The 144,179-nt window shown below is 45.1% G+C and overlaps 1 protein-coding gene across 1 annotated transcript; it reads left to right on the top strand.

Annotated features, from left to right (window-relative positions):
- The first annotated feature begins 31,483 nt into the window (after positions 1-31,483).
- On the top strand, positions 31,484-141,858 carry LOC138528213 (extracellular calcium-sensing receptor-like). Its single transcript, XM_069639668.1, has 7 exons — positions 31,484-31,685; positions 63,682-63,736; positions 75,525-75,816; positions 98,993-99,835; positions 110,461-110,688; positions 124,482-124,605; positions 140,936-141,858. Exons 1-7 carry the CDS (start codon positions 31,484-31,486, stop codon positions 141,856-141,858), a joined length of 2,667 nt encoding a protein of 888 aa, XP_069495769.1.
- The last annotated feature ends 2,321 nt before the right edge of the window (positions 141,859-144,179 follow it).

The raw sequence follows: 144,179 nt of genomic DNA, 5'->3' as shown, positions 1-144,179 counted from the left end.
GGCTCCTGCGGTGGCGGTAGTTCCTGGCAGTTCCTGCAGTTCGGGAGATCCAGCAGAGGAAGAGAGACTGTCGTCGTGGAGGAAGGTTCGAGTTACTGCACTGCCCAAGGATGAAAGAAGCTGCGGTGCTGCCAAAAAGAATAAAAGTTACGCTACTTTAAATCGCGGTCGTGGTGGACGGGTGCCTGGCTATCCGGTCTCCGAGTGCAGGGCACTGGCGATTCAACAAAGGCAGGTCCTGGAAGGCGATTGGTGAACTGGTTGGCCCCACCAGCTCAAGGGAAGAAGACTCTTGCAGAGGAAGATCTTCTCGAGTCGTTGGAGAAAAGTGGTGAGGATCTGCAGCAGGGCTTCACCGGTGGTTCAGTCATTGCAGATGTCTTCAGTTTCTCTCCTCTTCGGTTTCTTAGTTCCAGTGGCGACGTCTTGTCCTCCAATCCTCAGGACCCTGCTTTTATGCAGCAAGACCCCCATTCATACAGCCTAGCTGTCACTCACAGAGTGGGGTGGCTCTCCTGGCGGGAGAACCCCCCAGCCTATCAGGGCAGAGTGTGACTTGGGTTGCATAGGCAACCCTGTCCAGGGTGCCTATTCCCCCTCCCACCGATCCTGTCTACCCCAGACTCAGTGGCGCCGAGAGGAGGGCTTCTGTGCAGAAGTCTGCCAAAAGGACGAACAAAGGATCCCAAACCCGGGTTAGGATTTCAAAGAAAGACACGAGAAAGAAATAATATTAAAGTTCTGGCTAAAAAAACCCTACTGGATTAAAGTTAATAGTAAAATAAACTGGCGGTATGTTAGAGGCTGTCAGTAAAAGTGGTAGCCTCGAACAATGGGAAAATCCCATAGGAAAATAGTTGCGGTCAAATATTTACGGTAGTAACCACTGCCACCAGCCACAAACTTTTGAGAGAGGGACTGTACGGTACCCCCTCAAAAATGAACACCAGGGAAAAACCATTACCCCTCTCCAGTACCTCCTTAGTAAGATGGGTTGTACTGGTTTAGTTCATAATTATTGACTAGTAAAGTCAATGGGGACTTTACATGCCCTGGGAGACAGTAGTCAGTCCCAGGGTATGGAGTGTATGTTTGGGGGTCGCTACGACACCCCTGTGGTTCGGCACGGAGGGTGCTGTGTACCACCCATGTTGAAAAGATGATTCCTATGAGGGTGAGAAAAACCCCATAGACCATAACCACACGAGACAGCCTAAAACACACACTAGCAATCTGTCTAAGAGTTGGAAAAAAGGGTCTCACTCTTAGCAGGAGAAAAAAATAAACCCCTCAAATCCAGCAAAGCTGCTGGGGGACTCTATAGGTAAGGGAAATTAGCCTTAGAAGAGACTTATCCCTAACAATGACTGAGTAAATAAATGTATATTCTTTTACTCAGAAACCTTGAGTCAGTCTTTGCTTGAACCATAGTCATTGCTGCCCTGTGTGTAACTTCTGATACTGCTCACTTTACTCTTGAGATAAGTCTGGCTGCTCAGCCATCGCTACCACTTTACTGTGTAGTACGGGCTTGTACCAAAGGTGAAATTGTGCTTACACTTGTAGTGCTAATTGCCTGGAGTGTTCTCAAAGGGTACTGCAGGTGGTTCTGCCTAAAACCCTGCAGCCAAAACGTGCCTATCTTTTATGAGATGCAAAGTGTATTTTCAGAGGCCTCTACGGGGCCATTACTGTAATCAAAATGAGAAGGCATTAGCCTGTAATTCTCCTCAGCCACTCCCTTCCTAGAGCCTGCCTTCATAACTCGACCTCGTCTGCGACCAGATGAGCAAGAACAGCTTAGGGACAGCCTGTTTGCCAATGCTTGGAAAGGTAAGGCCACTCCTTGCATAGCCTGCCTGTCCTGCTTCTCACCTTCAGAGACCTATTTAAGTGAGTGACTCTTGCTGTCTCCCTTAGGCCAGCGAGCATAGGACTGGGGAGATGCCGCTTGATGGACAGACGTGGAGTCATTCTCGGAGGAATCGAAATTCAGGCCGATGTGTGTAGCTGTCCTGAAGCTTGCAAACGCAGGGCTTCGCTGTGAGCCGACGATGTGCTTGCCTCTGGAATGGGGAGAGGCAGGGCAAATACGGAGTGGCCCGACTAAACCCTTCGTGCGCCTGAGGTCAATACTTGCAGATCTATGAGTGGTTGGTAACAGCACTGATTATTAAAGCGCTTAGAAGCAGATCTGTGTGCATCACGCTCTGTGTAACTCACCAAAGAGCTATTATTTGTAGGGACTTAGAGGACCACGATAGCGCATGGCCTGCGTGGCTTCTGCAAAGAGCGCGGCTTGGTTGGCAGGTGGAATTGTGGGAGCATTGTGGGGCACCTCACATCTGTGGCCCTCATGTTCTGTCACAACTTCTGTCACGTGCCACTGTTCCTCTGTCCCGTGATGCATTGCAATATGATTGGATGGGTCACTCGCTTGTGTTGCGAGGCAGTATTTTTGTGAAATGCTGCAAAATGTGCACACTTGATCAGCCCGCGCTGGAGGTTGTCCTCAGCCTCTGCACAACCTCATGATTTCAATGCCGCCTCTGTCTCCTCTGCCATGCTGCCTTGAGCAGAAGGAGCTGGGAGCTAATATGCGCAGAGAACACGGGGTGTCAGGCAGCAGGAGCCCATCGCTCCAGAGAAGGGGGAGGGGGGCAGGAGAGGGGACAGTGTTCCTATCCTCCCTTTGCCACGGGAAGTATACACTCCACAGCATTCCATGCTGTGAGCGGCCTCTTGAAATGCACTTCTTTGCCAAGGTGCACACAGCACAGAATTCTTCTAATACGCTCAGTAGATTGTTCATTTCAGTACCATCTGCATTGCAACATATGCCAGTTAGTGGCTAAACCACCAATCCCCTCAAATGGAACAGGCATTTGCAAAGCCATTAGTTTTGGCGTGTGTGTAGCCGTGGGATGGGCAGCAGGTGGCAAAGGGTGTGATTATCTGGGATGCGATAGCAGTGCTTGGCCAATGCTTAAAGACTGTGGCTTTGCCAGTGCTTGTGTCTGAGTGCCAGTGCCAGGAGCAGACCTACATCAAGTAGCTGAAAGCACAGCTGGTTAAGGCATTGTTTCTTAAAGCAGTGAAAGCACAGCTGGTTAAGGCATTTCTTATTACAGCAGTGAAAGCACAGCTGGTTAAGGCATTTCTTATTACAGCAGTGAAAGCACAGCTGGTTAAGGCATTTCTTATTACAGCAGTGAAAGCACAACTGGTTAAGGCATTTCTTATTACAGCAGTGAAAGCACAGCTGGTTAAGGCATTTCTTATTACAGCAGTGAAAGCACAGCTGGTTAAGGCATTGTTTCTTACAGCAGTGAAAGCACAGCTGGTTAAGGCATTTCTTATTACAGCAGTGAAAGCACAGCTGGTTAAGGCATTGTTTCTTACAGCAGTGAAAGCACAGCTGGTTAAGGCATTTCTTATTACAGCAGTGAAAGCACAGCTGGTTAAGGCATTTCTTATGACAGCAGTGAAAGCACAGCTGGTTAAGGCATTGTTTCTTACAGCAGTGAAAGCACAGCTGGTTAAGGCATTTCTTATTACAGCAGTGAAAGCACAGCTGGTTAAGGCATTGTTTCTTACAGCAGTGAAAGCACAGCTGGTTAAGGCATTTTTTATTACAGCAGTGAACGCACAGCTGGTTAAGGCAATGTTTCTTACAGCAGTGAAAGCACAGCTGGTTAAGGCATTGCTTATTACAGCAGTAGCATATTTACACCTGCAATTAAGGCATTAACTGTCTGCAGACTGTTTGGAAATCACTCTGCCGGGCCACAGGTTCACTGTACTGCTGGATAGAGCTACTTTAAAGAGATCCAAGGAGGTTGTGTTGTGGGTGGGGAGGGTAGGGGAGGGGCATAAATTGGGTAGGAAAGACCATAGGATTTATCATGGCCATGGGACATCAATGAGTGGCTTAATAGCAACCAACACACACGCTGTGTGTTCCTCCTCACATGCCATCTCCATCCTATCTGTACTCCAGGGCAATAGTTTTGGCTTAAAAGCAAACACTAAAAAGGTGCTTTCAACGACCACTTTCATTACATTACATTTCCAACGCGAGATTCTCGACCAGTCAGATAGTAGTATCCGGGAAGTAGAGTCTGATTGGAGGACGGTTCATGCAACAATGGCGATATTAAAGGTTTGTTTGTTTGTTTGTTTATTATTTATAGCGCGCGCCAGACCCGAGGGTAACCGGGCGCGTTGTTCAAGGATACTTTAAACTTTACAGGTTACGCATGTTTACAAGTAGTGGTTATACGTCGTAGAAGTTACATAATGCAGGACAGTAAGGAGAATATACATTGTGCATAATATATACATATAACATAATATATACAGGAAATATGCAGTAGGAAGATAGAGAGTATATAACTATGTACATAGTACGTTTGTAGAACAGTGGATATATTGGTGTAGGGCAGGACTATCGGTCATTTTCTTTGATCCAATTGATACAGTTAGATCTGAAGAGAGCGTAGGATTGGGTAGATCTCAGGCCAGGCGGGAGGGAGTTCCAAAGCTGGGCAGCTTTGACCGGGAAGCTGTTTCCTCCGGCCGTACTTAGTTTAAATGGGGGTATCACTAACTGGTTAGAGTATGCTTCTCTGGTGGGTCTAGTGGAGATTTTTCTGTTGAATCTAGCAACTAGGTATTTGGGTGCTAGATGGTTGATACTTTTGAAAGTTAGAGAAGCTGTCTTGAGTTTGATTTTGTCCGCTGTGGAGAGCCAGTTGGATTGTCTTCTAGCCTCTGAAATATGCTCCCTTCTTGGAATTCCTAAGGCAGCTCTAAGAGCATTGTTCTGTAGTGTTTGAATCTTATGCAGCGTATGTTTATTGGCCCCTATATATAGTGCGTTGCAATAGTCCAATTTCGACAGCACTAATGCTCGAGCAAGGGTTAGGCAGTTGGCAGTGGATAGGTATGGTTTTGCGGCTCTAATCAACTTACAGGTATATGCGGTGCTGGATGCCATTGCGCTCACCTGTTTGGTTAGGGAGAGGTGGGAATCAAGGTAAAACCCTAATGTTTTTACCTCTTTTGCCACCTTGATAGTGTTACCGTCTATGACGAAGGAGGAGTATTCTTCTTTTAATCTATTGAAGTTTTGTGTGTTCCCCAGTATGATGAGTTCCGTTTTGTCATCATTCAGGCATAGTCCGTGTGTGGCCATCCATGCCTGAATGATGAGATAAATCTTGTTCACCAAGGCCAAATCTTGTTCATAATCCCCTGAAAGTGGTAAGAGAATCTGAGTGTCATCCGCATAGTTAGTGTAGGTGACACCCAGATTATCCAGATCATCGAACAAGGGCTTCGTGAAGATGTTGTACATAGTGGGGGAGACACAAGAACCTTGTGGGACTCCACATGTGATGGATACAGGGTCAGCAGCAGCAGAAGTAGAGAAGACTCTCATAGTTCTACCGGTTAGGAATGATTTGATCCATGCGATGGCATGTGTGGAGAAATGGGCAGCTGTTTCTAGGTGGGTGCAGAGCACATCATGATCCACCAGGTCGAAGGCTGCAGAGAGGTCCAGTAAGAGGAGTAGGGCCATCTTTCCGGAGTCTCTCAGCTCATCGACCTGAATTTTAAGATCGATGAGCGCGGTTTCAGTTCCGTGCTGAGGTCTGAAGCCTGATTGTCTTGTGCCTAAAAGGTGGTGCAGCTCTAGGTGTTTTTGGATCTGCAGGTAGGCTACCCTGTCTAGGATTTTTAACAAGAAGGGTACCGTTGTGATGGGCCTGTAGTTAGTCGGGATGGATGGGTCCAATGTTTGTTTTTTTAGGAGGGGGAGGACCCAAGATTGCTTGAGGTTATCTGGTACAGTGCCTGATGCAAAGGAGGCATTAATAAGTTTAGAAATGAATGGGGAGAGGTCTCTGGCCGCGTCTTTTATTAGTTGGGCTGGGCATAGGTCGCCTCGGCAATTGGATGGCTTGAGTGAAAGTATTATCTTTTCGGTTTCAAGTGTAGTTACTTTCGAGAAGTTAAATTTATGGTCTAGTTTAGTGCTGATTGGTGGTTTGCCTCTTAGGTTAGTTGAGGGTGGAATATTCTGTTTCTTTATCACAATTTTTGTTTGGAGTGTGGCAATTTTGTCGTTTAGTGCTTTTTGGATGTTCGAGCACCATATTTTGTTTTTGTCACAGTTATCATGGACAGGAATAGGGTTTTCCAGTTCCTTTAGTATAAGGAATAGTTCTTTCGTTCCAGATTTGGCCTGCAGTATTCTGTTGTTGAAATTCTCTCTTTTTGCTTTCTTTATTTCATTTTTGTAAATCTTGGAGGCATTGATGAGTGTAATTTTATTTGTCTCTGTTGGGGTTAGACGCCAAGCAGATTCGCATTTACGTTTTTCAAGTCTTAGAGATTTGAGGTGAGGAGTGAACCAGGTATTTAGGTGGGCTCTGGGCTTACTCTTTCTCAGTTTCAGTGGGGCAATAGTATCTAAAGCTGTAGCCATGGAAGAGTTGAATTCGTTTACTAGTGAAGAGGTGTCCAATAAGTCAGGTAGAGAGTTTAGTCTGGGGAGGATGAGTGGTAGCAGTTTTTCTGTAGTTATAAGTTTTTTGTTTCTGGTTGGCAAGGGGGGAGCCAGAGCAGTTTCAATGGGTAGGGCCAAGTTAACATTTAGGAGGAAAGTTATCAGTGCATGATCAGTCCAGATTTGTGGAGTGATATCGACAATCGTTGTATTGCAGTTATAGTCAGCAACCCAGTCAAGTATACGGCCTTTTTCGTGTGTTGGTTGTAGGATTTTTTGGGAGAAGCCTAGTTCTGAGATGACATTAGTGACATTAGTTGCTTGCAGGTCTTTAGGGTCATTGTAGCCTAGGTTTAGGTCTCCCAGAAGGATGGCTTGGGATGAAGTTTTTAGGTTGTTTGAGAGGATCGTGGAAATGTCCTCCTCGAACGTGCCAATAGGGCCTGGTGGTCTATAGATAAGGTGAATAGTAATAGTTTGAGAGGGAGATGCGAGGAGTTTAGCCGTTAATGATTCGCAGGAATTAGTCGTTGAACTTGATTCAGTTTTTAGGGTGAGATTATTTTTAGCAATGATAGCTAGGCCACCTCCTCGAGAGTTGACTCTGTCTTCTATAAGTATGGTGTAATTATGGGGTAGGGCAAGCATTAGGGCAGGTCCTGCAGCTTGGTGCAGCCAAGTTTCTGTTATGGCGAAGATGTCATAGTTTCCTATTTGAATGAGATCCGCAATTTCGGTAGCGTGTGCTATTAATGACCTGGCATTAATAAGGGCGCACTTCAGTTGGATGTTCGGCTTTGCTGTGGCCTGGGTGGCATTACTTTTCTTTTTAGGTGTGCTATTATTAGCATTGGGCTGCTTATTTGGGCGGTTATTGCGATGGAGGTCAATTTTTATAGGAGGAGTGTTTCGGATGTTAGTGTTGCTTCTATTGCAAGAGGTATTGTGTCTAGCTAATGGTTCGTAAATTTTAGGTAGTCTTGAACGTAGTTTTGCGTTTCTACTTGCAATATCACAGGGGGGGTATGTTATCGATTGGTGGGTAATAAGTGAGTGTGAGGATTGATGGCTGGGCTCTAAGGGGGGAGTTAAGAGTCCTTCATCCACGGGCGGTATGCCCTGTAGTGTAGGCCTCGGATGGTGGTTTACTTTAGGCATTGTGGTCCAAAAGGCTGACAGGTAAATAAAAGTTAGTATCATTATGACCTGGTTTTAGGCGCGGGCAGTTAGTTTGCAAGAGTCAGGTACCTCTAGGCTAGACGGAGCAATCATATGTAGGCTAAATGCAATCAGGCTAAGTCCTAGGCGACCATAGGGCACAACACAGTTCAAGTGTGGTCTGGGGGCGACCATAGGGCACAACACAGTTCAGATGTGGTCTGGGGCGACCATAGGGCACAACACAGTTCAAATGTGGTCTGGGGGCGACCATAGGGCACAACACAGTTCAAGTGTGGTCTGGGGGCGACCATAGGGCACAACACAGTTCAAATGTGGTCTGGGGGCAACCATAGGGCACAACACAGTTCAAATGTGGTCTGGGGGCGGCCATAGGGCACAACACAGTTCAAGTGTGGTCTGGGGGCGACCATAGGGCACAACACAGTTCAAATGTGGTCTGGGGGCGACCATAGGGCACAACACAGCTCATATGCAATGGGGTTGTATGTTGGCTGGAGTACATAAAAGTATTTGAGTGCGATGCTGGATGTGGATGGCAAGAGGGTGGCAAGGTGGGTATGGAGTAAGGCAATGAGCATGAGAATGAGACAGAGGCTGACGGGCCTTGATTGTCACAGGAGAGTACAAGGCGCATGCATGTGCACGTTGCCTAGGGCCTTTATGGGGCAGCTCGGAGCATATGTGTGCCTTTATACCACAATGCAGCAAATTCGCGGCTGGATGACCAACACAAAAACAGAGATAAGAATAGCGCAATGTGGCCGCGCTTACCAAGTATTTGATCCCGGAAGGTTTCCTAGCCAGGTCATGCACTTCTGCAGTGTCATGAGCTCCTGCTCAGCCGCTGCGTTCCCCGGTGTAAGCCCATGTATTGTCCTGGGGCATCAGGGGGTCGTGAGTGTATAGTATGGGAACTCGCCACGCGCCGTAAGCGGCGAACAGGGGCAAACAGGGCCTTAGAATGGCCTTTGAATGTGGCCGGCTCTTCCGCCTGCCGGCGGATGTTGAATGCTAAGAAGCATGGTTGCTTAGCAACCAGGATGCCGAGCCTCGCTCTGGCGCCGCATCGCGCCCGGCATTTTGTATTTTTTTTCTTCTTTTTCTTTTCGAAATCGGCGCGTTGCTGGAGCGCAACCCGGGCCGCTTCTGGGTCAGGGGTGGCCGATGGGGAGGTGAAGAGTTCCTCTGGGAGGGGTGGGCAGCACAAAGGTGCTAGTGGGGGCTCGTGGGGGCCTGGCTGGACTGCGAACCTCTTCGTGCCTCGTGGCACGGTGTGGCAGCTCTGATGAGCTGATCCTGGGCTGTGGAGGGTGGGGGCTCCTGCCCACGCCACCTGGCTGATGAGGACAAACATCTAGGCCGTAATTAAGCTAACGTGGGGTGGAGCCACGTATATGAACACAGTTCTTGAAGCTGTTTGGAATATTTGTGATTTGCGTGCACGCTCTGTCTTCCCATTGGATAGTAATTACGCCTTATACAGAACAGTTCTGTATTTATCAGGACCTTCCTTCATTCCACTGAGCAGGAGCTTCATTGGAAGTTCATCTTCTCAGCCACCAGATGGCAGCATTGCTGCAAGCAGTCGTGATTTGCGTCTGCCGCTCATTACTATCATGCAGACATGCGACCGATCTCCGAACACTGCCTGGACGGCATCGAAACCATTCACGAGACGAGAGGGAGGCACTCTTTAATATTAGCGCTTCCATCCTGTAAAGCAAGCGCTGTGAACAAACCAGTGAGTCTGTCTACATTGTTTAGAGGTATGAGCGCTTGTTTAGCGATGGATCGATGGTTCCATGTATGAGTTTTATTGTGTAGATGAGGATGGGAGGTTCGATGGATGAGGTTGATTGTGTGGGCGAGGATGGGAGGTTGGATGGATGAGTTTGATTGTGTGGATGAGGATGGGAGGTTGGATGGATGAGTTTGATTGTGTGGATGAGGATGGGAGGTTGGATGGATGAGTTTGATTGTGTGGGTGAGGATGGGAGGTTCGATGGATACGTTTGATTGTTTGGATGAGGATGGGAAGTTGGATGGATGAGTTTGTGTTGATGAGGATGGGAGGTTTGATGGATGAGTTTGAATGTGTGTTGAGGATTGGAGGTTCGATTGATGAGTTTGATTGTGTGGGTGAGGATGGGAGGTTTCATGGATGAGTTTGATTTTGTGGACGAGGATGGAAGGTGGATGGATACGTTTGATTGTTTGGATGAGGATGGGAGGTTGGATGGATGAGTTTGTGTTGATGAGGATAGGAGGTTTGATGGATGAGTTTGAATGTGTGTTGAGGATGGGAGGTTCGATTGATGAGTTTGATTGTGTAGACGAGGATGGGAGGTGGAAGGATGAGGTTGATTGTGTGAATGAGGATGGGAGGTTCGATGGATGAGGTTGATTGTGTGGGTGAGGATGGGAGGTTGGATGGATGAGTTTGATTGTGTGGATGAGGATGGGAGGTTGCATGGATGGGTTTGATTGTGTGGACGAGGATGGGAGGTTGGATGGATGAGTTTGTGTTGATGAGGATGGGAGGTTTGATGGATACGTTTGATTGTTTGGATGAGGATGGGAGGTTGGATGGATGAGTTTGTGTTGATGAGGATAGGAGGTTTGATGGATGAGTTTGAATGTGTGTTGAGGATGGGAGGTTCGATTGATGAGTTTGATTGTGTGGATGAGGATGGGAGGTTTCATGGATGAGTTTGATTTTGTGGACGAGGATGGAAGGTGGATGGATGAGGTTGATTGTGTGGGTGAGGATGGGAGGTTGCATGGATACGTTTGATTGTGTGGACGAGGATGGAAGTTGGATGGATGAGGTTGATTGTTTGGATGAGGATGGGAGGTTCGATGGATACGTTTGTGTTGATGAGGATGGGAGGTTTGATGGATGAGTTTGAATGTGTTTCGAGGAGGGGAGGTTGGATTGATGAGTTTGATTGTGTGGATGAGGATGGGAGGTTGCATGGATGAGTTTGATTGTATGGGTGAGGATGGGAGATTGGATGGATGAGTTTGATTGTATGGATGAGGATGGGAGGTTGGATGGATGAGTTTGATTTTGTGGATGAGGATGGGAGGTTGGATGGATGAGTTTGATTGTATGGATGAGGATGGGAGGTTGCATGGATGAGGTTGATTGTGTGGATGAGGATGGGAGGTTGCATGGATGAGTTTGATTGTGTGGATGAGGATGGGAGATTGGATGGATGAGGTTGATTGTGTGGATGAGGATGGGAGGTTGGATGGATGAGTTCGATTGTATGGATGAGGATGGGAGGTTGCATGGATGAGTTTGATTGTGTGGATGAGGATGGGAGATTGGATGGATGAGTTTGATTGTATGGATCAGGATGGGAGGTTGGATGGATGAGTTTGATTGTATGGATGAGGATGGGAGGTTGCATGGATGAGTTTGATTGTGTGGATGAGGATGGGAGATTGGATGGATGAGTTTGATTGTATGGATCAGGATGGGAGGTTGGATGGATGAGTTTGATTTTGTGGATGAGGATGGGAGGTTGCATCGATGAGTTTGATTGTATGGATGAGGATGGGAGGTTGTATGGATGAGGTTGATTGTGTGGATGAGGATGGGAGATTGGATGGATGAGTTTGATTGTATGGATGAGGATGGGAGATTGGATGGATGAGTTTGATTGTATGGATGAGGATGGGAGGTTGGATGGATGAGTTTGATTGTATGGATGAGGATGGGAGGTTGCATCGATGAGTTTGATTGTGTGGATGAGGATGGGAGGTTGCATGGATGAGGTTGATTGTGTGGATGAGGATGGGAGGTTGCATGGATGAGTTTGATTGTGTGGATGAGGATGGGAGATTGGATGGATGAGGTTGATTGTGTGGATGAGGATGGGAGATTGGATGGATGAGTTTGATTGTATGGATGAGGATGGGAGGTTGGATGGATGAGTTTGATTGTATGGATGAGGATGGGAGGTTGCATGGATGAGGTTGATTGTGTGGATGAGGATGGGAGGTTGCATGGATGAGGTTGATTGTGTGGATGTGGATGGGAGGTTGGATGGATGAGTTTGATTGTATGGATGAGGATGGGAGGTTGCATGGATGAGTTTGATTGTATGGATGAGGATGGGAGGTTGGATGGATGAGTTTGATTGTATGGATGAGGATGGGAGGTTGGATGGATGAGTTTGATTGTATGGATGAGGATGGGAGATTGGATGGATGAGTTTGATTGTGTGGATGAGGATGGGAGATTGGATGGATGAGTTTGATTGTATGGATCAGGATGGGAGGTTGGATGGATGAGTTTGATTTTGTGGATGAGGATGGGAGGTTGCATCGATGAGTTTGATTGTATGGATGAGGATGGGAGGTTGTATGGATGAGGTTGATTGTGTGGATGAGGATGGGAGATTGGATGGATGAGTTTGATTGTATGGATGAGGATGGGAGATTGGATGGATGAGTTTGATTGTATGGATGAGGATGGGAGGTTGGATGGATGAGTTTGATTTTGTGGATGAGGATGGGAGGTTGCATCGATGAGTTTGATTGTGTGGATGAGGATGGGAGGTTGCATGGATGAGGTTGATTGTGTGGATGAGGATGGGAGGTTGCATGGATGAGGTTGATTGTGTGGATGAGGATGGGAGATTGGATGGATGAGGTTGATTGTGTGGATGAGGATGGGAGGTTGCATGGATGAGGTTGATTGTGTGGATGAGGATGGGAGGTTGCATGGATGAGGTTGATTGTTTGGAGGAGGATGGGAGGTTGGATGGATGAGCTTGTGTTGATGAGGATGGGAGTAATGATGGGTGAGCTTCAATGTGTGTTGAGGATGGGAGGTTGGATGGATGAGGTTGATTGTGTGGGTGAGGATGGGAGGTTCGATGGATACGTTTGATTGTTTGGATGAGGATGGGAAGTTGGATGGATGAGTTTGTGTTGATGAGGATGGGAGGTTTGATGGATGAGCTTGAATGTGTGTTGAGGATTGGAGGTTCGATTGATGAGTTTGATTGTGTGGGTGAGGATGGGAGGTTTCATGGATGAGTTTGATTTTGTGGACGAGGATGGAAGGTGGATGGATACGTTTGATTGTTTGGATGAGGATGGGAGGTTGGATGGATGAGTTTGTGTTGATGAGGATAGGAGGTTTGATGGATGAGTTTGAATGTGTGTTGAGGATGGGAGGTTCGATTGATGAGTTTGATTGTGTGGATGAGGATGGGAGGTTTCATGGATGAGTTTGATTTTGTGGACGAGGATGGAAGGTGGATGGATGAGGTTGATTGTGTGGGTGAGGATGGGAGGTTGCATGGATACGTTTGATTGTGTGGACGAGGATGGAAGTTGGATGGATGAGGTTGATTGTTTGGATGAGGATGGGAGGTTCGATGGATACGTTTGTGTTGATGAGGATGGGAGGTTTGATGGATGAGTTTGAATGTGTTTCGAGGAGGGGAGGTTGGATTGATGAGTTTGATTGTGTGGATGAGGATGGGAGGTTGCATGGATGAGTTTGATTGTATGGGTGAGGATGGGAGATTGGATGGATGAGTTTGATTGTATGGATGAGGATGGGAGGTTGGATGGATGAGTTTGATTTTGTGGATGAGGATGGGAGGTTGGATGGATGAGTTTGATTGTATGGATGAGGATGGGAGGTTGCATGGATGAGGTTGATTGTGTGGATGAGGATGGGAGATTGCATGGATGAGTTTGATTGTGTGGATGAGGATGGGAGATTGGATGGATGAGGTTGATTGTGTGGATGAGGATGGGAGGTTGGATGGATGAGTTTGATTGTATGGATGAGGATGGGAGGTTGCATGGATGAGTTTGATTGTGTGGATGAGGATGGGAGATTGGATGGATGAGTTTGATTGTATGGATCAGGATGGGAGGTTGGATGGATGAGTTTGATTATATGGATGAGGATGGGAGGTTGCATGGATGAGTTTGATTGTGTGGATGAGGATGGGAGATTGGATGGATGAGTTTGATTGTATGGATCAGGATGGGAGGTTGGATGGATGAGTTTGATTTTGTGGATGAGGATGGGAGGTTGCATCGATGAGTTTGATTGTATGGATGAGGATGGGAGGTTGTATGGATGAGGTTGATTGTGTGGATGAGGATGGGAGATTTGATGGATGAGTTTGATTGTATGGATGAGGATGGGAGATTGGATGGATGAGTTTGATTGTATGGATGAGGATGGGAGGTTGGATGGATGAGTTTGATTGTGTGGATGAGGATGGGAGGTTGCATCGATGAGTTTGATTGTGTGGATGAGGATGGGAGGTTGCATGGATGAGGTTGATTGTGTGGATGAGGATGGGAGGTTGCATGGATGAGTTTGATTGTGTGGATGAGGATGGGAGATTGGATGGATGAGGTTGATTGTGTGGATGAGGATGGGAGATTGGATGGATGAGTTTGATTGTATGGATGAGGATGGGAGGTTGGATGGATGAGTTTGATTGTTTGGATGAGGATGGGAGGTTGCATGGATGAGGTTGATTGTGTGGATGAGGATGGGAGGTTGCATGGATGAGGTTGATTGTGTGGATGAGGATGGGAGGTTGCATGGATGAGGTTGATTGTGTGGATGAGGATGGGAGGTTGGATGGATGAGTTTGAATGTGTGTTGAGGATGGGAGGTTGGATTGATGAGTTTGATTGTGTGAATGAGGATGGGAGGTTCGATGGATACGTTTGATTTTGTGGATGAGGATGGGAGATTGGATGGATGAGTTTGAATGTGTGTTGAGGATGGGAGGTTGGATTGATGAGTTTGATTGTGTGGATGAGGATGGGAGGTTGGATGGATGAGTTTGACTCTGTGGATGAGGATGGCTGGATCGGTCTGATGAGTTTGAATGAAGTCCCTATGCAGTGCCGTCCAGGCTCACATTAACGGCACGGCACTGTCCTTCACCAGTATAAGGTGCTGATGGCAAGAGGGCACCACCAATCTAAGTCTTTCTGTTACACTCACCTGACTCCCACAGAGGCGCCGGTCTGATCTGGGCTGCTGCGGCCTCCTCCAGCGTAATGCGTAGGGCCGAGATGTGTCGTTTGTCTGGCCGGTAGGTGTACACTTCTGTGAATGGAGAAAGGGGAATTATCCACCCGTGGGGTTGAGCGTAAATGACCCGCACCCCCCGTTGTTCTCCCCACTGACCAGCTCCGATGTCCCCTCTAAAGTCTCACCTTATGGTTTGAAAGGGTGAGCTCTCCATCCTGCTTCGAGCGCAGGGGCGCGTGATGGACCAGTTTCTCCACTGGTCGAAGGAATTGGTGAGTTCCAGGGCTATTTTGACTCTCCCGGCAAGACACCGTAAGTATGCAGTTCGTAAGAGTTCAAATGCCTGACCATCACTCCTATCCAATCCCGTAATCTGTGGTCTTCTCCTTTATTCAGGTGCTGAGAGAAAACCAGAGTCGAGGAGTTATACCTCCGGCAGTAAAATCAGGTAAGTCTTTGGCGGGAGGTGGCTCCTCTTGATTGTCCTTTTGATTCACCCTGTTGTGCTTTTGTTTCCCCCTTAGGGGCCGGTGTACGGCGATGGTGTAGTGGGAGCTGCGCCGACCTGAGGAGATGAATGGTTCCCCCGGTGTTAAATCAGGTAGGTCTTAGGGTGGTAACCAGTGTTCCTCTATATGTTCCCTTGGCTCACCTTATTGTCTTTATCTCCCCCTAGGTGCCGGAATGCAGCGGGAACATGCAGGAGGCTGCAGTGAAACGTGAAGATGCTGCGAGGAACGGTGAGTGCAGCGCGGCTCTGCTGCTGGCGATGCGACGTGTGTAAAAATAAAGTCTTTCCTTTGGTTCGACGATGCGATGGCTCTGGAATCAGGTAAGAAGCTGGTAAATGTTCTGGTTTTAACCTTTCTCCTTCTTTCCCTTGTTTCTAGGTGCTCCGGGGTCGAGGCTGGCGTGGCTGAAGTCTGGATGCTGCTGCAGGCACGGTGAGCGTTACGCTGCTGGATGCAGAATAACGCGAAGCGTGTGCTGCTCTTCGGGCATGGTTTAAATAGCCTCCAAAGTAGTTCCAGGTAAGTATTCCTCCACCGCCACACCCGAGTGGCAAAAGAGTCCCTAGGTAAAGTAGTCCCTTCTAGGCCTCTTGAGGGCTTGGATCCCTTGCAGCATGGTCTGCATCAGGTAAGTCCAGGTAAGTTTTCCCCTTATGAGCCTGGCGCCTATGGCGCCAGGACTGAAGTCTCATATGAGCCTGGCACCAAAGGCACAAGGACTGTGTCCAGATGGCCCCTAACAGGGGTTGCTGGGCCTTTCCCTGGGAACGTGATGCCTGCTCCCGGGGCCGCTGGACCTGGTCTGGTTCCCCAGGGGTAGGCATCATGACACTTTCCAGGGCTTTGCATCGGGGATAGGGCTATTCTCTGCCACCAAAGCTGCCACAAGCCCAGCTGAGAGTTCAGACCACATCTGAGGTGAAGGTTAGTCTCCGGAAAGTGTGTGTTGCAAAGTGGCTCTTTCAACAGATGCCATGGGCCACCAGTACCCATAGGAAAGCTGCTTTATGGTTGCAGCACAGGATAGGCCAGCCTCAAAGGGTGCAGGACACTAGGCACAGATACGTTCGTGGAACATACACCGGCACACCCTCTCTCACAGCCAGCCCCTCCAACTGTCGTCCATAGGACATTCAGCAGTCAGCACTCACACCACTTTCCACTCGCGTGACATCACATGCATGCAGTGCAGAGACTGCAGGAAGAAAGCACATTACAACAGGGATGTATGATGAAACGCCTGACACCCTCTTCATCATCAAAGCCACCTAAAGGGCTTATGATTATTATGGATCTTGAAGGTAGACTCTCAGGTAGGGCCTAAATCACCCCAAGGCCAAACCAATGGTGCAACACCTTTCTCTACACACCAGCCCATCTCTGCTCTCAATACTTAAACTGGGCTCATTAATACAACTGGATTGTCATTGTTATTCTCATTGCAGATGTCATATAAGATTGCACCTATGCCAATATCAAATGTGCCCGACTGGGCAATAAATGATCGTCTGTAGTCGAGTACCTGCTCTGGATCTGTGCAGAGGGCGCATTTCAACTAGTGGAGCATCTCATGGTACTGCACATTGTAGACAGGTGTTTGATGCTCTGTGAGTCCATGTACGCCTCTCATCTTGAGCTGGTAGTGCTTGCTTCCCAGCTAAGTGCTGCTTGTGCTTTGTTTATTTATTTTATTTTATTGTGCATTTGTATGGTGCGTATAAAATATCCCTAGGGGATTTTTTTCTTTACAATTGAGTTAAAATGGTGCATTTTACAAGATATATTCTGTCAAACATTGTCTGAAAAGCCAGACATGTTGTAGTTGGTTTTGTAGGGTAACTCCAACTCAAAAATGAAATTGATGCAAGTCATGAACAGTGTGCCAGAGCAGTTCTCACCACATTTCCACACTATATGCCAGTATAAAAGCATTTTCGCACTGGCTTTGCCCATACATCTCCATGTAGTTTACTCCGATATATCACATAACTCCTATATAACAACATGCTCATGTTTGCTTTGTACATAATGTCAGTAATCATAGTAATAGAAACACTGCTGGCTTTGCCAATATATGGCAGCATCCCCACATATGGACATACTCCTGTCGGCTTTACCTTTAAAAATGGCATGTCTAAACTGGATAATGTAGTCCAGTCTAGACACATAATAATATACATCATGTTTGCTTCACCTTTGAGACCCAGATAATAACCCTTAGCAGGCTTGCTTTATTATAGATGCCCAGAATAAAATAGCATGCCACAGACATATCTAGACTGGCTGCCCCAAAATGCCAGTCTAGCCAGATAATAACCCTTAGCAGGCTTGCTTTATTATAGATGCCCAGAATAAAAAAAACATGCCACAGTTAGACATATCTAGACTGGCTGACCCAAAATGCCAGTCTAGCCAGATAATACCACTTATCATGTTGCTTTATCATGGATATCCTGTAACTAAATGTAATGCGTGTGAAAAACTCATTTTCACACCATTACAATCTATGGTATCACCAGAAATCCTGGCCTTTGAGAACAAAATTTTACGAGATATGAAACATCTATGTGAAAATAAAAATTGATATAAAGATAATCTTTCCAAATCCAAGTGCACTGCTCTTAAAAATCTTGAAAATAATATTCTGTTTGTGATTAAACCGGCCAATAAAGGGGGTGGAATTGTCGTTTGGGACTCCCACTTATATAAATTGGAAGTGGAAAAACAGCTCTTTGACACATCAGTGTACAAACAAATTCCTGCAGACCCCACCAATGAAATTCTGGAAGAAATAGTAAGCCTGATGACACATGCCTCAGAGTAGGGATGGATAAACAACGAGCAAAGGATGTTTCTCATTAATAGACAACCTGTTACCCCGGCTTTTTACTGCCTCCCAAAAGTTCATAAAGATCTCAGCACACCTCCAGGCCGCCCGATTGTAGCGGCCATTGGCTCGTTGCTAGAACCACTGTCGGTATATGCAGACTTTTTCCCCAGGCCTTTTGTGAGTAACATGAAGTTACTTTATACGGCCGACATGAAGGCCGTATAAAGGCCCTGTTTGCGCCTGTTTGGCGACTGGAAGGCGAGGAGGTGCCCTTCCCTTCACCCCTGTTCACTAAAGTTAGCTCGGAGGGAGCCTCGTCCTCCTCTACGGTGGGCCCTATCACGGTAGGCCTTGGGGCCTTAATTTGCACCACCAGCAAGGAAACGAAAAACTTTGACATCGTGATCCAATATCTACGCTCCACCTAATGACATAGAGCCATTCTGTATCATTCCTTGCGCTGCTGCGAGCTGTGCTCATATAACTCTGCCCACTATCATGCAGCTCAATAGGTAGCTATAATATCCTATCCATCACTGCCAGCGATATGGTCACCTGCTTTTACCTTGTTGCCTGCACTGTGCCTTTGCCATTTGAAATGCAATCATTATAGCCCTGCGTACCTTGCTACTTGCACCTCAGTCACTGCAGCCTACTGCGCCTAGGCTGATCACTGCCCCACTCTGCCCACTGTACCCATGAGTAGTGTAGTCATTGCAGCCTATGGAGACTATACTGAACCATGCCCTCTTTGATTTTGTGTAACTTAATCTCTGCTACCCACTGGGCCTTTGCTACTTGAATCTTAGCCACTGTGCATATACTATTCTCTGTCCAGTGCCCAATTGAAATAGCCTATCCAGCTCTCCGTGCTTATTTGAAATTTAGCGTCCACATTGGGCAGACCTTCATAGTACTGTTACAGATTCAGTAGCTCTGTACAGTGTGTTTTTCGCCACCTACTGCATAAACATGGTCCTCTATTAATACACCTTTTGACCCACTCGAGACCCTCCTGGTCGCTTGCCAATTGTATGGTCGCTCAGAGACCACTGTGATTTGTGCTGTGCCTTATGGTCGCTCAGAGACCACTGTGATTTTGTGTTGTGCCTTATGGTCGCTCAGAGACCACTGTGATATTGTGCTGTGCCTTATGGTCGCTCAGAGACCACTGTGATATTGTGCTGTGCCTTATGGTCGCTTAGAGATCACTGATATTGTGTTGTGCCCTATGGTCGCTTAGAGATCACTGTGATATTGTGTTGTGCCTTATGGTCGCTCCTGACCGCCCACAGGCCCTCTTAGGATTTTTTGCTATTAGCCTAACAGTATTTCACTGCTGACTACTGTATCTAGCCCAATTGGTGCTAGAAAGCGAGCCGAGCCTCACTTTACACCACCCCCTATATCCCTAGCTATGGTAAGTTGGATATTGCGCAATATGTTCCCCTTCTGCCTTGTCCGAGCAGACACCCCGTGCACTGGCACTCACTTCCTCGCCCTCAGTAATGGCCTCACCAAACTAGCTTGCCCAAGACACCATCCCATCCCCTGTCCTTCCCCCTTCCTCCCTACCACACCTCCCTACCCATCCTCCTCCATTCTCTTTTCCAGGCTCAAGGACTCCCACGCAACCAGTAAGGAACACCATCCCACCTCGACCATCACTGATGATCCACATGCACACCTCAACCCCTCAAGCAATGGTAAAACACACCCTATCCTAGGATACGAGAGAATACCCCGTTTAAGAGCTCGCACAAGGCCACCACACCACAACCCTACTACCAAGACCCAGCCTCCCAGATCACCCAAACCCACGGCCCACACAACAAACGACAAACACACCCAGCCTAGAGCAACTAAAACTACCCCACTAAGTGGCCCACCAACCATAAATAGTCCCACTAAGGTGCCCAACCCTCCCATTAGTCTCAAAAATGCTCTCATCAATGCCTGCTCCCTTGGAGCCCACGCCATTGATATTCATGACCTCATCATCGAACTTGACCTTGACATGTTAGTAATCACAGAAACTTGGCTACACCAAGCATCAGGCCCTCTGCTAGCATTAGCTATTCCACCAGACTACACCATTCTCAGATCTGATAGAACCACCACTCCAGGAGGTGGTGTGGCCATCATTGCAAAAAACACTATCAAACTTAGATCAAGTTCCATTGAAATAATCTCAGGGTACAAACTACTATTCGCCAAACTCTCATTGAATGAAAACACCACAATTAACATAGTGGTCATCTATAGAGCCCCTAGCACAAACAGCCACCCAGAAACAGACATCCCACTAATACTGGCGCCCCTCCTCAAACCCAAAACGAAATGTATCATCATTGGTGACTTGAATCTAGGTTTTAATGACAAACAAGACACCAAAGCAACCGCCCTCATCCTGGCACTAAATGACATGAACTTCCGCCAACATGTCAATGTCCCCACCCATACCAAGGGCAGAACCCTCGATTGGATCCTCACCCTCAACACCAACATCACCTTAGGCCCGATTACCGCACTGAATTGGACAGACCACTTCTGTATAGAATTTACTATCACTAGTGACGACCCTTGCACACCCAAGAACATACCTATGGATATCATCGAAAGTAGAAACTCCAAAAAGCTCACAGCTGAGAACTTCGACCCCACCTTGAGCAAATTGCTAGATACCCACTCAATCCTCAGCAATGACCCAACTACTCTCGCTGAGTACTACCATAATTGCCTCTCCACAGCGATTAACACCATAGCACCTGTAACCTCCAAACTAAGGCGCCTCAACAAAAAATCCAACTTCTGGTTCAACGAGGAACTAATCGCCCTTAGAAGGAAAAAACGCTCTCTTGAGCATGCCCATAATAAACACCCCTCCCCGGACTCAGCCAAAGCATTCAAAGACGCTAATACCCTCTACAAATCTGCTATCATCTCTCATAAAGCTAACGCCTACAATGCTCGCATTAGTAATGCAGCATCCGACTCCAAAGAGCTCTTCTCTATCCTTAGAGAATTTGAAAATCCACTTCCTACCGTCACATCCACAAACACAAGCAAAGAATGGTGTACCACCATTCAAGATGCTCTTGCCTCCAAAATCACTACGTTACAAAACAAAATCAATTCCAAAAAATTACTCCTAGCTACAAAAAACCCCCCCTTCCCCAACCCCTGTGCCCTTTCCAGTGACAACTCCAACCCCCCCTTCCAATTCACACCAGTCACCCACAATCTCGTACTCGATTCTATCTCCAAACTAAAAGCATCCAACTGCAAAGGAGATACTGTCCCAGCCAAACTAGTCAAAGCCTGTGCACCGACCCTGACCCCCCTCATCACCAAATTTGTCAATGCCTCATTCAACTCCAATACAGTTCTGACTTGCATTAAAGAAGCTTGGGTTACACCACTTCTAAAAAAATCAAATCTAGACCCCACCATTCCAACTAACTATCGCCCCATAACCACGGTCCCATTCTTACTCAAAATCATCGACAAACTAGCCTACAACCAAATTCAAACCCATTTAGAATCTAACCAGCTCCTCGGCACCAGACAATCAGGCTTCAGGCCCAACCACAGCACTGAAACAGCTCTCTTGGACCTCAAAATCCAGATGGATGCCATTAGAGACTCAGGGAAACTTTGCATTCTCCTGTTGTTGGACCTCTCAGCAGCGTTCGACCTGGTGGACCACGACAAACTCTGCAACTCACTTGCCCGTGAATTCAACTTCTCTGGGGCAGCCACTGCTTGGGTGAAATCTTTCTTAACTGACCGCACCTCCAGAGTGTCCATAGGCAAAGAAGCAGCCAACCCCATCCCAGTCCCCATAGGAGTGCCCCAAGGCTCTTGCCTTTCTTCCATGCTGTATAACGCTTATACCAAGCTCCTGTTCTCAGCACTTGACGATATGGGTGTCATTTACACTAATTTTGCGGATGACACCCAGATCCTTATACCTCTTACAGGCAACTATGACCAGGACACTTTAGCTATCAATAAAATTTACGTCATCATACAAAACTGGATGGCATTGAACAGCCTATGTCTTAACGATGAGAAGACGGAAGTCCTCATCGTAGGAGCTCCAGTCAAATTAGCAACCCTTCAGCCAGAATATTCAACCATCAACATCGACGGCACCAATATCCCAGTGTCAAAACAAGTAAAAACACTGGGCGTGTACTTCGATGCTAGCCTGACCATGACCAAACAGATCAATGTACTTTCCTCCTCCACGGCCTACACTTCCAAATTAATCGCACTCAGCCGACAATTTCTGACCCCAGCAAACTGCCTCACCCTGGCCAGAGCACTGGTCCTATCGAAATTGGACTACTGTAATGTATTACTACTGGGCACCTCCAACACAAACCTAGCCAAAATGCAACTTTTGCAAAACAAAGTCCTGAGGGCAGCACTAGGCATAAAAAAATCAGACCATATATCCAAGACCAGGAAAGATGCCCACTGGCTCCCCATCAAAGCCCGCATCATTTTCAAAACACTATGCATCACCCACAAATGCATTACAAAAAAAGGACCTACCTACCTCAATAACACTCTGCATCCTAAAACTAACATAAGATTACTGAGATCCAACGACAAACTCCTCCTGGACCCCCCTCGATTCAAAACCACTAGAGCAGGGGGCAGCAGCTTCACCACTTTAGCCCCCAAACACTGGAGCACCCTACCCATCATCATCAAAAAAGCATCCTCCTTCAAGCTCTTTAAGAAACAGCTAAAAACCTGGTTATTCAACCAATATTAGCACCCTAAGATAGGACCCCCCCACCGGACACTGTTGTGAATACTTAGGCCACTGTATATTGTTGTGAATATGTTGTAACCTATCGGTGCTCTCTGCACCTACTTTCAGTGCTATACGGATGATACCCAACTCATTTTCAGGCTACCCTCGGCCTCCTCTTCTCCCTCCCTCATCTCTGACTGTCTTTCTGCTATCCAGGAATGGTGTGCCGCCAACGACCTCTGCCTTAATGCCAGTAAGACTGAGATTTCACTCATCGGCACACCCACTCCCTCCTTCCCTGCTGCTCTCTGGCCGGCCTCTCTGGGCCCTCTTCCTACTCCTACCTGCAAGGCAAAAAACCTTGGGGTCATCTTCGACTCCACACTCTCCTTCTCTCCTCACATATCCGACGTATCTAAGAAGTCACACTACCAGCTACACCTCCTCAGAGGTATTCTTCCTTTCCTCTCCTTCCCCCAGAAGCTCACTGTCTCTAGAGCCCTGGTTCTCTCTAAGCTGGACTACTGTAACAGCCTCTATCTTAATCTGCCTGCCTCTACTCTCCGCCCTTTGCAACTCATCCAGAACAGGACTGCAAGACTTGTCCTTGGCCTCAAGCCCAGGGACCGTATCTCTCCAGGACTGAAATCACTACACTGGCTCCCAGTGACTGCGAGGATCAAGTTCAAAACCCTCTGCATTGTCCACAAGGCCGTCTGGGGCCTTGGGCCAAAATACCTTCAACTCTCTCTTCCTAAATATCTTCCTTCTCGAGCTCTTCGCTCATCCGCCTCCAACTCCCTCAGGGTCAGCCGCTTCTCCAAACAACGAGTTGGGGGCAGATCTCTTTCCACTGCAGGGGCCTCCCTCTGGAACAGCCTTCCTACCTCCCTGAAACTTGAGGAGAACCACCTCCGGTTCCGGAAGCACCTCAAAACCTTCCTCTTTGCCTCCGCTTTCTCTCCCCCTCTCCCCTGCTAATACTACTGAAACTGCACTGAATCTGCAACTGGGCCATTCACCGTTCTCGGCCCAGCCACTCTCCCCTGCACTGCCTCCACGGCAACCCCTGCACTACGGGACTGTGTCTGTATCCATACAGCCCCCCTTCACAGCACTTGTCTGCACTTACCTCGCACTTGCCACCAGCTGGCCCTTGTTATTTATCCTGTATGCTTTATGCTTATAACCCTGTACTGCACTTTCCCCTCTCCCTTTCCCCCATGCACTTTTCCCTTCCCCTCTACCCTTGCACTTGCGCGATCTGAATGACACCTGGCCTAGTAAGATCGTTGTCTGTCTCCCCTTGTTCCCCCCCCTGCCTCGTCGCGCCTTGAAACACTTGTGTATAGGCGCGTTACAAATGCCTTATCATATCATATAATATCATATCATATCATATCATATCATCATATCATATCATATCTTGTAATGCAACCTTTGTAATGTTTGATTGTGACTAATTTCTAAGCTATCTTATAACCTCGCCGTGACACCCGAGGGTCTGGGCGTGTAACAAATATACAAAATAAAATAAATGAAATAAATAAATTCGTACAGGATTCAACCTCCATGATAAACATCTTGAATACACTCACTGTGGAATCCCAAGATATGTTTGTCTCACGTGATGTGACATCCCTCTACACCAATATACCGCAAACCAAAGGTACAGAGGTCATGCTCAAATACTTGGAAACACGTGAGGACAAACGCCCTCCATCTGCGTTTATCGCAGAATGCATTCATCTAGCACTGACAAGAAATGTCTTCATATACAACAGCGTTTTCTTTCAACAGCTTCATGGCACAAGTATGGGGGCTACTTTGGCCCCCGACCTGGCCAATTTGTACATGGACCATTTTGAAACTACCAATGTCTATGCACTCAGTAACCCGTACCTGGCAAACATCCGAGCCTGGTACCGTTACATTGATGACATTTATTTGGTCTGGCGAGGCACACAAGATGAGCTAGTGGCGAGGCACACAAGATGAGCTAGGTTCATTCAACATCTGGCTTAACGCAAGAGAAGTCTCGATTAACTTTACATGTGAATCAAATAAAGATAAAATTGTTTTTTTGGACCTACTGATCTACCATATGCCTGATAACAAAGTTGGGACCAGCCTGTACAAAAAGCCTACCCAAAAAAACAAGTTATTACCATTTCAAAGTTACCATCCACAATCACTAATGGAGAACTTACCTTTCGGTAAGTTCCTCCGTTTTAGACGGAATTGTACTGATAAAGTAGACTTAAAACACCAGAGCCAGGCATTAAAACAAAATTTAAAGGCAAGAGGATATCTGTCTCATATTCTCAGAAGATCGTACAAAAGGGCAGCCAATATCTCAAGAGCCGAGTGCCTCTCTAAACAAACAAAAACCACATTAGATAAAATCACTTGCGTCTCTTCCTTCACTCCAATAAGTAATGATTTAAGAAAAACGATACTTACTAATTGGAAAATGGTTAACACCGAAGACTTCAACATTCCACCTCCATGCTTCGCCTTTAAGCGGCTGACCAATCTCGGAGACAAATTGGTTCATACCTATCCTCTCACAAAAATAGGTGAACAGACCCAGTTCACACTTTGGCATCTACCACCAGTGGTAGGACATTTCAAGTGTGGCAAATGCACTATGTGCCAGTTTACACAAAACCTCAAATCTATTGATTTGAAAGGTAGAATCTGGACGACGACTGCATTCAGCAATTGTGCTACCAAGTGGGTTATCTATTGTAGCAGATGCCCTTGTGGGCTTTTTTACATTGGCAAGACAAAATGACCAGTGCGTAAAAGAAATGGCGAACATCGCTGCTGTATATAAAACGGCACTGCAGACAAACCACTTGTTGAACACTACAAGAAAGCTAAACATTCACATGATGACATTTTTTGGTGCGTGCTACAAAAGATTGACAATCACCCACGTGTGGGTGACCGAGATCTGAAACTCTGCAGACTGGAACAAAAAATGAACATATGACCTTAACTCAGTCAAACATGGCCTAAATTTATACATTGAGTGGGGTTTATTTATACGGAAATGACCACATAGTATGATATCAATAATGGTGGCACCTGGTGTGGTATAAGTAATCGTGCCCAGACATGTATTGGGCGATAGATACCATGTTTTTCAGACTGAACCCTAATGGAGTGAATGCACCTGTTTTGATACATTATTGTTCTATTTCTGCACATATACACGCCCCTTTCTGCACTTTTTAATCAATGGCAGTCCTACTTGTTTTGCTTACATCCAGTGTGTCTGCACCCAATTCCGAGGTCTGCAAGATGGCCGACGCAACAGGACGAACTTTGTCCTGTAACGAGCTAGCTTTTTGGGAGCGGTAACACGTGACTGCGCTACAAATCCTGCAGCGATGTCACGTGATGCACAGCCATCAGAAGAACACGCCAGTTCTTCGGTACTGTGCGCGGCTCGTCTCCCAGTCTGAGGACATCCCGTACCGCCGCAAAAGAATAAGTAAGTTACTGAATCCATACACATATGGATCCATACATGCGGAACAATACTAATTTCGTACGCGTTTCTTTTCTTGCCTTCCACTAGGTGCCGGCGCACTACAGCCGCCCACCACCGCACACGCGGTGCACTTAATCTTGAAACAGCCATCTGTACAAGAGCACCTGAGGCTGTAATAGGTAGGCGATGTCACATTCAGAGTGATCCTCTCCTTGTAAACTAATGGTTCTGTAGGATAAATCCCACTAGATTAAAAAACATGCATGTTGCTTTTTCATTACAGCCACACATTGAATTTGTGAAATTGGCGGATTTCTAAAAAGCACTGCGGTATTCGGTTACTTAATTAATTAATAATTAATTAATTAATAATTAGTTAATTAATGTATGACTCACAAGAAGCCATAAAGGTATGTTTTGTTCCCCAAATATCTCATGCTCATAGTAAATAAGACATGTAGGCATTTAGTCTAAACCATTGGCCTACGCCTTCCTGTATATTCCTGTGTGTGCCTACCCCTCCCTCCCTTTCGTTTCCTTTTCCCCGGTTGCTCTCCATGTTGGTTTGTTTCCCATGTGTCCGGCACTTGACACTAATCTGTATAGTATGTGCATTAGAAGCACAAATTAAATGATGCTCACTCATGGAGTTAAAAAATTATGAGAGACCGCTAAATGTACAGGATAGAGTTGAATCAATTTTGAAGAACAAATTGTCATTACTGTAAAAGCCGGACAATACAGTCACACAAAGTAAAGTGTATGACGTGCACCTAGATAGACTGAGAGGTTGCCAGTACGGCCTCATTCACTGCCTGACAAAACACGGGTTTGGGTGTTGTGTATTGATATGTATGTCTCTGTATTTGTAGATATTTGGAGATAACTTTGCAATAGTACTTGTGAATTTCTACACCTCCCAAGATGAGGGGCTGATATGTCCTGAGGAAAGCCTTTTACAAACGACTAATCAGTATAAGAACAAGCGACTATCCATTTGTTAACCAAAGAATAAGGCTGGAAACAGATCTACTCCTGTCGACACAATTCAGATGGGGACTTTCTATAAAATCAAACATGAATGGTCTATTTTAAAGTCACCAATGTGTTACTAACATCACTTAAAATATAATGTATTCTATGAGTGAACGCAAGGACAAAAATTGTTGAGTAATTGTCTCTGTAATAACTTTGTTTTATGTTGTTTTGATTTGCAAATGTGACCTAATGGTCTTTTTTATATGATCGATTACAGAATAATAAATATATGATATATTTTTTGTAAACCTGAGCCCTCCATCTTTTTAGTTTTGCTAACAAAGATGGCTCTATATGTGTATGTGGGTTGAGTCCTAGCCCTGTCACCTCTGGTGTAGACATCGAAAGGTAGCTTGTTGGGGCCCCCTTGTGTCTCCACTAAATGTAATGCCACAGTAAGAAATAGCTAGACTGGCAACCACAAAATGCAATTCTAGCTACGTAATAACACTTCATGCTTTCTTTTATGAACCGTGGGTTGCTAAAAGTAAGGAAGATAATTTTTTACTGGGCATCTATTAGAGGATGTACAGTAAAATATGCATTTTTGCCATGCTGCAACTCCTCCACCCTCACCTGTTCCCTGGCAATGTACAAACACAGAAGCACAAACACATTCACACAATACATACACACATCATTCACTCACTCATTTTCTCACTCATTCAGACGCACACCCATACATCATAGACTCACTCATCCAGTCACATCTACATACAAAAAATACAAATCTTACCTGCACTCAGCTGCGATGTGGCCTCCTCTCTTGGCTCCTGCCTGTGCATGAGACGGAAACAGTACACAGAGCGCTTCCTGTTTCCTGTTAATGTGTTGGCAGGAGCCAGAGCGCTGATTATGAGCTTTCATGTTCCGTTTCAAAGTGCGGGGGGGGGGGTGCAGGAGGGCCCCTTGCAAATACAAACATGCAGTACCCCATTTCTAATGTGCCATGCAAGGCTGGGGAAGAAAAATAACCCAGCCTTGCATGGCCCTTTGTACATGTACAGCTGGTGAATGAACTGTCAAGGGGAAACTGCATTTCCTCGTCGTAGTTCAAGCCAGCCCAGAAGTGCTCCCACAGGCAGGGCTCCTGTGCTGTCACGGCTCCTCCATGATGGGAAATGTGTTTTAGTGGGTCAACACCCCCTCGTCCATTATCAACAAGCCGCCACTGACTGCTGCAACCAAAATGTCATGGTAATAAACTGGAACAAACCAGGGAGAGGGAAAAAAAAACATCTCATCCCTGATATAATCAGTTAAAGTAATCTCCCAATAACCAGCAGACAATGGAATGTAATCAAATACTGATCTGACTCCAAGTGGTCTAACGTGCTTGTCAGCTTCAAGAACCAGGTATGTGTCTGTCTGTTTTCGCAAGTGTTGAGACCAAAGTAGGTCACACAACACTGCAAGTCGGTTGTCCCAGACTCAATAACTAGTCTAACAGTGATTGACCAAGGACATTGAGAGTGTTTAATCACTCCTTGGACTACCTCTTGGTGACCACAGACAGCATTTGTTCCCTTCCATGTCTGACATTTACTAATACATACACTTCACAGCATGCTATCTCCAGTGTCTATGTCACACCTATACCCTCTAATGATATTTGTACTTCAGAGTCCAGGTATAACACAGCAATCAATGGCACACATTTCTTGACTCGAAACTGAGAATTCCCATGACAAATGGAGTAGGAGCTGGGAATGCATTTGCAGGAACACTATGGCAAATAATGTTTTTCAAAGCTTATCGACCTACTAACAAAGATTAAAACTAAAACTGGCAAAGTGTACTACATGACCAAACAGGCCTAACCTGGCCTACAGGGAAGAATTCTAGGCATTGTCCAACTGCCTTCAAGGGCAGTTCAAGTCTACTGGAGTCAGAGAGAGGGCATGCCCGGGAACAGTTACAGAAAAGCTCTGCATCACTTCTGCTGCCTGGATGTCAGTTGTGGTGACAGTTTGACCCACCCACAATGCACCCCATCTCTGGGAGAGACCCACTTAGTCCTGCCTTGACAATGGATTCCCACACTCATGGGATCCATTCACCTCCTCGAGAGCTAAGGATTGAGAATGTCACCAGGCAGCTTCACCTGGAGATGAGGCAGGGTTTAAACATTGACCATATGTTAGTAAGAACAGTGTAAGGAACTTTCCACCTGTCCTCCAAAGTGCTCTGCCTTGTCAGTTATACCGAAATAACATTGCAGCCCTCCTGATATCCCGATGTGCCACCTTCTTGCCACACCATTCTTTGACCATTGCTCAATTGTTGACCAGGTTGTACTTTGCCATTGCCATGAGCACAGTCATATTATTACAGCAGCCCAGTACATAGTTCACACATTATTGGTTGCATTTCAAGGATTGAATTCACATTTCTGTTTTACTAAGGTGAGGCAACCATCACAGGAGGCTGAAAAGGGGTTGAAAGGCACTAAAGCCGACTCCCTTCTTCAGCACCTCCTGGAGGCTGATCAGCGGACATGGCAGTAATCCTAAGGTGCTGTTCCAAGCCTCTATCATGTTGTCTAAAGACCTGTTGAAATGCTCCACCAAAGCTTTAATTTGGGAGTGGTTTGCAATGGTGAACCACACTCCTTCATATGTCCTTCATGTACGAAGACAGTTGTAACTCCAGTCTGAAAGTTTCACCAAAACCCTAGTGACATTTCTGCTAAGGATTTATGATACTTTAGGGCAGCAACTCTCTTCATGAGCACTGCCTCTGGGTACATGTTTTTGTGATCCAATAACACCAGCAATAACCAGGAACAAAAGTTTGTTGGTATGTTGAGGGAACCAACAGTATCAATCCCTACCCTTTAGAGCGACACCCCTACAACCAGCAGTTGTGCTAAGGGGCCCTTTTGCCTTTGGTCCATAGGTCGGGAAGCTATCTGTGGTGTCCACCAAGGTTTAGCACCCTCTCTTCTTCCTTGTAATGCGTACCTCTGCCCTCTGGCAGGGCTGATCAAATGGTTTGGCAAAGGGTTTCAATTGTATGTTGATGGCACTCAATTGATGGTCAACCTTGATGTGAGTGTTGGTAAAGCTTTGGTGGGGGATTTCCTGCTGCAACTCTTAGAATGAATTGGAAACAATTTGTCCAGTCTCAATACTTGCAAGCCTGAGGTCCTTCCATCTGGACCACGAGTGGAGCAGGGCCATCTCCCCTTTGTTGGATGGAGATAATTGCACTTCCCCTGTTGCCAGTTGTTTGACATCTGGTAGTACTTTGTGTCAATAAATGCTGCGGTAAACAGTGCCATTACCATCCTGACACCATTGCCCATAAAGATGCTCTTCTTATCTTAATCATTATCTTCCTGACACCATTGCCCATAAAGATGCTCTTCTTATCTTAATCATTATCTTCCTGATACCATTGCCCATAAAGATGCTCTTCTTATCTTAGTCATTATCTTCCTGACACCATTGCCCATAAATATGCTCTTCTTATCTTAGTCATTATCTTCCTGACACCATTGCCCATAAAGATGCTCTTCTTATCTTAGTCATTATCTTCCTGACACCATTGCCCATAAAGATGCTCTTCTTATCTTAGTCATTATCTTCCTGACACCATTGCGCATAAAGATGCTCTTCTTATCTTAGTCATTATCTTCCTGACACCATTGCCCATAAAGATGCTCTTCTTATCTTAGTCATTATCTTCCTGACACCATTGCCCATAAAGATGCTCTTCTTATCTTAGTCATTATCTTCCTGACACCATTGCCCATAAAGATGCTCTTCTTATCTTAGTGATTCAGGTCCCTCTGAAGTGGGACCAGAAACTCCATGTTTTTTTTTACTTCAACAATGTTCACAGAGGGCTGCCTAGAACGTGTTTGGCTGGGCCACTATCAAGCAAACACTGAAAGTTAAGATAGAAGGTAGAGATGAGATGGGCCAGTGGTGCCAAATAAAGGTTGAAGAGCCAGGGGGAGAGGTTAGAGCCCTGGGGAACACCACACGTGGCGAGAAAGGAGGTGGAGAGAAAGGAACCCAGTTGTACCTCGGATGGTTGATTGGAGAGGAAGGAGGTCAACCAGGCTAGGGCTTGATCCGTGATGCCCAGGCAGTCATGGAGATGATTGATCAGGATGGTGTGGTTGACCGTGTTGAAAGCAGAGGAAAGATCAAGGAGGATGAGGACATAAGGAAGGCTAGTGTCAAGTTTTTGGAGCAGGTCTTCATGGGTGTCCAGGAGAACAGTTTCCGTGCTTATGGCTGCTCTAAAGCCAAACTGATGGTCATGGAGACAATTAACAGATTTGGTATGGAGAGTAAGCTGAGAGATGGTCAGAATTTCCCAGAGTTTGCCCAGGCAAGGAGTGATAGAGATCGGGTGGAAGTTTGATGAAGAGGAAGGATAGGCAGAAGGCTTCTTCAGGAGGGGGTGCACAAGGGAGTACTTTAGGAGGGAGGAGAAAGTTCCAGTGGCAAAATAGTGATTGTAGAAATTGGCCAAGGCTGGAGTGAGGGTGTCAATGTGGTCCTTGATGGTACTATAGGAGCAGGGGAGCACCTGCTTGGATGATACTTTCATAGATCGTACTTGTTTAGAAACATTGTCAGGGGTGAACACGGGGAAAGAAGAGAACAGAGGAGGACAGGGAGAGGCGGCTGGGGAGGGGCCTGAGAGAGATAGAGGGAGAGGAAGAGAAAAGAGAGTACAGGATGTCCTGAGTTTTAGTGGTGAAGTGAGATGCCAGTGCCGTGCAGAGGGCCAGGCAGAGAACAGAAGAGGAGGAGACTGCATCAGGATTGGCCAGCACCTTGCAGATTTTGAAGTGTTTAGCTGTGTTGTTAGAGGCCGCAGAGATGCAAGCTTGGAAGTCGTATCTCTTCTTGGAGAGGACACAGAGTCCGTTTTGCATGTTGAGAATGCGACGGGCCAGTTTGCCAGAGGATGCACCTGATGCCCGCCACTTTCTCTCGGCCACCCAGCACTCGTGTTCAAGGGTGGCCAAGGGTGGCGAGGTCAGAATCATCCCACGAGTTGCACTCGGAGGGGAGCTTCAAATGAATCCTCATGACAGGGGCCAGGATATCAAGAGTGTTAGTGATAGAGAGAGATGCATGTTAGAGAGGGCTTTGTCAGAGTGTGAGACAGCCGTAGGCATAGGAGGAGGCAAGAAAGTAGCAACAAAAGCCTCCGCTGACACACGCTTCATGTGTCAGAAGATGGGTGGCAGTGCTTTGGTCGGCTTCACCTGGGGGACAAAGAGGGTCAGGTGGGAAGAGATAAGAAATGTGTCAGTCCAAGAGAGAGGAGTGGTCAGAGGGTTTGTGAGGGGGATGTCAGAAGAGATGATAACATCCAGGGTGTACCCGGCAGAGTGTGTTGTGCCATAGGGTAGAATAGAAAGAGAGAGAGTCACATAGATTGCGAAATAGCCCAGAGGAGGGGTTAGAAGCATCCAGATAGATGTTGAGGTCTCCAAGGAGGAGAAGTTGAGAGGTAAAGGCAAGGAGAGAGGAGGAGAGGTCAGCCCACTAAGTGAGGAAGAGGGCCACCTGGACCGGTGGCCTATACATGGTGGCCACAGTAAGAGAGAGGCCATTAGAGATAGAGAGCCTGCATACCAGTCATTCAAAGGAGGAGTAGGCCTGCATAATAATGACAGATGTGGGGATCTACTCTGGAAAGATAAGAGCTACTACACCTCCTGGACAGTTGGTTCTGGGTTCAGAAAAGATTTTGTAACCATCAGAGAGGAGAGTGTCAAAACTTGTGGCAGAGCTGGCTGTGAACCATGTCTCTGTGAGACCGCAGACATCCAGATCAAGTTTCGGCATATGTCAGTGGAGTGTTTGACAGTGGAGCGGGAGTTGTGAGTAGCGATCTGGAGCAGATTTCCACATTTGAAAGACCTCCCTGTAGGAGTACAGGCAAGAGGAACACCATGCAGAGGTGGTAGAGGGGCCCTAGAGTGGGTAGAGGAGTAAGAAGGTGTCAGAGTTGCCAGAGAAGATGAGGAGGGTGCCAGGGAGGTGGCAGAAGAGGGAGCTGGTGGAAGAACCAGAAGGGTGAAGGTAGGAGTAGCATGAGAAGGAAGGAAGTTGATAAGACGTGGGAAACGCCTATCGAAAACGGGGAGATTCGGCTGAGGGCATTGGACCAAGACATTGCAATTCAGATGGACATTAATGATGGTCTTGGAGGAGTGGAAGGGGGTCAGGAGGACCTCCCATTGAGAGCCACCATTAATGGGAGAGGAGGAAAAATGGGAGAAAACAGAAAGCAAATGGGGGGTCCATAGGCCTGGAGAGGGAACAACAAAGAGGATATCGGTAGGGATCTGTCTGGAGGAAGCGCTGGTGTAGGTATCAGCGATAGGGATGCCTGGGTTGGAGAACAGGATGTCCCTTTTGAACTTCCTCCTACCAGACTTAGTGAAAGGGATAGGATAGGAGATAGAGTAGCAGTTAGAGAAGATGGGAGATACAGCGAGCACCATAGAGGGTGCGAAGGAGGTCGGAGGAAAGGGAGGGGCTGAGGGAGAGAGAGACGCACAGCCCTGTGGCACACAACCTGGGATGCGAAGTTGGGGGGTCACAACAAAGGAAGACACAGGGGGAGAACATGTAACACACAACCGAGAACAGCACGCCTTGCAGGGGGATCTAGGGTCGGAGGGAGTCTACAGAGACCTAGTGACAGTGCCACAGTTACCAGAATGAAAAACACCCATATTCAACCTTCCTCACAGTTTTAAACACAGCACAGTGCAAAACACCCATATTCAACTTTCCTAGAAGGGGGAAAATGCTCAGTTTTTAAATGCAGTACACTGCAAAGCACCCAGATTCATCTTACCTGGAATGTTGCAGCAGGTTGATGGCTGCAGGTCACACACTATCACAGCAGAAACTGGCAGACATTACTGGATTCGCCTTTAGCCTCCGGCCCTTCCCCGAGGGGGCTGCCACAGCCGTTGCTGCCTAGGGTAGTTGTTAAAAAGGGCCAGGCAGCCAGTAGGAGCACAGGGGGGCGGGGCAGGACACACAACAATCAGGATAAGAGGAGTGGGAGCAGGAACACAAGAGCTACAGCATGGCAGAAATTAACTTCTTTTATAAATACTTCCAGTACTACAGAGCACCCAGCCACATCAAGCCTCACCCCAGCACCAGAGTAATGGAAATGGTGCTGGGGGCTACAACATTGACCCACAATGGGCCGCCAGCCAGTGGGATCACTAGGGGGTGCAGGACACACAACAATCAGGATAAGGGGAGAGGGAGTGGGAACACACACACTACGGGATGGCAGAAGTGTACTCTTTAAACACTTACCGTGCTACAGAGCACCCAGCCTCTCAAAGCCTCACCCCAGCACCAGAGTAGTGGGAATGGTGCTGGGGCTAGTACATTGACACACAATGGGCCACCAGCCAATAGGAGCGCAGGGACGGCAAGGGGGATGGCAGGACACACAACAATCAGGATAAGGGGAAGTTGGGCGGGACAACACGTGCTACGGCGCGGCAGAAATTAACATTGTAAACACTCACATATAGCACCCAGTCTCTCCAAGGCTCACCCCAGCACAAGATGGTAGTAAAAGCATATATCTGTACTTTATATCTCAATTTACCAATTAGCAAAATGGTGTCTAATGGCTCAATGCTGTAATGCAAAAATGGATTTGTTTATGACAGTGGGGAAGCAAACTGGACAATGCCAATGCTTTTCAGATAAAGGCTGTCATCAGGGAAGAGTTTGCGTTCCTACATAACACAAAGCTGAATCTTCAATTGTGTTAAAATGTTCCAGAATATGTTTCTTTAAATAGATGCACTGTTGAAATTGCCCGAAAATCGAAATTTAATAAAGTTAATAAAGCTCCTTATCTGTGACATATTCATTGTACATCTCCTCTGTTTGTTTCTTGATATGGGCAATCATTTTACTGTTTGTCAGGTGTAAGGGTAGCATGGTATGACAAGTATGACACTGACACAAAAGGTACACTTTGTAAAACCTTTATTAAAGTTTCTGCGTTTGGAAAATCTCCTACTTTGCCCTATAACTAGGATGAGAGTAGTCTCGACCATCAAACGATAAACAAAAGAGTCCTAGTGGAGTCAGTCAAATCAAATGGCCTATGCTAACAAAACCTAAAGCATCTCATGTACAAAACGTGAATAAAGGAGATATGTATGTAAAGGAAAATCAGTGTTCAGACATAATGAATACATGTGGCTGAATCAGCCCTCCTCCCCACGTCAGACAGCACGGAGTGAGGCAGTCCTTGTAGGCAGCATAACACACTCTGGCTCGGGTTTCTAACACAGAAACATGTTAAATCCTCTCTTTTCAGCCTATCAAACAACATTCAACTAAATGTTCATGCCGGTGTCCCTCTGTCTGGCTCATACCTCTTCAAAACAAAAGTTGACATTGCTCCTCCTCAGTCAGGCTTAGACCTCCAAAAGTTCACATTGGCCCCCCTCTTTCGAGCTCAGACCTCAAAAGTTCACATTGGTCCCCCTCTGTTGGATTTAGACCTTCTACAACAATTTTTACAAGAGTTCAATAATATTTGCAGGGGGATCCCTTCCCCAAACTTATTATAATTCGGGTCTCCTTCAGTCAGGTTCAGATCAGTATCTCATAGTGAAGACTTTCGAATGTGCGTGGATTTTGTAACAAACCTCTGTAGGACAACTTCGACTCAAAGTTCAATGTTCAGATTTTTACTCTCCCCTTCTGTCTGGGTTAATTTTTTTCACTTTGCTTTCACAGTTCATTCACTTTATCGCTACAAACAATTCACCTTCACAGACACTTTTGTAGAGAAGTAGCTATGTACCCCCACCTCAATCACCTCGCCTATCTTGCCTATATGTTGTGAACCAGAGTGCGAGACACGTGCGGTACCAGTGAAAATAATGATACCAAGGAGATTCCTGGAAGCAATGTTCCCATTGAGAAATCCATACCTGCATACGAGACAGTATGATGGCCATGTAAATCAAATCCCGGAAGAAGCAGGACCAATGAATGGCCAAGATGAATGGTGACGTCACACAGAGTAAAGCTGACGTACAAAGAAGAGATGCAGAGACTAGAGAATTCAGATATTCTATAAGGTATCAAAAAAGAGATGAGGAAAAGTGGCATCTTGGGATCACGATGAAGAAACTTGTGCTACAGAACTGATGAAGATGTCAAGCTGTTTTATACATGTACATATGCAAAGAACCGCAAGCAAACAAAGTATTCTTGAGGCTAGCTGTATAGTGAATAGATTGCGGTATGCACCAATATGTACACATATATTAGAGTCAATAAAGACTGGATGTTTCCACTACGTGTTATAGCAGCGCTGTTCTAAAGAAGGAAAGCCTTGTTTCCAGTTTGTCGCAGTTAGAAAACAAGTGACCTACAAAGTGAATCGCAGAAAGGCGAGATTGGATAAACTAAGAAGACAATGCTGTATCATGCTGGGGTGAGCAGACCTTGGATACAAATCGTGTGAAAGAACTAAGCTCCTGTTCTTGAGTCATGAACAAAACAAGGAAGACGTCAGAGGTCTATTAGAAAATAGTTTTTTTAATACACGAGAGGCTTGATTTTGTGGTCTTCAGTCAGGTGGAGGGATGAAGTTGGACGAACATGATGGCCACACCTACGCATGAGGGCAGAGCATGCCTTCACTCCCCTGAATTCTTCAGAGCAAAGAACACTCCCAAAGACAAGTTCAAAGCTTTAATTGACAGCAGACCACTGAGGTGATGATAAATGATATGCTAATCGGTGGGAAGCTATGGTTGGAGACTAGCTAACCAGCACCTGGAAGCCCAGTCTGCGTGCTGCTAGACGTAGGTGGAAAAGTACTGATGGAGGTTAGAATGCCAACCATCGGTAGGGGACCGCATGATTGGGGGTTCTATAGTTTGTGTAGGTAATAGGATGTTGTGTATATAGTCACGTTCATAGTGACCTGTTTTGGGGAGGGCTTAGTTGCCCCACCTGATGTTAAGAAATGAATCACTTTATTTCACTGCCTTAGACGAGTATGGATAATATACTTAGATAATCCCTTAGACCATATAACACTTGCCACTAGGTTTTTGAAGTTTGCCACGTAGCATGACGTTAGTCATACGTAGGTTGACGTCACCTATGACGATTTTTTGTTATAAAATAATGTTTTTTTTCAAGATGCATTGAGAGACCTTACGCTGAGACGTCCGTTGATGTCCGTTGTACTCCCTGTTTTAGATAATTGATATTAAAACAGCTATCCTACCTGAGTCGTTTTGATTATTGATGTTTGAGTAACTTCTGCATTCCCCATCTATCTCAAGGGTATTGCTACCTCATCTTAAAGGGCTGGAAGACTCCAGTTCACTTTTGATGGGCTACTTCCTTTCCTCAGACCACTCCGTTACTCAGTATTGCTGGTTTCACAGCTGTTTTTACTTGAAGGTTCATTCACAGGTCTGCCTTTCTTCGCATCTCATCCACACATGTGCAGCCTTCACTTGCAATATAATGTTGCAAATTCAATCTTTCCTTAACACACACCGGTCGCTCAGGTCTCTTGCCAACTCACCTGCTGTGTGTGTTACTTTCTCTTCTTTGCATGTTTCCAATCCACGAGTCAAGGGAAGTACCACAGGCATAGCATTGCCTCCCCAACTCTGCCGTTCACCTGGGAGGGGCGCTAACATCCTTGAAACACAATGCAGCGTTCTACTTCGTGATTTGGCCTTCTCAACATGTCCTTTGCGGCTTTATGGAGGCATTGACATCCGGTAGGGAACTACTTGTGTTCTCAACCCGCTGCTCTTGTCCCTTGGTCCGTCGCTCTGCTCCAGTAAGTTTGCCTTTGCCCCGGAAGTTCTGATCTTACTCGTGTTCTACCTTGCTAAGAGTGTGTCTCTGTTCCGCCTTTTATCCGTGTGAGGAGAACTAACTGATATCATGTGTATGTACTTAAATTCAAGTGCCTGACTTTGCCTGACCCCCATTAGTGGGACATGCCCAGTGCGATGCATAAGAGTTAGTGTTGTTACTCTCAGTCACCCTCTTCCTCTGCCCAATCTGTGTGTAGAAAGGGGGCGGGTGGTAGCTGTGGTCTCAGATAATCCTAAAAAAATAGGATGGGTAAAGTGTACAAAAAAGGGGGGAATTATGTGTCTCATCATCGGCTGACTTACCCCCACTTCCCGAAGGGTCTGGATCCAAAGGGGATGACTGTGCCCTGGCCACCCGAGAGAGATATCCCTGGGGACTAGAAGGTGAGACACCCTTTGGTTTCCCACCCAACCTTGAGCCCAAATTTGGCTAATCCTTTCCAAATAGATAATAGTCTTCCAATATTTCTGAAGAAGAAGACAGATTTGAAATTCTGTGTTTCATTGATCAGTGGTAACAGATGAAGGAAGGATTCTGGACCCTAATGGTTTCCTCTGCCCTTGCAGTGTGTTAACAGGGGTGGTAAAGGGTAGTGCAACTCTGACTGCTCTGCGAGGATTTGGAGGAAGAGGGCTTTTTCCTAGGGCTCTCAAACATAATTGCCACAATTCAGTCCAGGAGCCATGTCTCGTATTATGCCATATCTCCCTCAAAAAAGAGCCACATTACAGCCAATTGAGATCTGTAGCATGGATTCCAAATCAGGGTAAAGATAAACTCCTCAGAGCCAACTTTGTAATTGCCGATTCTGGAATTTGTCTGCATGCATTGATGTATGCCATTGGTCAGACCAAGACCTTCAAATTCCTTTTCTAATTTCCTATCCCATTGTCTCGATCTGGTCTTGACCACTGAAACCAGAGGGATATTATCAGTAATGGAGGTGTGATCATTGCTGACAGATGTTGCAGCATATTCAAAAGGCAGTAGAATCCGGATGCGCTATTCAATCCCACATTGGTAAAGAGTCAAAGATGTCGATGAGCCTGTTTCACACTTGTGTTTTTATCACATATGCATTGATAGCTTTGTGCTCTTCAAAGACGACTGAAGCTTATTGTGGGGAATGTGAGTTACTACATAAAGTACAAGACAAGTTTATTTTAAAAAGGTGGTTATTAAGTCAGAAAATATAAGATATTACTTTGGGTGAACATATTTCAAAAATACTAAAGTATCTGAACCAAAATAGAAACTAATTAATCAACTATTGTTAAGAATGGGATAACATAAAATATGTTCTTCAGATGTTCCCTGCATCTCAGGAGGACAAACACGTTTACTATATCATTCTTAGAACTATCTGTCCATTCTACTAACAACCAAAGTCAAAATGTGATGGGCAGCAGAAAGCTTAAACGTGTTCCTTACAGGTCCTTTAGTCTCCAGGCTAACCTTAAGCTACAATAAAATAGTCTCCAAGATTGGCCAACAAAAGAAAACCTATTCTTCCAAAGTTCCCAATTAGCCGGAACCATAGCGCTCACGTGACCGCAATTTTCAAAGCTTGAGGGAGGAGCCTGCCACGCTCGGTCACTTGTTTATATATACCTTTTAGTGTTTAATGTTTATGTGGATCGAGAACAGCCTGACGAAGCCCGGTAAATGGGCGCAACGCATGGCGCTAGTCCACCCAAGAGGGTGAGTGTCTTTTGAAGACTTGTCTGTCATGTGAGTAGCAGCATTATTTGCCCCTGCTCGCATTAAATTGTGCGTTGCACGTTGAAGTTAAAATAAAGACTATTTGATTTTAACAAAGAGGTAGCAGGGTCTTGTGTGCTTGGGAAACTGTACACACGCTCTCTATTGTTTTTTGTAGTGTTACAACCATAGCAAATGTGTGTGTGTGTGTTTTTTTTAATATATATTGAAGGAAGCAAGCCGGCTTTCAGTCCCTTAAGCACCAGCTACATGCAGGCAGAGCACTAAATGGCTAACAACGTTTTTTACAGATATATATATATATGTATAACTATTCACGAACATTTATTTAAAGGGACGTTATGGTTAAGTTGCAGTGGTAAAAACCTATCACATTCAGTAAAAAAAACTCTATTTGAAGGGACGTTATGGTTACGTTTGACTAAAAAAAAACATGAAATTCAGTTAAAAACCTTTGTAAAGGGTTGCTATGGTTACAAAGTAAATAAAACAAAAACAGGAAATACGCCAGTTATATTTTGCTATGCAATCATAACTAGCGCCACTGCCATGCACTGCTAAGACTAACACAAAGGACATCAACAATGACATCACACGTGATATTACTGCTGTGTAACTATGCAAAAGGGAGCTCTGTATATGTATGTTTTTTCCAATTGGACCATACTAATTAGCCATTCACACATGGAGAAACTTCCAAAAGTGCCTTCTAGGAATATGGAAACTACCTCACAGTGTGTTATGCTAAAGAAAGATTACAATTACGGTGGACATTCTGTTTATTTATTTCTATCTGTGTTTAGTACAGCACCAGTTATGAACACAGGAACTTCAGAGGATTTCAAGCGAGTATAGGGGCGGGGGGTGGCGAGGGGTTATCTGATTGTTAAAATAATTGGTATATTCGAGATCAGTTAAGTGCATGTGAAGGGTGGGGGAGGGAAAAGTGCATAAGACATGGTAAAAAAAAAAACAACACAGGATAAAATAAATCATCCAGTGCCAGGAGTAAAGAAACCGGTTTGAAGAACTCGAAGACTCAAGAAGTGGGGCACATTAATAGGGTGCCCGCCCGAAGTTCAGAGAAGTGCAGGAGCCCCTGCAAAAGACGCAGCCATGAAGGTCTAGGACCGGCCCAGGTGTGAACAGATCTTTTGCCCAGGTCCATTTTAAGATCTGTTCTTAAACAACAATGAATGAATTCATGCCAAAGGGCAAGTGCTACGTTGCTCCTGCGGCTGCCCCTACAGTGTCCACACAAACCTCATTTGTGTTGAAGGGTCAGAAGGGTCGTAAGGAGACTGGTGATCCCAGATGTCAGAAGGTCAATAATCGATGATTTTTATCTTCAAATAGTTAGGGTCTGAGTATGAAAAAGCCAGATGGATGAGACATGCGAATGTGATGGTGATGTGCGCCTCGACAGCTTAGCAATTGCAGTGCCATCAAAGCATGTGTGATCCGATACCGGGATCTCAAGCCCCAGATCAGCCCCCAGCCTTATTCTGGATCCGGGGCATGGGGCCTTTCAGAAGACTGAGGCGGGAGCTGCGGCAGGAGGCATTCATCGTGTCACTTCCGCTGTGCGTGACATCTTCAGGGCGGGCAGATTGTGTTTAAGCACGTGTGGACGTGGGATTTCATTTTACTGATTAGGATCTGGGGTAGAGACAGTGTGCACGCCACTGGAGTTCATCCCAGTAGGTAGACGGCTCCATGACCGGATAGCGGACCATTTGGTAGAATTATTTCCAGCGCTTTTTCTGTGGGCTCGAGCAGCCATTATTTTCACTGTAGCGAGTGTCTTGAAATGATGTCTACAGTTCCTCGAGGTCATACATTGCACGCACAAAATAGATATAAATTGTATTTGAGTTATTTCTGTCCACACATATTGAATGCTCCTAATGATGACTGCTCAAAAGGCAAAGGGAAAGGACATGGGTTTGGTTAGATACAGAATGCATTCAGCTGAGGTAGACATGGGTAAACATATAATATACTACAATGACACTATACGAGTAGAGAAGCAGACCATCACATTGCAAGAACCAGTGTATAAATAATGAGGAAGACTATATAGAATCACACATGTGTCAAACTATAGCTGAACTCCATTCCAAAGGAAGGTGCCACACTGATCAATGTTACATCAGAGTTTTCTTCCGTTCGCGTGGAGGTTGCACTGGGATCTGCCTGGCCCTGGGTGTGTCCTGCAAGTCCTCAGTTCCTTTCCTGATCAATATCAGGAGACAGGTTATCAAAGCGGCCCCATGATAATAAGATTGTATACGATTCTACTGATAATAAGGGATATGTAACGAAACTTTAAAAAGTCCCAAAAGATAACAAGTTACCTTTTTCATCGAGCCATATATCTACATGCAATCAGGTGGTCCTTTCACTCATTAAATTCCTTGTTTTATGGTTGATTAATGTCCTGTGGTGTTTAATGTCATTCCACTTACCCTAATTACATTCTCCCTACACTTGCCTTATGAATACATTTAACAGGGGGATACTCCCCGTACCTCTGTGACTGCTTCTACCTGTGAACCTTCTTTTTCACTCCTATTACTACTATTTTAACTAAAATCTAATTATGGAACCAAAACTCACACCTGTATTTCAACCATCAAACCTTAATTTCAACATTCACACCTCTATTAGGCATTTGTTACCCTCTTTATCAACAAAAATCAATATTTGTTACGCTGTGTTTTGTATTCTTTTTTTTTAGGTCGACTATATCACAGGTTACAGAAAATAAGAATGATTGATTACAAGTAACTAGGCATTTTCAGTCTATTAGCGAATTAACGGAATCAGATGTTCACAAAATAGTACTAAACTCTTTTGTGCCTGCAGCAGACAAAGCCACATTTGCCTGTGTACGTGTCTCCCTTGTAAATACTTCAGCTCTCCACTCCAGTGAAGAACCACTGGACTGCCAATCACTCATCAGTGCTGCCTTTTCAAGAGGGAAGCTTCAGGTCTGTTTTCTGTTTCGCTGAATTCAGAAATGAACAATTCCATGTGTTTATAACTTTTAGTGGAAATGCATATGCTAGACGGTAATCTATAATAATTGGTTATTTATAGTTCCCTTAATATCAGAGGTTTCTAAGCGCGGACCGGACCAGGGGATTGAGCCTGTGTTGCTCCACGTTGTCTTGAATCCGAGGCAAGCGCATTGCCCCTGAGCTATCCTCCCGAGATGATAGTACTGTTACATAGCACCCTGCTCTAAGATACTTTGCTCCTGCAACTCTCCCAAACGATCAACATTGCCGCCTTTACTTGTATCCATGTCTGTTGGTACCGTTTGATACCTGACACCACTTTTTCGCCTCCCCACTGTACTGTACATGTCTCTTCACCCAATGCAACTAGCGCCTAGATACCTTACGGTTCAGTGTGCTGCAACAAATGCAAAAAATAAAAAAATAAAGAGCGTGCAAACAGAAACAGCAGGAGCCACCACGGCAGATAGATGACACTATGGAGGCATCATTTCCTTTAATGGACTGTCGTGTGTTGTGCAGCACACAGTAGGATGCACTTCTTAGCCATATTCCTGTCTCGCTCTGTGGTCAGGAGACAATAGTGGCCGTTGCAACATCTGATACTGAAAGGACTTGACACATCTCATCACAGGCCTTTCTGTATCAGACATCTATGTGTCATGCAAACTGAAGAGTTCTAAATACAATGTATGGGAGACAATTTCTTCGGCTCTGTGTATGCATCACATGTAAGAATGGGAGCTAGCTTTGGTCACAGAAGGATATGCAAACCTGGCCAGGATCAGGAGTTGAAACATATATCATCATTTTAAACTGCATACCTTATTCAGGAGCTAATAATTGCATAATTGCTTAAGTGCCACTCAGTGACTGGGCATCAGTGTAATTGGACACATGAGAATGGAAAGACGCAAGCACCAATCAGAACATGGAATCTATCATTTCCACACATGGGCACCTCTTTGGCATTACTAATTATGACAATCTTCATTATAGCACAAGCCACCATTACAAGGAGCATGGTCATTATGCAAAATACAGGTGTTTCACAACACCTGATAAGACCACACTGCTCCTGTGAGTGTCATAATAAAAGGTGAAGATGATGTGCTTTAATGGCAATTATCCCCAGAGATTGTCTGAGACACTATAAAACCATATAGCCGCTGAGTGCAAACATTATTGACACTTCACCAAAGTGCCTGTCACATGATAGATGAACAAGTCTGCTATCTGCCCACCTTGCACCGCTTGCATGAGGTCCTTGCCTCTGTATATCTATGCAGAAAGAGGTAAGTTAACGGGTCTTCCGGGTGCCACCTCGAGTCAGGCAGCACTAGACCAACCCCAGGCTTCAAGGAGTCTTCTAAGGTTGAATGACAGCTGTCGGTGGATCCATCAGGCTGATCTGCTCACTTCAATGGGACTCTGCACCTGGCTGGCAGCACTCCTCTTTCTCGGCATCGCCGATGGCTCCACGCGCCCCGCCTGTAAAGTTCCAGGTTGGAAGCAGGAAACATATACCCGTGATGGAGATATCCTCATCGGAGGAGTGTTTGTCGTCCACTCAACATTCTCTTCTCCTGAGAACACATTTACAGAAAGGCCCAACCTGATAGAGTGTGAAGGGTAAGGAGCATTGACTACATGGATGCATGCTTTAGACATGTGTCCTCCCTGTGCTTACTCCAGTCCACTGCTTCCTACTGGTGCTTTGTCAGTTTCACCTCCTTTGACACTTCCCTCCACCACACCTCCTCCACAACAAAAACGTGTTGCTGTGTTTCCTATCTCCAAAATGCTTCACAATTGACTCATAGTGAAATCTACCACTCAAACATGTTCCAAAGTATGTTTCTAATGAATGAAATGTAATAGGCTATCCACTGGTGTGAAATGAGTACATAGCTGCCAAATTGTGTCCAAGTTTACTCTCTCCAAAACATTCCACTTCTTTATTTAATGTCTTTTTCCATTTGGAAATTATTTTACAGAAAATAGTGTATTTTTATAAAAAATAATGACTTAGGAGCTAATATGGGAAGTTGAAGTAAGGAACATGACGCATCTCTAAGTCTCCAACATATATTAATGTGTTTAAAAAGCAGTTGAATAGACCAAAAAACTGTTCTGACAAAATACACCTGACATCATTTAATGTGTGAATGAGGATGAGACTGGGGATGTCGGCAGAAAAGGGGATTCTCGCCCATGTCCATGTAAACAAGAGATGAGATGCGAGGGGGGGGAGGTGGAGGTTGGGGGAAGGTGGGAAGGAGAGTGCCATGAATTATAAAGAAAGTGTAAAGAAGAAGACGAGCTGAAGACACACATCATTCCGATGTTAGGGGGCTGTGCAGAGGTGATGTAATGGTATAAAGAAGTGGAACAGATAACGTCAAAGTGGGTGACAGTTATTGATGAGCAAGCAAACACACAGATGCATGCACATGGCACAGTACCCTGGACATCCGCTAAGCCACACAGGAAGCAGAACAACTGTGGGGAAGGAAACTCCTTTACGTGTTACAGGTTAGAGGTCAAACGGCTTAAACGGGCGAGTCAAATATTAGCATCCACCTTGTATTCATTTATTTATGTTATTTCGAAAGCGCTAAAAACAGAAGCCCCTGGGCAAAGTATCGCTAGATGGGAGAAACGACGCATAGACACATAAGGCACTGAACAGGACATCACAAACCCGGCAGGGGGGGGTAATTAGTCAAGGAGGATTGTTTTCAGACCCGGGTTAAAGCACACCTGTGAGGAGCCTGATCTTAGCTCTGGCGCAGGGCATTCCAACATCTTGTTGCCCCATACGGAAAGGATCCGTCAGTGACCAGTGATAGTCTAGCCTCTGGGGTTTGTAGCAGGCAGGACCTAAGGTTGTTTGACCTAAGCCTTCTCCTATTAGGAAGCCCTGACAGTCTATCTGATCAGTAAGCTGGGCTTTTCCCACATAGATAATCGTGTCTAATGCACAGTGTCCAACATGTGATGCGTTTATCAATAGCAATCCAGTGAAGAGCCCTTCTGCAATAGTTACCCTGACAGATCTACGCAGGCCCATCACGACTTGTGCTGCATTATTCTGAATCACCTCAAGACGATTGATTTCGCCCTCACACATGCCCCGCAGGATGCTGGCACCGTAGTCGATGCACACTCCAACAATCACACGAGCCTGAGTATTGCAGTTGTGCCAGTTTATTTAATTAATTAATGTGATACAGTTTACTTAATAAACTTTACACATAAAGATAAATAAACAACACTTTCACATAAAATACTTAAGAACAGATAACATAGTATCTCAACGAAATATATAAAAATAATCAAAATAATCAAATATCAGATCATACACAAGCTGAAATATAGATAAAAATTGCGATACAAGTTGGATATTAACACCCGCAATAATATACCACCTTAACTGTATACAAAAGCAAGCAGAGATATGCAGGAATTAGTCCATTTCTCAGAGCAACAGAGCCAAAGGTACTCAGATCACAGCAGACTACCTCCACGCGAGGCATAGGCAGGATCTATGTTTAGATGTTGAACCTGGATTCTTCTCTCCTGAGCCAGATATTATACAAAGCAATCATAACTCGCATGCTCTCAGAATTCATGCAATGATGCCAAAACAATGGGGCACTGATTGCTGCCAGGTCATGGGATTACTTCCCAATGTGGCGATGGATTACATTAATCATACTACCACATTATGTCAATACATGTCTGGCTGACTCTAATACATTGCTTGCTTTGCACAACCGACAGATGCGTTGTTCCACTGGTATCTGCTCTCTTCTGCCCGTAACCAACAAGGTCGGAAGCTGGTCCAACCTTAATAGAAGAATAAAACGTCACAATCTTTTAGAGGGGCTGAGGTTGAGATATGCTTGTGGTTTCATGAATGTATACAACCCATATTGCACACATTTGAAACTTTTCAGCGTGCTGAGGTGGGCAAGGTTCTCCAACCAATCCCACATTTCAACCCGCTTGTCAAGAGCATTCGGAACCCACTTAGAATATACCCCTTCTCGCCAAGTCCAGCCAATATCCGCAAGCTATTTTGTCATCTTCGCAGATGGTGACCAGAGGTTTTGTTTCTTACAAAGTTCTTGATAGATAGTAGTCAGAAGAGGGATGGATATCCGACTACGCATTTTCAGAAAATACCCGGACCTCCTTTCATAACAATGGCATTCAGCGAGGGTAATCCCAGTTCCAAACGTATAATGGCCATTGGAACTCCCGGAGCTAGACCAAGTACACAGCACCAGAATTTCCCCTCGATGACCTGGAGCCAGCTGAGATCCAAGTCAAAGAGTGCTTCTAGGCCATAGGTCATCATGGGGATAAATACTTGTAAATACAATTGACGTGGGCCACACAGCGTAAAGCCTCCTTGCTTATTTGTGAAATTAGCTATTAGGGTTGTTACTTGCGCCGCGCTCATTGTACGGGAGAGTTTACATGCCTCATATTCCCCACTGGGCTCAAAGTCAATACCTAAATAGCGATATTGAGGCGCGTAAGGGATCATGACATTATCCACCATAAGGTTGACACGGGAAACTCTTTTGCTGGTGAATCTTAATACCTTGGTTTTACCAAGGTTAATGATAAGGCCATTGCATTCGGCATATTCCCATAGCGCCGTGGCAGATCTACGGAGACCACTGATAGTATGATCAAAAATGGCCACATCGTCTGTGTATGCCAAGACGGGACAGACAGTATCCCCAATTTTAGGCGGGCAATTACAGGCGGCAGTTAGAGCAAACGGTATCTCATGTACATAGAGGTTATATACTAGAGGGGCGGTCACACAACCCTGTTTTAGCCCCCTGTTTTGCTGCACTTTGCCAGTCAGGTGCCCCTCTTGATCTAATTTTAACCTGACCGAGGTGTGGTAATGTAGCAATCTAAGATAATACAGTATGCCAACAGGGCAGCCAAGAGCGGCGAGTTTAGACCATAATCATTCTCTAGTGACCAGGTCAAAGGCCGCTTTAAAATCAATGTAAAGTGCATAAAGCGAGGGCTCATCGCTTTTGCGAGCCCTTGATCTCAGTAGATTCATAACCATAAGATTTTTGCCCCGTAGAGTAACCTTTTCTAAAACCACATTGGAATTTAAATAAAATATCAGCCTCGTCAACCCATGTTTGAATGTCCTTAAGCAGCAGGCAGGCAAATAGTTTGCTTGTCGTATCCAGCATGGAAAGTAGTCTATAGTTATTCGTATCTAACCGGTTACCCTTTTTAAATACCGGTATCAACACGGCAGTCTGCCACAACCTTGGAATTAGCCCCTGGATCATTATCTTCTCAAACATAATCGCCAACAAACCGGCCCAAAACTCGGGCTGGCCTTTGATCACTATGTTGGCTAGGCCGTTCGGGCCAGGGGCTCTAGAGGATTTTAACCAGTGAGGAGCCTGATCTTAGGTCTGGCGCAGGGCATTCCAACATCTTGTTGCCCCATACGGAAAGGATCCGTCAGTTACCAGTGATAGTCTAGCCTCTGGGGTTTGTAGCAGGCAGGAGTTGTTTGACCTAAGCGTTCTCCTCTTAGGAAGCCCAGACAGTCTATCCGACCAGTAAGCTGGGCTTTTCCCACATAGACAATCGTGTCTAATGCACAGTGTCCAATATGTGATGCGTTTATCAATAGCAGGCCAGTGAAGAGCCCATCTGCAGTAGTTACCCTGACAGATCTACGCAGGCCCATCACCACTTGCGCTGCATTATTCTGAATCACCTCAAGACGATTGATTTTGCCCTTACACATGCCCTGTAGGATGCTGGCACAGTAGTCGATGCACAAACCAACAATCACACAAGCCTGAGTATTGCACTTGTGCCAGTAATTTGAAATAGTAGGAGGTGCCTGAAACTAGGCTGTTGACATGAGCCTTCATGCTAAGCTCTTGATCGAGGACAACCCCTAGAGTCTTAACCTTCTGCAAGGTATCCAGGATGCATTCAGTGATTTGAAAGGATTGATAATTGTCATCAGGCTTATGCAGCTGGGGTGGCATACCAGTGATCATGATCTCAGTTTTTGCAATGTTTAATGCCAACCCATTACCACTCACCCAAATATAGATATGGTTCTAGATGATATTGACAGTGTTGGTGTCAGCACTGTGGTTGCTTGAGAGTGGAATAAGACACTGTGCGTCGTCAGCATAGTTGGTGTACACTAAGCCCTCTGTGTCCAGCAACTCAAATACGGGCAGAGTGAACACCGAGCATCCCTGCAGAACTCCCAAAGCCACCAGTCAACTATCCGCTGTGGCATTCGTATGATAGACTCTAGTTATCCGGTCGGACAAAAAAAACGTGATCCAATTGGATGCCTGAAGCGAGAAGGAAGAACAATCACGCAATCTGTAGATGAGGAGAGAATGGTCTACTAAGTCAAAAGCTGCATTTGGGTCTAGGAGCATCAGGTGTGCAGTTTTTCCTTTTTCACGGTGCTGCAGAATATTTGCCTTAAGGTCCAATAAGGTTGATTCTGCAAGCACTGCTGAAGCCTGACTGTTTCTGCCCTAGTCTGACATGGAGACCTGGAAAGTCTTGTATTTGAAGGTGAGCAGCCTTGTCCAGGATCTTCAAAAGAAATTAAGTATTAGTAATGGGGGGGGGGATAATTGTCCACAATGTTAGGGTCAAGAGATGGCTTTTTCAGCAGAGGTGAGATCCAGGCCTGTTTAATAGATGGAGGAACAACGCTTTCCAGAAAGGAAGCATTCACAAATGTTGTGATGAGAGGAACAAGCCGAGAGGTGCAGGATTTGACAATAGATGCCGGGCAAATGTCGCCTTTGCATCTTGTGGGATTAATTATTTCTAAGATATCAACGACCACTGCTTTTGATACATCACTGAAGTCCCTCCCGGAATCTCGGTCTTACCATGTTCCTGGTTCCAATCCACATTCCACCAGGTTAGCCCAAGCATGTGTGATGCTACGCATTCCTCATTGATAATCTGTGAAGAGTGTGATCAGTTTATTGAGGTGTTCATGGAAGTGTTGCAGGTGCTTTCTAATGAAAGACTTGCATAGGTGGAACTCAGCATCTCAGATTTGTTTGTGCTATAACTCATACCTGCTCCCTAAAGCCTAAAACACCAGCAGATCTGGAGCTGCCTGGGGCATCGATGCTGCAGGCAGGTGGAGATGTGTCCACCTATGGGCTAGAGCAAAGTGTAAGCTAGTATGAGCAAACATGAGAGGATCCAGTGCAAACCCTTGGACGACGGAGCCTGTGTGCACACTGCGCTGCCCTGTGCTGCTGTGTCCGGTGTTTTCAGCAGTGGCGGTCATCCCCACAGAGGTCTGGCTGTTCTGCGGGGCTGAGTACAAGGTGCTGTGGGAGTCTGCTGGAGATGTGCCCCATTTCATACGTGGTCTGTGGCCTTGAGACGTCCAGTTTCCAGGCTGCAGTGGGCCATGTGTGGTTGGTTAGTAAGGACAGTTGATGCGGTCTCCCTCTGGTGCTGGAGCAGTTTTCATCTGTTGGGGAGCACGGATGGGCTAGCTGGAGAACCTCGTCAGGATGGTCGTGGCAGTAAACCTGGAGGTGGGTGTGCTGAGATCGGCCTGTGGACTGCCTGCCCATATGCACATATCTAGTGTTTTAAGATGGCCTCGATCTAGTTAGGCTTGTATGTGTGACTTTCGTAGACTGTTTCAAGCCCATATCTGTTATTTTCATATCGTTGGCTGTGATGTACTGTTTTAAAATGTGCTTCCCTCATATGTTATACTTTTTGGATGAGGGTGGTTTGATTTTTGTCTTGCAAGACCTCATGAAGTTGCTTGACTTTGGTTTTTACTGGATTTTGGATCATCAATTCAGTTCTTTCTTGTTGGTGTTCTTTTGTTATTTTCTCTTTCATTTGTATTCCGTTATGTACTGTCAACCTTTCCATTCATTGTACCAATACATACATTTTTGTAAATCACCTTGGTGTGCAGCGCTATAGACGTAAAATAAATAACTATACAATAACCAGGCCCATAGTGCAGGTACGTATTGGTTATTTCAACATCAATGCAAATATCACAATATCAGCTGTTTTGTGTTGTGTTTCTGTGAAAGATAATCCATTTTAATTGACTACAATGGGCCTAAGTCATGTAAGAATATGTTTCATGCCAAGTTTGCACCTCAGAACATTTACAAATTGTGCACACCCTGGGCCTCATTACGACTGAGGCGGAACGGGTTAACGGGCTCCGCTAAAGGAGGCGGACCTGTTAAACCCGTTCTGCCTCATTACAAGCTCCCCTTGCGGGACCCGGTAAGTAACGCCTGGTCAAACCAGGCGTCCTTACCGGGTCCCGCGAGGGGAAGAGGGAGCAAACAATGGGCCGCTCGTAATCGGCCCGTTGTTTTCTCCCTCTCCCATTCTCATTGAGCCGTATGGGCTCAAATGGGAATGGGGAAGGTCCGGGCCCGGGTTCCTGGAGGGAGGAATTACCGTGCCCTCCGAACTCGGAATGGCCTGGTAATTCCCCATTCAGGGAACCCAGACCCGGACCTGATTTTGGCGGCATGGCTACCGCCAAAGTCGTAATGAGGCCCACTGTGTCTGCTCAAATATGTGAATACTCGAGGCCAGACAAGTGCACCATGACAACAGTACATATCTGCAGTGCACCATGGTGTCATGAATGCCTACACATGGAAAAGTAGGGACATGTAGGTAATGGTGAAGTGATGTAGGGATCATTAGATCGGTCAATACTTGCTTAGCCTCAGTGGACTCACAGCTGTGCGCACAAACCTACGAAGAGACGAACAAGTACCCTTTGGGGCCTTAGGTTCAAAGTGCAGGTGACCTAACTACACATACACACACACTCGCAGGCACAACCGCTCACACTACTTTACACACCAGCTGTTGTGCAACAGATTACCTTAACCAGTTGTGTTGTTAAGTAGAGTAGAGATGTAGGCATGCACGCAGGACTCCCTAATGACTTAAGCAATATGGCTGGGATCACAGGTTCTGAGATTTGGGTTATTTAATCCATGGAGCACGTGTGAGCCCAGCAGTTGGGCAGACCTAACTCACATGAACATATCTGCCATTAGTGGTCAATAAGCACAGTTTTGTCATATTATTTTGATAAACATTTTGAAATCCTTTGAATTTCCATTTTTCGGTATAGGAGGTTGTTTTCATTTCAATACAATAGTTTATGGGTGTCCCTTATGTCGTGTTATGATAGTATCTCTTGTATAGCGTGGTCTCGTGGAAGTGACCTCTTGGTGCTAACGAAACACTACAGATAGAACTGGGGCAACCTACTCTGATCACAGGAAGAGGTGGGTCTACAATCCTCTTAATTCCTCCAGGAAAGGAGTTCCAAAATGTCGGGACCAGTGCAGAAAAAGCCAGGACAAAGTATCTGGAATGTCTGATCTTAGTCACAAATGGCAGAGTGTTAGAGGATTGGAGAATTGTGTAAGTAAGTGTCTTTTAATCTTGGACCTTAAACACAAATGTCCAACAATGTGGAGAACTCAATGTGCCATAATGAGTCTCATGGGGTTCACGCTGCAGCATTCTGTGCTTGATGGAGTCTCTAGAACAGATATTCTGGTATAAAAATGAAGATATTGTTAAAATACTCCAAGTGTGGTAAAAAAATGTGATCACTGCGGCAATTCTGCCTGGGAAAATAATGGAGGGGAATATTCTTACTAGTTACATCATATTGTGGAAAGCTTACTGACCTATGCTGGCCACCTGAGGGGCCATAGTTTGCGCCTCAAAGAAAAGCACCCCCAAGTTCTTATGCACTCCCATTTGTTCGAGACACAGGCCCACATGATACGAGGTTAAAGCAGTTGCAGTCTGTAGACATAAGTGAATCCTTACAACCCAATGTGTGGCATAGAGGGCTTAATTCTCAGGTTGTTACAGACACCCCTCCTTTCTTTTTTAGACATAGTTAAAAGTGTGCATATGCTGCAGTATCTGCAAAGAAATGATCTGTGTTCATTATCATAGTCTAACTCTTTCTTCTTGAAAAGTTGGATCAAATTGATCAATAGAGTAATACGAAGGTTAAACACGCGGAGCCCTGAGTGGCCCCACATTTTAAAGAGACGTCTGCCGACTAGAGAAGCAGGACACATAATATGTGTCATATTTTAGATAGGACAGGCTTAAACCAGTTTAAAACTGTCACATTCACTCACAGATTATTTAGTCGGGAAAGGAGAATTAAGTGACTGACAGCATCAAAGACAGCTGATAGATCCAAAAGAATTAGGGTCACCACCCTATCAGTATTCCCCTCCCACCGTAAGTCACCCTAGATAGTAGGAAAAGCAGATTTGCTACCATGCAGGGGACAAAAGCCCCATTTTGCATTACTTCAATGTTGCAAATATACAACAAAATGGCGGAGTTGTTTCACTAATGTATTGTTGAGCAGTTTGGCCGTATGCGGAATATTCGGAATAGGCTTACCATTGGCTGGATCCACCTATGGCTTTTTCAGAAGAGCCACGAGAAAAGCAAGTTTAAGCTCTTCTGGTAAAATCCTGGGGGACATTGATGGATTGAGAAGCAATTGGATTCTGTCTGCCTAGGTGGGAAAGGGTTTTACATCTTTTAAAAACTTAAGGGTAACAAATGTCCACCCGAGAACCTGAACATTTACTGGTTGAGACCAATTTCAAAGTGTGTGCTGGAGAGTATACCAAAAGAGGCTATTTGCCCTTCAAGTCCAAAGTTTCCAATGCATATCCAGCACCCAGATCAGTGCTTCTCATGTTAGATCATTGTTTAGACTCCACTTCATATGAATATTTCTTATTTGTCCTTGAAAGTTTTGTCAATAATCTCACACTTTCCAAAAGATGAAGTCATTTCATTTGTTGTTCCATAGGAACATTTAATTCCCTAATTATTCTACTTAATGTTTTAGGGGCAATTTAACCCAGAAGCAAATTCTTGCTTTCAAAAACTGATTTTGTAAACCTGCGTAGTTCGCAACAGTTCTAGTTACCAGATGGACAGTAGTGAGCAGAACATTTTCTCTCTACCACTGTTTTTCAGCTCTTTTAACTTTTGCAGTCGGGATGTAAACCAGCCCTTCCTAGTGTCCCTCTGGTGTTCCAGCTAATTGATTTGGGAGGACAGAATTGAGGGCAGATGTTACCTATTGCTTAAGTACAGAGAGTGATAATGGGCCTCACTCCGGGATTGGAGGTAGCCATGGCACTAATAGCGCCATGGCTGCCTCCAATAACGGTACCGAGTGTGCCCTAATTCAATGGGGACTTACTGGTCTAGTGGGACCTTTGCGGGACCGGTTGGTCCCCATTGTAAATACCATTCCCCATTCCCATTAGAGCCCCCAAAGGGCTCAATGGGAATGGGAAAGGTGCAAATAACGGTACCGCAATGTGCGGTACCGTTATTTGCTCCCTCGACCCTCTGCAGCTCCCGCTAAGGCCGCCTGGTAAAACCAGGCGGCCTTAGCGGGACCCGCAAAGGGACCTCGGAATAGGGAGCAAAGGGATTACCGGCACCAGTTTTCTTACCGGTGCCGGTAATCCCTTTGCGCCAGCCTCGGAATGAGGCCCAAGCACTCGTAAAATGTCCTTGTTCGGGAGATCAGATAGGTCCGGTTTAGGGACTATGTGGTGGTCTACATTTATAGGGGGTAAAAATGGGTTGTACTTTTGCCCCCTTCTGTATAACATCTATATGTCCGATCTACCCTCACGATTTATCCAAGTAGTTGGTTCTTGCCCAAGAATTGGTGCTTGCACAATACCTTGTATGTTATGCAGGGACAATGTGGTGTTGTTTAAACACACCTACCGTGGAGCGAGGGCTATGTTTGATACTTTGGTAAATTATGCTGTTGAAAATGACCTAAGTAGCAACAGGGATAAAACAAAGCTAATGGTGGTTGCGCCTAAGAAGGTCAAGTGCCCAGATTTTATTACCAGACTGGGGGTGCTTGACATTGTGGGAAAGTACCCCTACGTTGGGCTGGAAATGAATAGCAACAGGTCATATGCCCATATAAAAGGGGCCACAATTATGAAGGCAAAACACATGACCCATTTGATTGAAAAGTTTGCAAATGAAACAGCAGGCTATTCTCTTGAGGGGATAATTACCCTCTATAGCCCGTGTCTTGGCCCCACAGTTCTATATGGCTTAGAGGCCTGAGCCATGGGTGACTTACATTGGCTTGATGAATTCAAGGCCTATTTCTGGAAGCGGATATTAAAATGATGACCCCCAACCCCTGTCGGGTACCTTAGATCAGAACTAGGGTTAGCTGATGATTAAGCAGGGGTTGCTTCTCCATGGAATTAATACAAAGCCAACATGCCAATTGCTTGCTTTGTTGGGGCCAGCTCAAGGTACAAGTAAAAAGTCCAAAGGCGAGGAATTTAACAGACTAATTGCTAGGCTGCACGGGTATATTGGGTGGTCCCCTGGCATCAAACGAGGCACTGGACTCATTACCTTACAACAGCTATTTAAAAGTAAATTGAAGAAATGGGATTGGACTAATAATTTCACGCACCACTCTACATTGAGTACATACTCACATGTTTCAAATGTCACTCACTGGTTTTTGCAAGCTCAAAGATATTTGAGACTGTGCCCCAGCCACGAGGTGTGGTATTTTTTACTGAGATTAAGGACAAATCAACTTCCTCTGTTACTATTTTGTGGTGCCTATTTTAAGATTCTGCTACAGCATAGAATCTGCTGCGTATGTCATAGTCCAGGCTCGCTTGAAACAGCTAAACACTTATTTACTGAGTGCAAAATACTGGGACCGGCTGTTATGACCACAATGGGTGGTTTCGTGCATAATTATGACTCTTTAAAACATTCTGGAACGTCTGCCTTAACACGAAGCACTGTATCGACTTTGGTGTATTATTGTGAACTTATTGCCCAAGAATAGCATTTGTGTTTAGGGTAGTAATCTTCTCCTGCTCATGCAATGAAGGTTAATTGACCTATGGAATTGATTGGTCTGCACTAATAGCTCCTTTTATTTCTTTTAACTTGTATAGTTAATGATGACTGGCACATTTTAGTATTTCATTGTTTTCAAGATTTTATGGAACATGTACATATTCATATTTAATACTGTGTATCTTTCTCTGTGGATGTCAACATTGATGGAGCCATTCATTTCTGTACACATTTGAATGAGATAACTGGCGGGTGAAGGCCTTAATAGATTTAATAGGTGGAATTTCTTTTGAGGGCAGTATTGTGTATTGTGTATTTTGACTTTATATTTGACATTTGATTTTATGTGATGTTAATAACATGTTTTAATAGCTCCGCTTATGACAGCGACCTTTCTTATCGTCCTATGCCAGCGTCCTGTACTTCTCATGCCCGATGTGGGCATTTGCGTGAACTTGAAAAGGCAGAGGTGGAAGCACATGCACTATGGAAGATGATTGCTGCAAAGAGACATGGCAACAGGCGGATATGCAAGTGAAGGAATAAAGAGAAAGGCATAGGGAACAGTGAGGTGGAGGGAAGACAGGTACTTCAAAAGGAAGTCAGTGACTTGTGATAAGCAAGAGGGAAGTGGATAAGACAAGAAGGGGAGGCAACAAAAGGATGGGGAAAGGGAGGAACACATGGAAAGATGTATGAAGGAAGAACAAGTAATACGTATGGGAGAGAGAGCGAAATGGGGAAAAACATTGATCAGTAAGTAGGAAAGTGAGTGAGAAAGAGAGAAAGAGGAAAAGAAAAAAGAAGGTAGGTGACAAAATGAACATAAAAGTAAGACTAATACAAAAGGGTCAACTGGTAAAAATAAAAATAATCTATTGAATGTCTTTGAAGAAATACTGTAGGCCTGGCTGGCTCCTACCTTCCTCTCCACCAAACTTGACTGCTGTCTGCTGATGAATTCATTCGCCATATAGCTAATTGGTTCTCAGTTGAACTCACGTGAGACTGCGTCTCAGTTTTCAGATGGTTACTGGTTGGGTAATGTAGGAGTAGCTCAAGTGGGTGCTGATCTTTTGGGAGAGTCTTGCCATGAATAGGCCATCACAACAAAATGGAGAACATGGATGAAGAAGGGCATGGTCATGGAGTAGCCTATTCCCAGGGTAACCAGAAAGCCCATTTGTAAACTAAGGGAAGTAAGCCAACATGCCACAACCACCTTTCCCTTTCCCCATACACCAACCCCGCTGTGGGAGCTGCTGTCCAACTCTTCCATACACAAGGTGGCCTCCTGTTGAATGACATCAAGCAGCTGCTGTCTACTTATTTGCTGACAAGATCTATTGGGGAAGATGACCCAGTACCCCGTGATGGCAATGAAATCCGTGCCTTCATCACAGGTCCATATATCCATTTGTACGTGGACTTTCCTTTTCTCGCAGTAGTGCAGTGTAATTCGCACCTCTTCCATAACATGCTTGTAGAGGTGCTATACTGATGTGCACGTGATGTGGTGCCAACTTGAAATGTCCCAGCGGGGATCACATTACATCAAGTACAAGGATGAATAGTGGCAAATCCCCCACACTTCTACAAACCAAAGGTGACCCCAATCATAAAGGTAAAACAGGCATACTGAAATCCTCCTCATCGGGACACCTTCTCTATCCTTTCCCCTCACTATCTGGCCGGCCTCCCTTGGCCCTCTTCCTACCCCCATCTGCGAGGCTAAGAACCTCGGAGTCATCTTTGATTCCACACTTTCCTTCTCTGCCCACATGTCTCTAAAAAGTCAAACTTCCTGCTGCACCTCCTCAGAGGAACTCTGCCTTTCCTCTCCTTCCCCCAGAAGCTCATGGTATCCAAGCTCTGGTGCTCTCTAGGCTGGATTATTGTAACAGCCTCTTTCTAAATCTACCTGCCTCTTCTTTCCGCCCTCTGCAACTCATCCAGAACAGGACTGTAAGACTTGTCCTTGGCCTCAAGTCCTGGATCGTATCTCTCCAGCTCTGAAATCTCTCCATTGACTCCCAGTGGATGCAAGGATTAAATTCAAAACACTCTGCATCGTCCACAAGGCTTTCTGGGGCCTGGGTCCAAAATATCTTCAGCTATCCCTCTGTAAATACCTCCCCTCTCGAGCTCTTTGCTCCTCCTCCTCTAACTCTGTCAGGGTCAGACGTTTTTCTAGGAAACGAGCTGGGGGGTAGATCTCTGTCTTTGGCTGGGGCCTCCCTCTGGAACAGCCTCCCTGCACTCTAAAACTTGAGGAAAACCATCTCAGGTTCCGGAAGCACCTCAAGACCTTAATCTTTGCTTCTACCTTCGCCCCCCCTACCCCCTGCTGATCTGTTCTCTCTTGGCACCTTGCATCAGGAAAACCTCTGTCGTCTGGTCCCAGGTTCCTGCTCACCCTGCCACCCTACCACACTGCCTCTGGGCCACCCCTTGCACTGGGGTTTGTATCTGTACCCATACAGCCCCCTCCTCTCCCCCCTGCACTTATCAGACTCATCTTATCTGCTGACTTAAACCGAGCACTTGCCACTTGGCTGCACTACCATTTTGTGCTGACTTTATTATTTATTTATTTTAGTATAATTTATCTTGGTTCTCCTTTGCTCTGCACTCCCTCCCTCCCATGCACTTTTCCCCTCCCCCTCTCCCATGCACTTGTATGTTCTCAATGTCACTGGACCTAGTAAGATCGTTGTTTTGTTCTCCCCTGTTCCCTTCCCTTGCCTTGTCGCGCCCTGACACACCTGTGTATGAGGGTGATATAAATAAAATATCATGTCATATCATAAGAGACATATCTGACTCGCCTTTTGCGGTAGTGTGGGCCGAGGGATGGCGATACTCTCTGTAGGAATGTGAATGTGATTCAGTGGTAACCCAATCAGAAGTATAACAGTCTAACATTAGGCATGTCCAATGAATGTCCTATACATATATACAATTAAATATACCATATGCAATAACCAGGAGAGCACTGCACAAAACCCACTCCTGTGGAAAGAAAACAGATTATACAAGGATGGAAAGAAGCAGCAATCTGAATAGTGAAACAGGGGTGAACGGCAAGCAGATACCACAATGTCCTTCAAAAGGATGTGTTCCATAAAATGAATTCAAGGTAAGCAAACCAGTCTCTTGTTGTGAAAGTGGGATCATTTCTATTTGTTCTTTTATAACGCACTTAATACAAGCAAGTGGTTTCTAAGCGCGGGATCTGGATTCGAATTTGTGTTGCGCTGCGTTGTCTTGCTTCCAAGACAAACGCACTGCCCTGAGCTATACTTCCTCTGCAGCAAGGGCACAGTTAGTAGTCAATAATATCTTTCAATCTTGTTCATGGTTTCACAGCTTCAAACCAGCCTCTTTGGTGCTGTTCGTAAGGGTCGAAGCAGGCTCAAATGTGGCAGCCAAGTTGTTCCAGACAGGGCCTGATGTTGAGCCAGTGAACAGCTGAAGTTTGTTGCCGTTCGAAGTGAGGATCGTGAGTGACACCAGGGTGGGTTCGACAGTCGGTTTGACAGCAAAGATGCCATTGACTGGATGCACAGTTTAGGCTGGGTGATCTGATGCAGCGTTCAAAGGTGAGGTTCAGTGAAGCCACCAGTATTAGATTGACTGTTGATTAAGATCGTCAACGAAGATGCTGGCTGATCGAAGAGTGTCTTGAAGTGGTAGTCAACGAAGTCTGGATCGTGAGGTCAACAAGGGTTACTTCGACAGTTGGTTCAATGACAATGGTACTGGTTATTGGGTCCCAGGTCATACTCTTGTAGGGCGAGGAGCCACCTCTCGATCCAAGCAGGGTGTTTGGAGGATGAGCCAATCATAATGGGGAGAGGTGGCTTGTGGTTGATGACTACTGTCACAGATTTGCCGTACATGTATACGTGAAAATATTTACAGCCCCAGAGCATGGCTAGGGCCTCAACTTCTATCTGCAAGTACTGCTGCTCCGTAGCCAACATGGCTCTGCTCACAAATGCTACTGGAGGGGCATTCCCCTAGTTGTCAGGTTGTGTCAGTCCAGCTCCCAGGCTAGATGGACTGGTAGCCACAATGATCTCCGCCTTTTTATTGGGGGTCAAAGAATGCCATTGTGTCCTCCGCCATAAGCTAATTTTTTATCTCCTCTAATGCACTTTGCTCGAGAGCAGTGGAGCGACATGTGTAGTCCTTCTTTGTAATATTAGCAGTGGTCGAAGTGAGCGGGAGCGGTCGGGAGCGGTGCTCCTCTACTTTTTAAAATTACCTTTTACAGCTCCTATACTTTTATTTTAAAAAGAAACCGTTCCAGCATGGTTTTGTTTTAAAATAAAAGTGTAGGAAGAAGTTGAAACTTGCCCTTTCAGTGCACTGCACAGGACGTTTCCTTAAACAGCAGGTGCATGTGTTTGGTGGTGTGTATTGTGTGTGGGAAGGGACGTGATGATGGGGTTTGTGGGGAGTGGGTGCAGGCCAGCAGGGAACATAGTTCCACTACTTCTTTTCGTGCACTTCCACCACTGAATATTAGAGAGCGACTCTGACAGAGTGGCCACGTTGCATATCAATCTCCCCCAGTATCTGACCATACCAAGAAAACTACCTACCTCTGAGGCACTGGAATTGGGACCCACCTGCTGTATGTCCTTTACTTTTGTAGGGTCTGCGGAGATCCCGTCTTCTTGGAACACAACCCAAAAATTCGATTTTCCTTTGCATGAATGCGCATTTGTCTTCATGCAGCATGCATCCCATCTGCTAAATGCACGCCAGGACATGGCATAGCCTTTCCAGGTGTTCTTGATCCGAGCTGGAATAGACCATATTATCGTCACATATGTTGATAGCTCCCTTCAGCCCAGCCTGTGCACCATGGATCATGTTCTGAAACACTTCTGCGGCGGGAGAGATTCCAAAATGGAGGCGCTTGTAACAATACAGTCCTCAATGAGTAGTAAATGTTGGAATGTAGCGGGAAGCAGGGACTAGCACCAATTGGTGGTAGCATGATCTCTGGTCTAGTTTTGCAAAGGATTTCGCCCCTTGAATGTCCACTAGGATGTCATCACGCATCTGGGTGATGTGTCTTTCCCTTTTGATTGCTCTGTTTGAATTTGAATTTAGTCTGGTTGCTTGGGCTTCTGGCGATCACTATTCGCGAAACCCACAGGTTGGGCCCTTCCACTTCTTCAATGATGTCCTTATAGACTACGTTTTCAAGTTCTTTCTCGACCATACCCCTCAAGTAAAACGGCACCCGGCTGTGTTTTAATGCTGTTGGCTGTACCATTGGGTCAATGTGCAGGTGGACTGGCTCTCCTGTGAACTTCCCTATGCCTGTGAACACTTTTGCATATTTGGTCACAATGTGCAGGGCCTCTGCTGAGGCGAATCCCAGCAGAGTGACCTTGCTCATCTAGATGACAAAGAATCTTGCTCTAATGGTAGTGTCCTCGAAACTAACCAGCGCGACAAAGTACCCTCCAGTGGCAGCGGGTCTCTCGACCTGAACGTATAAATTCACACTTGCGTCCCCCTCAAGGGCTGAGCGCCTGCAAATCCACAATAATGTTTGTCTGCCATGATGTTTAAGGAAGGCCCGGTATCAGTCTTCACTGGAACCTGGGAATGTCAAATGAACACTATGCATTTAGGGTGGTGCCATTTTGAGGCTTTTAATTCACACATGCTGGAAATGGAAAACCCATCTTCCTCGGTCTCTTCCTCAACCGTTTGTACTTCCTCTAAGGAATTCTCAGGAGGGGATTGTTTGACTAGTGCGACTAGTGGGGCTTTCTGCATCTGTCTCTGAGATTGTGTCTTGAGCCTGCTTGACCCCGCAGGTGGGTAGATGGTATTGGTGCACAGCACATGCTCATCCAAAGTGGTTAATCACACCACACCTCCCACGTTCTTTCATGTTTGTATTTAAATCTTCTTGATGTTCTGAGTAAGATCCTGGTTAAATAGTATGAACCCAACACTAACATTATGGACTCATTTGATCACATAACATCACTTATATGTGATTTTGTTAGAGCCCCATCCAAGCTTATTAAAAAAGCAAAAATCAAATGTACGCCTTGGTTCAACAAGTACTGCCAAGTAGCAAAAAGAAAGATAGTTGTGGCATTCAAAAATGCCCATACTGTTGATAAGAGGGAGCTCCATTGAACTAGACTTCATTATAAGCAATTGGTGGCATCCCAAACAAGGGATTTTTACTCAGCAATGTGGGAAGATTTAACTATGGCGCGCATTGAGTCAAGGAACTTAATTGACCATGGCCAAGCGGGTGTCGGAGACGGTATAAGCACAGTGGACCAGTGTTACAGGCTGAAACTGATTTCAGATAAATATGTGGAATTCAGAAAATCAACCATTCACGCAATCTTTGCTGATTTGCGTACTGCCTTTGACACGGTCCTATGCATGAAACTCTGGGAACTAGGGGGCATCCGAACCAATTGTCATCTGTTATTTTACTGATCTATGAAAATAACGACAAAGTTATAAGATGGGGCCTGGGAGGAGAAACCACTTCTCCCATTCAGGTACAAAAGGGCATACACCAGGGTTGTGTTTTGGGCCCTGCCCTCTTCCTACTGTACATCAACGGCCCAATACACAGACTAGCAGGGCACAAAATGCCAGTCTTGCTATTTGCAGACAACGCAATTCTGCTCTCTCAAACCCCTTCAGGTTTGAAAGCAGAATTGTAGGTTGGCTTTTTCAAAGATATGGGTTTGTCTCTAAATACAGAGAAAAACAAAACTATGATTTTCTCAAAGCGAAAGAAGAAACCCAAATGTCCTATAGTTGTAGATGGCAAGTTGATAGAACGTGTGAATCATTATTATTACCTTGGAGTTCGATTTGTATCTGCTTGTACTTGAAAACAGCACTGTGCCTGCACAGAAACCTTATTCAGATATGGGGCAGCCATCACAAAATGTTCTTGCTCCCACAATGAGGTGGCCATTAGATGTCTTTTACAGGTTTATCAAGCTCAGGCAAGGCAAACCGCCTCATATGGTGCAGACCTATGGGGAATTTCCAATTGCAAGAGCCTCTGTAACGAGTAGAATGGGTTCCTCAAGGCAAATGTGGGCCTTCTGGCAGTGATCTTCTCAATCCTTGAGCACAAGGAGCTTGGGCTACTGAGGATATGGTGGCCATTAGGCCTGTTTTATACTGGATTAGATTATGAGGATGTGAGGGGCTTCTCAAGTTCAGAGATGTCACTAGGGACCTCCTGTGCCAACCTGGGGGATCAACTTTGAAATGGTTCCAGTTCATCAAATCCTGACTCCAAACACTTGGATTTTCTGAACTATGGAGTAATCCAACCGATATTGTGCATAATGACAAGCAAAGAGTAAAGGCAATTTAGAGATACAGTGATAAGGAGTAGGGTTCATGTATCCCTGTCTCTGAGAATCTATCAGGAAAATAAGAGGCACATGGGGTATCAACCATTCTAGGATGTGATGAAAGCACGATTGCGAATATCGCTATACTTAAAGTTCAGATTCAGTATTCTTCCAGAGGCCACGGTATACAAAATCCAGAACTCGAATGCCTCCGACAAGTGTCCATTTTGTTCAGAAAGGACTGAATCAATCAAACATTTTCTGCTAGACTGTCCACTTTTCAGGTCTAAAGGAAGAGCCTATCTCAAACAGAGGTTCCAAGAATGTGGTATTAGAAGGGTAAGTGATGGAATGAAATTATGCAGAAACTCTGAACATGATTTAAATGTCATTGCTGGATCTAAATACATTTTTAGAGCTTGTTTAGAACAGAACCAATTTTTACATTTTTTTTAGCATAACTTATGTTTTGTTTGGATACAATTGATGGTTTTATCCATTTTAGATCTGTATTTTGCTATCATATTGTTGGATTGGTGGATTATTGATTTTACAATTTTATGTAGGTTTCAATCTTTTCCTGCCAGTTTATGGGTTTTGTGATTTCTTGTCTCTGTCGACTTTTATGGCTAATGTTGAAATAACGTTATTTACTGACTGGCAAGAAATTGCCTGGTTTGTGGGTCTGGTATCGAAATAGTGGTTCATTTAATGCTATTTAGCAATGGCTATAAAGTTTTGAGAACTAGCTACCTGAAAACACTGTTTAATCTAACAACTTTTGATAGTGTTAACTAGGCAATGATCTACTACAAGCAATTTGACTTTGCTGCGGATACAGTGTGGATGCTGTTGGCTGAGGAGTCAATGGGCTTATTGTGAATGACTGCAAAATGTTGCTACTGTCTGTATGGGACCGTATACCGGGTCCAGGTTCCCTGAATGGGGAATTACCAGGCCATTCCAACCTTGCCGGATCCGGTATTTCCGCATTCAGGGAACCCATCCCCATTCCCATTTGAGCCCCCATAGGGCCCGTTCGTTGTTAGCATGCTGGTCCTTTAGCGGCTCCCACTAAGGGCACCTGGTAAAGCCAGCCGCCATTAGCGGGACCCGCTAAAGAACCTCATAATGTGGCGGTAAGGGATTAACGGCACCACCCACCTCGGAATGCGGCCCTATGTGTTTCTGGACAGATTTGGAAAAGACTGTACACTGGCACACGCAGAGGGTCTTAAACTTACATCCTGTGAAAAGTGCTTGCACTTGACAATGTCATGTGTCTGTCAATGCCTGCACCCTCTTGTGCCTTCGCTTAGTCTGTCTCACTAGCTGTGGTATCATCAAAGTAAAGGTGGCAGAATCTCAATTGAATCAGAAGGTGGAGCAGAACCTTTGATATGTTGTTATTGTTAACTGCTTTCAGGAAACTAAGAGATGGGAACTTTTCAAGAATCACCCCTTGTTCCTTATCTGTGGATTGCTCTCTCTTTTGCTAAAATGATGCAATCTATTCTCCCTCTAATGGTGTGGGGTCAACTATGTCCTCCCCACCGTTCATCCCGATGCATACGATTCATTTGGGACAGACACCCCTGTTCTTTGCAGAGTAACAGATATGTGTATTCTGTTTGACTGGTGTTACCAACCCAGAAACCCATGGGCTATGTGGGCTGCTCCAATGTAAACAGCTGCTGCTGTAGCATGCGGAAAATGACAAACAGCTATTTTTTCTCCCCTGACCTCAATCATGTCCCCTACAACATGTGGGTACTGGAGTAGATTAGGAAAGGTCAATTTAATTCACCTTTGCTCTTCAATTAGCAAAGTGCCTAACACTGGATTGCTTTCTCCTCCTTTGCATTCACAGTGCACGTGGGCTTCTCAGTGCTTTCCTTTTCCTATAACATGTATATGGGGGTTCAGTACTTGTCCTCAACTCTACCTTACGAAATGTGCAATGTATGCTCAGTACATTGACCCTCTTCTATGCCTTACAAATGCATGTGGTGATCCCAGTGTGTCTGTACTCCCGTCTGCCTACTAAATGCACATGGAGTCCTCAACGCTTTGTCCCTGTCCTCTGCCTACTGTATGCACGTGTGGTTTCCAATAGTTTGCCACCACTGCCTCCTACAAAATGCACAGAGAGTTCCCAGTGCATGAACCACATCTTCTACAAATTGTTTGTTGAATGTGCAGTGTTTTGGCACTCCCCTATGACTTCTATATGCACGTGGTGTTCTCAGTGATTTGTCCTTCGTCTACTCCTACTAAATGCTAGTGAGGTTCTCAATGCTTTGATATCCTCCTACAACACGCACTTGGGGTTCTCAGTGAGCTGGCCTTCTTCTACTCCTAATAAATGCTAGTGAGGTTCTCAGTGCTTGGACATCCTCCTACAACATGCACTTGGGGTTCTCAGTGATTTGTCCTTCATCTACTCCTACTAAATGCTAGTGAGGTTCTCAGTGCTTTGACATCCTCCTACAACAGGCACTTGGGGTTCTCAGTGAGCTGGCCTTCTTCTACTCCTACTAAATGCTAGTGAGGTTCTCAGTGCTTTAACATCCTCCTACAACATGCACTTGGGGTTCTCAGTGAGCTGGCCTTCTTCTTCTTCTACTAAATGCTAGTGAGGTTCTCAGTGCTTTGACATACTCCTGCAACATGCACTTGGGGTTCTCAGTGAGCTGGCCTTCGTCTACTCCTAATAAATGCTAGTGAGGTTCTCAGTGCTTTGCCATCCTCCTACAACATGCACTTGGGGTTCTCAGTGAGCTGGCCTTCTTCTACTCCTACTAAATGCTAGTGAGGTTCTCAGTACTTTGACATCCTCCTACAACATGCACTTGGGGTTCTCAGTGAGCTGGCCTTCGTCTACTCCTACTAAATGTTAGTGAGGTTCTCAGTGCTTTTACATCCTCCTACAACATGCACTTGGGGATCTCAGTGAGCTGGCCTTCTTCTACTCCTACTCAATGCTAGTGAGGTTCTCAGTGCTTTGACATCCTCCCACAACATGCACTTGAGGTTCTCAGTGAGCCGGCCTTCTTCTACTCCTACTCAATGCTAGTGAGGTTCTCAGTGCTTTGACATCCTCCCACAACATGCACTTGAGGTTCTCAGTGCTTTGTCATCCTCCCACAACATGCACTTGAGGTTCTCAGTGGACCGGCCTTTTTCTACTCCTACTCAATGCTAGTGAGGTTCTCAGTGCTTTGACATCCTCCCACAACATGCACTTGAGGTTCTCAGTGCTTTGTCATCCTCCCACAACATGCACTTGAGGTTCTCAGTGGACCGGCCTTTTTCTACTCCTACTCAATGCTAGTGAGGTTCTCAGGGCTTTGACATCCTCCTACAACATGCACTTGGGGTTCTCAGTGAGCTGGCCTTCTTCTTCTTCTACTAAATGCTAGTGAGGTTCTCAGTGCTTTGACGTACTCCTGCAACATGCACTTGGGGTTCTCAGTGAGCTGGCCTTCTTCTTCTTCTACTAAATGCTAGTGAGGTTCTCAGTGCTTTGACATACTCCTGCAACATGCACTTGGGGTTCTCAGTGAGCTGGCCTTCGTCTACTCCTAATAAATGCTAGTGAGGTTCTCAGTGCTTTGACATCCTCCTACAACATGCACTTGGGGTTCTCAGTGAGCTGGCCTTCTTCTACTCCTACTAAATGCTAGTGAGGTTCTCAGTACTTTGACATCCTCCTACAACATGCACTTGGGGTTCTCAGTGAGCTGGCCTTCGTCTACTCCTACTAAATGTTAGTGAGGTTCTCAGTGCTTTTACATCCTCCTACAACATGCACTTGGGGTTCTCAGTGAGCTGGCCTTCTTCTACTCCTACTCAATGCTAGTGAGGTTCTCAGTGCTTTGACATCCTCCCACAACATGCACTTGAGGTTCTCAGTGAGCCGGCCTTCTTCTACTCCTACTCAATGCTAGTGAGGTTCTCAGTGCTTTGACATCCTCCCACAACATGCACTTGAGGTTCTCAGTGCTTTGTCATCCTCCCACAACATGCACTTGAGGTTCTCAGTGGACCGGCCTTTTTCTACTCCTACTCAATGCTAGTGAGGTTCTCAGTGCTTTGACATCCTCCTACAGCATGCACTTGGGGTTCTCAGTGAGCTGGCCTTCTTCTACTCCTACTAAATGCTAGTGAGGTTCTCAGGGCTTTGACATCCTCCTACAACATGCACTTGGGGTTCTCAGTGAGCTGGCCTTCTTCTACTCCTACTAAATGCTAGTGAGGTTCTCAGTGCTTTGACATCCTCCTACAACATGCACTTGGGGTTCTCAGTGAGCTGGCCTTCGTCTACTCCTACTAAATGCTAGAGAGGTTCTCAGTGCTTTGACATCCTCCTACAACATGCATTTGGGGTTCTCAGTGAGCTGGCCTTCGTGTACTCCTACTAAATGCTAGTGAGGTTCTCAGTGTTTTGACATCCTCCTACAACATGCGCTTGGGGTGCTCAGTGATTTGTCCTTCTTCTACTCCTACTAAATGCTAGTGAGGTTCTCAGTGCTTTGACATCCTCCTACAACATGCACTTGGGGTTCTCAGTGAGCTGGCCTTCTTCTACTCCTACTAAATGCTAGTGAGGTTCTCAGTGCTTTGACATCCTCCTACAACATGCACTTGGGGGTTCTCAGTGAGCTGGCCTTCGTCTACTCCTACTAAATGCTAGTGAGGTTCTCAGTGCTTTGACATCCTCCTACAACATGCACTTGGGGTTCTCAGTGACCTGGCCTTCGTCTACTCCTACAAAATGCTAGTGAGGTTCTCAGTGATTTGACATCCTCCTACAACATGCACTTGGGGTTCTCAGTGAGCTGGCCTTCGTCTACTCCTACTAAATGCTAGTGAGGTTCCAGTGCTTTGACATCCTCCTACAACATGCACTTGGGGTTCTCAGTGAGCTGGCCTTCCTCTACTCCTACTAAATGCTAGTGAGGTTCTCAGTGCTTTGACATCCTCCTACAACATGCACTTGGGCTTCTCAGTGAGCTGGCCTTCTTCTACTCCTACTAAATGCTAGTGAGGTTCTCAGTGCTTTGACATCCTCCTACAACATGCACTTGGGGTTCTCAGTGAGCTGGACTTCTTCTACTCCTACTAAATGTTAGTGAAGTTCTCAGTGCTTTGACATCCTCCTACAACATGCACTTGGGGTTCTCAGTGATTTGTCCTTCGTCTACTCCTACTAAATGCTAGTGAGGTTCTCAGTGCTTTCACATCCTCCTACAACATGCACTTGGGGTTCTCAGTGAGCTGGCCTTCTTCTACTCCTACTAAATGCTAGTGAGGTTCTCAGTGCTTTGACATCCACCTACAACATGCACTTGGGGTTCTCAGTGATTTGTCCTTCGTCTACTCCTACTAAATGCTAGTGACGTTCTCAGTGCTTTCACATCCTCCCACAACATGCACTTGGGGTTCTCAGTGAGCTGGCCTTTTTTCTACTCCTACTAAATGCTAGTGAGGTTCTCAGTGCTTTGACATCCTCCCACAACATGCACTTGGGGTTCTCAGTGAGCTGGCCTTTTTCTACTCCTACTCAATGCTAGCGAGGTTCTCAGTGCTTTGACATCCTCCTACAACATGCACTTGGGGTTCTCAGTGAGCTGGCCTTCGTCTACTCCTACTAAATGCTAGTGAGGTTCTCAGTGCTTTGACATCCTCCTACAACATGCACTTGGGGTTCTCAGTGAGCTGGCCTTCGTCTACTCCTACTAAATGCTAGTGAGGTTCTCAGTGCTTTGACATCCTCCTACAACATGCACTTGGGGTTCTCAGTGAGCTGGCCTTCGTCTACTCCTACTAAATGCTAGTGAGGTTCTCAGTGCTTTGACATCCTCCTACAGAATGCACTTGGGGTTCTCAGTGAGCTGGCCTTCTTCTACTCCTACTAAATGCTAGTGAGGTTCTCAGGGCTTTGACATCCTCCTACAACATGCACTTGGGGTTCTCAGTGAGCTGGCCTTCTTCTACTCCTACTAAATGCTAGTGAGGTTCTCAGTGCTTTGACATCCTCCTACAACATGCACTTGGGGTTCTCAGTGAGCTGGCCTTCGTCTACTCCTAATAAATGCAAGTGAGGTTCTCAGTGCTTTGACATCCTCCTACAACATGCACTTGGCGTTCTCAGTGAGCTGGCCTTCTTCTACTCCTACTAAATGCTAGTGAGGTTCTCAGTGCTTTGACATCCTCCCACAACATGCACTTGGGGTTCTCAGTGAGCTGGCCTTTTTTCTACTCCTACTAAATGCTAGTGAGGTTCACAGTGCTTTGACATCCTCCTACAACATGCACTTGGGGTTCTCAGTGAGCTGGCCTTCTTCTACTCCTACTAAATGCTAGTGAGGTTCTCAGTGCTTTGACATCCTCCTACAACATGCACTTGGGGTTCTCAGTGAGCTGGCCTTCTTCTACTCCTACTAAATGCTAGTGAGGTTCTCAGTGCTTTGACATCCTCCTACAACGTGCACTTGGTGTTCTCAGTGAGCTGGCCTTCTTCTACTCCTACTAAATGCTAGTGAGGTTCTCAGTGCTTTGACATCCTCCTACAACGTGCACTTGGGGTTCTCAGTGAGCTGGCCTTCGTCTACTCCTACTAAATGCTAATGAGGTTCTCAGTGCTTTGACATCCTCCTACAACGTGCACTTGGGGTTCTCAGTGAGCTGGCCTTCTTCTGCTCCTACTAAATGCTAGTGAGGTTCTCAGTGCTTTGACATCCTCCTACAACGTGCACTTGGGGTTCTCAGTGAGCTGGCCTTCGTCTACTCCTACTAAATGCTAGTGAGGTTCTCAGTGCTTTGACATCCTCCTACAACATGCACTTGGGGTTCTCAGTGAGCTGGCCTTCCTCTACGCCTACTAAATGCTAGTGAGGTTCTCAGTGCTTTGACATCCTCCGACAACATGCACTTGGGGTTCTCAGTGAGCTGGCCTTCGTCTACTCCTACTAAATGCTAGTGAGGTTCTCAGTGCTTTGACATCCTCCTACAACATGCACTTGGGGTTCTCAGTGAGCTGGCCTTCTTCTACTCCTACTAAATGCTAGTGAGGTTCTCAGTGCTTTGACATCCTCCTACAACATGCACTTGGGGTTCTCAGTGAGCTGGACTTCTTCTACTCCTACTAAATGTTAGTGAGGTTCTCAGTGCTTTGACATCCTGCTACAACATGCACTTGGGGTTCTCAGTGATTTGTCCTTCGTCTACTCCTACTAAATGCTAGTGAGGTTCTCAGTGCTTTGACATCCTCCTACAACATGCACTTGGGGTTCTCAGTGATTTGTCCTTCGTCTACTCCTACTAAATACTAGTGAGGTTCTCAGTGCTTTGACATCCTCCTACAACATGCACTTGGGGTTCTCAGTGAGCTGGCCTTCTTCTACTCCTACTAAATGCTAGTGAGGTTTTCAGTGCTTTGACATCCTCCTACAACATGCACTTGGGGTTCTCAGTGAGCTGGCCTTCGTCTACTCCTACTAAATGCTAGTGAGGTTCTCAGTGCTTTGACATCCTCCTACAACATGCACTTGGGGTTCTCAGTGAGCTGGCCTTCGTCTACTCCTACTTAATGCTAGTGAGGTTCTCAGTGCTTTGACATCCTCCTACAACATGCACTTGGGGTTCTCAGTGAGCTAGCCTTCGTCTACTCCGACTAAATGCTAGTGAGGTTCTCAGTGCTTTGACATCCTCCTACAACATGCACTTGGGGTTCTCAGTGAGCTGGCCTTCTTCTACTCCTACTAAATGCTAGTGAGGTTCTCAGTGCTTTGACATCCTCCTACAACATGCACTTGGGGTTCTCAGTGACCTGGCCTTCTTCTACTCCTACTAAATGCTAGTGTGGTTCTCAGTGCTTTTTGACATCCTCCTACAACATGCACTTGGGGTTCCCAGTGAGCTGGCCTTCGTCTACTCCTACTAAATGCTAGTGAAGTTCTCAGTGCTTTGACATCCTCCTACAACATGCACTTGCGGTTCTCAGTGATTTGTCCTTCATCTACTCCTACTAAATGCTAGTGAGGTTCTCAGTGCGTTGACATCCTTGTACAACATGCACTTGGGGTTCTCAGTGAGCTGGCCTTCTTATACTCCTACTAAATTCTAGTGAGGTTCTCAGTGCTTTGACATCCTCCTACAACATGCACTTGGGTTTCTCAGTGAGCTGGCCTTCTTCTACTCCTACTAAATGCTAGTGAGGTTCTTAGTGCTTTGACATCCTCCTACAACATGCACTTGGGGTTCTCAGTGACCTGGCCTTCTTCTACTCCTACTAAATGCTAGTGAGGTTCTCAGTGCTTTGACATCCTCCTACAACATGCACTTGGGGTTCTCAGTGACCTGGCCTTCTTCTACTCCTACTAAATGCTAGTGAGGTTCTCAGTGCTTTGACATCCTCCTACAATATGCACTTGGGGTTCTCAGTGAGCTGGCCTTCTCCTCCCCTGAGTAAATGCATTTGGTTTTCTCAGTACTTTGGTGGTTTCCTGCACTTACTGAATTTACATAGGATTATCAGTGGTTAGGCCTTCTCCTCTGCCTTTTAAATGCATGTGTGCTTCTCAGTTCTGTGGCATTGTATGGCATTCAACCTCCCAAGGCACTTGGTGATACTCCCCATCCACCCACAAGTCACCCTCACATAGGCCATGTGCCACAAAACATTTGCAACCTAAATCCTAAAATATACCTAATCCCTATTATCAATTTAATTATTCTGCACTATCCTTGCAACAAAACTACAAAAGCTATGCAGCCTGAGCTACTGCTCCCCCTCAAGAACAACCAGTGACTGCTCCCAGTTTCTACACACCTGCCTTTATATAGATGCAACGCTGAACCCGTTTGAACCTCTTATCACGATGGAGTTCATTCTGGTCATGCTTATTAAACATGTCTCCATCCCTTCTGAAACTAGTTGCGTGTCATTATTGTAACAGGAAATAATCCCAACAACACTATATTTGCCAAAAACCGTTGTCATGAATTTATGGATGTTATGTTATTAATTTAGAATTTGTACGTGCACAGCTTCCATTTCAATGGTTTCCAGGTACACCACTAACACGTCTTACCATTTGAAGAAACACACTACAATTAATCTTTATCTTCAGCCCTGGCATTTACGAGCCTCAAGATGTCCAGTGCAACACACTGAATGAATCGTTCTGGTCTTTCTATAGGTATTATGACTGTGTTTAATAATGTAAAACAAGGGGGGTTCTGGGAGTCCCTCTACCAGCACAAACACAGCCCATTGAGCTGTTGTTGGGTGGATGGCCCCTGGGAGAGACTCTACCAAGTCTTTAGCTCACTGTCCCTTTCACGAAGGAGGGTGCTTTGGCCAAATTTGTTGTCAAGGAAATGTTGACATAAAAAGTGATGGGGACCATGTTCCATTCCCGATCTTCCGGAAGTGGAATAAACGCAAAAAGCTGGAAGCAAACTGCAAAACTGAACTATTTGTCGGCAAATCGAAAAAGACGTTAGCAGCCAAGTCCAAGACGAGATTCAATGGCTCACGGGCATTCCTAAGGAACCTTGCAACCCCCCTTTTGAATTATACCATGAATAGCAGAGTGAGCATCCCGATGCCAAGGAGGAGGATACACCCAACAAAATGGCCGGTCCGCCCTCAGCTTGTGACAAGACAAGGTGGACTTTAACCTGTCACTATTGATGGTCCGCGAGGATGACATGAATGAGGAGGAGTCTCCCCCAATGAAGGGCGTTCTTTGCTCTCCTGCATAGGTTTATACAGAGACCGATCTGAAGCGCAGTTCCAGACTCTCGAAGAACGAAGCAGAAAAATTATCCAACCCCACCTCTAGAGGATAGAACGGAAGGGGCAACGAAGCAGGCTCACACCGAGGTCGAAAAATTGCGGGGAGAAGAGCCCATTAGCTTCTTAAAGTTTGAAAAATGTGGAAAAAGAGTGCCAAGCATTCGTGTTGACAAGAGGCTCCCTCTCAAAATGAGATTAGAAAGTCTTCTCCATCTTAAGGACCGTCTGATTCTGAATCGAGCGAATGTGATGAAGTTGTTCACCATGTCCACACCTTTCACTTCCTTAGTTCAGAGAACATAAAAATTGTTGATTTTGGTTGCGAGAGACAGATGGATAAAGTGATTCTACACCTTAATTTGAGGGGTGCTAAATCTTCTCTCTTAAGGCAAGCTCACCTGTTCCATCCATGAGACTTTGACCTGAAGGAGCTTTCGACACGAGAAAAATCGTCTGAGCGTCGGAACCTTCTCCAAAATCAGTCAAAGGCTATCCATGTGAAAGCTAAAAGGTCATTCAACAAATGGGCTAAGAGTGACTCTCGCCGCTCCCATGATAAATTACCAGTAGGGGCTTATGAGTGCGAAGCTACAGATCCTAATAGCGCTGTGCCCAAGTGAGAAGGTCCACTCAAAATAACATTTGAAAGTCACCTCAATGAAGAGCGGAGGATCATCCCTCTACAAAAGTAAAAAACAAAAGGGAAGAGGTGATGCTCGTGAATGCAAGTGACAGCGAGCAAAAGGATGGACTTTCGGCTTTGCTGGTGTACATGAGGGCAAATGGCCTAGAAATCAACCCTAAGAAAACCAAAATCATGGCATTCGGTGTAAAAAAAGAAGGGTTGGTCCAGAACAAATCATTTTGGAAGGGATTCCCCTAATAGAAACCCAGTCGCTGACATATCTGGGGGCCGTCATTAACAATAGGAAGGATGACGGTTCTAGGATCTTGACCCTAAAAAAGAAGGTCTCCATGCTGACATCACAAGCAATATTGACCCATAGGAGATTTGGAAAATTCTCTTTAGAACCAGCAATTCTTTTTTTTAGGCTAAGGTGACTCCAGTCTTGATCTTTGGAGCAGAGTGGTTTCTCTTCACATCCTATAAGGTATGGGCATCGCTAGAAGGAACCTTTTGGACAAAGCAACTTCAATTATTAGTTACGAGCTAGGCCTTATTGCACTGTATGCGAAAACAATATGGAAGTCGCTATCTCGATTTTGTAAATGTTTACTGGTGCCTCCTGCTTCCCCAATTGAAATTCTTAGCAAAGAGATGGGTAGAATGGAGCCTGGTATTCTGGGACAATGGGAGTGCTGCTGCAGAGCCTTGGTAGAATCGCTAGACTCTAACATCAAGGTTTTGAAGACTTATCCCAATAAAATAAAGAAGAACATCTGGGAGCAAGATTGTATTAAAACCGTAGAGGACAGAAAATGTCATCAACTGCAATCAGCTCTAGGCAAAGCGTCCACGGCATATGGTACAGGACCCTGTTCATGAGACTAACATTTACCTGTTACCCACCAATGAAATCCTGAAGATTTATGGCAAATTGAAGGTCACGAATTGTAGATTTTGTAGATCGGAAACACCAAGTAGAAACACTATGGCATGTTTTGATAGGTTGTAGGGGGCTGATTGAAACTAGAACTAAGTATTTGGGAGAGTGTATGAAAAAAGGCACTGCGAGGAGGCGGAAAGCTTTTGGTCGCGCCTTATGGGTGGCAAAGATTTTCCCATGATCTTTGCAGCGATACAGTTTCTGAAGGTAGTGTTTCGTACGTAAAACAGGTGTGGATTAAGATCGCTGAACGTGTGCCTCTTTCTAATTGCCTTTCTTTTCCTCATGCAGGGACGGGGGTAGTTTGGATGAAACTATGTGGGTTCTATTTTGTAAAGCTTATGCGGCTTTGATAAAAAGTTTGTAATAAACTGTGTAATCCCTAAAAAAAAAAGGGAAAAAAAGATGCCAGTTTGCTTGTCACAAATTACCCTGCTGAGTCTTCTCTCCTTACAAGTAACATTTCCCCCCAAAAACAGACCATGAACAAAGGCTTTGCTTGAGTGTTACAGTGGTCCAAGATTTGTAACCTATAGAAGGGAATGCAATGGTTTCCTAATATATGTACTATCAGACAGGCAGGGACACTTGGAATTGTTATTATTTAGGAATAGCAACAGGGAAATGCCTTTGATACAATATATGTTTTGAAAATCTTGAATTACTGAAACGAATACTCTGTTGCTGTTTACCCTGATGGTATTCACCATGTCTAAAGTTTATGGATGAAATAATGTTGGCTTTCCTGTAGGTTTTACCCCCGATATTACCGTGATGTGCTGGCCATGGTTTTTGCCATAGATGAAGTGAACAACACTCCAGAATTATTGCCAAATATCACATTGGGATTTCGTGTCTTTGACTCCTGCATGTCTGAGAGCCGGGCCGTAGAAGGAATGTTGGCTCTCCTCTCAGGAACAAATGGCCCAGTTCCTGGATATCGCTGTCTAAAGCATCCACCAATGGCAGGAATCATTGGCGAAACAATGTCATCGTTGACTATTCCGATGGCCAGGATTATGGGGGCCCTTCACTACCCGCAGGTAAACCCATTTTGTATCGAAGAGCTTGAGGACTGAATATTACAGATATGTGCAATGAATGACACCTCAGTTTCCAGCAGGAATAGATTAATATGCAAAATATTGTTTATTGTTGTCATCATTGTGATTATTAATATCTGTTTATATTATCTCTCTATATATAAAAGGGACATTTGTGGATATGTGTGTGTTTGTTTGTACGAAATGTTCATCATATTTCCCAATAAGCTGCACACCTGGGGTTTGGCATGCTTACCCGTGTCATGTGGCTCTCCGTGCCATAGTTCTAAGTTGATTGTTCCTTAAGTTCAGAAGTTCATGATAACGTCAGCAGTTCATTGTTCCAAACGTTCCACACAATCAGCGTTCTAGCTGACAATAGAGGCACTCACTTTTGAAGTCATGCGGGTGACAGGAAATGGTGTATGTCTCTTCAATAGTGTCCGCAAAGACGATGTCAGTCACATTGTGGCAAATCTCTCATGATAATACAGGCACTTCATTTCCCACGGAAGTTGATGATTGAATGCCATTTCAACAGTACGAAGCTTGCACGCTTCCGCCGTACACGTACGGCACTGATGTTGAGGTTGCTGCTGCCTTGGCTGTAGATCGGGACAACAACTATGGTCAGCTTTATGTGGCTTGCTCCAGAGTTGGAAACAAATTCAATGGCCTCATTACGAGTTTGCCGGTCCGGTAAGCCTACCGGTACCGTTGTATCCGGACCGGCAAACTCTGAGTTGTGCTTGCGGGTGCCTTATATTCCGCCAGGTCTGACCTGGCAGAATGAAAGGCACCCACAAGCACTGCATTTCTGAAGCATAGGCACCGTTGATAACAATGCCCTATGGGGCTCAATGGGAATGGGGAAGAATTTTTTCCGGCGGCCAGGAATGGGCAAATACTGGGTCCGGCAAGGCTGTAATGACCCGGTAATTGCCCATTTCTGGGTGCTGGAAAAAATGCAACTCCAACAGCAGCCGTGTCTGTTTTACAGGCACAGCTACTGCCAGGGTTGTAGTGAGGCCAATGAGTTCACACTAGCTCCTACAGGAAACAGTAGCAATATTGTCTACACAGGAGCATTGGTATAGTTCATTGAATACACTTCAAACTAGGACTGAAGTAAGATTTACCGTTTGAAACATGGGGACACCTGCTAGTTATTAATATTGTGAATAAATAATATTAACAATACTATTGTTATTATTTGTAGATGGTGTTCATTTAATTTTCAAAACCAAATATTTAAGAGAAGATGCATGTAAACAGTGTGTGTCGGCTGAGGAGGGGTCAGAAACATGTAGAGGTGGAGTGGCAGTAATAGCAGATTCAGCTAAATAAGTGGACTTGCATAGCGCACTTCTACCATGTTGGTGACCTAACTGTACATGGCCCTCTAAATACAAAGATGGCAGCTGTTAGTGAGAAGAGGGAGTGGCAGAATAACATCTTGTAGTGTTGAAGAGTGCACGGGCCAGAACTACTCGAATCCTGAGTGCCGATCTGGTTCTATGGCTTTAGCTGTGACATTTGAGCATATGTTTTTCTCTGAGGGTCCGGGTAAGCTGCTGATGGGGAGGGTCTGCTTGAACTAAAGAGGTAACCCTCGTCATAACTCCATTAAGGTTGGTTGTTAATTGATATGTGTCAGGTCACCATGTGGGAGGGGGATTCCTGTGTAGTACAAGGTGCCAGGAGATTTTAGAGGTGAGTGGGTTAGCAGGGTAAAGGAGGGCAGAATACCAACAATGGATAGATGTAGGAAAGAGCACGAATGCATTGAGCGCCATCCAAAAGAGGGGTGATTGGGCACTCTCTGGGGACATATTTGAGGTGGTGTGTTAGTAGATCCTTGTATTGGTGTGATTCTGTGTAGGTTCAATTCCCTGTAGGCTGTCTGCAACCTTAACCACATGTTTCCTTGAGATCGATTCAGGGCCCCTGGCATGGATAGTGTGGTGGGCAAAATGCAGAATTGAATCCCCCACTTGATGGGAAGCCAATGGAAAGGACAGAGGACTGGGATAGTGCATTGATATCCTTTCAGCGTCAGGACCAGGCCTGCTGATGCATTTGTGGATGCTTTATAACATGTCGAGAAGGTATTCTCAGGATAAAGGCTCTTGGCATAGTTTAATTTTGAAAAGACTGGCTTGAAGACTGCCTTAGCCATGTGCATAGTCCTGTGTATGATGGTCAGGTCACACCTGGAGGAAGCAGCTCCTTATCACAGCTTTAGCCTTTGGTTCCAGTGTAAGGTCCATCATGAACCTCAGATTTCTGAAAGTTGTCAACAGGGCAAGTTCCATTTTTTCCAGCTGGGGGATTGACGAGGGATTTAGTGTTGTCATGCTTGGTTTAGTTGGGTTGCGTTTCAGCCTGCAGCCTTCTAGGAGTCCATGAATGCACAGCATGTGCTGAGGACAGGTGAGTTTGCTCTTGTGGATGGTTTGGGGGGATTCCGTGTAGATCAAGCATGTGAGGCCTTAGTTGTTAATATGTTCCATGAGGGGGGTCATGAACAAAATAATTCAAGCGTCGAAGTGAATGAATGCATCCCTGGGATAATCTGCATGTATATATATGTGGGCTCGCCTTAAAAGGCGCCAAGAATGTTGTTTCAGTCCGCTCAGCAGGAATGAACAATCCGAGTTATTGTTTTTACTTTTACTCCAATTTCATCTTACTTTTTTGCAGGATCTCTTAAATGATGGCATCAAAGACTTTTCACATCTTGTTTTTGGTTGCGTCTTCAGTTTCCACTTTTCAGGATTTTTCAAGAGGCTGTCCAGTTGCATCCCTTTACATTATCTGATCTCAGTTGAGGATGTTTCGGTAGTGTGAGTGTTGGTGATTGAGTAAAAATGCTGAATGGGATGGAAAGGGAGACCAAAAAACAAAAAAAAACAGAGGGTAAGTCAATTCAACACAACACTATGCACTAAACCACACTACAATATGACAAACCAACTGTGAAGAATGCTACGGATCCCTCACTGAAACCCTGCCTAAAGTCTCCTCCCAGGTGGCCTGGGGAAGGAAGATGCTTCCTGATCCCAGCTCTGAGGGTGGTGCACTGCAGAGGGATTACCTGTGAGGAGGCAAAGGTAAGGTGGAGGATTTTCCTCCATCAAAAAGCTGGACGTAAATCATCCACCTTACTGCCCAAAATTGGCAAAATCGGCAGAATCACAGCTGGTGGTAATTCTGCAAAAAATCCCCATGGAGTCCTGTGGGCTCCAATAAGTAGGAACTACCTCCTACCACCACTTATAATCCTGCAATAAATCCACCTGACCAAGTAGCAGTAAGAGTAATTTTGTTTGGCTGTAGTTGATCACTCATAATAACCTCCTACTAGATGGGAGTTTGTGGTATTTCCTGTGATTTTCGGTGCAAAGATGTGTTGGATATATGCTAATAATAGTGTTAGCACCTATTTTCTTTAGTAGTGATGTGATAATAACTGGCATCAAAACTAACGGCATGTGCTTTTACCCAGTGACGCATTGCAGCGATGGGTAAATGAAAGTGAAACCATGTGTCTGCATTACGACGTGCGCGTCACATTGAGCTCTTCAATGACTTTAGAACAATGCTTGCACCAGCCGTATTGTATTCATTTCGCTCCACAATGAACCACGCAGCACACAGATCATCTCAACCTAACCCCTACCAGGTACCTGCAACTAGCCCAACACACATGTTCCAGTAGCTAATACACGCCTACTATTGGAACCGTTATCTGCCATTACCATTGCCGCCTCGCACCTCGACCGGCAGCACCTCACCTACATTTAGCTTCTTGCTCGTGCGCTCATGTCGGCAGAGCCAGCTCGCACTTTATTCTCCTGAATGTGCACCCTGCACAAGCCTAACCTGCATCCTTAAAAAACTCTGCGCTCTTTCGCGTCCGAGTCCCAATTGCATTCAGCATTTTGTACTGGTTCCTTTGTACTTAACATCGCTTCGCACCGCTTTACCTCAGAGCCCAGATGCTTAAGCATTTCTCCATTGAGCATCGAGGCCCCAGAGTCCAGTTTGTACGACATCAGCTCTCCTAGGCACCTACGCCCATGCCTACCCCATGTCAGAGCCCACGTGCATTCAGCATTACATCGTGTAGCGCTGCCTAGAGCCCTTTCTACAGCAGCATTTTCTTTATTGTGCATCGCTGCTTTAGAGCCCAGCTTGCATTTGCTTGTACAGTGTACCCATGCCTTATAGACCATGATTGCATTTAGCATTGATTCATGTAGCGCTGCTTTACAGCCCAGATTGCATTTATTTTTACTGTGTGCCCATGCCTTATAGACCATGATTGCATTTAGCATTGATTCATGTAGCGCTGCTTTACAGCCCAGCTTGCATTTATTTTGACTGTGTACCCATGCCTTATAGACCATGATTGCATTTAGCATTGATTCATGTAGCACTGCTTTACAGCCCAGATTGCATTTATTTTTACTGTGTGGCCATGCCTTATAGACCATGATTGCATTTAGCATTGATTCATGTAGCGCTGCTTTAGAGCCCAGATTGCATTTATTTTGACTGTGTACCCATGCCTTACAGACCATGATTGCATTTAGCATTGATTCATGTAGCGCTGCTTTAGAGCCCAGCTTGCATTTGCTTGTACAGTGTACCCATGCCTTATAGACCATGATTGCATTTAGCATTGATTCATGTAGCGCTGCTTTAGAGCCCAGCTTGCATTTGCTTGTACTGTGTACCCATGCCTTATAGACCATTATTGCATCTAGCAGTGAAGCGCACAGCACTGCTTTAGAGCCCCATCTGCAGCAGCACTCTTTCTCTATTGTGCATCACTCCCTCAGAGCCCAGTCTACATTCGCTTTCACTGTGTACCTTTGCCTTAGAGACCATTTTTGCATTTAGCATTGATCCGTGATTTAGCATTGATAGTAGCGTCGCTTTAGAGCCCCATCCGCAGTAACATCTCCTTCATTGTACCACTGCCTTAGAGCCTAGCATGACTGGCATGACCTGCACTGTGTACCATGCCTAGAGCACACCTTTACATTTAGCATTTTAACGCACAGCCCTGCCCCTGAGTCCCATCTACATCAGCATTCCATCACGCACACTTGCTTTTGAGACTGCGAATATGCTGCCAGCCCCAGACTTTTACTGCCCACCGACCTGGTCTCCCAAGCTGCACCCCACACACTGTCTCTCACTACTCATCAGAGCCTATGCATTATTGTCCCTCCTTCCCCTGATAGTGCCAAGCACCCCCAGTGCATTGGCATTCTCCCAACCCCTCAACGACTTTCGTCACACCCGCCCATACTACTCACCAGCACTATTTACCATGGCTGACCCCAACCCATACTTAAACAACCCAGCACTCTGGATCCACCATTTTGCCACTAAACCTACACCTAATCGCCCCTGCCCCACAAGCATCAGAAACTCAAGACTAGGTTCCAGATGCCGCCATGACCTCATTATCCTAACCCCACAGAATGTCAATGCAGCCACATCACCGTCCCAGCGCATCACCATCCATGCCCGGAATAGAAGACTAGCCACAAGGCTACACATCCCATCCACATACACTATCGCTCACATTAACAATCCGCCCACCCCATCTCATATATACCCACTCCAGCTCACCCTTGCTGAGTCTCACCCCACAACTAACATCCACAGCATACAAAAAGCAATTTTGCCACTACACCTCGCTACCCCATCCCAATAAATAACATCACCAGGAACTCTTATCCTAGCTTAGGTGCAAGGAGACTCAACCGTCTCAGATCCAGAACACACACCATCCTGACTCCTGAACTAAGTTCAAGCAAAAGCAAAACTAACCCCAAACCAGTCTTTCACCCCACACACACATCAGCATCCCCCCAGCCTACCTCTCACTCCACCCACTTGCATAACAGAAAACCACACCAAGTAACCGCCGAAACTATCAAAGGCGCACTCATCAAAGCTAGATCTCTAGCAGCCCATGCCTTAGATATTGCCGACATCATCTCCTTCAATAAGTTAGACTACTTAGCTATCACCGAGACCTGGCTCCACCCCGCATCAGGCCCCACCTTAGCGCTAGCCATTCCCAATGACTACACCATCTACCGCGTAGACAGACAAACAGCCAAAGGCGGCAGTGTAGCCATTATTGCAAGAAGCTCCCTCAATATCAGACACATTCAAAATCAATCACTCCCATTCGCCAAACTACTCACCATTAAACTGTCCACAACCAACACAAGCACCATCACCACCCATCTTATTTATAGACCGCCAGGCCCAATATCCTCCTTCAACGACGACATAGCTCTCCTGCTCTCTAACAGCACTAAACCTAACTCACAACTACTTCTTCTCGGTGATTTCAACCTGGGATACAATGTCGAGAAAGACGACAAAGCAAACACAGTTGCAAACACCATATCTGAATTAGGACTCACCCACCATATATCTCAACCCACACACAACAAAGGCCACATCCTCGACTGGATTGCAGACCTCAACTGCAATACCACCATCCTCTCCAACACACCCTGTGCTTGGACCGACCACCATCTCATCACCTTCACCATTAACAAAGATAAACAAACACCGGTAACTCCTCCCAACGCTCCACCCACACTCACAAGAAACAGGAAAAATATCACAGTCGAGAAACTCATCCCTCTACTCCAACCTATCCTCGACCTCACACCCACCACTACCAACCCCACCAAACTAGTAGACCTTTACAACTCTACCATCCTCAAGGCCAGCCACACAGTAGCACCTCTCAAATTACGGAAAGCCAAACCACGCGCGCATCTCAACTCTTGATTCACTCCTGAGCTAAAAACCCTCCGCAAAAATAAAAGACAAGCTGAATCAGCATGGAAACAGTCCCCTTCCGCCAATAACAAATCAGCCTACGCACTGGCCTCCAACACCTACAAATTAGCTATCACCCAAACAAAAAAAACATGTATAATGAGAGAATCAGCAATGCCAAACCTAGAGAAAAACAACTTGCTAGGACTTAGACAATCGGGTTTCCGCCCCAAACACGGCACGGAGACAGCCCTGATTGATCTCAAGACACAAATGGACAACCTGAAAGATAACGGCAAACTAGCCATTCTTCTCCTCCTTGACCTGTCGGCCGCTTTTGACTTGGTAAATCAAGACATCCTTTGTAAACACCTGGCATCAGCAGCCGAATTCTCTGACAAAGCTAATGCCTGGATTCAGTTCTTCCTGAACAACAGATCTATGAGGGTCTTTGCTCCCACAGCCTCTGCGGAACCAGCCCCCATTACCTGTGGCGTCCCCCAGGGCTCCTGTGTCTCCCCTACACTATACAATGTGTTTACAAAACCCCTCCTTGACATACTAGACCAATAGGGTGTCATCTACACAAACTACATTGATGACACCCAAATACTCATCCCACTAACAGGCGACTACTATACAGACAACACCGTACTTAACAACATTTATACCATTATCCAAGAATGGATGGCCAAACACGGACTCTGTCTCAACGACGACAAAACTGAGCTCCTTCTCTTAGGCTCCCAGGCCAGACTTAGTAAACTTGACAAACTCTACCAGACATTCACTATCGATGGCAATAACATTACTGTCTCTAACAGCGTCAAAACTCTTGGTATTTACCTTGACTCCTCCCTCACATTGACAAGACAAATCAACGCTATATCATCCGCCACTGCCTATACATGTAAGCTCATCAATGCCATTAGACCTTACCTCTCTACCTCCAACTGCACCACCCTAGCCAGAGCACTAGTACTTTCCAAAGTCGACTATTGTAATACTCTCTATCTGGGCACCTGCCAAAAGAACATTTACAAGCTCCAAGTTATTCAAAATAACGCATTAAGAGCAGCCTTGAACATACCCAAACACAAGCACATCTCTGACACCAGACGCGCATTTCAATGGCTCTCCATTTCTCACAGAATCAATTATAAAACACTCACCCTCCCACACAAATGCTTATCCAACCAAGCACCCAGATACCTCTCAGAAAACTTCACGCAACACACACCATCTCGCCCAACCAGATCAGCCCAAACTCACTGTTTAAACATCCCCAGATTTAAGCTCCAAAAAGCAAGTGGCACAAGCTTCCCTGTGCTCACCTCCAAATTATGGAACACCTTACCAACTGACCTGAGATCAAAACCATCCTTTCACCGCTTTAAACACAGCTCCAAAACCTGGCTCCTGGCCAAAGAAGCATAAAACACTGACCTATTACTAACCCTATTGTATATAGTGTACAAGCCGCACACCTGAACCTTGTAAATACATCATCACCGGCTTACTATCCGAAACTGCTTTTAAAATGTGCACCTTGCCAGCAACTGTATCACAATGTCTTAATGTTTTGTATTGTTTACCTACTCTCCCTATGACTGCAACATTCACTACTTGTAACTTGTAACCATGTAACCTTGATCAAGCTCCTGGATGCCCCCGGGTCAGGTGGCGCTATACAAATAATAAACTAAACTAAACTAAACTATTAATCTGTTAAAGTTTGTGACAAAGTGTGCATCAAGTATTTTATTATAGTGGCTTCACAAATTTAGTTTTCTTCACAGGATCACATTATATGTTTGGAGACATTAATTCATTTTGTTTACGTGCTAATGCATGGGTTGGATATTTTGACGAGGCATTCGTGTGAATGATAGTGTTGACATTTGAGCGTGCTTGCATCTTAATATTGTCCGGGGTCATTTTAATTTTTTCTTAGAAAGCAAAAACTAATTTGTTAGTCCGTTCAACTCTAGGTGTAGTTTTAGAATTAGTTAGTTGAGTGTTTGTCAAATTGTTGTAAAAGTTTAAAATGCCTGATAATTATTGTTTTTCAATGACCAGTGGATATCCTGCATTCTGTTTTAGTTAAGTCCTCTTGTGATCTGGGGCTAGGGATGAGAGGCATTTACCTTCTGTCATCCTACGTTGTCCTCATTTTCAACTACTTCATGGTCAAAGTATCTGCTGGCCTTCTTAAGGGAGATTGTATATGTTATGACCTTGTGGCTGCCAACACACCCAATGATTCCTCAATTGGGAATGTGGGCTAGTAATGTAAGAGTCACTGGTTGTGTGAAGATTATACTTCCTTCAAAATTATATATGCTTTCACTTTTTTGTGGAAATAAGGTTTATTTTAGAATGTTTGACTCCATTGCTGTTATTCATGTTACTAATGTGGCTGTCATTCTTTTAATTTAAGTTGGCTATTTGTCCATGGCAGAAGGACATGCCCGGTAGCTTGGAATTGGTTATGACATGCAGCTATTATATGCAATTCATGCTCCTCTCTGGGGGTAGATTTGGTGACTCAGAATACAACCATCCACATCTACAGAATATAACCATCTAATTAGGCACAGTTATTAATGTTTTAATTTCTTCAGAGCCTGGACATTCTAGCCAGAGGTTAATGTTGCCTAGTACCATTCACTTATAATATGCATATTGGATGCTTACTCTGAATTCCAACCATTTAGGCAGGACTTTAGGTTTTCTATCAGAAGTGTTAAGGGCATCAAGGATTGTTATAATAATGTTCTGGTTGATGAGTCATGTGCAGAGAATCTTCCCATAAGTCTGGTTGATGGTAGATTTAAGAGCCTGTGATCAAAATGTAACAACCATCAGCTTTTAGATTTTATAACAAGGCTGTGCATAACTCTGTTTATAAGTATATAAGCACCTCCAGAGCTTGGTCTGGAAACTAGCGCTACGATTCTAGCGGTGCCAAACACATGATCCCAGTCTTACTCTGCAGGAGCCGCCGCGGATTCTCCAAAAATAGTAAAATGCAGAAAACACCCCATGGGGATTGCCTTGTAAACAAGGGCCAGGTTAAACACTCTGTGTCCATTCATATCTGGACGACATCGTTGTGCCCTGTAGTGTCCAATGCACGTCAGACCAATGTGTCCACGGCTTCTGTTATAACGGCTCAAGCAGCGTAATTGGTCCAAGTTCACAAATCTAAATTCTTCATAATGCTTCCCAGCTGCACATGTTTTATACGCTCTTTGATAGGTGGATAACAGGAGAATCTGGGGCTGCAAGGTTTGAGGGGTGCTAGGTCGATTATGTCTGAATATAACCAACCTGGCCTTCTTAAAGATTTTAAATAACCGTTGTCACCGTGCTCTAGATCTGTACCAGTTTAAGTTTTGCTTCTTATCTTTAGGGCCTCTCTGAAGAAGATACCCACCCCGCTCTGTTACAGGCATCCCGACTGTGGCAGTGCCTGTGTTTTTAACTTCACCCGGGGAATCACTCCCGTTACGGTGGTGCTTGTTAAACGAGAGTGTTCATTAGCGATTTCCTGATTGTTTAATAGACTCCTCTGGTTTCCACTGGGGCATTTGTTTTTTGAGGACTCACTAGTCGCTAGTCATAAGCCTTTACTGTCCCGTTATATCCAGTCTTTGCAATATTGCTAGGGAAGGTATTGACAGGGACTTGGCTGTTGTTGGGATGCATGTCCAGCTCCTGTCCCAGGTGATATAGGCTGAGGAAAATATGTTACGTGCATGGAAGATAGACGCGTGCGATCGCAGGGAGGTGAAACATGCAAAAATGGGGTGAGATGCATAGCTTTTTTCATAGCAAGTTGTTGAACTATAATTAGGCCCATGTAGGGTGTGTGTGTGTTTGTGTTTTATTAGAATATAATAGTCGAAAGACATTGAAGAATAGTGCAACAGCCAGATTGAGGTCCTGCTGCAGGAAAGAATGAAGCACCACCATATTAGAGTGAGGACTAGTTGACCGCAGAACACGGTGGAAGGAGCACCGCAAAATGGCAATGAGAGCTGAATCACTTTCCCATCCCCTTCTCCAGCTTCAGTCCTTGTAGATAAAACAAAATTGGATGATGTAGCTGGCCTGCGAAACCAGAAGGGAATGTGAATGCCCAAGCATGGGTAGAGCTACGCTCATCCCGGAGGACAAATCCATGGGAGCTGGGGCAGAAGTCCTCAGCTGCCAAACAATGCAGTCCAGATTTAGGGCACTTAACACCCCCCGGAATGATGCTCATCCCATTTGAATTGCCAGATGCCCATGAACAGAACACCTAAATCCTTCACAATCTAATTCCTTTTTAGACTCAGACGGATCCTGCTCGACTTGCTGCCTCTTTTAAAAGTCAGCGCTTTCCTTACCACAGTTTGAGGCTTTTGTTTTTGGAAGTCCCAGGATATATATCACCACACCCCTGCTCATGCTTCAACTCTAGTCTGGCCGGAGGATTTTTAATGCTTTTAAAACAGCATTTCAAACCCATTCCAGCCAGAAACATGCATGAAGTTGATGGTAAAACAAGTGGCCCCATTTCCAGACCTATTTAAGAAGGCTCAACATGTATATGAACTGTACTGTCCACCAACACATCCTGCGATGTTGGTTGAGGCGGAACAGCCCTCCATGCCCCTGTTCGGAAACGAGACCACTCTCTGCAGCATTCCACTGCTGAAGGACAACTTTCCGCCTTGATAGCTGTGGTGCCCCAGATGCCTGGCCCCTTGTTATCTCAAAGCAGTGGGCTCCATCACCCCTACTGTTCCTCAGGCATGTGGATAGCTGCAGGCCCCAATCTACACCCCCTTCTCAACACATTCCTGAAGTGTCAAGTACCAAGACCAGATGTTGAACCATCCCCATTCTTCACTGTCTGGGCCCCCCAATTTCTTGTGCCCTTGAAGCACCACAAAAAACATCCTTCGCTATCAGGCCCACCCAGTTTCCAGGGGCCCTTTTTGGGCCCCACCTATGCTGGGCGTTCTTGGACCCACACAGCCATTGGGCCTTGTTGGACCCCCACATCCGTTGGGCATTTTTGGACCCCCACATCCGCTGGGCTCCATTGTCAGGCCCCAGATTCCATTGGCCCTTGAAGCACAACAAAAAACATTTTCATCCAGTGACACATTCCTCACATCCATGGATGAACAAAGTTCCATATACTCGACGCTTGGATCCATCATTGATGACGGTGCAGTCCCACAATTAAAATCCATTGTGTCTCTGAATAAATACAAAAAGAATATGCATTCAGAATACGCTCTCTGCTTATCCCCTGAAAATATTGGCTTTGACATTAGCCACTGACATAGGCACTGCCACACACAGTAACATTTGCTTCATTTAAACAAAAATATTTTCCAGTCTTTATCACTGACTTTCCAATAGTAAAATAGTACTCAATGCACACACCGTCGAAATGCTGTCTCTTCAAAACATTGCTTTTATATAAACTATAAACCTCTTAATCTGCGGCTATTTACATTGCATTGATTTATCTATAATATGGGGGTTCATTCAATTCATAGAGGTTCAATAATATCTCAGTTTACACTCATCAAACATAAGCCCATCAGCCACAAAGTTTCACTAGCTACAGAAAGGTTACACAACCTCTACCAAAAATAAATAGAGCGCTCAATCATTTCAGGTGAACTGAAATAGAGCGCTGTTTGAGATTTCCACATGTACATTGCATTGCTCAACTCATGTAACCCTTGCACGTGCACAATCAATCCTTGAATGCCCGATTAGTGAATGCTCATTTACAATTTCTGTACAGACCCCAATAGCTTTTACATGTTATGCAAGCATCACATTTAATGACCCCCCAATCATATGGCAGTTAAAGACCTGCTCACCCGTGGTGCTTCACAGCTGTACCCTCAGAGACTTCCTCGCTCCTTGTGCTGTATGGTAATCCCAAAAACGTTATCGCTAAAAATCACCCCACAAGTGGTCAAAAATAATTGCACAGTTTTCAAGAAAAACAATGTTTTATTATATGCAAATACGCCTGCGAGTGTCAGTCAGTCCTGTAGGACTGAAAACTGAAACCACGCTCAACACAACCATTTAAAGGTACATCCTTTATGCTGGAAAACCGCACTTTAGCATAAGCAAAATATGTCAGATACAACATAATCCCAACATTACCCATCAGCTACACCTATACAAAAAGTTAAACATCCCCTATAGTTCATTACCCCATTGGTCAAGCATATCTGAATAAAACCCCCGTACAAAATGATCTTATTGTGCAGACAGCAGAAAACACTGTGATGTGATTGGGTACTTATACTCAGGTAAATTGTTGCAATACTGTACTCTCCTTATTGGTCAAAACATCTTTGGACAACTCGTGATGTGCATACCCCCGAGAGGATCAAATCAGAGAGATAGTGTGAATAATGCGGTCAATCCTACCTCGTAATACAAGACCAGACAATTTGGCACGGCCAAATGGCTTCTCCGACCTTGCAACTGTGCTCTTTTAGTATCACTTCTTGCTACTCCCATCTGAGAACATGTTGCACTCCTAGGCAACCTCCAACTCTATGCTTTATAACAAACGCAGTCAAGGCACTGCTCTTGGGGATGAATTTTCTCATATTTTATTGGTTCTATTTACTCAAGCACCTGTAGGTCAAATGAACTGGCCACTTCTCAATGGGAAGTATTACTTCAAAACCTAGTCCTACATCTTGGCCATTCCAAACACCAGGCCCTGTTCTCAAGAGGTTTATCCTTAACAGCAGTACCACTAATCTATACGTCCAAGCCCTGATTTCATTCTCCATTCCTGTGAGCGGCTCCGCCTGGCACAATTAACTTGCTATCTGTGCTCTGCATCTCACTTCTTTGCTCATCCTCGGCTGTCTAATTGTTCGCTGGGGAAAGCTGCATGAAGTCTAATTCAATGAAGAGCGCAAAAGCTCCAACGGTTGCCTTTATTTTCGAACTACAAAAAGCTGCTATTCCCAAAAAGGCCTAATCCAAAATGGCAGAACTCTGGCTTGCATGCCATACAGCCCTCATGTTCCTACAATACAACCCATACCCTACCCTCCTCCCCCCTTCTGCCCCGGTTTGTGGGCGCCAACAAGTCCTCCTTAGGGCCTCGTGGGCGATAGTTATTCCCAATTCGATCCTCTGATACCAGCAGGTCACAGGGCCTGATAAAATCAAGCCCTCTCCCCATGTGCTCCCAAATCTACAGCACAATTGCACAAGGTCTGGCTTTTACCTGTGTTGCTTGTGGTGCAACCCTTTCATTTCCCTCTGTTTATCATATATTGTTGGTGTCACTTCCTTTTTTTTGCCTTCTATACCATCGATATCATATAGTAAGCCCTGTATTCCGGTAATCAGGATTAAATATCCTAATAATTTTATTTCAACTGGACTCTGGGAATAAGTCTGCTTCAGCCTTCCGTTTTGTCATTTTTAGATATATTTGATGTTTGCTCGGAACAGTGATTCCAGTTGTGATGATAAAATAACCGATTATCAGAGTACATGACTCAGTAAAACTCAAGAAGCCTGGCCAGACCTAATGCCCTGTTGAAAATATTGAGAAGTGCTGTAAATAAAATGTCAAGAGGTAAACAAAATATAATTAAGTACAAATATATACAGTAAAGAAATACATGCAAGGGATATGGTATGATATGGCATTTCTAACGCACCTATACACAAGTGTTTCAAGGCGTGACGAGGCAAGGGGGGGAACAGAGGGAAGACAAGAGGCGACGATCTTACTAGGCCAGGTGACATTGAGAACGCACAAGAGCAGGGGAAGGGGGGTAGGGAAAAGTGCGGGGGGAAGTGCAATACATAGGATAACAGTAAAATAAATAAAGGCAATAAATAAAAAAGTGCAGCCAGCTGGTGGCAAGTGCAAGGGTAAGTGCATACATCAGGTGTCAAGTGCTGGTAGGGAGCTGTAGGGATACAGAATCAGTCCCAGAGTGCAAGATTAGCCAGGGGGCAGTGCAGGTGTGCAACTGGCGTGGATGGTACCTGGGCCTCAGAGGGTGGCCAGGTAACCAGTGCATTTTCACTTTCAGCCGGGAGATCAGCAGGGGAGTGAGGGAGATAAAGCAGAAGCAAAGAGGAAGCTCTTGAGGTGCTTCCGGAACCGGAGATGGTTCTCCTCAAGTTTCAGGGAGGCAGAGAGGCTGTTCCAGAGAGAGGCCCCCGCAGAAGAGAGAGCTTGACCACCAACTCTTTGCTTGGAGAAGCGGCTGACCCTGAGGGAGTTGGAGGCGGATGAGCGAAAGAGCTCGAGAAGGAAGATATTTAGGAAGAGAGAGTTGAAGGTAATGAGGCCCCAGGACCCAGAAGGCCTTGTGGACAAATAAGAACACAGCAATCCCACAACCAGCAGCAGCCACCCACCTTCCCAGCACACAGGATGTAGGTAGATCACTCCCCTAATGATAGTTCAAGGCTATCAACCAACCTTGTGTACAGCCATAGACCAGATATAAAGTAACATATTTCAATAGGTATGCATGTTCAAAAGATCATTAAAAACAGAGTAAAATAATAGCCATTTGTAATAAATCTTGTCAATTGAGTTTTGAAGAGAAAATAAGTATTGCTCTATAGGCAACAGTACATATATACCAAATCAATGTAACTGTTCATTCAGTCATGTGTGATGTTAGTAACACAAGTGATTATTTTGGAACCATGCTACAATTTCTATAAAGCATGGAGCGTCAAGACTGATTTGTGTTTCTGGGTACGGAGGATTACACCGAAATGGATTAACTCTTGATATCGGTGTATCTTTGGGACCTGTCTTCAGGACGCAGTTTACAATCGGTGATGAGAAATATTTGGCTTCGTGCACACGGCCCTGTACATCGCCATTACACCCTATAGATGTAACAATAATATACAATGTTAAAAATCTGGTCACCCTACATTTATGTGTGGGTCTGTTTTGCTTCACATGTAAACATAAAAGGGGGAGTTAATTACACTACTGACCTTTATATCCTGATTTCTTTTGCTGTGGGAGGTGATTTATGTCAAGGATAATTGAGCTTGTCAATTATTTATCGGTATCAGGTTAAGTCTGTGACTAGAGGGAAAAGAAAGGGTAAATCTATTCGTCAGTGGCTTAGGTACTTCTCTGAGTGCCGAGCATTCCATTAAATAATATTGCTAGTTCGTAACTTCTGACTTCCATTCTTAGTTATTTATACATCATTGGAAGGAAGTTACCTGTATTTGAATAAGGTGTATATTACATCCAAAAATCAATGTCGCCGCGTCTCCGCGCTTAAGGAAGATTCAACTCTCAGTAGAAGTCTTCACACGTAGAGTATTAATTCGGCTCACATGATATAGATGCTCAATGGCCAGGGGATGTCAGTGCGTGATCTAGTGATAAGAGACAGCGGCAATCCCTGTCAATATCTATCATTGTGTTGTAAACCAGTATTCAGCATTGAAAGCATCACTTGCTTGATGAATAAAAGGCCCCTGGAAACAGTGGCACATAGCAGGAAATGCAAATGATGTCATGCAGCACAAGGCGGCGTCTAAAACCGTCTATTCAACCAGCGCATGTGGTCTGCCGGGTATCTAGAGGTGATGGAGGAATGGACGCATCAAGTAAGTGATGCTTTCAATGCTGAATACTGGATTATAACACAATGATAGATTTTGACAGGGATTGCCTCTGTCTCTTGCCTGGGAGGGAAAAGGAGATGAAGAGACTGCAGCAGGATTGGCCAGCTGCTTGCAGATTTTAAAGAGTTTGGCTGAGTTGTTAGATGCCGCAGAGACACGGTCTTGGATATGGGCTCTCTGCTTGGTGTGGACAGAGAGCCGGTATTGCCTTAGGAGCAGTGTGTCAGAGTATTTACCGGAAGCACACCATTTCCTCTGTCCCACTATGCACTTGTGTTTAAGGGTGAAGAGGTCTGAATCATACCAGGAGTTGCACTTGGCTTTGGGCTTCAAGCAGATCCTCATGACAGGGGCAAGAACATCAAGAGTATCCAAGATAGCAGAGTGGAGCATGGAAGGGGATGTCTCAGGGTGTGAGTCAGCCAAGCGGGGATGGGGGGTGAGAAAGAGACAGTGAAAGCCTCAACTGACACACGTTTCATGGGTCGGATAACCAAGATTATAGGTGGCAGTGCTTGAGTTGGCTTGCCCTGAGGGGTAGAGAGGGTCAGCTCGGAGGAAAGGAGGAAGTGGTCACTCCAGGAGAGTGGAGTGGTGAGGGGGATGGAAAGGGGAAGGTCTGAAGAGATCAGAACATCCAGAGTGTGCCCTGCAGAGAGAGTCGGGCCAGAGAGGAGGATAGAGAGTGAGAGAGAGTCGCAGAGGTTGTGAAATTACAATGCTCTAAGTACAGACAACAAGATGTTTTTGAATAGTTATTTCTACCGCCACCCATGTCACTCTCACTCCCTTGCACTCAGTCAAAACATAGCCAGAGGCCTGAGTTGAAAGACCCAGACCTAAAGCACTGGCACAGGGGGCACGCCCGACCGGCTCAAGGGGCACACATAGTCTGACTCCCCCCTGCTCTGCTCATCCTGATCGTTGACAGTATTACGATGGAAGTACAGGGAGAACAAGCAGAATAATGGCACACACACACAGGCACTTTATTCTTCATTTGCTTGAGTAGTAAAGAGTTAAGTTTAGTAAAGCTGAAAGGTTGTACCTCCTCCGTGTTAAGCACGAATAGTCCAGAGACCCAAAAATTCCCACTTATTGCAGCAGTGGATTCCTCGAGCAGCTGCCAGCGAATGCAAACCAGAGTGCGCCTCAGACAAATTAATACAACTTATTTCCTTATAGCTATTTAGCTATCTGAATTTTCGCGTACACCCAAAAAACAGCAAACAAACAGCACTGAATACTTTGCCTACCTGGCTTTTTAGCACAGCAGCAAATGTAAGAATACACAGATTCGACTTTCCTAGAAAGAGGGAAAAAGACTATTTTTTAAAAGCAGCAAATGCAAAAACCACAGATCCAACCTTTCTAGAACCCCCACAGGCTAATTACACCAATGCCAGATGTCGATAACATACAACTGTGATGTGCAGCAGTTATAGTTATTAGAAGTAATAAGAGAGGAGGGACAGTTCAATAGAGAGCAGTAATGACTGTTCCCCCTGCCCAGTCACTGCTGGTTGACGGCTGTGCTGCAGGCTCCAATGGTGAACACTGACAAACACAGTCTAGAGCTGCTACTGATGGAGCTGCCCTTTTCCTGGGGCTCTTAGCCGTAGGAGCTGCCACCACAGTGGCTGCCTAGCTTAGGTGTCCGATAAAGGTCTGCTGTCCAATGGCAGCATGGAGGGAGGAGGGGAAGAGCAACCAGGAAGAAGGGATACAAGGAGAGGGGTAGCAGGAGTAACAACGTGCCGTGGCATCAAACATGGATTTTCAATTAAAGTTAAAATGTGCCTCACTGACACAAAGCACACTTACCCCGTCACCAGAGACAATGAAATGGGCCTCCTCTTCTTGCAGTTGGTTTACATGCCATGACCCCCTGTCTTACCCAACCGGGAGTTGATACAAAAGACAAAGCTTTTACATATTGAGTATGCCCTGTCCCCATGCGGATTAGCAGCAGTGCGGTGATGGCAGTCCTGGGAACAGAATGGAATGTCCAAGTTCATGTTAGGAGATCTTGCTCTGGGCTCCGATGGGGTAATTCCAGTCTGTTTGAGGTTCTGTGCCCTGTTTATTAGCCCATGGTAGTCTGACCACCATCTGTGGGTGTTTGCTGCCAGGATCGTGAAGTGTAATGTGGCTACTACTGCAACTGTGCAGGGTTTGCAACAGAGGGCCCCTCTCCGCTTGATCTCCTTCTTTGCTGGCAGAGAGAGGGACTCTGGAGAGTTGCTTCCTTGCAGTCTGGTCAAGGTGTCTGACCTTTCCCTGTTGATGGCTTGGGTGCAGGAGGGCTACTCTCTCCCTACTGGTCACCACCCAAGTCTTGATTGTTCTGTATAGAGAAACACTAATTTGGAGGCTTTCTCTGACACAGAGGGGCACTGCTCAAACACATGCTGGCACAAGATTGGACAGGATTTGGGGCCTTCTCGGCTGCCACGGTTCCCCACTGAGGTAGGGATGGGTCTGGATTTCTCCTTGGTGGGCACAAAACTCCTGGTTGAGAGAGGTTCCTGACACTTCTTGACAATGCCAAAATACCAGCCTTATCACAGCAGTCAGAAAAGGTTGACAAAGGCTGTGAAGCCGACATAGGCAGTTGGAAGGAAATCCACATACAAATTAGGGTGCATTTGGTTATACTCCCCATGCAAGTCTTAGGGTCTTCCAGAGACATATTCATCATGTGCTTCCTTGATGAGGCCCTAGATGTGCCGGAAGGATAGCTCAGGGGCAACACGCTCGTCTTGAAAGTCAGATAACACAGAACAGCACAGGTTGGAATCCCTGTCTTGGGTTTAGAGACTGGTTTCCAGTATTAGCACATTATAAAAGATTAATTAATTATGAAAAGAGTGATTAGTTAAGATGAGGAGTCATCAGAGAAAAAGAAGGAATAACATTTGGCAAAAATAGCAACATTTCAGAGGTCACATATAACTGGTGCTGTAGTTCAAGACTTTCAACCTTACATGGAAACTGAAAGGGCGTTAGGGTATGGTCATCTCTAAAGCCCGCGTTCTCACACACGTTGTACAAGGAGATGTTGCCTGATTAGAAAGGGCAGTGTTTTACTAACATGGATATTGTGTATTTATGATATATGTCATTTGTAATGCGCGTGTAGACAGGTGTTTCTAGGTGCAATTGTGATATATATAGCTGAATGTAGTATATGTGTATGTTTGTCCGGGCTATACAAATCCACACCGTTGAACCCACATTTTGCATGGATTCCTCTTTTGTCTGGTGCAAGATTGTAGCCTAAATGTGGAGGCATAAAATGTACTCTGTAGACACCTTCATTTTCTGATGTTCACCTCGATTTACTACAGTAGGTACTAGAAGAAGGCAACATTTGGAAAAAGTGTCTGAAGCAACATGTTCGATATGGTTTGAAATGTATTACTAATGTATACAGTTCGAAATGGTTTATTAAAGCATCTGTAAAGGGAATAAAAAACGATTGTACATTTTTTTATCACGCCACTCCATGGCGAGGTTATAGTTTACTTAAATTCATTCTCAAGAAGAGAGCTCAATTAATCTTTCTTGTACATTTTCTCAAATGTGCTGAAGCCTTTGAGCGACTGAAACTTGTCTCACAAGTAAACAAACATCATTTCTAAAAGCTCCATCTGATGCAAAGCGATAATCAATATCAATAGCTTCTGAAACACAACAACAAACAGCAGCATGACTTGCTGACCAGAAGACAAGAGCAACTTCCTCCAGGCCAAATGAGATCCAAGAACACACTAAAGCACAACTTGCTGACATGAGGACAAGATCAACATCCTCCAGGGCACATGAGACAACACTCGATCGGGCCATGGGCATCGCCGGGTACCCCAGCTAGTATAGAATATTTATCATGATTGTGCTTCTCAAGCAGCATTAGAGTATGTTTTCTTGACATTAGAAAATCAGAAAGTGTGGAATCCAGCTTCCACCACCAGATGTTTGCATTAAATCCTTTCATGGTGTCTTTCCATTATGCAAGGGTAGAATGCAGGCTCTAACCATCTGTAAAAGACTCCATTCCAAGCGTTCCTCTGCAATGTGTGGGCAAGAATGCATGGACAATCCCAGTATCAGGACACTCCAGGTGAGGTTTCTGTTTTATCCATGCACAGGTCTACTAGATTATAACTCTACCAGGGTGTCCATTGTCTGCTAGATGACTTTGGCTCTATATAGTGGCCTTTGCCACTAGCTTTGGACCACTATTCTGGGTCCAGGCTGTAATGCACATGCCGACTCTTAAAATATAATGTGTATAGCAGTAAGTGCAGCCTACAGTATTACATGAGGAAATCCTCACTTTTCTTAATTACTGTAAAAGCTTGACCATTCGACACCACTGGGAACTCAATGGCACTGAATACACAAGAGATTCTGGTTTACAAAATGTCAGTTGTTGGAGTAAAAGGGCCAGCGCCTACAGAAACATTAAGGACAGCATAGCTTCACTCGCTCCAGCCTAGGCCGATTTCTGCAATCATTCCTCTGCCACTGGAACAATCCCCTCTTCAAGCACTCCCTTGTGAACCCCCTCCTGAAAAAACATTGTGCTGATCCTTCCTGCCCGGCCAGCAACTGCCCGATCTCTAGCACCCTTTCTTGGGCAAACTCCTTGAGAAACTGTCCATCTGTCAGCTCAACCTCCACACTGAATCTGCTGATCGGCTAGAGGCACAGAAACTGCTCTCCTGAACTCCTGTGAAGATCTGCTCTCCAACTTTGACTCCAGCTCTCTCTCCGTCTTCATCCTCCTTGATCTCTCCTCTGTCTTTGACACGGTCAATCCCGTGCTCAACCGTCTCAGTGTGAACCTTGGCATCACGGGGCAGGCTCTGGAGAGGCTGAACTCCTTCCTCTTGGACTGTCCCTCCCAGGTTCAACGTCGGTACTTTCTCTCCACCACTTCTCTCTCCACATGTGTTGTTCCCCAGGGCTCTATCCTCTCACTGTGGCTCTTCAATGTCTATCTGGCCCCCGGGTCCACCTGATCTCTACTTTCTCCTCTTACTTTCAGGGTTCCCTCAGCCTCCTCTCCCTCCTCCCTCATTCCTGACTGACTATCTGCAATTCAGGGATGGTGCACCTCCAATGACCTCTGCCTTAATGCCAGTAAGACTGAGATTCTTCTCATTGGGATCCTTGCTCCTGCTTTTCCACTCTCCCTCGTCCTACCCTCCTTTCCCTCCCACCTCACCATCCTGTGTGTCATCTTTGACTCCACTATCTCCTTCTCTCCACATATCACGGACCTTGCCACTAAGGCCCACTTCCAGCTATCCTACCTTTTGTCACCTTCTCCCCAAAGCTCACTGCCCCTAGAGCTCTGATTCTCTCCAGGCGGGACTACTGCAACAGCCTCTTTCTCAATCTTCCTAACTCTACTCTTCGCCCTCTTCAACTTATCCAGAACAGGACTGCAAGACTTATCCCGAGCCTCAAGCACAGGAACCTCATTTCTCCAGCCCTGAAATCTGTCCACTGGCTCCCAGTTGCAATGAGGATCACGTTCAAGACCCTCTGCATCATCCACAAGGCTTAATGGGGCCGTCGTCCTCCCTATATCCAACACTCTCTTCATAAGTAATTTCCTACTAGATCCCTCTGATCAGCTACCTGAAACTCTCTGCGGATCATCCGCTTCTCCAAACAGAGAGTGGGGGATATATCTCTCTCCTCTGAAGGTTCCTCCCTCTGGAATGAACTCCCTGCCCTTCTCAGACTTGAGCCGGATCTCCTGATGTACCGGAAGCTGCCCAAGACCTTCCTCTTCTCTTCTTCCTTCTCTCCCCCTCTCACCTGCTAATCTATCTGTCTGCTAATCCTGACTGGTGGCGTGGTTCTGCTCAGAGTTTGACAGGGTACTACGCTTCCCACCCAGTTACCCTGCACCTTCTTTTGGCCTGCTAGCACTTCCGGTCTGGACAGCAATGTGTAGTACTTGCCGTCCTTGCACTGACTGCACTTCCCCTTGCACACCTTGCCTGCACTTCTCCCCACCAACTTGCCCCTGCACTTCTCGTTGCACTAGCACAATCTAAATGTCACAAGGCATAGTAAGATCGTTCATCTTGTCATTCCTCTGTCTCCCCTCCATTGTCTTGTGGCACCTAGAAACACTTGGGTAAAGGGGTGTTATAAATCCCATATCATATCATAACTGTGACTATTACTGCCAATAGAGTGTTCTCGCTAACAAGGCGCACAGGAAGAAAGCTTTTAGTGCACCTTCTAAGTGTTAATGTTGCTGAGGAAATGATATCATTAGGAGTCATCACTGTTTATCTGAAATTGTTAAATGCCCTAAATGCCGAGAAGGTGACCTTCACTGTGTAAGCCCAGAATCAAATGTTTGTAATGAAGCATGGAAGCTCGTATGCTATTATCTCACTGACCAGTCTTTTTTGTACATTGAATCTGGCTTCCACCACTACCAGGTAAAATATAGTACACACAGAAGCATGTCATAAACAAACCTTCAGAGACTCTAGGTGAGCTGCACACCTTTGATGCACTGAGAGTGGGTACACATGATGTTCTTGAAGAGCAGTAATGGTAACAGACAAAGAAATACTAGAATACGCCTTTATAGTAATGCATATTTTCTATAATGCTGCATTTTGTGCTCCAACAGATCAGCCATTCCTCTGTCATCTCCATCCTAAGTGATAAGTCCCAGTTCCCATCCTTTCTACGCACTGTGCCTGGCAACACCTTCCAGAACCTAGCCCTTGCCCGGTTAATTGGGCACTTTGGCTGGACATGGGTGGGGATGATTATCTCCGATGATGAGGTTGGTTTACAGGGAGGCCAGGACTTAAGACGCGGGATTGAGGAAAATGGAGGTTGTGTGGCTTTTATGGAGCGAATCCACCTGAGGTACCCCAAGGAGAAGATTCTTCAAATCGTTAAAATGATCCAAGGGAATTCAGTGCAGGTGATCATTGTACACAGCCCTGAGGTGCATGGCAAAGTATTACTGGAAGCTCTCTTCTCCCAGAACGTGATGGGGAAAGTCCTGGTGTTCTCTGCAGCATTTGCGATAACGCCCGGACTCTTTACAAATGATGCCTGGAAAATATTGAATGGAACTCTTGGTCTTGTGCCTTCCTCAGGCAGCATGGTGAGATTTGAAGCCTTTCTTTCTGAGCTCCATCCATCAAGAGCAGCGGGTGACAACTTCATTAAGCACTTCTGGGAGCAGATATTTGTCTGTAGATGGCCTGAGACCAACGGAACGGAACCAGCAGCCATTTTGGAGCAGAGTCAGACAATGAAGTCTTGCTCTGGAGACGAGACATTGGATAGACGGGCCTTATCTTCCTTTGAGCTGAGAGACCTGAGCTACACATATCACAGCTATCTTGCAGTGTACGCCTTTGCTCATGCGTTAGATTCTCTAATTTCCTGCCAAACTGGACGAGGACCTTTTATCCATGGAGCCTGTGCTGACGTCACTGATATCCGGCCATGGCAGGTAACATCCAATGGAACCAGCTCCCTCATGGGATGCACTCTTATTTCTTTCCATGTAATTAGGTAAACAGTAAGCAGTACTGAACAGATTTAGGGAAAGCCCATCCTATACCAGTAGCTCGCTAAATAGGATTATTTTTATTGTTAATTCTTATGACAGAGTTTGGCCCACAACTAATTTTGTTAAGCTCCTTGTTTTGAGGTCACAAAGCATCACATATTCCTCTTTTTGGATCAAGGCTTTTAGCATCCATTTAAAAGTTGGTTGGTGGGCAAGAGGTAAATGTAATGGAATTGTCACTTATATACTGTCTGTCAGCATTGGTATGGTCCCAACGAGCTGAAGGTTGGACGTTCTTTGGGGACAGAAGACCAGGAATGGGAAATTCATCAGAGAATTATAGAATGTGTACGTGCATTCTAGGCAGTACCAAATAACAAGGAAACTGTCATGGACTTTAAGAGAATGAGCTAAAATGCATGGGCCCGGCATGAACATTCTCAAGGCATCCTCCTCCATACATCGGGAACAGGAGGTAGACTAGTAGGGACGGTCCAGTCCAAGGGACGAAGGGAGATGGCTAAGAAGGAAAAGAAAAAAAGGGGGATTTGTTTCTGTGTATTTGCACCTGGGGAAGAGCGCTCAGTCAATCAGGGGCCTGAACAGCGGGCAAGAATAAACAATCCCACTCGTTGTCTCAGGCACCCGAGGACCGTCCCCCGGGTGGCTCTTTTTTTTCTTCTTTTTTTCCATTGAGGGGAGGCAACAGGGAGCTTTGCTCAGGCCTGCCTTAGCTCGGGCTGGTGGGCTGTTAAAGGGCATGCACCCCCTCCAGACAGGGCATGAGAGCCATACAGAATATCATATAATACAGATTTTTGCATTAAAAAGTTCACGGTGCAAATATTTCCATCATGTTTTCCGAGATCATGTTACGCCATTACTGAGTTCCTTCGCTGAAAGCAGATTTTTTCTCCAGTCCCGCCACCATATCAAGGTCCTCAGCATCAGCCTCTTTGCAAATGTATTTATTTAGTTGTAATGTGCTGACAGCCCACAGGCATCAAGGAACACAATAACACGAGTTGAACAAAGAGACAGGACCTCAAGGTAATCGCTCGGGGCAGCAACACCATAGTCTCCCTCCCCACCGCCACCATATCAAGGTCCTCAGCATCAGCCTCTTTGCAAATGTATTTATTTAGTTGTAATGTGCTGACAGCCCACAGGCATCAAGGAACACAATAACACGAGTTGAACAAAGAGACAGGACCTCAAGGTAATCGCTCGGGGCAGCAACACCATAGTCTCCCTCCCCACCGCCACCATATCAAGGTCCTCAGCATCAGCCTCTTTGCAAATGTATTTATTTAGTTGTAATGTGCTGACAGCCCACAGGCATCAAGGAACACAATAACACGAGTTGAACAAAGAGACAGGACCTCAAGGTAATCGCTCGGGGCAGCAACACCATAGTCTCACTTCCCACCATATCTCCATGACTGTGGTTTGAGCACAGCACTAGCAGGTTGTAAGTGTTCTTCGGCCATGAGACCCACCCTTTCTTCACCTGCAGACAACAATTCTACCCCATTTCCACATGACCAAGGCCAATGTAGGAGACCATCCTTTAAGTTCCATAGTAGCAGCATCGTCCATTATTGTGAAGACCACTTTTAAAGCTCTTAGCCAGTGTCCAATACTCTCTAAAGCATGTTTTTATGATTATTAGGGTGCCTTAAAAACATATTGACAATTCCTCTCCAGATGTTCCAGGCCTCTTCTAAGATGCCTTTGCCCAACTCATTCCACCATTTTGGAGGAGAGAGGTTCTCTTACACCTGCTTTGCCAGTTCCTTCATCCATTCTGCATATTTTCCCTAGCAGGGCTTACATACATGAACTCAGTTAGTTCTTTATCTTGAAGTTCTTTGCTTGAATGTCCTCTTGGGGTCCATGGGTATGCAATAACGCCAGACAATCCATCATACCCTCAATATCAAAGAGCTTATTTGAATGGACAGTGCTAACCATTGCTACCCATACTCCCTACAGCCTACCCAGATCCTGCCCCACTGGTACCTACCAACAACATGCTGGTTGGCTCTGCATGCAAAACTACTGTCATTTCAAATTCCTTCACTTAGACTTACACATCGTTCAATGGACGTGCACCTCAATACCTGTCTGCTTGTATCTCAGTTTACTCATCATCTCACTCCCTCTGATCCTCATCTGCACTCAGCCTCACTGTGCCATACCCTTTGTGTGCCTCCTCTCGCTTCTGCTCTTTTTCCTTACTTGCACACTCCTCTGGAACACACTGCCAATAACAATCAAACCAACCTAACCTTGAATATTTTTAAAGCTAAGCTTCTACTTCAATAACTTGCTAAACAGGGATCTCCCCATGTCCCCTCCCCATTTCCCCTGCCTGACCCCTCCACCTCCTCCAATTGTGAAAACAAAATCAAAATATCGAGGCTGAGTACCCCAAAAGGAAACACACCGAACACGGGTTACAAAGGAACATACAAAGTACTTTATTTTATACTGAATCCAGTTACAAAAGCAGAGCAAAATCAGATAGCTATTGGCCCTCAGTACAACACAACAAACTCCAGCGTGGTTCAATGTGTTCAGTGAGAGATGCTGTACATTAGAATGTATTGGCTTTTTATACTTTTTGTGAGCACGATGTCCAGTCCCACTTCGGGTTAATATTCCACTAATACATCACCGATCTAGTTTTCATGCCAAGTCTCGCACATCCGCATATAACTGGTTTGCTTTTAATACATATATCAACAAGCCTATATGGCAACTGTGTATTCTGGGATTTTCCGTGTAGGTCTTCTTAAACATTAATACAATGTAGTTAAACAAGTGTTCTACATTTAGTATTTGAATACATTGTCTTTATCGTATACTCGTGGATTAGTTTCATTGCACAAGTAATCCTTTACACACAGGTCAACGAAGGACAAGGTCTCAGTTCACAACCTCAACAAGTGGCCTCAACGTACAGAGGTCAAGATGGCCATGTTGTATTTTGGAATGACATCGTCCACCATTTTAACTCACAGGGTGACTTTACAAAGCGAATCCTAAAATGGCAGGTTGACCTAAAATGGCGGCTTACATTGATTTTAAGGTCAGTACCTTGCAACACGTGATTCCTTCGCAAGCGACTTACGAGCAGCTTGGCATAGGCCAATATACATATATTTATTGCATTAGAAGGCATGATATAATTTATCTTTTGACACAATGAGGCTCAATAATTTTGTATATGTAGATGGAACTCCCTTTAGTCAGAAGCAGTTGCAGTGCTTAGTCGAATGTTACTTTTGTATTCACTTGTTTTCTTCTATATATTATTTTTCTATTTGTTTTGTCCCTGGTATATGTCCCACTTTTTTTACTCCCACAGATGCTCAGTCATCAGCTGTTCTCATGGTAATGCCTCCACCATCTGTAAATATCTTACCGGAAGTCATTTCTGTTGGAAATTGACATCCCTGTTCTTCAAATTAATAGAAACGTCATCTGGCATGCACCCACAATGCATTATTACTGAACCCCAGTCTACGTCTTATAGCACTGGGCCCATTTACTGAACCATGTGATGGAAGTGATAACTTTATTTGCCTTACCGCCCACCTGTCTGGCAGTAATACTGCCATATCACGGGTTGGGTGGTAAACGATATCTCCAATTCCCCATTAGGTCCATTGGATTCAATGGAGAATTGTTGGCACAATTGCTACCGGCAGTATTACCGTGTGTTAATTGCACCGAAAACCGTCATTTTTATGATGCGTTTACCTCCAGCTCTGAGCTGGGGGTAAACACGCCATACTCGTGATTGGGTGGACCCTTAAATGCGGTGGTATCCCTTTTACCACTGCATTTAAGGGCTACCGCCCAACTCGTGATAAGGCCCTTTGTCTGTAAGATGTTTTTATATTTACATTGTCAATGCATTTGCATGTCTTTGGACGCCAGGCTTTCATAAGGTGTGTTGTGCATTCATTGTAAGTAGTGTTGTTGGTTGTGGTGTAGGCATCTAAATCTAGCACCTTGCTGTCATTGTTAGGTTTGCAAATGTGTTAGTGTTATAATCTGTGCATCAAACAAAAGTTATTTAAGATACTGTACAGTGGGGGCAAAACCCGAATTGTATAAAAATAATCCAATCAACCAATAAAAGTGCATGAGAGGCAAGAAAAGCAAAGGTTTATTACATGCAACCGAGACCGGGAACAATTCACAAATCATTTAACATGACATCATGAAATGGCGGTTTATATAGTGAAGAGTGGAGGTGATATTCACCCATTGTTTCAAGATGCAAGCAAATGCACATTAGTGATTGGACAGTCTTTTCTGTGCTGTAGGTGAATCTATACAATATCTATGAATTCCTCTTGCAATTATCTGAAAATGGGGTCTTCTCGTTTCTCACAGTTTTGATTGGGGAGTAGTCAGGTTAACATGTTGTGACATATATAACTCAGTTGATCATTGGTTGGTGCATCTCAAGTGCTCATGGGTGGGTTGCTTCCACCACAATTGACCAGTCACTTTATGAGGTGTGAACAGTGTGGCAACAAAAAAAGAAATACTTTACATCCTTTCTCATGCGACCTAAAGGTTTGCTTCAATTTACTGTTCCCACCCTGATGACTATTCAACTGACAGTTAATATTGTGACTTCTCGTTGGAAACATGTTGGCGTACTCAGCCCCACTCCTTCCTTTCCCATCATATGTCTGCATGACCTCAAGGGATGTGCTTCTAGGCCTCTTGCTTTGGGACTATGTGTGCATCTAAATTGTGTATTTATGTGTGGGGGCGTGAGTGGTCCTAATACTTATGAACACATATAATGCAATGGGAGTTAGGTCGTCTCATGTATTCATTATTTAATTCCATATACTTCTCATTGAACTCCATACTTAATACCTGTCTCTTTCTTGGTTGAGGTCGGATGTTGATCAGCATGCACAATTCTGTTCCTTGGTGGATGTTTTCCTACAGGGGGCAGTGTGTGTTTTTCCCATGATCGACTTTGTCCTCTGCATCCTTCTTCTCATTTCCTCATTCTCACTGGGATGTGGCCTTTGTCTTGCTAGCTTCTTAAGCAAATTGTAGGCACATTATTTGTTATGTGTTTAATTTGGGCCATGCCTGGAAACTTGCTGCACCTCCTACTACTAGCCAATCTGTGTGGAGCTCCTACATCTTCCCTTCCCTCATGGGGTCTGCTGAATATTGCAATATTCGATTGAATCACTGCCTTCCGTTGGAAGCCTTGGAATGACCTGCACCACTGTGTTCTGTCCAATCTCAGCATTACACGCTGTATTTCAAGGCCACTTACCTTGTTTGTGTGTATCTCTCTAAAATGAAGATGCACACATAGCCGGTCAAGTGGCACAGCGAGTAGAGCGCCCGCTTTGACACCCGTGCAGAGCCTGTTAACGCAGGTTCGAATCCCGGCGGGGCCAAACTCAGCCTTTCATCCTTCCGAGGTCGATAAATGAGCACCACACACCGTGGGTAATAATAAGCAGCGCTCAGATACCTGAGGGTTTGTAGCGCTATATAAAAGCCTAATTATTATTATTATTATTATTATTATGAAGCTAAACTGGATGTATTTTACTGTGTGGAACAATCCATGTATTTCTGAGGCCTATTAACTCATTATGGCCAATGACGTTGCTTTTGCAACGTCCTTCGGCCTACTCTATGAATTGTACAACTAATAAATGTCAAATGTGCATATATTAGTAATGTTTCTAATGAGAGCTCTCTTTGCTGCTTGGGGTACTCATTGTGGGCATCATTGCGAGTATAGCGGTAAGCGGTAAAATTGGTAGTAAATAGGTTACCGCCAATTTTACCGCTACGCCAAATTATAAAGTCAGCCCTGGAGTGGAGGATTTACCTTAAGGATAATCCTGGAGGTAAATTCTGCCACTCACTGCCCAGAAATCGGCAGAATCAGTGGAATTACCGCGGCAGAGATTCTGCTGTGGTAATTCTGCCAAAAAAGCCCCATATAGTTCCATGGACTCAAAAATAATGGGGAATTGCACTGCCAACGCCACTTGTAATTCCGCCGGACCAAGTGGCAGTAACGCTAATTCAGGTGGGTAGTATTATGGCAGATTTACCACCTGGCTACCGCCCAAATGGTAATGAGACATCTTTATCGTGCTCACTCGTGTGTGTTCAGGCCTATTGCTCCACTGCACACTAGTCGTCTGTGCCATTATTCTCGATGGGCTACACTCTTAATATATGTGATTGCGTCTCCTGTATGCTACTGTCTACATGTCTTCATGGAAGCTTCTCAGGAAGATGGCTATCCCTTTGTCTGCTTCGCCTAAGGCCTGTTGTGCTATGCATATTGGCTGGGTGTCTAACCTTCTGTGTAGTTTCGGTCTCATATCTGGTGTTATATAGACTCCCTTTTCTCTCACGTTTGGGATGTTGGACGTTCATCCTAACAGTACATTAAGTAACAACTAATCCCAAAATGGCTGGCAACACCCGAGAAGTAGCAGACAAGAACACCACTTCTGGACAGCACATATTGCAGTGGGGTTCTCAGTGTCCAAGAGCATGAGTGTCTCCAACAGACTGGTGCTGGACTGGCCAACAGGGAATCCTAGGTATTTCCCAGGGGGCCTCTGCACCATGGACCTCTTTTGTGTGGGTAGTCTGCTTATGGCTGTTCTAACCCTCTCTGACATGCACCCCATTCCGTCCTTCCTTCTCTCCTGATCCCCACATCCCTTTAACGATATGAACTTGTTATAAAGCTTTCCACATGTTATTTCTCAATCTTATAAAGGGTCTTTTCCAGTAAATAAAAACTTCTGCCGCTTTTGCAATAACTTCTCATAACCAATTGCCTGCATCTTTTGGAAAATAGAATCAAATACTTTAAACATTTTTTTGAAAGATATAGCTTACTGACACCAGAAAGACTGTGGAATGCTCTATACAATACTGACAAACATACTATGAGGCTTGCGATAGCAAATGCTCTGATCATGCTAAGTCTAGAAGATGATTAGTAACCCATTCCATTCTAAATTGATTGGTCAAATGAATGCAATAAGAATCAATTGTGTGATGAACACCTGCCTTGATGTATGCACATTGTTTTTCTTTTGTTTATCAACTTAGAAAACTGATTTTTATTATTATCATCAGGAATATTTGTGTTGTTTTATAGGTGAATTTAATTGTATAATGAAGATTGGAAAGATATGTGGCAAGATTACTGACGTGAATGATATACTATACAGAGGCAACTGACAATAAGAATATTCTAGTGGAAATTTGGAATTTCGAAATTTAAATCACACGTTTTAAAAAAGATAACACATATGCATTAACTCAGAGAGGATGTTATGCATTAGCTTTTAAAGGTAGCACACCATATTTCAAAGAACATGTCAGGCTGAATATATGTTAACCTCAATTAGGAGCAAACACTGTGCAAGACTGCAATCATAATTATTAGTTAGCAAATCACAGAGCCATCTATGTATGAATATACTTCAGCAGCTACATCACATGGGCCATGTAAAGTAGAAACATAGGTATGCAGTGTGATGTGGTTAATATTCATACATGTGGCCTATTATTATGGTCAACCATCCCAGCCTGTCCTTCTGCTTCTTCATGTAAATATGGAAGTTTTTTCTATAAATTAAAGCATTTATTGGAGGGAATATTGTAGACGTGTCATGTTAAAATGAAAGGTGATGAACATTTAGATGTTAGCTTTTTAATGGCTGTAGGACAACGAAATGACTACCAATAATTAGGGGGGTTAACCCAAGGTGTACAGTCCTCGCAGCTGTAGTTTGTGCAATGCAATCTTCACGGACAGCAACACATGATGGGCACTGGCATCACATGATTTCAGTTCACTAAAATACACTAGCAAACTCAATAAACTTCTTTGGATTAAAACATGGAATATTTATCTTTTATAATATGTGTTTATTTTTTTATTAGGTGTTTTTTGTAGCGCTCCTAGAGCCTGATTTACAGGCTAAGGGGATTTCCCATTGAAAAACGTGTTTGTAAATCAGGCCCATAATGTTTTGCTGCCACCCCTGACCTCTTCATCTAGACAATAGCGCACATTGTATGCAGCTTCTGAAGGGAGTTGTGAACACTGTCTGCTTAACTTAGAGGCCTTTCAGTGTGGAATGAAATAACCTGAACAGACTCCCTGTGGTCAGACCATGTTGATGAAACTAAAGCCACACAACAGGGAGAGCTTTAGTCTGGATACTACCACTCAATACCACAGTATCCGTAGGCTCCATTAACCCGATACCCTGGTCAGACCATCACAGTATACACTTTTCTATTTTGTGCAACGAACCAGACCTACCTAAATCTATCTTTGAGGAATCTTATGTAACAAGAAACACCCGGAAACTTACAGCAGAAAATCTCAAACCCTTATTAGCCACCTCTCTCAATAATAAAAAGATCAATACTGAAAACCCCTGTGCCCTAGCTGAAATTTATCATAAATGTCTTACCAGTACAATTGATACCTTAGCACCGTGTGTTAACAAAACCAAACGCAAGGATAAAAAATCCTCTTTCTGGTTCAACGAGGAACTAGTCGCCCTCAGACGGATTAAAAGAACGCTTGAACACCAGCTAAATAAAATCCATACCCTAGAAGCCATGGAAGCATTCAACTCTGCAAACAAAATCTATAAATCAGCCATCATTACCCTTAATATTACCCTTAAAGCAAATGCCTTTAACACCAGAATCAGTAATGCATCCTCTGACAGCAAAGAACTGTTCACCATACTCAAGGAGTTGGAGAACCCGATCCCCATAATCAACCCAGTCCAACCAAGTAAAGACTAGTGCACCACCATCCAAGATGCGCTGGCTTCCAAAATCAAACTATTACAAAAATAAAATAATCTCCAAAAGAAATCTCCTTTCCGATAAGCCGTCCACGTCTAACCAAATTTCCATGAACATAGAAGACACCACCCCGCTCTTCAACTTCTCACCAGTCTCACATGATGGAGTACTTAATACCATATCTAAACTTAAAGCTTCAAACTGCAAAGGAGACAATTTTCCAGCACACCTAATCAAATTATGTGCCCCTACTCTCACCCCCATAATTACCAATTTCGTGAACGCCTCCTTCCATACCAATCAGGTCCAAGCTAGCATTAAAGTGGCAAGGGTCACTCCTCTACTAAAAAAACCCACATTAGATCCTTTAGTGCCCACAAATTACCGGCCCATAATGACTGGCCCCTTCCTACTTAAAATTATCGATAAATTAGCCTACAACCAAATACAAACCCATCTCGAACAAAACAATTTATTAGGAGCCAGACAATCTGGATTTAGGCCCAACCACAGTACGGAGACTGCCCTCTTGGATTTAAAAATCCAATTGGATTCTATCAGAGACTCAGGCAAACTAGCCACCCTTCTGCTACTGGATTTATCAGCAGCATTCGATCTGGTAGACCATGACAAACTTTGCGACACCCCCACAAAGTTCATCACTCTGGCCAGAGCGCTGATCTTAACGAAACTGGATTATTGTAACATCCTCTTCCTAGGAAGCTCCAAAACCAACTTAAATAAAATCCAACTATTACAAAACAAAGCCCTTAGAGCTGCTCTAGGTATAAGGAAGTCAGGACATATATCTTGCATCAGAAGAGAAAACCACTGGCTGCCGATTGAAGCAAGAATCATCTTCAAAACACTCAGCACCGTCCATAAATGCATCCCCAACAAAGCGCCTAGCTACCTCAACAACATCATCAAAAAAAAAAATCCCCTGTAGGACACTGAGATCTAATAAACTGGCCCTCTTGGAGGTTCCTCAATACAAATACAATAGAGCAGGAGGAAGTAGTTTCAAAGTCCTAGCCCCTTTGCACTGAAATGCACTACCCCTTAGTATCAAAAATGAGGACTGCCTACTAAGATTAAAAAAAACACTGAAAACCTGGTTCTTTAACAAATATTAACCTAACAGAATGCTATTGGCTCACCGCCCCCTTTAATTCTAAACAACTAACGTAACCCCATGGCCCTCATGTTCCACCAGCTAGATCTGCAGCTAGTGTTCAAACAAAATATGACCTGCTTCTGACCAATTGGAATTAAGTATAAGAAATGTGATCACATGATTCATGTGCATTTTAGTTCAAATATGTTCTGTGTGATGGTAACTGTAACACTGTATAAAAATGCTACTATTTATTGAATTTTCGCCGTGATACCTGCGGGTCAGGGCGAGTAACAAATGTAATAAATAAATAAATTAATTAAAACAACTTTACAACATTTCATGGCTCCTTTGATTCGCCTTCTATTGGTTTTATTTTAGAAACCTTTTAATTGAGAGCTAGAGGCACTGAGAAGGATCAGCATATTTTCAGGAAGCTACTTGGAAGTTGGAGCCCTAAACAAAGCCCAAAATTGTCCATAAAGTTTTAACTGGATGTGTTGCTGACGTCTTCCAAAAATGTGGGAGCCCCTCCACTGAGAAGTCAAATTGTCTGTTCTTATTTCACAAAATCTAGATTCTTCATTACGTGAAAAACCTGCATTTTGAGACTGGCAGTGGAAGCAGAATAATGTTTGACGCAAACGGCGATACTCCAGGTTCCTACAACATCCTGAATGTGCAAATTACACAAGATGATGAATTCCAGCTGGTAAATGTGGGCAGGTTTGACTCATCAGCTCCAAGAGGCTCAGATGTTATCATCAATGCAAGCGCCATCTTGTGGAGGAGTGGATCTTCCCAGGTACGAATCTACGTTTCACGCCTGACACCGATCCACTGACTGTTTAATGTTACTCCTAAAGCTGGGAGGGCAGCTCAATCTAAACACACCCACCTTAGGAAGAGGGTAATGCCACGTGTATGTGTTTGATGCCCGGTTGGGTCATCAAAGCTCCTCATCAGCTTCCATAGACCCCCAGGTCAATATATTGAGTACCACTTTCTGTGCGACAACAATGGCAGTAAGTAACATTGTTACTGAGTGCACTGAAACGGTGATAGCAGCGCTATGAAACAACAACAATATTTGATAAGCATTATTATTATTATTATTATTATTATTATTATTATTATTATTATTATTATTAATATTATTATTATTATTACATTGCTTCTATTATTATGAAATATAATCCATGGTAAAAATGTATGAAAGAACATGCAATGGCAAATCCAAGAATGTTGGTGTTTGCAGTTCTTCTTTGACAAATACATGTTCTTCAAAATAATGTATCATAAAACAAGCATTGACAAATCCAATAATTTTGATATTCACATGTATTAAGTGAAAAAGGAAAATGATACTTTCAATTACTATAACCAAACACAAGTGTAATTAAGTATAAAATAACAAGCATTGACAAAGCCTTGTTTGCCATTTCTAATTGTGCACTGACAAATGTGTACTCCTTCAATTACTACAACAAAACACTTGTCTACAAATATATAAATAACCAATCACTGATTAAGCCAATATATTTGGTGTTGGTAGCAGTCAAAGCTGCCATTATTGTGAGCAATCAATCATGTAGAAATGTACAACCAGATAAGCATTGTAAAAGCCAATAGTTTTGCTATTTACATTTTTTCATCAACAAAGAAATGGTTATACCTTCCAATACTACAAGCAATCACACATTTTAAAAAACATGACATCATAATAATGTGCAAAGTGAAAAATTGTAATATTTGTACTTTTTCATTGAGAAACACATGGACATTCCTTCAAGCACTGTGACTAATCATAACAAAGTACCAAATAACAAGCATTTGCATGTGTTCATTGACAAAACCACAACACTCACTGTACAACTTTTGAACTAACAAGCATTGGACCAGATTTGGTGTTTGCCACTGTTCATTGACAAACAAATGGTCATAGCTTTGGATCTCATTTCATAAAGTTCAACATAAAGTTCAAAATGATATACAAATATACAAACATGCAATCGAAAAACTGGAGTGTAAGTGGTCTTGTATAGCGGCCTAGGCGGAGGGTAATTAGTGTGACTTTAGGAGAGGCTCATGTGAAAACTGTGGGATTGATGAGTGCAGATCAGAAGTAGCTGGTTCCTATGTGCCAGTCTGCTTTCCATGGTATTGGTGGAGCAACATTTGAGTATTTTCTTCAGAGAGAAAAGCCAGGATCTGATAGACTACACAGGGTCTGGTTAGCCTCTGATATGAGAGAGTGAGGGAGAGAGGGAAACTCATCTAACAAGCATTGGAAAAGCCAATTGTTTTGACATTTTGACATGTTCACTGGAAATAAATGTTTGCCGGTTTGTATCTCATTGTGTTTGTCATCAGTAACCTCCTCCACAATATGTTAATAATCACCAAATAAACACCTGACCTAAACATTTTTTATATATAAAGATAAGATGATTATCTATTAAGTGACTGAAGGTTAAGTAATGAAATATGAGAACCAATATGTTTTTAAAGGTTATGGTCATTATTTAATTATGGTGTAAAGTCTACACATGTTAGAAATATCCACATTAACACTACACATTTTATTACAATAAACTAAGGAAAGGCAACCAGAAAACAAAAAAAAAATCAAAGGTCCCACTTAGAAGAATTCTGTATGTACACGTAGAAACTTTTATTTTTGAAACCTGTGCTCTTTAAGAATTATTATGTCGCAGACATTTATGCTGACAAATAGAACAGCCATGAAGTGTGTGAAGAAAATCCTTGGTTCCTAATTTATTTATAGCATCATAGAGAGATAAACAAACATGTAGCTGCAAAAAGCAAGAACAGCTGTACATCACTTTGCAATGAGTGTGTTCATCTTCTACAGTGTTCACAGTGCACATAGTAATCTTCTTGTTTAAGTATTTAATCAGCCCCTACATGTTTCAGTTTCCTAATCACCATGGACATTCTTCAGGGGTGGTTGGGTGCAGTGTCTCAATAATGAAGAATTGGAAGACGATTTTTAAAATATAGCGTAGTCTAAGACAGCTCATGTGCCTGGGGGGCAGGGACTATTGAGGTTTTGAAGGGAGACCTAGATGCACTTCTGTTCTCTGTTGACATGTTAAGGTGGGAAGAGGGATGATTATCTAAGGGTGATGAGCACAAAACTCTCTAGTATATGATGAATTATAATGATGGGTGAAATTGAAATATGTAAAGTGGTGAGGAAAAAGGTTTGAATGTTCTCTTTTCCATATTTATTGTGGTGATATTATGTTTATTTACTATACTTACGTATGCAATGCCTTAAATTATTCAATTTGTCTATGAAATGACTAGATACTTGTATAAAAGGTTACATTTTAACCATAGTACTATACTCATGAAAAAAGAAAGTGTGTAATTGTACTGAAAGGTTGAGAAAACCCAGTGTGCCGCGTGGCTAATGTGTCTGCTGTAAACTGTATGCAAGTTGTGCTAAAGAATACTTGGGTGTGTTTCCCTCACATACCTCTAAAAAAATAACAAGAACACAGAGAGATAGTCTCTATGGGCACCTTGCTCAATTAACTCAATTAATCAAGTGGTCAATTGTGTGGTATCATAGTTTGAAAAATGTATTAAATAAAACGATTAGTTCAAAGTAATAATAAAGACATTTTTATTTTGTATTTTATTTTGTATTTTATTGAATTTTTATAGCCCTTTAATCCAAAGTGCTTTACATGAGAACAAGCAAAATCCAACACGCATAAGGTAGCAAATGTATTTAGCCAACATTCAGCCGAAATCAACAATAGCTAGGTTGATCCCCACCTGTACACAACGTATGCATCTGGATCAACATGCATACCTTTCCACTGATTGTTTCAGGATTTGAATGGCTCCTGGTTCCACACACAGAAGACATAAATGGATTGACCACAATCCATTTATAAAGGAGTCCCCTCAGAGTTTCCAACTGGTTTAATTGACATCTGGACAAGATATGACATACTTATCCACCTGGAAACACTTTTTTATGCACGATTGTGTCTCCATTTAGGCTGGCAGGTGCATATAATATTCTGTCACATGCAACAAATTTGATCTTGTCAAAGCATTTTCTGCAAGTGCCGCCATGATGCCTTTTTTCAGCAGATTAATTTGAACTTTCAAAGGGTCATTGTAATTCCAGTTGAATTGAATTGCACTAAACACATTCTCCATTTCCTTCTTAAATTCAATTAGTTAGGGAACTTCTTCTTTCAATAATTCTCTTTTCATACTTTCAGCTACTACAGTCGATTCAGCAAATACTATCTTTATCTTTAGAAAGAGAGCCCCCTTTCAATGTTTACTCTTGTTCTTAGGGAAATAAGACCAAGTTCACACCTGAACAAGCTCAATGATGTGGATTTAGCTGCACCCAAACATTTCCTCCAAAATGCCTTTTCGAGCCTGTCAGCCTCCTACTCATCTCCAACATAGTTGCTTCTAAACCATATACTACCACAGGAGAATATATCTGCTTCAACAGGATTAAACTGGTATGGGGGAAAGTCCTCAAGTATTCTGTGTACAACCTTTGGACACAGGGCTAAGATACTCCCACTATTAAATCTAGTTACAACCCGAATTCTCTCTGAAGCTCCTTGGTTAAAAGTGAACCCCAGATAACCATACTCCTGCACGACCTCGATCAGGTGTGATTTGGACAACCAAGGAAAACTATGCTTTTTATTGTTTTTCCCAAATAGCATGATTGTTGTTTTATTAAAATGTATTTGTAGGTGAAATATATTGTACAATTACATAAGAGAATCCCCCTCTCTGTGTGGCCAATTAAAACGAGATCATCTGCATATGATAACCAAGTTATGTGTTCAGTGCCTAATGGGGAAGATCTAAGAGTAGCATGAGTTAATTATTGATTAATATCTGAAAAATAGATTTTAAATAAAAAAGGTTCAAGAACACATCCGTGTTTTAGGCCTCGATGTGTGCAGACGTCATTCATGTATTGGCCCCTCTGGTTGAGCCTGTTATTTACTTTTGCCTGGTTGTGCAGACATATAATACATTTTAATAATCTGGGGTCCACTGGGCTTTCTCCAGTTTCCTCCAGAGGCAGTCCCAACACATTCTGTCTAAGGTCACTGAATAGTCAATTAAAACCACAACAATTGGAGGTTTCACCTTGCTGACAGTTGATTTACACATTGAAATTAAGTATTTTATGGCCCACAATATAGTTTCAAAGGTATCCCGCCGGCGTTACCGGTGGGATACCGGTGAAACAGCCTTACCATCTCTGCTGCCCGATATCCTGGTATTACCTGGATATTGCGGGTGGCGAAGACCCCATAAGATCCCATTCCATAGAATAGGAGTGCTGGGATTACCAGCACCTGTGGAACCGGCGACAGTGGTTCTGGTGATTATTTGCCAGTAGGGTCATGAAGTGCCAGCAGGTCAGGTCTGGTAGTAGTTCACTGCCCTACCGGAAACCTGTGTTTCCTCGGTCCGTAAAAAATGCGGGTGCTGGTACTACCAGCATTTATTCTGGACCGGGGACCTTGTAAATGAGGCCCATATGTGTTGCTGCATAATTCTTCCTGAAACCAATTTGATTAAAATTCATGATAGGCCTCTGGGAGGCCCACTTCTCAATTTGCAATTGGAAATCTATCTGCTTAAGGTTACATATCGTGAACCTAGGCTCTGGGCGAATTCCTTTGCCTACACTTATGCATGACCACGGGTTGTGTGTACAAGTCTGATTCAGAGAGATGCAACCTCACAACCATGTCCACAGAGGAGGCACATTGAAAGAAAGTAGAAACATAGAGACAATTTTTAAAAGCGGATGCTGATGGACATCAAATAATTCCCAAAGGTCAACAGCAAAGAGTGTGGCAATACCTCAGACAAAACACTCCACCGAAGAAACACTTCTGGAAATGCCAAAACAAGATTCTAACACCTCTTCATTAATAAGTGTTGGCTAAAAACAGGTTACTTGGCCTGTTGAGGGCTCAATCATGTTTCTAAGTAAAGGATTTGTGTAGACAATAAATGACTGCTTCTGGTATCTGAAATATCATAAGGGTGACACCTATTTAAATATATAAGATGTATTTTGTGGTTTTGTGTGGCTGTCTTCTGGATTCATGACTGCCTGGCAACATGGGGTTAAAAAGAGAGCATTAGTGAAATGTCTGGGTGAAGATCCAGATCTTCAGATTGGGATGGAATTGGCAGAGGTTATTCACATTCTGGCGATGTTCGGCAAGATAGTTCCAAAATGAAGCTCCACAAAATGCAAGTCTACCCCCCATAAATATGGATTTCAAGGGAGGGAGATCCAGCAAGTTCTTGCTGAAGGAAAAAAGAGTCCTTAGGGATGTGTGGGGAGGATTTGGGTTGGGTGGAACATCAGGTGCATAGCCGTGATACAATATTTGTACTAGCACCAAGACTGTGCACTTTTCTCTCATGGGTAGTCAGTGCGAAGTGAGGGGAGATTTAGGCGAACGTGTGCTTGTCGGGCGACATTAGTTTTGACCTTGGCTGCTGCATTGTGAAGTAGTAATATCTGAAAACTTAATGTGCCTTAAATTGATAAAAATGGTGTTACAATAATCTCGTTTGGGACTGATGTAAGCTTCAGTTACAGTTATGAAATGTGAAGGTGATAGGAAAGATTGTATATTTCCAAGTATGTCAAAGAGTACTTAAGCTATAAAACCCATGTGCGAGGGCATTACCGGGTCAGAGAATTCACTCAGGCCTTAATGTTAGCCCCTACGCATTATCAGACAAGGTAATGCCCTTGTCCGGAGGGGCTTGTTGATATTACCATCACACATTTACTGGCATCTATTACACTTTCCCTTAGCGGGTCTGTGCCAGTAAGCCACAATGGTCAACTCTGTGGGCCTCATTATGACCCTGGCGGTACGGAGTGAACGGCGCCATAAAAGTTGCCGGTGCCGTTCACTCCGTACCAACACATTAGGAGTTCCCCTCGTGGGACACGGTAAGCACGCCTGGGAAAACCAGGCGTGCTTACCGGGTCCTGCGAGGGGAAGAGGGAGCAAACAACGGGCCATCTCGTACTGGCCCGTTGTTTGCTCCCTCTCCCATTCCCATTCAGCACTATGGGGGCTGAAATGGAAATGGGGAAGGACCGTGTCGGGGCCTTGGAGGGAGGAATTACCGGGCCTTCCGAACTCGGAATGGCCCGGTAAGCCCTCATTCCAAGGACCCGGACCCCGACGCAATTTCAGCGGCAGCCATGCCGCCAATAGCGGCATGGTTACCGCCAAACTCGTAATGAGGGCCTGTGTGCTTTATACATCTAATTAACATAACATAACAGACTTACTCTCTAAATGTAACTGTGCATCCTACACAAAAGACACGTGGGGTATTATTAAGGAATGTGTGCCTTCAGCACAAACATCCATCTGTAGCATGTGCATGGTAGGCAATGGTGCTTGCCTTCCCCCTACCCTCTTCTGGGAAAGTCAAATCTGGGTGTTTTCGCATTATGGTAACTGAACTGTGGCATTGTTGCTGGTTCTCTTTAGGCTCCCTCCTAGATCCCCCCGCAAGTCGTGCCGTTCATTGTTGTGAGTTACTTGTTCCCCTTCTGTGTCTTCCTTTGTTGTGACCCCACCCCCCTTCCTCATCCTCCCCCTTCACATTCTGAGTTGTGTGCCACAGGGCTTTGCATCTCTCACTTCTCTCACCCCCTATTCCTAAACCCACCTCCTTTGTACCCCCTATGGTGCTCTCTGTCTCTCCGATCTTCTCTAACTGCTACTCTAGCTCTTACCCTATCCCTCTCACTAAGTCTGGAAGGAAGACATTCAAGAAGGACATCCTGGTCTCCAACCTAGGCCTCCCTATTGCTGATAGCTACACCAGTGCTTCCTCCAGACAGACTCTCACTGACCGCCTCTTCGTCGTCCCCTCTCCAGACCTATGTGCCCTTCATATGGTCTCTGTACCCTCTCCTTTGTCCTCCTCTCCCATTAACAGTGGCCCTAGGTGGGAGGTCCTCATGGCCCCCTTCCACTCCTCCAATACCATAATTATTGTCTATCTGAACGGCACCGTCTTGGTGCAGGGCCCTCATTCCAATCTCCTACTTTTTGATAGGCGTGTACCGCGTCTTATCAACTTCCTCCCTTCTTCTGCTACTCCTTCCGCCACCTATTTGGCCCCCTCGTCTTCCTCCTCTGCCCACCCTTGAGCCCCCTACCACCTTCGCAGGGTGTACCTCAAGCCTATACCCCTCCACAGAAGTCTTCTCCAATGTGGCAACTCTAAACTCTCGTTCTGCTGTCAAACACTCCTCTGACATCTGTCACCTCCTCAAAGAACTCAACCTAGATGTGCTTGCTGTCACTGAGACATGGTTTACAGCCAGTTCTGTTATGAGTTTTGACACTCTCCTCCCTGTGGGCTACAAGACCCTCTCCAAACCCAGAAACAACCTACCTGGAGGTGGAGTAGCCCTGATCTTTCCGAAGTTAGTCCCGGCCTCTGTCATCCCTATGCAGACCTACTCCTTCTTTGAATGCTTGGTCTGCAGGCTCTCTATATCTCCTGGCCTCTCTCTAACTATGGCCGCCATCTACAAGCCACCTAGCCAGGTCGCCCTCTTCCTCTCTAAATGGACGGACCTCTCCTCTTCTCTACTTGTCTCTGCTTCTCAACGTCTCCACAGAGATCTCAACATCCACCTAGATCCCTTCTCTGGGTTTTTCCGCAACCTCTGTGACAATCTCTCTCTCTTTCCATTCTGCCCTCTGGCCCAATACACTCTGGCAAAACTTACTTTGGATGTTCTCATCACCTCAGACATTCCCCTCTCTAACCCTCTCACCACTCCTCTCTCTTGGACTGACCAATTTCTACTCTCCTCTCATCTGAAACTCTCTATCCCTCAGGCAAAGCTCCCCCCCGCCCCCAGAACTGCACATACCTTCTCGGTTATTCGGCCCATTAAGTGTGTGTCAGTGGATGCCTTTGACTCCACATTCTCTGCTCCTCCTACTCCCCCAGCTGACTCACACCTTGACACAGCCCTTTCTAATCTGCATCTGCATCTGCATCGTTCTATTTCCAACTCCCTGGACAGGTGCAACCTCCAAGTGCAGCTCTGGGTGTTATTCCGACCTCACCATCCTGAATTGAACGTGCAGGATGGCTGAAAGGAAGTGGAGGGCTTTGGGTGCATCCTCTGATAAGGCAATACAGACTTTCTGTCCTGTCCAAGCAGAGAGCACACAATCAAGCCCTCGTCTCTGCTGCCTCTGACACAGCCGTACTTTTTAAAATCTGCAAGGAACTGGCCAATCATGTTGCAGTCTCTACCTCTCCTGTTCCCTCCCAGGCAATCTGCACGGCTCTCACTTCTCTGCTAAAACTCAGAACATCCTGTCCCCTTTCTTCTCTTCCACTCGTGGCCCCCCTTTGGCCATCTCTCCCTCCCCTCCTCCTTTCTCCTCATTCTCACTGACAACACCGGATGAGGTTTCTAGAAAAGTCTGATCTATCAAAGTGTCATCCAAACAGGTGCTCTCCTGCTCCTCCAGAAGCATCAAGGACCACATTGACACATTCGCTCCAACCTTGGCCGATTTCTGTAATCACTCTTTCGCCAGTGGAACGTTTCCCTCTCCCCTTAAGCACTCCCTTGTGCACTCCCTCCTCAAGAAGCTGTCTGCCGTTCCTATCTGCCCGGAAAACTTTCACCCAATCTCCATCACCCCTTTCCGGGGCAAACTATTGGAAAAGCTGGCCCTCTCCCAGTTTACTCCCCACACTGAATCCGTTGGTTGTCTCCATGACCATCAGTCTGACATCAGAGCTGCCAGAGGCATGGAAACTGCTCTACTGACCTCCCATGAAGTACTGCTCTCTAACCTTGATTCCAGCATTCCTTCTGTCCTCATCCTCCTTGATCTTTCCTCTGCTTTCGAAACAGTCAAACATGCCATCCTTATCAATTGACTCAGTGAGAACCTGGGCATCACGGGTCAAGCCCTGCAGCGGCTGACCTCCTTCCTCTTGGACCGACCCTGCCCAGTCCAACTTGGTCCCTTTCTCTATGCCACCTCTCTCTCTACCTGTGACGTTCCCCAGGGCTCTATCCTCTCACCCTGGTGTTTCAACCTCTACTTGGCCCGTTTGGCCTACCTGATCTCTACCTTCTCCTCTAACATTTAGTGTTATGCAGATGACACTCAGCTATCCTTCAGCCTCCTCTCCTCTCTCGCTCATTGCTGACTGACTTTCCACGATCCAGGATTGATGTGCCTCCAACGATCTCTGACTTAATATCTGTAAGATGGAGATCCTTCTCCTTGGGACCCCTGCCCCTGCTTTCCCTCTCTCAATCTGGCTGCCCACCTTGGGCCCTCTTCCTTCACCATCCTGTGAGGTAACCAACCTTGGTGTCATCGTCAACTCCCCTCTCTCTTTCTCTCCTCACATCTTGGACGTCGCCAAGAAGTCCCACTATGAACTGCTCCTCCTCAAAAGGACGCTTACATTACTTTCCCCGAGAAGCCCACTGTCTCCAGAGTCATTGTTCGCTCTTGGCTGGACTACTGCAATAGCCTCTTACTCAATCTACCTTCCTCTACTCTCCGCCCTGTGCAACTAATGCAGAACAGCACTGAAAGACTTATCCTTAGCCTCAAGCCAAGGGACCGTATCTCTCTAGCCCTGGAATCTCTCCACTGGCTCCCGGTGGCTGCAAGGATCAAGCTCAAGACCCTTTGCATTGTCCAGAAGGATTTCTGGCACTGGGACCCGCACTACATCCAAGGCTCTCTTCCAAAATACCTTCCTTCTCGTGCCCGACACTCTGCTACCTCCAACTCTCTAAGGGTTAGACGCTTCTCCAGGCAAAGAGAGGGGGTTATATCTCTCTCCTCTGCAAGTACCTCCCTCTGGAATGGCCTCCCTGCTCCTCTCAAACTTGAGCGGGACCACCTGAAGTACCAGAAACTGCTCAAAACTTTCCTCTTCTCCTCTGCTTTCTCTCTCTCCCTCCCCTGCTGACCTACCTGTCTGCTGTACCGACTGGTTGCTTGGCTATCGTCAGAGTCTCACTGGGTACCAGGATCTTTCTTGATCAGTCACCCTTGCACTGCCTCCGGGCCTACCACACACTTAGTGGCTGTAACTGTAACCCTACAGTCCCTTGTTTTCCTCGCACTACCCAGAGCCGCTCTGCACTGGCTGCACTTACTCAGAGCATTGCTGCCCTGTTTTCCACTCCTCTCTCCCTTGCACTTTCCCACTCCCTTTCCCCTTGCACTTCTCATTCTTGCACTTGCACGATCTGAATGACACAAGGCCTAGTAAGATTGTTTGTCTTCTCTCTGTCTTCCTTCCCTTGTCGTGCCTACAAACACTTGTCTACAGGTGCATTATAATTAACTTATGATATCATTTCATAAGGGCACACAAAGTCTCTTCTGTAATATGAAATTCATGCTGGCTACACTGTTGGACACAAACTCAAAATGTTGTCATGTTTGCTTGGAGTCATGCTGCATTAGAATAAAGGAACTCCAATTACCCATGCAATGCTTTCTATTATCAATACATGAAGACACACAATGATGCCCTTTGTGTGAATTTGGCATGTGTACCACACGTGCTGTTTCTGGGCACCCCTTATTTTCCTCCTTATAAACTTATACACTTATGCACTCATAAACTTAATTCTTCTTGTGCTCTCTGCAGCTTTGTCCTATCCTTTGAGCTCACCACACAGAAGTGGACACACTTGCAAATTGCACCAGAAGGCTGCAATTTAGAAGGGAGATGTTGGGGTGTACCCAGATACTCTTGCCAATCACTGGTGACCACAGCTCTGCTCCAAATCTCTTAACACAATCTACCTCACCATTCAAGCCCGGATGGCGCAAGACGACCTTTGCCTTAACAACGAAAAAACAGAACTACTCATTATTGGCAATCAACATAGACTACATTTTACAAATAACCCAGAACGTCCATTGGGTACATTTTGAATTGTGTTATTAGGTAGATCCTGAGGACAGAACACTCCTGGCCACAACCCAAGAATAAGACATTGCGTGCCCTAAAGGAAACTCTCCAAGCATAGAGCATAGAAGATCCTGAAACCTACACAGCCGGCCAGCAGGTAGCTTCCTAAAACTATGAGAATAGCAATACCTCTCCCTTACCCTCTACATTCTTTTAAAATCAACACATACCTTATTTTCATCCCTCAGGCGATACCGCCACGAGGACTGCACTAACTTGAATTAGCTAAATGTCCACCCGTCAATACCCAGATCGGGGGTCTCCAAGGGGCACCCATGAGAGGTAGGACATCATAAGGTAATATATGTGAACTATGGAATTTAGACTTACTATCCAGTTTCTCTCACTTCTTATCACACAGATTGTGTTGAATGAATTAGAAGAAATCATACTAATTATGAACATTAGAGAAGTTACTGCTACTGAAGAAGGGAACTATATTCCTAAAACACGTTAAGCCCTTAGTTAAATATGTGTGATATCAAATGTATAGACATATTTGCAACGGACAATATGAACTAAATATTGTTGAAAATGTTTGTCTGTAATGTGCATTGTTTGCTCAATTTTTAGTTGTACGTCTGGATTTTTTGATTTTTTTGAATGTATATATCCTTGAACTCGATAGTTTATGAATACAATGTACTTTGAAAATTGAAGTAAACACTATGGGCCTAATTCACAGACGCGTTTTATAATGGGAAAGCCCCATTAGAAAACATTCCATGAATTAGGCCCTATATGTCCATTACTTTAACATAAGAGCCACAAGTGGGTAGTCCATTAGCCATAAACTGATCCCTCAAAACTTAGATAAGAGCACACAATATTTTGTGTTTAGCTAGTGTGTGTCGCTTTGACAATATTTAAAGTGGCAGGGGATGTGAGTGTTCCACAGCCCTTGGACACCGTTTCTCTTTGTTTTCTGACTAATGCAATCTAGTGTCAGGGTTGCTTTACACTCCTCTGGACCTCACCACTATCCTTAAATTAACTTTTAATTAACAGTTACAAATGCCATATCATAACTACAGATACGTACCATCTTCTAGGTGTGCAACTGTATTATTTACTTCTGCTCAATCAACATCGACTAAACAACCCACCCCAATCCTACACACACTTCACTATTGACAGCAGCTTGATCTCGGTAGCAAAAGAGGTAAACACACTAAGAGTTTACCTAGACTCATCTCTTTCCCTTACTAGTTAAGTCAATGCCATTGCCTCGGCAGCAGCTTACACTGCCAAACTGATTACTGCCAGCAGACCATTCTTAACACCTGAGAACGCCATCACACTTGCCAGAGCACTCATCCTATCTTGGATTGATTAATGCAGCTCCCTCTTTGCAGGCTCCAATGCCAGAAACATCAACAAGCTACAAATAACCCAGAACAATGGAGTAAGAGTCACTCTCAACATATCTAAAAAGAACATACCTTCTCAGCCAGACGGAATATCCACTCCCTGCCGTTTTGGGATCAAATTAAATTCAAAATCCTATCCTTAACTCACAAATACCTATCCAACAGCACCCCCAAATACCTGGCCAAACACATTTCCAAAGCCCGATCCTCTAGACCTACCCGCTCAGCCTACGCTGGCCACCTTGTCATCCCCAGGTGTAGACGGCAAAAAAATGGAGCTGCACATTCTCAGTGATTGCAGCAAAACAATGGAACTCCATGCCCCTAGCACTGAAATCAGGTCCTTCCCTCTGGTCCTTCCTTAAAGGTTTCAAAACCTGGCTTTCTTGGCAAAACCCCTAAACTGCACCTCAACCTCACCTATTCGCCCGAGTACCATCACACCATGTCAATTATGGAACCCATCTCTGCAACCCATGCCAACAACTTCTGCATGATGTCCCCTATGCGATATAGGTAACGCACCAATGTCAGTAACCTTGCTGGTAACTTCCTCATGAAGCAACTTATGGAACGAATGCACGTAATCTATGCAACAAAACACCTTGGGAAGCAGTCAATGTAGCCATCCCTCTTAAGAAAAAGTACCTAGATGCCTACGGGTTATGTGCGCTATACCAATGCCAAAATAAAGAAATAAATAAAACATGGATACAGGTATGATTTGCTTTTTAAAAAAATCAAATACCAGTGTTTGTAACATGCCTCTGCCTGTCAGTCACACATCTAGCTCATGTGAACTGAAGGAAACGTGTATATTTCTAAAAATAGCTCAATACATAGAAAGGAACCTTGATTGTGTACTGTTTGTGCATTGATCCACTATGTCTTTACAAATAACCACTTAAACATCACTTTTTGAAAAGCAAAATGGCATTGCATATATTTCTAAAAGCTACCTACCAGTAGTCATTTCATGTGTATGTTTTTCTGATGGATAGGAATCCTTAAACCACCATCAGATCCCCATCTATTGATAATACGTTTCAAATCAGATATCTTAAAAAGAAAATAATATAAGATGACAAAATAAAAACATGAAGTCTTATTAATACTCTTCTTGCTCTGAATGTCTGTCTTCATTCTCCTGCAGGTCCCACCTTCTGTCTGCAGTGACCATTGCCATCCTGGGTACAGAAAGGCTGCTATAGAGGGGAAGCCCACCTGCTGCTATGACTGTGTCCTGTGTTTCCAAGGAGAGATCAGCAATGGCACAGGTGGGTTTGCTTCATAATCATAGCCTTAAATATTCCTGAGTGAAAGGGATCCTCCTCTCTTTGTGACCTATGTCAGCTCAGGCATAAGTGGTTGGATTTGACCAGGGGGAGGTATGATTTATACTCCACCGCTCACAGCATTCATATATCTGAGCGGCCCCCATGGAATACTCCCGAGTGAAGATTACAAGGCCGGCAGACAAGAAAACTGACTCTCTTTCCTATGGGTTTGTTAACAGGATGGCAGAATTAACACAGCTCCCATAGACCGAACAGTAGATCTCCTACGGATCTTGGTTCACACTGTCGTCTAACTCAGCAATTTACAGCCTTGTTCCAAAGGGTTGTAAACAGGAAGGCACCCCAAAACCTGAACGGTAAAAATAATCCAAAAAAACTGAATAATCACTGCACCTCTTTGCAAGGGAAAACAAGATCTATTACATTCAAAAAGGTCTCAGGAGTTTCATAGAACCGAAATGACATGGAGCCCGTCACTTCCCAAGAGGTCACAGGTTATACAGCAGTAAAGCGCAAAATCTAAATTCATAGGTGACATGGTTATCCCCAAACAAGGGGGGCCCTGGGAGTCCCTCTCTACCAGCCTATATCCCGGGAGAGTCTCAACCAGATTCTTTAGCTCTCTGTCCCTTTCACAGAAGAGATATGTTCATTACATATCAGTCTTTGTCCTGCCCAAAGGCAGTCCAACACTGAAATGCCAGGGAATCCTCTTCTGAACAAAAGTACCAAAAACAACCCTAGACACGTTTTTCGGCCTGGTTGGGCCTCAACAGTAAGGTGGAGCTGTGCCTCTCTAAGAACAGTGAGCAAGGGTTCCACGTCTGGATTACCCTAGTAACTTAGGTTGAGTACCCAAAGCTACCTAATATGCACAAACAAGGTGGAAGTGAGAGTCCCTCTCTACCGGGCTATATCTCAGGAGAGTCTTAACCAGATTCTATACCTCACTGTGCCTTTCACAGAATATAAATGTCCATTACCTTTCAGTGGTTGTCATGCCCAACGGCAGTCCAGCACCAAAATGTCTGGCAATCCTCTTCTGAACAAGAGTACCAACAGCAACCCCAGACTTGTGTTTTGGCCTGGTTGGGCCTCATCAGTGAGGTGGAGCTGTGCCTGTCTAAGAACCGTGAGCAAGTGGTCCACGTCCGAATTACCCTAGTAACTTATTGTTAGAACCCAAAGCTACTTAATATACACACACAAGGGGAGTCCTGGGAGTCCCTGTCTGCCGACCTACATTGCAGGTGAGTATGAACCAGATTCACTGTCTTTTTCACAGAACAGAAATGTCCATTAAATATAAGTCTTTGGGCCTCATTCCGAGTATGGCGGTAAGGGATAGCGGCCACCGGTAACGAGACCGGTGGCGGTGATCCCTTACCGCGATACTCCGAGTTCCCTTTGCGCCCTCGCCCTTAACGCCTGCTTTGAGCAGGTGTTAAAGTCGAGGGCGCAAAGGGGCCTCCAAGCCAATAACGGTGACCGTAATGAACGGTCACCGTTATTTGCATCTTCCCCATTCCCATTGAGCCCTATGGGGGCTCATTTGGGAATGGGGAAGAGCCTTGGTGAATGGGGAATTACCGCCCCGCCAACCTTGGAATGGGGCGGTAATTCCGCCATCCACCAAGGCGCTGCCGGTCCGGGTACGGCGTCAACCAAGGCGTTAATAGCGCCATTGGTTAGCGCCGTACTCGGAATGAGGCCCTTTGTCTTGCCCAAGGTCAGTCCAGTACCGAAAGGTCTGGCAATTCTCTTCTGAACAAGAGTACCAAAAGCAACCCCAGACACGTGTTTCAGTCTTGTTGGGCCTCGTCAGTGAAGTGGAGCTGAGCCTCTCTAAGAACAGTGAGCATGGTGTCCGCATCTGGATTGCCCTAGTAACCTAGGGTTGCTGGGGTTGCTGTTGGTACTCTTGTTCAGTGAAGAATTGCCTAGCATTTCCTTTCTGGACGGCCCAGGGCAGGGCAAAGACTGAAGTTCTTTGGTTATTTCTTCTCTGTGAAATATAATGAGCTAAAGAATCTGGGTAAGGCTCTCATAACCGGGACTAATGTCGGGACAGAGAGACTATTTTTTGTACAATGTTATCCCACCACCTTCATTTGCCACCATAGAACATGCATATACACCACTATAATCCCTGGATCGATTGGCCACACCTATGTAAACCCATTCTGATAGACATGTGGTCCATTACATTGTCACTATTGAATCCAGGCATGAGAATGGCTGTTCAAAGATATTGACACACTTATAAGTCATGACTGTCATGTGATGTGCACCGCTCCAATCTAGATGTGTTCAAGTAGACAGGCTCACTCTGCATTGTTAAGACAATAGTCATTCTCATTATAACAGACTCTGCAGTGCACACAAGCTGCACCCCCGACCTTGTACTGAATGTATTGGCATCACTTCTGTTATTCCTACCCCAAAACATGGCTCACCCGTATGTCCTTCAAACCCCAGATGCCCTGTTATGACGTGACTGGGGCACACTCTAGTGTCTGAATTTCAGTGAATTATTTGCTTTAGTTGTGCATTGACTTGTAATTCAAATGGGATTACCGCTCCTTGGGTGTGGGCGGTAGTGCACTAAATCGTCTCCTTGCCCACTGCCATCACAAAACCTTATGCCATATTCTCATGAATTTGTCTTTTAAAGGGTGCATCCCTTCTTGCCCTTCCCACAGTAAACATTCCATGCTCTGCATCTGGATCTGTGCACTGCGGTTGCCTCTGACCTCGGCTTCTCACCTGGGGAATGGTAAAGGGGATTTATTTGTTGAACTCAGCAAAACTGAGCCACAGCTCCACATCAGGACCTGTGTTCTATTTTGTTCATTGTGCACTAGGCCTTAATATCCAATTTGGTGACACTTCTGCCATGTTAACACGCTGAACTCACTTCCACCACAGTACCTTTCTGACTCTATCCTCCACCTGTTTCAGCGCTTTTCCACTAATATCACTAAAGAACATAACTTCGGATACAATAACTAAACACAGGGCTCATAATGCTGCCCTACCTATAACCTCTGGCACCGCAACATTAATAAATGTGTTGGTCTGTCTGTGTTGCTATATGTGAGCATCAAATATGTGTCAAACCTAACTAACAATGCACAAAACTCATCTATTCGGATAGGTTTTTAACCTTTTTGCCTTGCTGGGAGGCTGTATGTCCATCCGCACATTCCCCCCTTTAAGTAATACTCCATTACCTAACCCTGCTGCCTCCCTCCTTCTATAGTCATTAACCATGGGTACTCACGCCCTAGACACATGACCAAACCACCCCTACGGGCATACTGTCCCGGGGTACCCGCCATAACGTAACATCCTCCATCTCCTGCTTAATCAATCCAGTGTTCCACATAGTTCTCTGGGTCTGGGGGGGTGTGGTCAAGATATCCGCGGGTCAAAGAGCCTGCTCTATTTTCACCATCCTTGGTTTTACAGCCCCGTCTCATCTATCAGCCTGCGGTATTTGTGCTTTGTGAGAGGAGGAGCTCTACCCGCTGTTTTGGACACCATCATCATTGCACTCTTCAGCATGGTCTTCGTACAACATCTCAGGATCATCTGGCATAAACAAAAAAGTATGGGGAGAAAAACCCATGAAAGGGCTCATGGGAACAAGTCATCAGCATTTACTCCTTGTTTTTCCATGGCAATCCTCAAAGTATGATGGGCCCCTATCGCATGAGTCAAAGACCCATTGTCTGCATCGTTTCAGGGAATATATGTGCTGCAAGATAGACATATTGGGCCTCATTACACGGTAGGCGGTAAGGGTTTACCGGTACCGGTATTTTACCGGTACCGGTAAACCCTTACCGCCTTACTACGAGGTCCCTTTGCGGGTTGGGGAATTTAACGCCTGCTTTTTGCAGGCGTTAAAAACCAACCCGCAAAGGGACCAGGGAGCTAATTACGGTGCCGTATTTGCGGTACCGTAATTAGCGCCTTCCCCATTCCCATAGAGCCCTATGGGGCAAACATGGGAATGGGGAAGGGCAAAGGGGGAAGGGGGAATTACCGCCCCACCAACCTTGGAATAGGGCGGTAATTCCCCTTTCCACCAAGGCGATGCCGGTATTTTACCGGCATGGACCAAGGTGCTAATAGCACCTTGGTCCACCGCCATCCGTGTAATGAGGCCCATTGTCTTGCACACCCCCTCAATAGCCGTGAGCAAATCCAGAACGTACCTGTTCTGGAGGGTCATAAGCATGGTGACCTGTAATTCAGTCTTTATAGAATGAAGACCCTGCTCTGTTTGGTTTGCCAACTGAAGCATCTCCCACCTAGTGATCTGCAGCTAGTTGGCATTGGCTGCAGTCTCCATACTTGGCAAAAGGAGGGAGGTGAAAAATGTCTCAGTTTTAGTAAATAATTTGTATTGATCTGTGATCGACCTTTAATTTATTGTAGGAGTCTTTAGCCAGATAATTCAATCTTGTCTGATGATGAAGCCTTAGTGAGCATGGACACGCTTGTCAGATTGGGCCTTATTAAGGAGTGTAAGGTGGTCAGGGAACATACGCCCCCCATGATGGCGTGAGGTGTGGGTAAGCGCATTGGCCACACACCCAGTAGACATCCTTTAATGCTGCTGTGCCTTCAAACAGGTCAGGGTTGAAAAAAAAATGTTTTAAATTAATTAACGTGTTGCACAACTGTACAAAAGGCACCTTTTGAACATTACTTAGCAACACAAAAAGCAACATCCACCCCATCCCTCCCTCAAGTCCCTGCAACAAAAGCACAAAGGTAATTCTCCAGTCGTTCTGCCCTGATGAAGACAGGTTAGGCAAGTGGCAGTCTCCCCCACGACAACTACAGTCACCAGCGCCACCCGCTCAATACACATCAAGAACTTCCAGAATAGATATTGTCTTGCCATTCATCCGTAGGGACTACAGCTCTTCCTCCCCTAGACCGTGACCAATTCCAGCTGTCTTTAGGGCAGTCGTTCACAATGCGATCAAGGCATCGCACCTGATCAATACGTTTCTGACCGTTTCTAGATAAGGATCTCCATACTAGCGGCAAAAACATTGGTTTCGCACAGTGTTAATCCATGCTCCAGTAATTTCAAAGGTTTTAACTGCATAAATGTTTAGCCTCAAGTAATCCCAGACCAAGGAATTGCCACAAACTGCTGGAGGTAGCCAGGTGGATTCTCTCTGGTCATGATATATTCAAGGAACTGGGTGCAGGTATTATCAGTTTGGAGTTCCATGGTTTGCAACTCACAGTGAGAAGCAATAACCTTCTTTTTCATCGCAGATTTGTAGCACTGATATTGATGCTTCAAAGGGTCGACCAGAACCATAGGGTGCCATCTAGCTGAGGCAGAGATGATATTAGCCAAATTGCTACGTGGCACATAAGGAGACTTGGTCCGTATAGCTTAAAAAATTAGATGATTTAAGCTGCCAATTGGGGCATTGGCCAGTTTCCAATGGGTATTAAGGGAATAAAGATGGACCATACTTCATTCAAGCTAAATCATTCCCACCGGTGTACGCCTCGGAAGTTGGAGCAGGTTCCTCAGCAGTATACCCTCTAGTTTAGATAGTTTGGCGATATTTTCAAAAGCTCACTTTCCACACTGTACCTGAAAATAGGCGGAGCTTTGCTGAATAAGATTCCGTCAAAATGCCCATGGAGTATCTCCCATTCTTGTAAGCCAGTTTCTTGAAGCGCCCCAATACCTGGGCACCTTTCAGCTTAAGATATTCCATGTGACGGAAACCAGATAAATTATGGTCAAGTAGAATGTCGAGGTATTTATGTTTGTGGACCACTTCTAATGGTCTCCCATCCGGACTCCATCCCGTTTGTTTAGTTTTACAATGACCGGGACTGAAGACCATAACCTTGGTTTTATTGTTATTAATAACCAAGAAGTTAGAATCAGAAAAGGTCTTCAGACAATTCAAGGCTGCCTGGGGACCAGCCGGAGTGACGTCCATCAGCATGATGTCGTCTGCGTACCCCATCGACAACAGTGGAGAGGTACCCACCTTCGGAGCAATCAAGATAGAGTTGCTCAGTGGCGTTGCCATGTCAGCTAAATACAGATTGAACAGGAGGGGTGCCAAGTTGTATCCCTGCTTTAGTCCCTGGTAAGTAGGAATCCAAATTGACATCCTCCCAGTTTGGCCCAACTGGATCTTGACTCAGGTGCCCTCATGGAGAGCGATTTTAAAAACAAATGTATTTATTTATTTGGATTTATAAAGCGCCAACGGCCCAGGGGCATTGTGGCGCTGTTACATGGATACTTGCTTGAGATACAGTTCATTTATACATTAAAAGGTAAATCTCAATTTCAGTGTACAGTCATATCTATCCTGAGATAGATTTACATGGTGGTTCAGTATACAGTAGAGCAAGGATATTGAGTTAGTGCACAGTGCACAGGTTTCCAGGTTACCAATTACAGTGGTATGTGTGTTACAGCATCCTCTAGATGCCAGAGTGGTAGAGGGCATGTATAGAGGTGGGGTGAGAACATCGTTAGGGCATTATTGGAAGAGTTGCATTTTGAGAGCCTTCCAGAAGGCAGAGATTGAGGGTTCTTTTCTGAGAGCAGGTGATAGGCGTCCCAACTCTTGGGTGCTTGCACTGTGAAACTGGACCCATCAGCTTTTTGTCTTTTGAAGGTTGGGAGCGAGAGTTTTTAGAGTTTTCGGTGCATTTGGGTTTGGTAGAGCTGTCTCTGTGGATGGTTTCTGAGAGGTATGGCGGGGCTGTTAGTGATAGGCATGTGTGCGTGATGGAGAGTGATTTGAAGAGGATGCGCTCCCTTACAGGGATCCAGTGAGCGTTCTGTCTTGCTTGGGATATGTGTTCTCTGTTTGGGATGCTGAGGGCTGCCCTCAGTGCGTTGTTTTGTGTAGTTTGAAGTTTTTTTATGTTTTTGATGGAGGTACCCACAAATAGGACGTTGCAGTAATCAAGCATTGCTCCTACGGTTGCTCTTGCAATGGCAAGGTAGATTTTGGGGGAGAGGTAGGGCTTGACAGCATTTATGACCTTGGTAGATAGTGCTGTGGAGGATGCGATTGCATTAACTTGGCAGGACATGGAGAGTGAGGCATCTAGGTAGACTCCTAGGGTTTTTGCCGCAGCTGCAGTGGTGATAGTTGCGTTGTCTACATTGAAGGAGGCGTATTTGCTATCAAGTTTGCTGAGGGCTTGTTTGGGACCTACTCGGAGTATTTCGGTCTTGTCTCCATTGAGACAGAGGCCATATACTGCCATCCAGGCATGGATGATTGCATAGATCTTGTTCATATGAGCCAGTGAGAGGGAGAAGGACCTGAGTGTTATCCGCATAGTTGGTGTAGGCTATGCTGGGATCTTCAAGATTGTTGAAGAGGGGGAGGTTGAACGTGTTTTAGAGGGTGGGTGATGTGCATGATCCCTGAGGAACTCTGCAGTGGATGGGAGTGGGGGATGCGCTGTCCTGATCGGAGAAGACTCTTATGAGTCTATCTTCGAGGAAGAACGTGACACTGGTGGTGGCTTGTTGGGAGAATTGTGCTGAGTTTTTGAGGTGGTTGCATAGTATCTTGTGGCCCACAAGGTTGTAAGCAGTGGGTAGTTCAAGGAACTGGAGTAGGGCAGGTTTTCCCTGGCCCATGGTTTGCTGTAGCTGCATTTTTAAGTCTAATAGGGCTGCCTCAGTCCCATGGCGTGGCCGGAAACCAGATTGTCTTTTGCCAAGGATGTTGGTGTTTTCCAGGTGTTGTTGTATCTGTAGGTACTCTGCTTTATCTAATATTTTTAGCAGGAAAGGGACGGTTGTTATCGGTCTGCAGTTGTTGGGTTGGTCTGGGTCAAGTGACGTTTTTTTCAGGAGCAGGCGTACCCAGGATTTCTTGAGGGAGGGCGGTACAACCCCTGATGATAGTGAGGTGTTGATGAAGGCCGTTAGGAATGGGGCTAGAGGTTCTGTGCATTTTTTGATCAGGGATGCCAGGCAGGTATCTCCCTTGCATGAGGAGGGTTTGATAGTTCTCATGAGTGCTGTGACTTCTGATTCGGTCACATCTCGGAAGGAGAATGGTTGGTATCCTTTTGTGTGATTGTTTTTTTGATTTTTGGCTTTGGGGGAGAGTTGGTTTTGGGAATTGCTTTGCAGTGGGTCTTTATTTTTTCTTGGAGAGTCTTTAGTTTGTTTAACGTGGTTGTTTGACCAAACTTGCACGTTTGGTGCAAACGTGGAGTTGCACCAAACTTTGTCTTTGACTGTTTCTTGGGTGTTAGTTGGGGGGATGCCAGCTTTTTGTAGATAGCGAACAGTTCCTAAGATTCCGATTTGGCGTTGTCTATTCTGGAGTTTATGAGGATGATTTGGCTGTGGTAATTTCTTTTTTGTACTGGGAGGCAAGCGTTTTGTAGGTCTCAAGTGAGGAGGGTGAGGGGAGCTCTTGAGAGAACCATGAGTTAGCATGTTTTTGTTTTTGTCTTTTTTAGGCAGAAGGAGAGCAATAGAGTTTATGGCTGAGGTTATAGTTTTTTTTGTAGAGGTCTGCTAGTTCCACTGGGTCCGAGGAGAAGGGTGGTTTAAGAGCTGGTGCAGCTTCTAGGATGGGGATGAGTCTTTCCTTCGTGAGTTGTCTGGAGGATCTAGCCAGGGCTGGCGGGCAGGGTTTAGTAGGTTGGGGTTTGATTCTTATGGGGATGTAGAAGTGTATTAGGTGGAGGTCAGTCCACGGGCATGGGGTGTTGGAGCTGATGTCAATGGAGCAGTTGTGGTCGGTTATCCAGTCAAGGGTGCAACCTTTGTTGTGGGTAGGATTGGTATCTCTTTGGGTGAAGCCCATGTCGAGGAGGGACTTAACAGGGCGTTGCTCTGCTTATCTTTGGGGTCATTTAGAGATTTTCAAGTTGTCTTCGACTAGCGGGCCAGGGGGCGGTATATAATGTGAAGAGTGATGGTATCATTGGGGGAGAGGGTTAGTTTGACTGTTAGTAAGTTGGTGTCTTCAACTATTGTGGAGCTGATTAGTCTGACAGCGATGGTGTCGCTAGTGATGAGTGCTACTCCACCAGCTTTGCTGGAGGTTCTATCCTTATGAAATAGGGAGTAACCAGGGGGAAGAGTAAGGTTGATGGAGGGGCCTGAGGCAGCATTGAGCCAGGTTTCAGTTAGTGCAAGGATGTCGAGGTCGAGGTTAGTGATTAGGTCATGGATTTCAGTGGAATGGGCTGGAAGGGAGCGTGTGTTGATCAAGGCGCAGTTAAGTTATGTGTGGGAGGGTTGGAGTGGGGGGAGTTTCTTGGTTTGGCCGTGTGTGGGGGTGTGAGGTGTGGTGGGGGTGTGGGTGGGCATGGGTGTGATGTGTTTGGACTTGGGAGTGGTAGTATGGATATGGCTGGTGCGTGTGCTGAGGAGCTGGTTTCTAAGTGTGGTTGGCCTGGGGCGTGAGGTAGGTTTGGTTGTGGGTGAGGTTTGATGTTATCCTGAAGAGCCTGTAACAAGTCTCCTTCACATGAGAGTACAGGTCCCGTGGATGGTACACAAGAGGAGCAGTAATGGTGTTGGTGGAAGAGGTAGCCAATTCTACAGATAGGATGTCAACATTTTCATAGAGAGCTGTATTCAGTTGTCTAATGTGCACTTAGTCTTTGGCTAAGAGTGCAATTGCACACCTCTGGACTTCAGTGTATCGCTTCTAAGGGTGGTGTAGCCTGGAGGGGTAGCATGTGCTAACACCAGGCCTGATGCAGCATGCAGCCAGGTTTCTGTTATTGCCAAGGCGTCCAAGTTGTTAGTTGACAGGATGTTGTGAATGTCTATGGCACGGGCAGGCAGCGATTGCGCATTGATTTATTATAGGTTAAGTGAGCAGCTAGGGGGTGGTGGAGAGGGATCTGGCTCTGCACTGTGTGTGACGTGGTTCACAGGGGCAGGGCTGGGTGGGGCTATGGAGATAAAGGTAGCTGCGTGGTCAGGGTCAGGCTCATTGCTAGTGGGGAGTAGACCTGAGTTAGTGGGCCTATTGGTTATGTTGGAGGTATTGTGTGTGCAAGGAGGCACTGTGTTGGTCAAGTGCTCTTTGACTATGTGCACACAAGTTTCAGTTTTGCGGGCGCATGCAACCTTATAAATCATACCTGCATCACTTAAAGGCATGTTAACTGTACTAATGGGCAGATGTGTTGCAGTTGGCAGCATACATCCATTATTAGAAATACAAACGTATTGTCATGTACCACAGAGCACATAAAAGATTTGTGTTTTTCGCAAATGTGACACATTGTAGAAGGCACTTATGGGATGTCAAATTGTCATAAACTAGCCAAGTCTATTGCAAGTGAATTAGTACCCACAGGTTTGATTATCTGTGGTAATGATTGCAGAACATTGTTTTTTTTAAAACTTTTTATTTTTCATGTTCCAAACAACCGCTTGAATTACACTGAACATATAGACAACTGGAACACATTATTTCAGCTCAGCCCCCGGAAACCCGTGGCCGAATCACTCAGAGCCCTCTCAGCTCTCACCCATTCGCGCAGCATCCTGCGCCAGTCTGCCAGCTTAGGTCCAACCTGCGCTTTCCAAGCCAAAGCTATGGCCCTTTGGGCCAACAGTAGCCCCAGCGCCTGCGCTTTGGCCACGACTATCCCACGCCTACCTTTCCCAAGAGGAAATAACCCCAGCAAACAATATTTAATTGTTAATTGAACACGTACAAAAGCAGTTCCGAACAGTTTCCCAAAATCCTTCCACCCACTCACATCTTAGCAACTCTCACTGGCATTACATATGCCTTTGCTCTACTATATTTTGTATCCATTGAAATGTAGGGTTCCAAGATACACGTTTGGAATGTTCAGGGACTTTAACCCATCCGCTATCCAAAACCTGCCCTTCCATATCATTCTCCCACGTAGCTCTGAGCTCAGCCACAGCATTGTCACCTTCCACCCTATTGGCCTCGTACAGTTCCGCGACACTCCTCCCCCATCCACCAGTTGCAGGAGTGTTGCATTCATCCCATGAGCACGAGGCTTCTCAGGGAACCCACCCCAGACTTCCCTCACACCCTCCCGCCATCAACGTTGCAAACTCCAAGAAATGTAGGCGGCACAAGAAGGATGAGCACCCCTAAAGTCAGCATGCGTGATTGCCCCATTTCCCACATGTGGATCATCCATGATCCCCCCAGCCCCCTCACCTCCCACTCCCTTCCAGCATCACAACTCTCCGCCTACTGCAACTAAGGGGTACAAACGGCATGAAGGGAATCATGTGCACCTTGCATGCCGTAGCCCTCCACCCAACCTGAATCATGTTTATTTTTTATTTTTTTTCATTTGTAAAGCACCTAAACCCTCGGGCACCAGGGCGCTGTTGCAGACCAGTTACATGTATAAACAAGCTTGATTCATAACAGGGGGTATAACAGTAATACATTGGGTAAAGACATTCAGTTAGGAGAGAGGGGTTCGGGACATTCCGGAATGGGTGCAGGCAGGGGGACATCCTAGTCGGCGATAGTTTAGGCAAAGAGCCAGGTTTTCAAGGTTTTTCGGAAGCACCAGTATGAGTTCTCTGCTCTTAGGTCTGTTGGTAGGGAGTTCCAGTGGTTATCTGTGACTGTGGGGAAGCTTATCCCCACTCCTTGGCCTCTTTCACCATTGGTATGGCTCGTTTGTGGGCATGGATGGATCTTATTGGTCTGTTGAATTTGGTTCTTTCAATTTTGACGATAATCTGTTCTTTAATCGGGAGACTGTGAGCCTTTTTTTGTGGCGGCTGTTTATGGGATGTTCAGTGCTGCTCTGAGGGCATTATTCGGTATTACTTGCAGTTTATTCAAGCTCCTTTTGGATGTGCCTGTAAATTGGATGTTGCAGCAGTTCAATCTCGCCACCCTGATTGCTCTGGCAATGGTCATGCAGCTATCCGTGGTGAGGAATTGTCTTGCTGCGTTGATTAGTTTAGCTTTATAGGCTGCTGATCAGGCAATAGCACTGATTTGTCTATTGAGGGATAAGGATGTGTCTAGGTAAACGCCTAGGGTTTTTATTGCATCGGAGAAGGGGCTCTGGATTCCATCTATCAGAAAGGATGTGAATTGCAGGCTTAGTTTCTTCAGCATTACCAGCAGGAATCTCAGTCTTGTCGTTGTTTAGACACAAGTAGTTAGTTGCCATCCAAGACTGCATTGTCAAATATACTCTGTTGAGCATTAATGAGTCTGTGTCATACGAGACGGTCAGGGGAGAAGGACTTGGGTAGCATAGGGTAGTTTGTGTAGGATATGCTGAGGTCAACCAGGAAGTCAAATAAGGGTTTGGTTTATATGTTATAAAGGAATGGGGAACCACATGATCCTTGGGGAACACCACCTGGGATGGGGATGGGCGAGGCGCTGTCTGTGTCAGAGAAAACTCTCATGGTCCTTCCTTCTAGGAAGAATGCGATCCAGAGCCAGTCTTCCTTGTAGAAGTTGGCTGCAGTTGTGAGGTGATGGCATATAGAGTTGTGTGGTCTGCTAGGTCGAACGAGGCCGACATGTCTACTAGTAGGTCTACTAGTAGGAGGAGGAGTGCTGGTTTGCCCACATCATGGAAGGCATCCATTTGGATCTTAAGGTCGAGTAGTGTGGTTATGGTGCCATGGCCAGGACAGACACCTGAGTGTTGCATCCCTAGGATGTGATTGGATTCTAAGTAATTTAGCAGGAAGAGTGCTGTGGTGATGGGGCGGTAGTTGTAGGGCAGTGTTGTGTCTAATGAGGGTTTATTCCGCAGTGGGTGGACCCATGATTCTTCTCTTGGGACAAGATTTGTGGCAAATAAGGCATTGATGAATGATGTGATGAAGGGGACTAGGGCTGCTGAACAGTCTTTTATGGTGGATGCTGGGCAGATGTTTCCCTTTTTTGGTTGGCTTCAGGTTTTTGAGAATGTTGGCTGTTTCCAGCTCTGTGACTTCTAAAGCAAAAGGTGGGTGTGGTGTGAGAAGTGGTGATGGGGGTATGCACAGGTGTGTTGAGTCCCCCAACCTCCCACTCTCACCTCCCCAACAGTTCCAGTAATCAGTGTGGCTCAGTTTATATCCTTATCCAGCTTTAGATGAAATCCTGATGCGGCTAGACAAACCTGTCCACCGTGTGCTGCAAGACTCACGCCCCAATGCCCCCTTTACTGCCGGCAACTGTGAGGTGGTTAAAGTGATTCTCGGTATCTTCCCCTTCAACAGAAGCCTAGTGAGAGTACTATGCAGTGAATGGAACCAGACAGAACTGTCCCAAAACTATTGGCATCACCTGAAAAGCATACATCAGTCTTTGCCAAGGCCATACACCCTATCAAGGAAATGGGAAACCTAGTCTAGAAACCTGTGAGGTTCTGGACTGTCACAAGAAGCAACCCCAGGTTCTGGCCCTACACCCAGTCCAAATCCACACTCACCTATATCCCTAGGTACTTGAAACCTATAGTCGACATCTCCATCCCAAAGTGGGCCAATTCCCCACTAGTATCAATCTGCAAAGCATAAACAGCCGACTTGGACTTATTGACAACCAGTCCTGAGAATTTGCCAAACTCTTTGATCGTTGCCATAGCACGACCTAGGTTTGCCTGTGGGTTCTGAATATACAGGAGCACATTGTCAGCATAGGTGGATATACAATGCATGGCCCCCCCTAGTAGTAGCCCCGTATGCACAAACCGGAGCCTATACATCCTCCCTAGTGACTCAATAACCAGTGAAAATATCAATGGGAACAGGGGGAACCCTTGTTGCATTCCCCTTCCCATCATCCAAGAAAAATTAGACCTGCCTGTGCACCTGAATCTTTGATGAGAAGCCTAGATATACCAGCTTCACCCATTCAAGAAAGCAGCCCCCCAGGCCCAATTTCCTCAGCATTAACCATTGAAACTCTGAAGAGTTGAAAGGCTTGATGAGTCCAAACTAATTCCCACCATCTTCTCGTCCATGCCTCTGTGCTATCCAATATCAACAGAAGCCACCTTAAGTAATTCATTGTGGACCTCCCTGGGGTGAATCCAGTTTGGTCAGGGTGAACCAATGACTGCGTGAGTGGAGACAGACAGCCCGCCAAAATCTTACACATCATTGTAACGTCCACATTTATAATGACAAGGGATGATATGATTCACTCTTGGCTTGGCTTCCTTTGCTACTACCAGTGACTCCAACCTGGATTCTGGAATTCCTCCCAATGTGTCGGCCTATAGAAATACCTCAAGCACCTTCAGCACCAGATATCACTGTAGCCCTTACATACTTCCACCGGTATCCCATCTATCCCAAGCACCTTCCCCCTCTGTCCCAGTCACCTGCTACACATCACTGCCCCTCCCCCTCATAAGTTCTCTTTGTTGAGCAGTTAGTTTCAGTAAATTAGCTTCCCTTGTTAAACGGGAAATCATACCGTGCATCCTGTTGATTTAAATGGCCTAAGCCTAGTCGCTCTATGAAGAAAACGGCGTTGCAAAGTTTTGATTTTAGATCGACTTTGCCACCATTTTAGAATCATCCGAAAGTTTGATTTCTGTTTGTGTGATTCTCTGTTATAAAATGGTGGACTGTGTTTCTAACTTGCAAACAAGCCTTCCCGACCTTTGAGTTCTGTTAATGGTTAGACTGTCCAAGGGCCAACTGTTTAGACTAGGTAATGAGACCTTGTACTGAGTATGACTTGTCCTAGGATTGTCTGCGCTAACAAGCCTCATCCATGAATACACATCAATGACAATGTTATGTAAATGTCGATGAAGGGATATGTACTAAGGCTCACTGCTGAATCCAAGAACACACTTCGCGATTGTAACTTGAGGGAAATACAAACTCATGTAATCCGTGTGCATATTATTGCATGAGCTGTATGTGAACTCGGCACAAACTCTAGACCGCAGATTATTAACATGCAGATGGGCTGGACAATATTGTAAGAAATGTATATAAACCCAAATGTTTAGATGTCCAGCACTCTCCCTCCTCACTCTGATGGGCTGGTACTCATTGCGGGGTGTCGAGAGCCAGATAGCTATCTGTATAAGATCTGTGTTTCTTTGTAACTGTGCAGTATTAAAGATCTGTGAATCTTTATAGCCTGTGTTTGGTGTATTTCCTTTTGTGGTACTCAGCCTCGATATTTCCTTGCTTTTACACACTCAGCCATTGGGTTGCCTGATGGCCATCAAATTCTCCCCTCTCCTAATATATATATAGGGGCATAAAAGCCATGGGAATCCACAGATATCCTTAATTGTCCGCTACCATCAGCCGATCCAGTCCTGTACACCCTTTTATCATCTCTGAACCGTTCCTTCCCAACCAAACAGTCCAGCATCCTACCTGCTTTGTCACCCTCAGAGTGCTGGGCTCACCCCCACCACATTGGCTCAGCTCCTGTCCAAGGACCACCAGCTCTGTCTCTGCAGAATCTAGGGCACTGTCGGAACCTCTACGGCAAACCGCCTGCTGCCTTCCTTCCAGTGCCTCCCAGGTCACCTCATGCTCTTATGCTCAGACTCTGCCACCATCCGCTCTGCATTTTTAACAGTCCACTCCAGGTCTCCCGCAATAGCAGGCCACCGAGAACCAGCCCCATTTGCCTTGCCCCACTCACGCAGATGAATTACTCCACTTGCTCAGCAGTCATTCAGCGGGCTGTAGTGCCATTCGTATCTTGTGTATGGCCAGCATTCCACTGGATATTCAGGTTGATCTCCCCATACGCATGGAGCTCAGAGATCCACTGCCATCTTGGTTGGGCTCTCTGCAATCTTATGCTTAAAAGTAAAGTTCATGTTTATTGGACTATTATCAGCTAACCATTTAATTATTAACATGTGTAATTATGAGGAGAAACTGAAATTGAATACCTAGTTGAATTATTTAGTAGTAATTGTAAATATGTAAAGAGCATCTGTGGCCTAACAAGGGTAAATGATCTTGAAAAGTGTTGGGATGGTTGAGAGATCCCTTTTAGGAAATGTGATGTTTTGTGCTAATGTAATAGAACCTTGAATATGTATTTAGATGTATCTTATTGAGTAAAACAAGAATGACGACTGTGTTGCAGGTGACAGGGAGAGGCTTGTATCAGGAAATACACCACATCAAGTAGCATCCACTAATTCTAATGTCCCTTTCAACTCTGGCACTTGCTCTCAAAAATATGAAGTGTATTATTCTGTCTTCTTGATCAATAATACAAATATAATGTATGGTTTTCAACTGCCTAATGTCCCATGTCAGTAAATCATATGTCAATGTTTTCAGATGCACTTGAATGCCTAAAATGCACACATGACAAATGGAGCAGTGAGAAGCGGAATCGATGCATGCCAAAAAGGATTGAGTACCTATCGTACGACGAGCCCCTGGGCCTAACGCTTGCCGCCTCTTCTGCCATGCTGACCATCCTCACTGCTTCTGTTCTACTCATCTTCATCAAATTCCACTACACTCCCATTGTCAAAGCCAACAACCGCAATCTCAGCTACCTCCTCCTCGCTGCACTAATGTCCTGCTTCCTCTGCTCCTTCATCTTCATCGGCCAACCCAGCAAGATCACCTGCATGCTCCGGCAGACTGTCTTTGCTGTGGTGTTTTCCATAAGTGTCTCTTCTATACTGGCAAAAACTATATGCGTCGTCATTGCTTTCACAGTAACACACCCGAATAGCTCTGCAAAGAAGTGGTTGGGATCCAAGACGCTACACTGCTTTGTCTTTGTCTGTTCTCTAGCACAAATCATTGTTTGTTTTATTTGGTTAGTGAAATCGCCTCCCTTCCCAGAGATGAACATGACGTCTTACAATGATAAGATAATCATTGAGTGTAATGAAGGAGCCGCCATCTTCTTCTACTGCATGCTGGGATACATGGGCCTACTCGCCACCGTCAGCTTCATCGTGGCGTTTCTCTCCAGGAATCTCCCTGGAAGCTTCAACGAGGCCAAGCTGATCACCTTCAGTATGCTGGTGTTTGTCAGTGTGTGGATCTCCTTCATCCCCGCGTACCTGAGCACGCGCGGGAAGTACATGGTGGCCGTGGAGGTGTTTGCCATCCTGTGCTCCAGCGCTGGGCTGCTCGGCTGCATATTCCTTCCCAAGTGTTATGTTATACTGATGAGACCAGAGAAAAACATTAAAGAGTATCTAGTCCGAAAAGCACATTTTTCAAGTATAAAAAACAAATAAGCAAAACATTGAGGGGATTTTTTTATAGTAAACGTTAGTTCCAGAAAGAGATGTTTCATTAAGAGTCTAATTTACTTCTTTCAAACACATTAACTAGAAACGAACATATGATGACAGTGAGTCACACTAAGGCTGACACTTTTGTCATAAATGTTTAACTAGATTTTAAAACTGCACTACAAAATATTTTTAAAATGCCAAGCTTCCTGAATATGAGGTTGGAATCTAGAGAGAGAAGAGAGAGATAGAGAGAGAGAGAGAGAAAGAGAGAAGAGAGAGAGAGGGAGAGAGCGCGTGAGAGAGAGAGGGAGGGAGAGTGTGGGGAAGCCCCTCAACACTCACACCAGAAATAATACATCGCACTAGGGAGAAAGGCCCAGCACACCTCTTGCAAGGATAAGAAGTCTTTAATTCCCAAAAAATAGAAGTGTGCCAGCAATAAGCTGTGCTGCCACGAAGGTTCTCGCAAAATCGTCACGAGCAACACCTTAAAAAGGCATAGGGGATGCCAGGCCATTGCACCAGCCTCTTCAGTCCATCTTCTTGCACGTGGGCACTTCGGGCATTCCTCAGCGGCCGTGAAGCTGCAACTAATCATTATGCAAAAGGAAAACAATGCACTCTATATCGTTATCTAATGGCGCACCTGGTACTGCAGACAGGGGCCCAGAGGTGGCGTCAAGGTCACTATTATTCACAGGCTTCACACAATCCCAGGAACGGCATTGCCCTTCCAAGGTTCCCCCCTCGTTTTAAGTCTGTTCTTTGCCCCTCCCTGCACCTCGCGGCAGAAATCATTTGACCCAAACGTGAAGGCATCAAAGCCCTGCTTTCTGATCTTTCCTGATCGATTGGGCATCTAAACGTTTTTCGGTCAGTAGTCCGGGGCGGGTTGGTACCTTGGAATTCAGAGGTCTTTGGACGAGAGCATTTGGATGCTATATCTTAGAGCTGGGGCTGGTGGGGGTCGGAGACTCGTGCCATCCTCCTTGTGGGATTGTATCTTGCAAAGAGCTCTCAGCCCCATTCCCATGACCTTGCAGGGTGCATTCCTTCTAAGACGTGAACGCTGGCAACCTAAAAACAATAGAGGTTGTATGATCCTCTGCGGCTCTGGCCTTTCTGATCAGTGCCCAGGATGAACTCCACTTCTACATGGAACTGCTTATTTCTCGTGTTTGCGGCCTAGATCTGTGATGCCTCCTGCTGTGCCGCGGTAGGCCTCAATTTCAATATGGCTGCAGGATTTATAAAATGGTGCTTAGCTTTTCGCTCTACATCTAAAAGCATGCACTAACCTTCCCATACTCCCCCTCGGCGGCTCCATAACATTTCAGGCCTCTGTCTCATTCTGAATCCGTTGGGGGGGTGGGACAATCGTCCCCCCTTCCCAACAAGAGATAGAGAGAGAGAGAGTGAGAAAGAAGAGACACTAAGGGAGAACATGATAGTGAGGTGCAGGGTGTGCAGTGTGGAGACAGATTAATCAAGCAAAAAGCAAGAAGAAAGAACGTGTGTGGTAAATCGCTGCCATCACATGAGATTCATATTTGCCTTCGCATGTATTTGTGCCGATGTATGTGCACTAGTTTATAGTGGACTCCTGGACCATGGCCCACTGCAGTCTTCTTTTGGTAAGTGTGAAGTACAAAAACATATCCAACACTGAGTGCATGTGTGGTGGGTTCCTGGTGGGTTGTAGCCGGGTCTGTGACTCAGTGGACTAGTGCTTCCACTGCAGAGCCTGTGTTTGACCTCCTGTTCACAGGTCGCGACTCCTGACATGTCCACTCAATGTGGAGGGAAAATCTGTATCAGAAACTCATTTGATAAAAGTAAGTCCATTGCCTAGAAATTACTATGTTTGAAAGAGCACTAACCTCAATACCTCTGCGTCTTCTATGAGGATTATCATTTCAAATGCCAGATTCACACAAACTCCATTTGGTAGCTCTCAAGACGCAACACATCACATCTCGCAAAGGGCACTGTAGTAGCTATTATAAATATAAAAGCATACATTAACTCTTATTACCGTTTTTATTCTTCATGCTGCTTTCTATTCACCTCCTTAAAGATACACATTAGTTAAGCAACTCATAACATATATACTGCACTACTCTTAGTCCCCAATGGGCCCAGAGGAAATGGCACCTCTGCGGGGTTGGTCATATGTGGCGTCCTGTATGCTTCTCACGTGCATGCCAGGTATCCTGCTTGTGTTCTCTCAGTGAATGTATCGCCGCTAGATTTGGCACATAGTTCTTGATGTCCAAAGGACAGCCTACCGTGCTCTCAAGTCACGTGTTTTGTTTATTTTA

This window comes from Ambystoma mexicanum, chromosome 7q (genome assembly GCF_040938575.1).
Source record: "Ambystoma mexicanum isolate Mex_15411 chromosome 7q, UKY_AmexF1_1, whole genome shotgun sequence".
Lineage (NCBI taxonomy): Eukaryota > Metazoa > Chordata > Amphibia > Caudata > Ambystomatidae > Ambystoma > Ambystoma mexicanum.
This window is presented reverse-complemented; position numbering and strand designations above follow the sequence as displayed.

Bases quoted from the DNA above. Each gene is read 5' to 3' on its own strand.
- LOC138528213 (XM_069639668.1), top strand. From the start codon at position 31,484: ATGGAGATGATTGATCAGGATGGTGTGGTTGACCGTGTTGAAAGCAGA. The intron at 31,686-63,681 runs GTAAGCTGAGAG...TCCACTTTTCAG, and splicing joins TAACAGATTTGGTATGGAGA to GTCTAAAGGAAGAGCCTATC. The intron at 124,606-140,935 runs GTGGGTTTGCTT...CAATGTTTTCAG, and splicing joins AGAGATCAGCAATGGCACAG to ATGCACTTGAATGCCTAAAA.